The sequence below is a fragment of the Dendrobates tinctorius genome, unplaced genomic scaffold (assembly GCF_039654945.1).
Source record: "Dendrobates tinctorius isolate UK_male_01 unplaced genomic scaffold, ASM3965494v1 ptg000475l, whole genome shotgun sequence".
NCBI classification, from domain to species: Eukaryota; Metazoa; Chordata; class Amphibia; order Anura; family Dendrobatidae; genus Dendrobates; species Dendrobates tinctorius.
In genome coordinates, this window is record NW_027362137.1 from 1,151,545 (window position 1) to 1,295,723 (window position 144,179).

The 144,179-nt window shown below is 46.7% G+C and overlaps 1 protein-coding gene across 2 annotated transcripts; it reads left to right on the forward strand.

Annotated features, from left to right (window-relative positions):
- Positions 1 to 12,975: 12,975 nt before the first annotated feature.
- Positions 12,976 to 111,308, forward strand: CBS (cystathionine beta-synthase). 2 transcript variants are annotated; one of them, XM_073564708.1, is made up of 16 exons: positions 12,976 to 13,088; positions 63,203 to 63,396; positions 63,469 to 63,575; positions 63,695 to 63,829; positions 70,714 to 70,793; positions 104,249 to 104,383; positions 104,593 to 104,662; positions 104,962 to 105,053; positions 105,353 to 105,478; positions 109,161 to 109,245; positions 109,358 to 109,463; positions 109,558 to 109,635; positions 109,973 to 110,107; positions 110,297 to 110,405; positions 110,518 to 110,602; positions 110,996 to 111,308. In XM_073564708.1, exons 2-16 carry the CDS (start codon positions 63,209 to 63,211, stop codon positions 111,151 to 111,153), a joined length of 1,689 nt encoding a protein of 562 aa, XP_073420809.1. In that variant the 5' UTR covers positions 12,976 to 13,088; positions 63,203 to 63,208; the 3' UTR covers positions 111,154 to 111,308. The 2 variants fall into 2 exon arrangements, with proteins under 2 accessions (XP_073420809.1, XP_073420808.1); XM_073564707.1 differs by having other exon boundaries at positions 13,086 to 13,182.
- The last annotated feature ends 32,871 nt before the right edge of the window (positions 111,309 to 144,179 follow it).

Below are 144,179 nucleotides of genomic sequence, written 5' to 3' on the forward strand. Positions count from 1 at the left end.
TATTACCTCACACAGGGGGTGTTATCAGCATTATACAGTGTTATTACCTCACACAGGAGGTGTTATCAGTATTATACAGAGTTATTACCTCACACAGGGGTGTTGTCAGTATTATACAGCGTTATTACCTCACACAGGGGGTGTTATCAGCATTATACAGTGTTATTACCTCACACAGGGGTGTTATCAGGATTATACAGTGTTGTTACCTCACACAGGGGTGTTATCAGTATTATACAGCGTTATTACCTCACACAGGAGGTGTTGTCAGTATTATACAGCGTTATTACCTCACACAGGAGGTGTTGTCAGTATTATACAGAGTTATTACCTCACACAGGGGTGTTATCAGTATTATACAGTGTTAACACCCCCTGTGTGAGGTAATAACGCTGTATAATACTGATAACACCCCTGTGTGAGGTAATAACACTGTATAATACTGATAACACCCCTGTGTGAGGTAATAACGCTGTATAATACTGATAACACCCCTGTGTGAGGTAATAACACTGTATAATACTGATAACACCCCCTGTGTGAGGTAATAACGCTGTATAATACTGATGTCGGGATCACTCAGATATCTCTTTCATCTGAAGGACCGATGTTCTTAGGTGTGAGGCACCATATGTCTCTAATCGATTGCTCCGTCGAGAAGAATAACACAGACATAAGCTGTATGATACGACTCGGGATGCCTGCCAAGACGCCTCTGGCTTATCAGTTAGGCTTCCGTCTTTTATAGTAAAGAATTTAAACATTTACAGACATGCGCAGTACAAATGATTTCACAACTTGTTTTCTACAAAGAAAGTCACTTAGGCGAAAAAGCATAGGTATTTGACCTTGGTTCACAAGGGAGATGTCTGAGACATCTCCTCGAAGAACAGATAAGGTTTTAAACAAGAGAATGCAACATAGACAGAACTCAATTTAATTCCTTCAGTTCCTATCATTCCCCCCTTTGAAATCTTCATTTTCCACAATCTGGAACACTGGATCCTGCAACAACAGCGGATAGTGGCTCATTCACCAGGTACTATCCCAGGCCGACGGGTTGCCCAAGGGAAACAGGTCTTCTACCTTCTCCATCCCCCAGATACTGAAGCCACGTCCATCATTGCAAGAGTACGCTCCTTCATGCCAGAAATGAGATGTCAATCTAGGACTCAAAGGAATAATAGTTAAATTCTTGTTGTTTACAGTCAAACTTCCTTATCTATTTCTACATCTTTTCTTGCATACAGAGATACACCAAAAAACAAGTTTCAATAGCACATATATTACGAAGATACAAACAACAATACGTAATAGACTTAGTATAATCCCAGTTATCCAGCCTCCAATACCCTTAAACCAATTAGCTGGATTAAGAAAGGAGAATGTATCTGACCACCAACTATCCTTAGTACGATCATTGTCTTTATCGTACTGATCTCTAAGTTTTTGAACATCCTCTATTTTCAATTTTAACTTTATAATGCTGTTGGGATCTATATAATGACAGCAAGCTGGTCCGATGACTTGACACATACCTCCTTGCGCTGCAGTTAAATAATCTAATACTATGGTATGCTGATTAGTGGCTATGATGAGCTGATTTTGGACAGCAACGGTGGTGTTCAATATATCCAATATATCCCATATTTGGTCATCTAAGTAATCTGTAGCCCTGACTAATTTATCCCACATTTGAGTAATCATAGGATAAATAAAAATAGAACTGACAATTTTATTAGCCACACTCATCTGCACTATATGTGGTCTCCCAGAGAGGCGAGGTGTATTGTCAGCAGCTCTTTTGTACAACGTGTGTTTAGGTATGCTCTGAGTATTCAACTGGTCATTCGGAATAACAAAGGTAGCTGGAGTCAAACGACCCAGAGTACAAGCACCTTTTACCCCTACTGGCAACCATTTATATGCATTGTCTCCACATATCCAGTACATGTCACTAGGTAGGTCCCATAGGGCTGAATGTTGTAATACCAGTCTATGAACTAAATCTATGAACGCAGATACATTCTGAAGCATACACCAATTTGGAAGTTGTCCTAAAGGGCTACAATACCCTACATCGGGATTTCCACAGGTGGGAGTTCCTTTCTCATATCCAGATGACTCGTTGCAAGGTATATTACCTGAAATATTAAAAGAAGTTTCATTATTGCCCTGGGGAAATAAATTGGAATACTCCCAGGACGTGTTATGCAACCTTCTTTCTAGCAGTATTGGTTTGAAGGCATCAGTAGAGTGGGAAGTTACATTAAAACTAACTTGTAGGCCATACATTGGAATTTGCCCCAGGTAGGTTAATCGAGTTCTATTCCTGGGTACCCAAGCCCCCCCTTTATATGCCAGATATTGAAGGTATGTATTACTTCCTGAAAGATTACCCTGCCACCAAGGGTATCCTACCCATCCCACAATAGGTATTCCAACAGTTGTGTTCCATAACTTCACATTATTTGTGGCATTATTAGCAAGTGTATCAGAACAACTGGTCCAGGCAAATAATTCCTCGGGTGGCACAGGAATAACAAGGAACGGAATACTAGTGGCTGATACTGGTGAATGTGTGCAGATCCAGCAAATGATTTGACCAATCATTCAGTAATTTTTCATGATGTTGTATAAACTTATTATTCAAGGACATTGGAGAATTTAGATTGTCCCACGCAGCTACCATTATTACAGATAATGCAACAAAACCAAACCAAAACATTATGCACTCTTATGCTTTGTTAATTCCTGTGGCTAGTTTGCAATGCGATGCATGGATCCAGGTTGGTCGTCCTTCCAACTTAACAGAAGTAGGCGTTGTTAGGAGTACTTGGTAAGGTCCTTGATATCGGGGTTCAAGGGTCTTTCTGGAGTGTTTCTTGACATATACGTAATCACCAGGTTGTAGACAGTGAGTTCCTTCCACACTATCTGGATCTGGAATGGAAGAGAAAACTAGAGAATGCATTTGAGTTAAATGCTTTTGCAACTGGATTACATAACTTGTCAAATTATCCACATTGAGTGTTAAGACCTGTGGGTAGTACAACCCTGTGTTCGGTGGTCTTCCAAACAGTATCTCGAAGGGTGACAGTTTAGTTTTCCCCGTGGGTGTGTACCTTACTGAGAATAATGCTAATGGGAGACACTCTGGCCATGGTTTATGGGTTTGTTCCATGGTTTTCTGTATTTTCAATTTTAGTGTCCCGTTCATTCTCTCTACCTTCCCTGAACTCTGTGGGTGGTAGGGTGTATGAAATGCTTGTTCTACACCTATCATTTGCATTACATTTTGCATTACCTCAGCAGTAAAGTGTGTACCTCTGTCTGATTCAATTGTTTCAGGGACACCGAATCGTGGTACTAGTTCCATCACCAGTTTCTTTGCAGTGGCTCGAGCTGTAGCAGTTTTCACTGGGTAGGCCTCTGGCCATCCAGAGAAGAGATCTACACATACTAGGATATTTGCATACACTCCTACCTTGGTAGCTGTATGTCGTCAATCTGCCGTCTCTGAAACGGGTAGAGAGGCCTAGGTGTCGCTTTCTTAGGGACTTTTACTGTTTTACCTGGGTTGTGCTGTGCACAGATGAGGCATGATTGTACAAGTTTCGCGGCTGCGCAACTGAAGCCAGGAGCGATCCAGAAGGCATCTACCATGGCACACATGTGACTTTTTGAGGTGTGATTGGGGCCATGTGCTGCTTGCGCCATGATTGGGAACAGGGACTTTGGTGGGCACATTTTATCCTTATTCTCCCATACTCCATTTGAGTTCAGCTCAGCTCCCAGTCTCCCCCGGTGTATCTTCTCTGTTTGGGCAGCCTTTTGCTGGAGGGATTTCAGGACATCTAGACCCAATGTGGCTGGAATACGCTGACTCCCCGCCACTGCTCTCTCTAGGCCGCCTTGTGCTATTTTAGCAGCCTCGTTCGCCCTTCTATTGCCCTCTACCTCCACGGAGTCACCTTTGTGTGTGCTTTTACCTTGACAATGCCAACCTGGACTGGTAACATCAATGCCTCCATCAATTGTTTCACCAGCTCTGCATTTTTAATGGGCTTCGAATCTGTGAAAATATTAGCGACTTTACCTGCAGCGGCTCTACACGCCTCAGTGAGTGCCTTCAACTCTGCCTCCTGCGCCGACATGTGAGGAGAGAGTGGTTCCGCTCGGATTACCTCATGTGAGGATACTACTGCATATCCAGTGTAGAATCGTCCATCCTGGTGGTATCTGGGGCCATCTACAAAAAAGAAACTAAAAGTCTGCATTAGGAACAGGTTTTTCATGAATGTGTGCAAACCCAACTGTCTCCTGACTCATCAGTTCTATGCAGACATGTTCATGCGTCATGTCAAAGTATCCTTCCTCACTTGCCAATACGGTCACCAATTCCCCCTTTTCTGAATCCACAGGCAGGAGGGTGGCTGGATTCAGAACGTTACATCTTTTGAGGAGTGACATACTCAGGAATTAGTAGAGCACACTCAAGTCGGAGCTGTCTGGCCATAGACAGATGTTTTGGTTGAACTTGTAGGAGTATGGCATGGATGTCATGTACTCACCAACCTCTCTAGGTCTGCCCAGGTACACTTATATGTCTGCTGTACTTCCTTTATGTGTCTGTAAAACGGGAATGGTCTTCAGGGGCAGGCAGCTGCTTCAGCAAAGCTAGCTGGTCAGAGGGGCTCCAGGGATAATACACCTGTATCTTTCTTATTCTAGTCACACTTCTAGGTCCTGATGGGGTTGGCCGTCTGATGTCTACTGTCAGCTTACTCCTCAAGGGCCAATGTCCCCACTACCCACTATCCACACTATTATGTCAGCTTCTTATGATCTAGTCTGGATAGGATTTAGTGCAATTCTCTTAGGTCAGTCACACAAGTAGCTATTCAGTCTGGGTTTGTCTGAGTCTGACCACAGTGTTTACAAGTCCATCTGTTTTGTCTGGGTCTCTGGTTACACTTTGTCAATCAAACATTCATAATACACCTTCCACACTGCTGCACATTCTCAAGCATCATTTATTCACTTGCTATTTTCTTCCCTTGTCTGTGCCTTTTTGTACATCCAAACATTCACACTCTGGTATTTTTGCCTTTTTCAATATTTGTCCCACTTGTTTTACTGCTTCCTTCCTTCTCTGTCTCTTGTAATTTGACACAATTTGCTATACAAATCAATCACACAACTAGAAGCAGGTTCAAACACATTAATGACCAAGCAATCACTTACAATGACCAAACAATCACTTACAATTCCCTTCTAAATTAGGCACCATAACTTACTTTTAACTTCCAATCTTCAATTAAGTACTGTTGCTTTAAAATGCACAAATCTTTCAGCGTGTACCTTACGGATAGAATTACAGAGAATTTTGAGCACAGCTCACACTCAGCAGAGATAAGAGCGAAGGGAGAAGAAACTGCGCAGCTCCATCCTTCCCCCCTCCCATCAGAATGCAGCGTCGTCCTTCACAGAATTCTGTAGTTCTTTAGACTTATCAAAATCAATTTCTACAAAGAAACTCAAAATCACGGGATTTCACTGTAAGGGCAGATAACTGTATAATGAGATTAACCATGCCTTGCCCTTTTTCTGGCCAAATGCATTCAGTAAACTTTACAATGTAATGCCACATATAACACGAACTATATCATTACTCAATTCATTCAGTCTCAGATGTAGATTTGAAATATCTATAACGCATCTGTCCGGGATTCCACCACAACTAGAAAGGTCACAAATCTCTTGACACAAAAACGATGTGTGATGATTCATTCATACGTGCTCATTCACTGATTTTTTTTTTTTTTTTATACTCAATTACTCATCTCTCATCTTATTCAGAGGTTCTCATAGACATATATACAAGGATTCACACAGCCTGCCTATCTTGCACTTTGGATTTGATTAATACTTTTTCCAGGTTCTTTGCTGCACTACTTCCATATCTATCCTCAATTATATCACATAACCGATTTCCTTCTTCAGGTGTCTTTCCCTGACTGTTCCCCATTTTATCTTTTATTCTTATCCTGTTTCTCTTGTTGTCTTCCTGTTAGTCCCCTGCCTTAGGTGGTGTATTGGGTAAGCTCAAGACTAGGCTCTACTATACCTCGTTACCTTCTTCCTAAGGTGCTAACAGGCTAAATGGAGTGTCTGTTCCTCGGTGTACTACGTGTTTCGTGTACTTATATGCTATGTAGCATCCGAACAGAAATACTCCCACAACACACAGGATTGTAAACAAAGTGTCCATCTATCGGGGTTCTTCAGTCATATCCTGTCACAGGCTCATTTCACGGTCCTGTGCTCATTCGGTCACACTCTTATCTGTCACAAGGTTTATTCGTAAAGGGTGTTGATTTAAGCTTAGGCGGTGACCTCCCCGAAAGGACGCTGTCACATGACCCAGTTAGGCAATATCACCACTCTTTGAACGAATACCTACTGTGCAGCTTATTTGTCTACTTTCCACAATCCTTCAAATCAAGGCAGTCACTCAACAACCTCCTCTATTTCTAGTGCGGAATCGTCTATTGTGAAAAACTTGTCCGTCCGGGCTGCGCAGTATGAACTGTTCACCCAGCCTTATATTCCGTAATGTCAGACCTCTCCCATTTTGATTTGCATCAGCTCTTTTTCTAAAAATAGCTGTGCACAGACAGAACCTACAGTAACCTCTCATTCGAGCAGAAATTACATATGCGTGTCACACCCGATTTCCTCAGAGTTCTTATATGGACCTGATTTTACGGCCCCCTCCTCTACTAGATTCCCCTTTATACGGACCTTAGTTATAATGATAGATTATGAAGAGCAGAGAAGAGAAAAATTGATCTCTTACCTGGCCAGGTGTTTAGGTCTGCTGTTCACAATTTCATCAGTAACTGGAGTGGTCTGTAGATCGGGTAGTCTTGGAGAGGTGCCTATATCAGGTCCCTGTTCGGGCGCCAGGAAACTGTCGGGATCCCTCAGATATCTCTTTCATCTGAAGGACCGATGTTCTTAGGTGTGAGGCACCATATGCCTCTAATCGATTGCTCCGTCGAGAAGAATAACACAGACATAAGCTGTATGATACGACTCGGGATGCCTGCCAAGACGCCTCTGGCTTATCAGTTAGGCTTCCGTCTTTTATAGTAAAGAATTTAAACATTTACAGACATGCGCAGTACAAATGATTTCACAACTTGTTTTCTACAAAGAAAGTCACTTAGGCGAAAAAGCAGAGGTATTTGACCTTGGTTCACAAGGGAGATGTCTGAGACATCTCCTCGAAGAACAGATAAGGTTTTAAACAAGAGAATGCAACATAGACAGAACTCAATTTAACTCCTTCAGTTCCTATCACTGATAACACCCCTGTGTGATGTAATAACGCTGTATAATACTGATAACATCCCTGTGTGAGGTAATAACGCTGTATAATACTGATAACACCCCCTGTGTGAGGTAATAACGCTGTATAATACTGATAACACCCCCTGTGTGAGGTAATAACGCTGTATAATACTGATAACACCCCTGTGTGATGTAATAACGCTGTATAATACTGATAACACCCCTGTGTGATGTAATAACGCTGTATAATACTGATAACATCCCTGTGTGAGGTAATAACGCTGTATAATACTGATAACACCCCCTGTGTGAGGTAATAACGCTGTATAATACTGATAACACCCCTGTGTGAGGTAATAACGCTGTATAATACTGATAACACCCCTGTGTGAGGTAATAACGCTGTATAATACTGATAACACCCCCTGTGTGAGGTAATAACGCTGTTTAATCCTGATAACACCCCTGTGTGAGGTAATAACGCTGTATAATACTGATAACACCCCTGTGTGAGGTAATAACGCTGTATAATACTGATAACACCCCTGTGTGAGGTAATAACGCTGTATAATACTGATAACACCCACTGTGTGAGGTAATAACGCTGTATAATACTGATAACACCCCTGTGTGATGTAATAACGCTGTATAATACTGATAACATCCCTGTGTGAGGTAATAACGCTGTATAATACTGATAACACCCCTGTGTGAGGTAATAACGCTGTATAATACTGATAACACCCACTGTGTGAGGTAATAACGCTGTATAATACTGATAACACCCCTGTGTGATGTAATAACGCTGTATAATACTGATAACATCCTTGTGTGATGTAATAACGCTGTATAATACTGATAACATCCCTGTGTGAGGTAATAACGCTGTATAATACTGATAACACCCCCTGTGTGAGGTAATAACGCTGTATAATACTGATAACACCCCTGTGTGAGGTAATAACGCTGTATAATACTGATAACACCCCTGTGTGAGGTAATAACGCTGTATAATACTGATAACACCCCTGTGTGATGTAATAACGCTGTATAATACTGATAACACCCCTGTGTGAGGTAATAACGCTGTATAATACTGATAACATCCCTGTGTGAGGTAATAACGCTGTATAATACTGATAACACCCCTGTGTGAGGTAATAACGCTGTATAATACTGATAACACCCCTGTGTGAGGTAATAACGCTGTATAATACTGATAACACCCCTGTGTGAGGTAATAACGCTGTATAATACTGATAACACCCCCTGTGTGAGGTAATAACGCTGTATAATCCTGATAACACCCCTGTGTGAGGTAATAACGCTGTATAATACTGATAACACCCCTGTGTGAGGTAATAACGCTGTATAATCCTGATAACACCCCTGTGTGAGGTAATAACGCTGTATAATACTGATAACACCCCCTGTGTGAGGTAATAACGCTGTATAATACTGATAACACCCCTGTGTGAGGTAATAACGCTGTATAATACTGATAACACCCCTGTGTGAGGTAATAACGCTGTATAATACTGATAACACCCCTGTGTGATGTAATAACGCTGTATAATACTGATAACACCCCTGTGTGAGGTAATAACGCTGTATAATACTGATAACATCCCTGTGTGAGGTAATAACGCTGTATAATACTGATAACACCCCTGTGTGAGGTAATAACGCTGTATAATACTGATAACACCCCTGTGTGAGGTAATAACGCTGTATAATACTGATAACACCCCTGTGTGAGGTAATAACGCTGTAAAATACTGATAACACCCCTGTGTGAGGTAATAACGCTGTATAATACTGATAACACCCACTGTGTGAGGTAATAACGCTGTATAATACTGATAACACCCCTGTGTGATGTAATAACGCTGTATAATACTGATAACATCCCTGTGTGAGGTAATAACGCTGTATAATACTGATAACACCCCTGTGTGAGGTAATAACGCTGTATAATACTGATAACACCCCTGTGTGAGGTAATAACGCTGTATAATACTGATAACACCCCTGTGTGAGGTAATAACGCTGTATAATACTGATAACACCCCTGTGTGAGGTAATAACGCTGTATAATACTGATAACACCCCTGTGTGAGGTAATAACGCTGTATAATCCTGATAACACCCCTGTGTGAGGTAATAACGCTGTATAATACTGATAACACCCCTGTGTGAGGTAATAACGCTGTATAATACTGATAACACCCCCTGTGTGAGGTAATAACGCTGTATAATCCTGATAACACCCCTGTGTGAGGTAATAACGCTGTATAATCCTAATAACACCCCAGTGTGAGGTAATAACGCTGTATAATCCTGATAACACCCCCTGTGTGAGGTAATAACGCTGTATAATACTGATAACACCCCCTGTGTGAGGTAATAACGCTGTATAATACTGATAACACCCCTGTGTGAGGTAATAACGCTGTATAATACTGATAACACCCCTGTGTGAGGTAATAACGCTGTATAATACTGATAACACCCCTGTGTGAGGTAATAACGCTGTATAATACTGATAACACCCCCTGTGTGAGGTAATATCAGTATTATACAGTGGTATTACCTCACACAGGGGTGTTATCAGTATTATTACCTCACACAGGGATGTTATCAGTATTATTACCTCACACAGGGGTGTTATCAGTATTATTACCTCACACAGGGGGTGTTATCAGTATTATTACCTCACACAGGGCTGTTATCAGTATTATTACCTCACACAGGGGCTATCAGTATTATTACCTCACACAGGGGCTGTTATCAGTATTATTACCTCACACAGGGGGTGTTATCAGTATTATTACCTCACACAGGGCTGTTATCAGTATTATTACCTCACACAGGGGTGTTATCAGTATTATTACCTCACACAGGGGTGTTATCAGTATTATTACCTCACACAGGGGGTGTTATCAGTATTATTACCTCACACAGGGGTGTTATCAGTATTATTACCTCACACAGGGCTGTTATCAGTATTATTACCTCACACAGGGGTGTTATCAGTATTATTACCTCACACAGGGGGTGTTATCAGTATTATTACCTCACACAGGGGGTGTTATCAGTATTATTACCTCACACAGGGGGTGTTATCAGTATTATTACCTCACACAGGGGGTGTTATCAGTATTATTACCTCACACAGGGGGTGTTATCAGTATTATTACCTCACACAGGGGTGTTATCAGTATTATTACCTCACACAGGGGTGTTATCAGTATTATTACCTCACACAGGGGCTGTTATCAGTATTATTACCTCACACAGGGGGTGTTATCAGTATTATTACCTCACACAGGGGGTGTTATCAGTATTATTACCTCACACAGGGCTGTTATCAGTATTATTACCTCACACAGGGGTGTTATCAGTATTATTACCTCACACAGGGGTGTTATCAGTATTATTACCTCACACAGGGGGTGTTATCAGTATTATTACCTCACACAGGGGTGTTATCAGTATTATTACCTCACACAGGGCTGTTATCAGTATTATTACCTCACACAGGGGTGTTATCAGTATTATTACCTCACACAGGGGGTGTTATCAGTATTATTACCTCACACAGGGGGTGTTATCAGTATTATTACCTCACACAGGGGGTGTTATCAGTATTATTACCTCACACAGGGCTGTTATCAGTATTATTACCTCACACAGGGCTGTTATCAGTATTATTACCTCACACAGGGCTGTTATCAGTATTATTACCTCACACAGGGGTGTTATCAGTATTATTACCTCACACAGGGGTGTTATCAGTATTATCACCTCACACAGGGCTGTTATCAGTATTATTACCTCACACAGGGGTGTTATCAGTATTATTACCTCACACAGGGGCTGTTATCAGTATTATTACCTCACACAGGGGGTGTTATCAGTATTATTACCTCACACAGGGCTGTTATCAGTATTATTACCTCACACAGGGGTGTTATCAGTATTATTACCTCACATAGGAGGTGTTATCAGTATTATTACCTCACACAGGGGTGTTATCAGTATTATTACCTCACACAGGGGCTGTTATCAGTATTATTACCTCACACAGGGGTGTTATCAGTATTATTACCTCACACAGGGGTGTTATCAGTATTATTACCTCACACAGGGCTGTCATCAGTATTATTACCTCACACAGGGGTGTTATCAGTATTATTACCTCACACAGGGGTGTTATCAGTATTATTACCTCACACAGGGGGTGTTATCAGTATTATTACCTCACACAGGGGTGTTATCAGTATTATTACCTCACACAGGGGTGTCATCAGTATTATTACCTCACACAGGGGTGTTATCAGTATTATTACCTCACACAGGGGCTGTTATCAGTATTATTACCTCACACAGGGGTGTTATCAGTATTATTACCTCACACAGGGGTGTTATCAGTATTATTACCTCACACAGGGGCTGTTATCAGTATTATTACCTCACACAGGGGGTGTTATCAGTATTATTACCTCACACAGGGCTGTTATCAGTATTATTACCTCACACAGGGGTGTTATCAGTATTATTACCTCACACAGGGGCTGTTATCAGTATTATTACCTCACACAGGGGTGTTATCAGTATTATTACCTCACACAGGGGTGTTATCAGTATTATTACCTCACACAGGGGGTGTTATCAGTATTATTACCTCACACAGGGGCTGTTATCAGTATTATTACCTCACACAGGGGTGTTATCAGTATTATTACCTCACACAGGGGTGTTATCAGTATTATTACCTCACACAGGGGTGTTATCAGTATTATTACCTCACACAGGGGTGTTATCAGTATTATCACCTCACACAGGGGTGTTATCAGTATTATTACCTCACACAGGGGTGTTATCAGTATTATTACCTCACACAGGGGTGTTATCAGTATTATTACCTCACACAGGGCTGTTATCAGTATTATTACCTCACACAGGGGTGTTATCAGTATTATTACCTCACACAGGGCTGTTATCAGTATTATTACCTCACACAGGGCTGTTATCAGTATTATTACCTCACACAGGGGATGTTATCAGTATTATTACCTCACACAGGGGCTGTTATCAGTATTATTACCTCACACAGGGGTGTTATCAGTATTATTACCTCACACAGGGGGTGTTATCAGTATTATTACCTCACACAGGGGTGTTATCAGTATTATTACCTCACACAGGGGGTGTTATCAGTATTATTACCTCACACAGGGGTGTTATCAGTATTATTACCTCACACAGGGGCTGTTATCAGTATTATTACCTCACACAGGGGCTGTTATCAGTATTATTACCTCACACAGGGGGTGTTATCAGTATTATTACCTCACACAGGGGGTGTTATCAGTATTATTACCTCACACAGGGGGTGTTATCAGTATTATTACCTCACATAGGAGGTGTTATCAGTATTACACCGTGTCATTACCTCACTGTTGTCTCCTGCCAGTGGTGACGTCACAGCTGTGTATTACATGACTGTGCAGTCTGGATTGCATCAGTCCCATCTGCTTTCCCTCTCAGGTGTGCCGTCTCCGCCCACAAAGTCATGTGATCCTCTGTGACTTTTGTGATCATCTGATTGGACAGAATTGGTTGCTATGGGACGTTCCTACCTCCTATATTTTGACTAATCACGGAGCACTATAGCAACCACCGCCTTCCGTCCGACCAATTGGAAGACGGGTCTGCAGTCTTAGGTGAGTCACGTGGTTATGTTCTGTAAGCGGTGCTGCTGATTGCAGCTTCTGCGTCACTGAGCAAAACCGGGAGCTCCCGAGAGTCCGCGGCCAGGTAACCGCTCCTGTGTGTGCTCAGGGCTGCGAGACCCCCCCACAATGTCTGGTGCCAGAGGTGATGATCCTCCCCCCCCCTCATGTGTCTGGTGCCAGAGGTGATGATCCCCCCCCCCCTCATGTGTCTGGTGCCAGAGGTGATGATCCTCCCCCCCCCTCATGTGTCTGGTGCCAGAGGTGGTGATCCCCCCCCCTCATGTGTCTGGTGCCAGGGGTGATGATCCTCCCCCCCCTCATGTGTCTGGTGCCAGAGGTGATGATCCTCCCCCCCCCCCCCCCTATGTGTCTGGTGCCAGGGGTGATGATCCTCCCCCCCCCCCCCCATGTGTCTGGTGCCAGGGGTGATGATCCTCCCCCCCCCCCTCATGTGTCTGGTGCCAGGGGTGATGATCCTCCCCCCCCCCCTCATGTGTCTGGTGCCAGGGGTGATGATCCTCCCCCCCCCCCCTCATGTGTCTGGTGCCAGGGGTGATGATCCTCCCCCCCCCCCCCCATGTGTCTGGTGCCAGGGGTGATGATCCTCCCCCCCCCCCCCCCATGTGTCTGGTGCCAGAGGTGATGATCTCTCCCCCCCATGTGTCTGGTGCCAGGGGTGATGATCCTCCCCCCCCCCCCCATGTGTCTGGTGCCAGAGGTGGTGATCCTCCCCCTCCCCCCCCATGTGTCTGGTGCCAGGGGTGATGATCCTCCTCCCCCCCCCTCATGTGTCTGGTGCCAGAGGTGATGATCCTCCCCCCCCCTCATGTGTCTGGTGCCAGGGGTGATGATCCTCCTCCCCCCCCCCTCATGTGTCTGGTGCCAGAGGTGATGATCCCCCCCCCCCTCATGTGTCTGGTGCCAGGGGTGATGATCCTCCCCCCCCTCGTGTCTGGTGCCAGAGGTGATGATCCCTCCCCCCCCCTCATGTGTCTGGTGCCAGAGGTGATGATCCTCCCCCCCCCCCCCCTCGTGTCTGGTGCCAGAGGTGATGATCCCCCCCCCCATGTGTCTGGTGCCAGGGGTGATGATCCTCTCCCCCCCCCCCTCATGTGTCTGGTGCCAGAAGTGATGATCTCTCCCCCCCCATGTGTCTGGTGCCAGGGGTGATGATCCTCCCCCCCCCCCCCCCCTCATGTGTCTGGTGCCAGAGGTGATGATCCTCCCCCCCCCCTCATGTGTCTGGTGCCAGGGGTAATGATCCTCCCCCCCCCCCCTCATGTGTCTGGTGCCAGAGGTGATGATCCCCCCCCCCTCATGTGTCTGGTGCCAGAGGTGATGATCCCCCCCCCATGTGTCTGGTGCCAGGGGTGATGATCCTCCCCCCCCCCATGTGTCTGGTGCCAGAGGTGATGATCTCTCCCCCCCATGTGTCTGGTGCCAGAGGTGATGATCTCTCCCCCCCATGTGTCTGGTGCCAGAGGTGATGATCCCCCCACCATGTGTCTGGTGCCAGAGGTGATGATCCCCCCCATGTGTCTGGTGCCAGAGGTGATGATCCCCCCTCATGTGTCTGGTGCCAGAGGTGATGATACCCCCCCCCATGTGTCTGGTGCCAGAGGTGATGATTCCCCCCCCCATGTGTCTGGTGCCAGGGGTGATGGTCTCCCCCCCGCGTGTGTCTGGTGCCAGGGGTGATGGTCTCCTCCCCCCCCCCATGTGTCTGGTGCCAGGGGTGATGGTCTCCCCCCCCCCCTCATGTGTCTGGTGCCAGGGGTGATGATCCCCCCCCCCTCATGTGTCTGGTGCCAGAGGTGATGATCCCCCCCCCTCATGTGTCTGGTGCCAGAGGTGATGATCCCCCCCCCCCCTCATGTGTCTGGTGCCAGAGGTGATGATCCCCCCCCCCCTCATGTGTCTGGTGCCAGAGGTGATGATCCCCCCCTCATGTGTCTGGTGCCAGAGGTGATGATCTCCCCCCCCCCCCCCATGTTTCTGGTGCCAGGGGTGATGATCCCCCCCCACCTCATGTGTCTGGTGCTAGAGGTGATAATCTCCCCCCCCCCCCCATGTGTCAGGGGTGATGATCCCCCCCCCCCATGTGTCTGGTGCCAGAGGTGATGATCCCCCCCCCTCATGTGTCTGGTGCCAGAGGTGATGATCCCCCCCCCTCATGTGTCTGGTGCCAGAGGTGATGATCCTCCCCCATGTGTCTGGTGCCAGAGGTGATGATCCCCCCCCCCCTCATGTGTCTGGTGCCAGGGGTGATGGTCTCCCCCCCTCATGTGTCTGGTGCCAGGGGTGATGGTCTCCCCTCATGTGTCTGGTGCCAGGGGTGATGGTCTCCCCCCCCCCACCTCATGTGTCTGGTGCCAGGGGTGATGCTCCCCCCCCCGTGTGTCTGTTGCCAGGGGTGATGGTCTCCCCCCCCCCCCCCATGTGTCTGGTGCCAGGGGAGATGATCCCCCTCACCTCATGTGTCTGGTGCCAGGGGTGATGATCCCCCCCACCTCATGTGTCTGGTGCCAGGGGTGATGGTCTCCCCCCCCCCCCCCATGTGTCTGGTGCCAGGGGTGATGATCCCCACCTCATGTGTCTGGTGCCAGGGGTGATGGTCTCCCCCCCCCCCATGTGTCTGGTGCCAGGGGTGATGGTCTCCCCCCCCCCCCATGTGTCTGGTGCCAGAGGTGGTGATCTCCCCCCCCCCCCCCATGTGTCTGGTGCCAGAGGTGATGATTCCCCCCCCCCATGTGTCTGGTGCCAGAGGTGGTGATCCCCCCCCCCCACCTCATGTGTCTGGTGCCAGAGGTGATGATTTCCCCCCCCACTCATGTGTCTGGTGCCAGAGGTGATGATTCCCCCCCCCATGTGTCTGGTGTCAGGGGTGATGATCCCCCCCCCCTTGTGTCTGGTGTCAGGGGTGATGATCCCCCCCCCATGTGGATGGTGTCAGGGGTGAAGATCCCCCCCCCATGTGTCAGGGGTGATAATTTCCCCCCCCCCCCATGTGTCTGGTGCCAGGGGTGATAATTCCCCCCCCCCCCCCCATGTGTCTGGTGTCAGGGGTGATGATTCCCCCCCCCATGTGTCTGGTGTCAGGGTGATGATCTCTCCCCCCCCCTCATGTGACTGGTGCCAGAGGTGATGATCTCTCCCCCCCCTCATGTGACTGGTGCCAGAGGTGATGATCTCTCCCCCCCCCCCTCATGTGACTGGTGCCAGAGGTGATGATCTCCCCCCCCCCCCCCTCATGTGACTGGTGCCAGAGGTGATGATCTCTCCCCCCCCCCCCCTCATGTGTCTGGTGCCAGAGGTGATGATCCCCCCCCCCTCATGTGTCTGGTGCCAGAGGTGATGATCTCCCCCCCCCCCCCCCTCATGTGTCTGGTGCCAGAGGTGATGATCTCCCCCCCCCTCCCCCCATATGTGTCTGGTGCCAGAGGTGATGAGGTGAGGGTCCCGGCTTCAGAGTTCACATATGGTAATCCTTCTGCTCTTCCTTGTGACAAGTCATGTTGGTGGATGTGCCCCTTGTCCTATTATGATCCCAGTGCCCTCCTGCGCTGCCTCTGTTCTCGCATGGGTGTCAGTGGAGTTTTAGTCTTCCAATTAGAAATCGTCCAGACCTGAATAAGTAAGATGTTTCTTTATTGGTCATGCCGGCGTGAAGAGAGAATGACAGTCACACCAGGTGTGGGCCGTCCTCTGACTAATACATATTCTTAAAGAGTTTAAATAATAAGAGGAGGGTGTTGAAACATACTTTGTTTGCAAAATAGTTCATACATTATGCTTAGCTGTTAGCTATCCTTATCTGCGCTACCAGAGAAGTCATGCAAGACAAGGAAAGCCAGCTAACGTTCACAAAAAGGAACACCCATATATACGTAAGCTAAAAAGAGTTTCAAAGTCTAGGCAAATTAAATGGCATATATGCAATCGTGTGTGTGTATGTGTGTATATATATATATATATATATATATAATGTATATATATTATATACACACATGCACATAAAAGAAAGGACTTTATTACAATTATTATAACATTCCCTCATCTTGTAATAAAATCATCTATCTGTACACATTGGGGACAGATTTCTTTTTGTCAGATTTCACAGAAGATCTTATAATCGAGAGAGAGTATTTATGTTCAGTATATTTATTATTAAGTCCCAAAATTTTCATTCTTTCTTTGGATTCCGATGTCTCCATTCCTTGATGCATAGTTTTTGTTCTGGCAGAGTCAATCAGTCTTTGAACAAGTCCTCTAATGCATAGAATAGCACAGCATCCACTGTTATAATAATTGTAATAAAGTTCTTTTATGTGTGTGTATGTATATATATATATCTATATACATATGTGTGTGAGTAGATATATATACACACGATTGCATAAGCCATTTAATTTGCCTAGACTTTGAAACTCTTTTTAGCTTGCGTATATATGGGTGTTACCGTTGGGTGTTCCTTTTTGTGAACGTTAGCTGGCTTTCCTTGTCTTGCGTGACTTCTCTGGTAGCGCAGATAAGGATAGCTAACAGTTAAGCAAATTGTATGTGCCATTTCTGCAAACGCATTATGTTTCAACACCCTTTCGGCTTTGCTATTTAAACTCTTGAGAATCTGTATTGAGTTAGACAGATGACAATGCCCACACCTGTTGTGGCCGTCATTCTCTCTCCATGCCGACATGTCCAATAAAGAAGCATCTTATTCAGGTCTGGACGATTTCTAATTGGAAGACAAAAATCACTGACATTTTGGTGCATTTGCCGGGAATCCAACACCTTTCCCTCACGGTGAGTACTGTAAACCGTGCATGGGGGAGTCTGGAACTCCTTAAGTAAGTCCTCCGACTTGACATTAGGCGTCACCAGGGGCATTAATCAGTTATCCCGGTCTGAGGGAAAGTGACGGATTTCGTATAGTCTAAGGATCTCTGGGAATCGTCTGTATCTGAATACAGGTAAGAACATTTAATAATTTTCATTATATTCGGTAACCTTGTTAATCCAGTATGAATGTTATTCTTGGAATTGAATGGGGACTGTGATTGTGGACGTTTCCAATTGGGGTTTGTGAGAGGCTCTTGTAAGTTGGAAGTTTACATGCAATTGGGGTTATAAGAACTCCTGTACGTTGCTGAGATCCATAGGAATGGGGTTTGTTGTTCTTGTAAAATATTCCGAAGAATAGTAGTAATCTTTATTATTTTTTTTATTTTTATTTCTGAATGGGATGAATGTTATTTTAGGAATTGAATAGGGAACTGGTGGACTTTTCCAATTGGGGTTAGTGAGAGGCTCCTGTAAGTTGGAGATTTACATGCAATTGGAGTTATAATAACTCCTGTAAGTTGCGAAGCTCCATAGATTTGGGGTTTGTTGTTTGCTCTTTTAAGATATTCCTCTGAATAACAATTATCTTTATTTATTTTATTTTTGAATGGGTACAAAGCCAGTGTGAGGCTACTGTGGAATAAAAAACTCCGTGTGCACGTTAAATTGATCTAGATGGGAGAATTGAGGGAGATTCTCATCGGATTAAGGAATCCGCTGGATTAACCTAAAATAGAACCCAGTATAAGATGAATTTTTGCCAGTATTCTGTATTGTCTTCTGTACTTTGTTGAATGTTGTTTTCTGTTAGGTGTGCTGTTTTGTCTGTCTTTTAAAATGACATAGAACTAAAACGCCATCAATATATGTTTTATGTTACACATGAGACTCCTGGAATGTTATCTTGAGTGAATGTATGAGGGTTGAAATAAAATCCTGACTGTATAAGGGAGTCCAGTAGGCGTGGTTACAGTCATGTGTGGACTGGAGACAAATCATACGTTATTATAGTGGTATAAATCACCTAGGTACACGACACCTGATCCCCATAGAGAATATTCTATGTTGTTTTGTTATATGTTTTTATTTTAATAACACAGAGTGACTGAACCTCCTCGTTTCACTGAGGAGAGTCTGCGCCTGTGGTGCTCTGAATACCTGATATTAAGAACGGGAACGTCTCTATATAAAGAGGCGGTGTCATTGGACTTTATCTCAGCACTTCAGGACTAGGAGTACGAGGGAACTTTAATAATCTCTTGTCTTATATGGCTCTGTGTATGTGTGTGTATGTCCAGTCCCTAACTGTGGAAGCTGTTGTACGTTGTCAAAAATTCTTGTGAGTATATGTATCTGTCATATCAGTGACCACATTTATCATGGTGACCCCATTCTTTGGGGACTTTTCACGTTTGTCACACTGTGTTGTCACACTCGCCCCTTACAGGCCTTCATTGGACGGAGGTGGCAGGATATAGAGATACAAGCTGGTAAATACCTCGGACATAGTGTAATCAGTGAGGATTATTTAGATCCTGGATATTAGGAGCAGTAATTGAATTGTTGTTGGTTTTTTATCTTCTTGTTGACATATGAATTCCACTGATATTTGTCAGACTTCTTATCAGTGGGTAGAAATCCATTGTGCTCCAGGGTTTATATTGTGTATAGTCCTCATCTTGTTTGTCTTTTTCTTGTGTATAAGAATTTTATGTAACATCATTATGGGACTTTATCCCATATAATATATATATATTTTAAGATCTTGTCCTCATTGTAAGGCAGAATTGTTATTGTCCATTTCATCTGATGGCTGGAAAGTTATTAAGATTGTACCAAGAGGGTATCCCTGGAATGAGACTGGATATGGTCCTTTCTCATCGGGTACCCAGAGAGAACAGTCTTCAGATCAGATGTGCAATGTGTCCTTATTGGTAACTTATAGGCCTAACTTATAATCTATAACAAATAGAGAGTAAACATTCTATATCGCTGACATTGTCTTTTTAGTCTTGACAAACTAGGAGTAGGCACCACCCAGAGCAAACAGTCCTGAGGTGGGGAGATAAGCTGTGAGCAGGAGGATTGTTGTGGAGTGTGGTTGTGGTTTTGAGATAAGAAGGGGCCACTAGGAGACCCTGAATGTGTCCCCGGACAGATGGGTTGTATTTGATGATAAACTTAGTTTCATAAAATGTGAAAATTTGGTACAAGAAAGGTGTAATGAGAGAAAATATTTAATTTGGCTAAAGTAGAAATACATTTATAAAACACTGTATTTCCAGAAGTAACTGTCCTTGTGGGAGCCATGAGATCACTTTTCTTGTTGATTCAGGAGCCACTAGAACCTTAAGGCCCCGTCTCACTAAGAGATCTCGGTAGCGAGATCGCTGCTGAGTCACTTTTGTGACGTAACAGCGATCTCACCAGTGAGATCGCTGTGTGTGACAGCGATCAGCGAGCGGCCCCACTGCCGGTATCGCTGATCGCTGGAAGAAACCTCTGGACATTTCTTTGGTCGCTGGTCTCCCGCTGGCCAGCACGCATCGCTGTGTGTGACAGCGGGAGACCAGCGATCAGGTGTAAAAAAAAAAAAAAAAAAAAAAAAAAAATAAATAAATATATAGTTATTCTCACCTTCCGACGTCCCGTTCAGCCATCCTGCCTCTCTCCACGCTCCGGTCCCAGTGATCCTTTGCACGAATAACCGCGAGACTTTGTTATCCCTCGAGACCGTGTCATCTCGCGGTCATTCTCGCAAAGGATCACTGGCACCGGAGCATGGAGAGAGGCAGGATGGCTGAACAGGACGTCGGAAGGTGAGAATAACTATATTTTTTATTTTGATTCTATTTTCTACAGCGATGGCCAGTGATGCCGGGCGCTCGGCATCGCTGTGCTGATCGGTGGTGGAGCTGTCTGTGTGACAGCTCACAAGTGATCACATAGCGACTTACTAGCGATCTTGACACCTTGATATCGGTGTCGGGATCGCTGGTAAGTCGCTTAGTGTGACGGGGCCTTTAGTCCATCCAGAAGAGATACCGACTATGGGACTGTCTGCTGCCTGCATAGTGGTAAAAGGAGCAAGTGGTAAGACACAGAGAACCATTGTCTACGCCTGTGGAGACACCGGGCCCTCAGCACAGGTAAAAGTGCAATTATACAAATTATATTATCAACTGTGTGGGAGGGATATAATGCAAGCCCTGAGCCTGGGAATAATTCCTACTGCTGCCGGACTATAGGTAAAATCCATGGCTGAGACAATGGTGCTCCAGGGGTATGGAGAATCCAGATATACAGTCTAGATCTAATAACTGCAGGACCATCCTTTATTACTGAGTCCTTCATCAAGGAAGCAATAGATAAAGGTATACAAATGTAGATGTACATACACCTGAAGGACTACACTGCACCATGTACTACAGGTATTTCAGGGGTCCTGATGTAAAATATGGTAATTTCCATGCTCTAGATTGTTCTTTGCACCATATACTGGGATTATAAAGGGAACTGTGCCGTCAGGTGTAATCTGTCAGAACAAATTAAATTGTTGTTTTTGCTTTTTAGAGGCACCGAGCCACACGTTTCCCTCTCTAGATGTGAAGGTAGATCATGGAAATTCCTTGGTGATTTTGTTGGAGTGTAAGGAAAGTAACAATGGGAGGATTTGGGTGATGGCTCATTTTACAATGTCAGACTGCAGGCATGTTCACAAGTACTAAAGTGGAACACCATTTCTAAACCCAGTGTCCATCTGCAGCGAGGCAGGGGAACGAGTGAGAAATGCTGATCCTTTCCCAGAATTAGAGGAAGAATTGACCACATACCCAGAATCTTTGTGGTCCTCATGACCTGCAGATGTGGGATTGATAATAAGGGTGATTATACCCTGTCCAGCTCACCTTGTAACACAGCCTTGTTTCCAGTAGGGAGGGCGCCCCCATCTGTAAACAAGGCAGTGATAACAAGAGCCCCCACAGTGCCGGACCCCCATACTCTGCTGAATGACTGGAGGCCGGAACATAAGGTCTTTACAGTGATGTCAGTAATGTCTTCAGCATCCTGGTACGTCCAGAGAGCCAGGTTTGGTTTGTGTTCACATATAAGGGGAGCAGGTATACATCCACCGGAATCCCACAAGGGTACTGTGAACTACCTACTATTGTTTCCAGGTAAAATCAGCTAACCTAGCTCAATGTGAGTCACCAGAAGGAGCCAGATGCTCTTATATGTGGATGACATGCTATTGGCATTAAAACAAAAACAAACAGAAAAAAAAAGAAATTGGTAACAAAAGGGGTTATCTTTAAAGATGACCTATATGTATGAACTGCCCAGTGACCTCCTGAGATATGTCACAGTATTGAGCCATGGCATAAGCTATGTCTCAACAGGGGGGATGGTAGAGGTCATATCTTACGCATTTATGATGTATGGCTTTACTAACTATTAAAATTTTTTGTTTAATCTGCATTACTTGTGCAAAAATAATTCCGAAGGGAACCTGAGACCAGAGAGAGGACAATGTCCCCACCCTGAATACTTATTCCAACACATTTGTATGGATTTTATGGAACAAGTGTGAGGGGAAAAAGTCCGGCCTTGTTATTATGGATGCTTTCAGCAGGTGGATTGAAGCTGTCCACCCTAATGCATTAATGGTACCGAAGGCCCTTCTAAAGGAAATCATACCCAGATTTGGGGTTCCAGAAAATATATAGTAATGTTATTATTACCTAAAACATTGTCAATTGAGTTGGGAAACCGCTGTGCCTGTCATCCTCAGTCAGCCGGACTGGTTGGGAGACACAGTGGGATCTTCAAAAATAGGTTGACGAAGACAATGCAGGAAACAGGAAAGATTGGTTGCACTGTCTCCTATGGGTTGTACTAAATATGTATGTCACACGGACATCGGTAGTGCTGACAGCCTCTGAAGTCATATACGGGAGACCTTTTCTGTTACCTCAGCTAAAACCCTTTAGAAGGATAGATGAGGAAGGTGATTGCACATTAGCAGAATATATGGCTAAGATATTAACTCACAAAGAAGTTTCTACTCGTAGTTTTGTTCCAGGAAACCAACTAACAAAACCTGAGGTCGTGAAACCTGCAGACTGGGTCCTTGTGATAAAGAAGAGACACCAGCACCATTCTAAGTGGGAAGGTCCTTACCAAGTCCTGTGGACTTCTCCTACTGCGGTCAAGATTCCTGGATCCATCTCTCATACTGTAAACTTGTCAGACAGGTAGGGACAGAGTAGGATCTGACTTGCTTGTCATAGTCCAGCTACAAAGGGAGGTTTTCCACAAGGGAAAGCTTGTCTCAAACTGGTGAAGTCTCCCATTCATCCCCCTACCCGGACAAGACGGTCAGATCTAGGATGTGTACATCAGGGTTAGTCACAGGTATATTCTTCGTGACCATAGTGATGGGAGATTGGAGGGTAATGGACCCAGCAGGAGAGGAAAGTCCATGGTGGTAGAATGGTTTCAGATTTAGGACTTTAAATCTTACTTTTGAAATTGGGCAGGAGGCCGCCATGTTAGTGGATTTCTGTCTGTTGTATAAAGGATGTAGAGACAGGGAACAAGCTGTGAAACTAGCAGTCTGATAAGTATGTCTGTGTTATGAGCTCTAATAGCACAGGGGATGGATGTGTGTGACTGGAGTAAAGCAGCATGGACAATTGTAGCCCGAGACTATAGGTATAAGCCTTATGGCTACACAGATTTAAAGTCTGATTCTCCATTAGGAAAAAGGAGATCCCCTTACACAAATAAGAATAATTGTAATCAGCTACTGAGAACTGTAAAGAAACCCTAAGATGAGGGATCAAAGGTTAGAAGAGCTGATATGTGAGGAACAGACGCAATAGGACATTTCTACATAGAAGTTCAGAATAATAGTATACATAGACCCAAGGAAGGTATGCCAGAGAGAACCATAACAGAGTCCGTAGGGTTCATAGATTGTCTAACCTAACTTATGAAGATAAACTAGCTCTAGAGAGAGGCTGTGAGGAGAATGAATGGTTAGAATGGCTTAAATACATTGCAAAAAGCTTAAACAATTAAGTTATATAGTAAAACTTATGTCTGCTCAGAAAGTGAAGGAAAATGTAAAATGTTATCATTTTTATTTCCTCCACTTGAGAAACCAGATATTCCACCACAGGTGATTGCTAATCCTGGTAACTATACTTGTTTTAGTCTTCCAGGGCATGGGCACGACTTCGGAGTGCTCCAAGGCGACTCTTGTAGAGAATGGATCATTGTCTCCCACAGGGCCAAGTACTCAGCCATATGGTCAGACCACACTACCCTGAGAGCGGATGTATGGTGGTTATGCGGTGATAAAAGCATAAGAGCCAGACTACCACACGGTTCCCGAGGGGATTGTGCGGTGGTCCAGCCAATCATGCCGTTCCACCTGTTGTCAACAGGGATATGGCCAAAGGTACGTAGTGGAAGAGACAGAAGCGTGAAACTCCGCAAGGATCCTTCCATTCTAGTATCTACAGAGATGACATTGGAGTTCCCTGGGAGTGACCACCGAGTACAAGGCTAGGATCCAGGTAGCAGGTGGGAATCCATAATTTGGTGGGTGATTATAAAAATGAATGTAGATTGGATAAACTACTTGTACTATAACCAGCACACCAAGTTCCCAAAACATATTCCGGACAGTTTAGATCTCATTTGCCAGTCCAGGAGAGAAAAAATGCACCAGCTCAAAGTATACCAAAACCATAAGAGGAAGAAAAGAGCCAAAGGTGTCTTAAAGATAAAAGTCAAATTTTTATTTAACAAATATTCATAGTATAAGTTATTATGACTATACATAGATCCCAGTGAAAAGGCAGAAAAGGGAAAAACTAGCCCCAAGTGCCGCAATGCCTTAAGGATAAGCAACATGACACATAATTATTGTGAACCTAATGAGCCGTAGTAACAAGTATTACCCAGTAGGAGAGCAACAGCCATGGCGCAATGCGCATCAGGCGTTATATGGCGACAGATAAAGGCTCAATGTGCGGTGATGAAAATAGTCCGGCTTACCAGGGAAGGACAGAGGGCACGAGGTAGGAGGGTGTGTAGCTCCCCGACGCGCGTTTCGCGGCCTCAAAGAGCCGCTTCCTCAAGCCTCTCACTTCCCCTTGAGGAAGCGGCTCTTTGAGGCCGCGAAACGCGCATCGGGGAGCTACACACCCTCCTACCTCGTGCCCTCTGTCCTTCCCTGGTAAGCCGGACTATTTTCATCACCGCACATTGAGCCTTTATCTGTCGCCATATAACGCCTGATGCGCATTGCGCCATGGCTGTTGCTCTCCTACTGGGTAATACTTGTTACTACGGCTCATTAGGCTCACAATAATTATGTGTCATGTTGCTTATCCTTAAGGCATTGCGGCACTTGGGGCTAGTTTTTCCCTTTTCTGCCTTTTCACTGGGATCTATGTATTGTCATAATAACTTATACTATGAATATTTGTTAAATAAAAATTTGTCTTATATCTTTAAGACACCTTTGGCTCTTTTCTTCCTCTTATGGTTTTTGTACTATAACCAGCAGAGATTTGGTAATTATACCCGAGATGCAGTTAAAGGGACAGCTGAGCAATTAGGACCAACTCCCCTCATGGCTTGGTAGAATAGGATGGCATTAGACAAGTTCTTAGCAGAAAAGGGAGGTGTGTATAAAATGTGTGGAGGATTTTTGTTGCACCTTTATCCCTGATACAGATCCTGATGGAAGTATCTCCAAAGCTCTTGATGGACTGACTGCCCCGTCTAATGAATTAGCAGAGAACTCTGGAGATGACGACATATTCCTGGACTGAAGGATGGTTTGGGGAATGGTCCGGAGTATTCACTTCTGCGCTGACATCTCTTACCATCGTGGCCGGAGTGCTGACTGTTTGTGGACTCTGCGCTATTCTATGCATTAGAGGACTTGTTCAAAGACTGATTGACTCTGCCATAACAAAAACTATGCATCAAGGAATGGAGACCTCGGAATCCAACGAAAGAATGAAAATTGTGGGACTTAATGATAAATATACTGAACATATTACTCTCCCTCTAGATTATATGAAGATCTTCTGTGAAATCTGACAAAAAGAAATCTGTCCCCAATGTGTACAGATAGATGATTTTATTACAAGATGAGGGAATGTTATAATAACTGTAATAGTCCTTTTTTTTGTGTGTGTGTGTGTATATATATATATATATATATATATATATATATATATAATATATATGTGTGTGAGTAGATATATATACACATGATTGCATAAGCCATTTAATTTGCCTAGACTTTGAAACTCTTTTTAGCTTGCGTATTGTGAACATATGGGTGTTATCTTTGGGTGTTCCTTTTTGTGAACGTTAGCTGGCTTTCCTTGTCTTGTGTGACTACTCTGGTAGCGCAGATAAGGATAGCTAACAGCTAAGCAAATTGTATGTGCTATTTCTGCAAACGCAATATGTTACAACACCCTTTCGGTTTTGCTATTTAAACTCTTAAGAATATGTATTGAGTTAGACAGAGGACGGCCCACATCTTGTGTGGTCGTCATTCTCTCTCCATGCCGGCATGTCCAATAAAGAAACATCTTACTTATTCAGGTCTGGACTATTTCTAATTGGAAGACAAAAATCACTGACATCCACAAACAATCAGCACTCCGGCCACGATGGTAAGAGATGTCAGCGCAGAAGTGAATAATACGGACCATTTCCCAAACCATCCTTCAGTCCAGGAATATGTCGTCATCTCCAGAGTTCTCTGCTAATTCATTAGACGGGGCAGTCAGTCCATCAAGAGCTTTGGAGATACTTCCATCAGGATCTGTATTACGGATAAAGGTGCAACAAAAATCCTCCACACATTTTATACACACCTCCCTTTTCTGCTAAGATCTTGTCTAATGCCATCCTATTCTACCAAGCCATGAGAGGAGTTGGTCCTAATTGCTCAGCTGTCCCTTTAATTGCATCTCGGGTATAATTACCAAATCTCTGCTGGTTATAGTACAAGTAGTTTATCCAATCTACATTCATCTTTATAATCACCCACCAAATTATGGATTCCCACCCGGCTGCTACCTGGTTCCTAGCCTTGTACTCGGTGGTCACTCCCCTGGGAACTCCAATGTCATCCCTGTAGATACTAGAATGGAAGGATCCTTGCGGAGTTTCACGCTTCTGTCTCTTCCACTACGTACCTTTGGCCATGTCCCTGTGGACAACAGGTGGAACGGCATGATTGGCTGGACCACCACACAATCCCCTCGGGAACCATGTGGTAGTCTGGCTCTTATGCTTTCATCACCGCATAACCACCATACATCCGCTCTCAGGGTAGTGTGGTCTGACCATATGGCTGAGTACTCGGCCCTGTGGGAGACAATGATCCATTCTCTACAAGAGTCGCCTTGGAGCTCTCCGAGTCCGAAGTCGTGCCCATGCCCTGGAAGACTAAAACAAGTATAGTTACCAGGATTAGCAATCACCTGTGGTGGAATATCTGGTTTCTCAAGTGGAGGATATAAAAATGATAACATTTTACATTTTCTTCCCTTTCTGAGCAGACATAAGTTTTACTATATAACTTAATTTTTCATTCTCCTCACAGCCTCTCTCTAGAGCTAGTTTATCTTCATAAGTTAGGTTAGATCTAACTAACTATGAACCCTACGGACTCTGTTATGGTTCTCTCTGGCATACCTTCCTTGGGTCTATGTATGCTATTATTCTGACCTTCTATGTAGAAATGTCCTATTGGGTCTGTTCCTGATATATCAGCTCCTATAACCTTTGATCCCTCATCTTAGGGTTTTTTAAAAGTTCTCAGTAGCTGATTACAATTATTCTTATTTGTGTAAGGGGATCTCCTTTTTCCTAATGGAGAATCAGACTTTAAATCTGTGTAGCCATAAGGCTTATACCTATAGTCTCGGGCTACAATTGTCCATGCTGCTTTACTCCAGTCACACACATCCATCCCCTGTGCTATTAGAGCTCATAACACAGACATACTTATCAGACTGCTAGTTTCACAGCTTGTTCCCTGTCTCTACATCCTTTATACAACAGACAGAAATCCTCTAACATGGCGGCCTCCTGCCCGATTTCAAAAGTAAGATTTAAAGTCCTAAATCTGAAGCCATTCTACCACCCTGGACTTTCCTCTCCTGCTGGGTCCATTACCCTCCAATCTCCCATCACTATGGTCACGAAGAATATACCTGTGACTAACCCTGATGTACACATCCTAGATCTGACCGTCTTGTCCGGGTAGGGGGATGGATGGGAGACTTCACCAGTTTGAGACAAGCTTTCCCTTGTGGAAAACCTCCCTTTGTAGCTGGACTATGACAAGCAAGTCAGATCCTACTCTGTCCCTACCTGTCTGACAAGTTTACAGTATGAGAGATGGGTTCAGGAATCTTGACCGCAGTAGGAGAAGTCCACAGGACTTGGTAAGGACCTTCCCACTTAGGATGGTGCTGGTGTCTCTTCTTTATCACAAGGACCCAGTCTGCAGGTTTCATGATCTCAGGTTTTGTTAGTTGGTTTCCTGGAACAAAACTACGAGTAGAAACTTCTTTGTGAGTTAATATCTTAGCCATATATTCTGCTAATGTGCAATCACCTTCCTCATCTATCCTTCTAAAGGGTTTTAGCTGAGGTAACAGAAAAGATCTCCCGTATATGACTTCAGAGGCTGTCAGCACTACCGATGTCCGTGTGACATACATATATAGTACAACCAATAGGAGACAGTGCAACCAATCTTTCCTGTTTCCTGTATTGTCTTTGTCAACCTATTTTTGAAGATCCCACTGTGTCTCCCAACCAGTCCGGCTGACTGAGGATGACGGGCACAGCGGTTTCCCAACTCAATTGACAATGTTTTAGGTAATAATGACATTACTTAGTTTACTATATATTTTCTGGAACCCCAAATCTGGGTATGATTTCCTTTAGAAGGACCTTCGGTACCATTAATGCTCCAGGGTGGACAGCCTCAATCCACCTGCTGAAAGCATCCATAATAACAAGGCCGGACTTTTCCCCTCACACTTGTTCCATAAAATCCATACAAATGTGTTGGAATAAGTATTCAGGGTGAGGACATTGTCCTCTCTCTGGTCTCAGGTTCCCTTAGGAATTATTTTTGCACAAGTAATGCAGATTAAACAAAAATTTAATAGTTAGTAAAGCCATACATCATAAATACGTAAGATATGACCTCTACCATCCCCCCTGTTGAGACATAGCTTATGCCATGGCTCAATACTGTGACATATCTCAGGAGGTCACTGGGCAGTTCATACATATAGGTCATCTTTAAAGAAATAACCCCTTTGGTTACCAATTTGTGTTTTTTTAATGCTAATAGCATGTCATCCACATATAAGAGCATCTCGCTCCCTTCTGGTGACTCACAGTGAGCTAGGTTAGCCGATTTTACCTGTTAAACAATCAGCATCGGACTGGAACACCTTGGGCCCACCAGAGAAAATCATTCTTGGGGCCCACTATGTAGCTGCATAGAGTTAAATACCAGACCACCAATTATGCGGTAAAACACGCTAATATCCGGGTATAATATAAGGTTGTACATGTCTTAATTATGTAGCAGGAGTTGGGGTAGCCCCCTCATAGAATATAAAGCAGCCCCCTCACATAGTATAATGCAGCCATCTCATAGAATATAATACTGCCCCCCTCATAGAATATAATACTGCCCCCCTCATAGGGTATAATAATGCACCCCCTCATAGGGTATAATGCACCCCCTCATAGGGTATAATACTGCCCCCCTCATAGGGAATAATGCTGCCTCCTCATAGGGTATAATGCACCCCCTCATAGGGTATAATGCTGCCTCCTCATAGGGTATAATGCACCCCCTCATAGGGTATAATGCACCCCCTCATAGTGTATAATGCACCCCCTCATAGGGTATAATACTGCCCCCCTCATAGGGAATAATGCACCCCCTCATAGGGAATAATGCACCCCCTCATAAGGTATAATACTGCCCCCCTCATAGGGTATAATACTGCCCCCCTCATAGGGAATAATGCTGCCCCCCTCATAGGGTATAATACTGCCCCCCTCATAGGGTATAATACTGCCCCCCTCATAGGGTATAATACTGCCCCCCTCATAGTGTATAATGCACCCCCTCATAGGGTATAATGCTGCCTCCTCATAGGGTATAATGCTGCCCCCTCATAGGGTATAATGCTGCCCCCTCATAGGGTATAATACTGCCCCCCTCATAGGGTATAATACTGCCCCCCTCATAGGGTATAATGCTGCCCCCTCATAGGGTATAATGCTGCCCCCTCATAGGGTATAATGCTGCCCCCTCATAGGGTATAATGCTGCCCCCTCATAGGGTATAATGCTGCCTCCTCATAGGGTATAATGCTGCCCCCTCATAGGGTATAATGCTGCCCCCTCATAGGGTATAATGCTATATAGATATATAGAATATAGAGTTAGATAGATATAGATAGAAAGATAGATGTAGAAATAGATAGATATAGAGATAGATAGTAGATAATGGATAGAAAGTAGATAATGGATAGATAGATAGAGATAGATATAGAAAGAAATATAGATAGATAGATCGATAGGTAGATGGATATAGAGATAGAAAATAGATAATGGATAGATAGATATAGATAGCTATAGATAGATAGATAATAGATAGAGATATACAGATATAATAATAATAATAATAATAATAATAATATAGACATATATAGATAGATTTAGAGATAAATATAGATAGATGGCTATAAATAAAAATAGATATAGAGATATATATAGAGATAGATATAGAGATAATAGAGATAGAGATAGATAGATATAGAGACAGATATAGAAAGATAGATATAGAGATATGTATAGAGATAGATAGATATAGAGTTAGAAAGATAGATATAGAGAGATATAGAGATAGATAGAGATAGCTAGATAGATATAGATAATAGAGATAATAGATAGACATAATAGATATAGAGATAGATGGATAGATAGATAAAGAGATAGAGATAGATAGATAATGAGATAGATATAGAGATATAGTGTTAGATAGAAAGATAGATATAGAGATAGATAACAGATATAGAGATAGATAGAGATAATATATAGATAGATATAGAGATAATATATAGATAGCTATAGAGAGAGAGATATAGAGATAGATATAGAGAGAAACAGATATATATAGAGATAGATATAGAGATAATAGATAGAGATAGATAGATATAGATATAAAGATAGAGATAGAGAGAGATAGATACAGAGATCGATAAATAGATAGATATAGATAATAGATAGATAATAAATATAGAGATAACAGATAGATATAGAGATAGAGTAAGATAGAAAGATATAGAGATAGGTAGATATAGATAATAGAGATAGATAGATAGACATAATAGATAGATATAGATAGAAAGATAGATATAGAGATAGATGTAGAGATAGAAAGATAGATATAGAGATAGAGCGATAGATATAGATAATAGAGGTAGATAAAGATAGATAGATATAGAGATAGAAAGATAGATAGATATACAGAGAGATAGATATAGAGATAAATAGATAGATATAGAGAGAGAAATAGATATAGATATAGAGATAATAGATATATATAGAGATAGATAGATATAGATATAGAGAGAGATAGATACAGAGAAAAGATATAGAGAAAGATAGATATATAGATATAGAGATAGAAAGATAGATATAGAGATAGAGATAGATATAGAGATAGAGATAGATATAGAGATAGATATAGAGATAGATATAGAGATAGATATAGAGATAGATATAGAGATATAGATATAGAGATATAGATATAGAGATATAGATATAGAGATATAGCGAGAGATATAGATATAGAGATAGATAGATACAGAGAAAAGATATAGAGATAGATAACGGATAGATAAATAGATAGATAGGTATAGAGATAGAGAGAGAGATATATATATATATATATATATATATATATATATATATATATTAGATAGAGATATATATAGATAAAGATAGATAGATATAGATGGTAGCTAGATAGATAATAAATATAGAGATAATAGATATAGAGATAGATAGACATAATAGATAGATATAGAGATATATATAGAAAGATGTAGAGATAGAAAGATAGATATAAAGATAGAGCGATAGAGATAGATATAGAAATAGATAGATATAGATAATGGATAGAGATAGATAGATAGAGAGAGCGAGAGAGATATAAAAAAAACCAAACCACAATACTCACCTCTCCTCCTCGCTCCCCCGCTGATCCCGGCCTCAGTGTCAGGAGCTGCCCCCTCTGCCAGACACACAGCGGGTGTGCGATGTAGTGACGTCATCGTGCACTGGCTGTGAGCCAGGAGCAGAGAGGACTGAGGGCGGCGCCGGCCCTGATTTACAGCTGTAGTCTGCAGAGCGGCTTACTGGGCTGGGGGCGGGGCCTCTGGGGGTGGAGACCTGAAATGATATGCTTCGCAGTGAATATTCATTTCTCTTTAGCAGGGGACAGGGGCTCCTGCCTCCTGACACCCGCTGCTGCTCCGCTGGCAGGGGCCCCCATAGCAGCTGCATGGTGTGCGACACACCACTGGCTGGGGGCCCCTGGAGCAGCGGGGGCCCTAGGCAACTGCTGGCCCTGTATGCCTGCAGGTGCCAGGGCCCACCAGATGCCAGGGCCCACCAGAGAATCCACCGGTTCCCCGGTGGGCCAGTCCGACGCTGTAAACAATAGTAGGTGATTCACAGTACCCTTGTGGGATTCCGGTGGTTGTATACCTGCTCCCCTTATATGTGAATACAAACCAAACCTGGCTCTCTGGACGTACCAGGATGCTGAAGAAGACATTACTGACATCACTGTAAAGACCTTATGTTCCGGCCTCCAGTCATTCAGCAGAGTATGGGGGTCCGGCACTGTGGGGGCTCTTGTTATCACTGCCTCGCTTACAGATGGGGGCGCCCTCCCTACTGGAAACAAGGCTGTGTTACAAGGTGAGCTGGACAGGGTATAATCAGCCCTATTATCAATCCCACATCTGCAGGTCATGAGGACCACAAAGATCCTGGGTATGTGGTCAATTCTTCCTCTAATTCTAGGAAAGGATCAGCATTTCTCACTCGTTCCCCCGCCTCACTGCAGGTGGACACTGGGTTTAGAAATGGTGTTCCACTTTAGTACTTGTGAACATGCCTGCAGTCTGGCATTGCAAAATGAGCCATCACCCAAATCCTCCCATCGTTACTTTCCTTACACTCCAACAAAATCACCAAGGAATTTCCATGTTCTACCTTCACACCTGGAGAGGGAAATATGTGGCACGGGGCCTCTAAAATGCAAAAACAACAATTTAATTTGTTCTGACAGATTACACCTGACGGCACAGTTCCCTTTATAATCCCAGTATATGGTGCAAAGAACAATCTAGAGCATGGAAATTACCATATTTTACATCAGGACCCCTGAAATACCTGTAGTACATGGTGCTGTGTAGTCCTTCAGGCGTGTGAACATCTACATTTGTATACCTTTATCTATTGCTTCCTTGATGAAGGACTCAGTAACTGAGGATGGTCCTGCAGTTATTAGATCTAGACTGTAATAGTATCTAGATTCTCCATACCCCTGGAGCATCATTGTCTCAGCCATGGATTTCACCTATAGTCCTGCAGCAGTAGGAAGTATTCCCGGGCTCAGGGCTTGCATCATATCCCTCCCACACAGCTGATATAATTTGTATAATTGCACTTTTACCTGTGCTGAGGGCCCGGTGTCTCCACAGGCGTAGACAATGGTTCTCTGTGTCTTACCACTTGCTCCTTTTACCATTATGCAGGCAGCAGACAGTCCAATAGTCATTATCTCTTCTGGATGGACTAAGGTTCTAGTGCTCCTGAATCAACAAGAAAAGTGACCTCATGGCTCCCACAAGGACAGTTACTTCTGGAAATACAGTGTTTTATAAATGTATTTCTACTTTAGCCAAATTAAGTATTTTCTCTCATTACACCTTTCTTGTACCAAATTTTCACATTTTATGAAACTAAGTTTATCATCAAATACAACCCATCTGTCCGGGGACACATTCAGGGTCTCCTAGTGGCCCCTTCTTATCTCAAAACCACAACCACACTCCACAACAATCCTCCTGCTCACAGCTTATCTCCCACCTCAGGACTGTTTGCTCTGTGTGGTGCCTTCTCCTAGTTTGTCAAGACTAAAAAGACAATGTCAGGGATATAGAATGTTTACTCTCTATTTGTTATAGATTATAAGAGTTAAGGCCCCGTCTCACTAAGCAATCTCGGTAGCGAGATCGCTGCTGAGTCACAACTTTTGTGACGTAACAGCGATCTCACTAGCGAGATCGCTGTGTGTGACAGTGATCAGCGACCGGCCCCCCTGCCGGTATCGCTGATCACTGGAAGAAACCTCTGGACATTTCTTTGGTCGCTGGCCAGCACGCATCGCTGTGTGTGACAGCGGGAGACCAGCGATCAGGTGTAAAAAATAATAAAAAAAATAAAAAATATAGTTATTCTCACCTTCCGACGTCGCGTTCAGCCATCCTGCCTCTCTCCACGCTCCGGTCCCAGTGATCCTTTGCACGAATGACCGCGAGACTTTGTTATCCCGCGAGACCGTGACGTCTCGCGGTCTTTCGTGCAAAGGATCACTGGGACCGGAGCGTGGAGAGAGGCCGGAAGACTGTGCGGGACATCGGATGGTGAGAATAACTATATTTTTTATTTTGATTCTATTTTTTACAGGATGGCCAGCGATGCCTGGCGCTCGGCATCGCTGTGCTGATCGCTGGTGAAGCTGTCTGTGTGACAGCTCACCAGCGATCACATAGCGACTTACTAGCGATGCTGACACCTTGATATCGGTGTCGGGATCGCTGGTAAGTCGCTTAGTGAGACGGGGCCTTTAGGCCTATAAGTTACCAATAAGGACACATTGCACATCTGATCTGAAGACTGTTCTCTCTGGGTACCTGATGAGAAAGGACCATATCCAGTCTCATTCCAGGGATACCTTCTCGGTACAATATTAATAACTTTCCAGCCATCAGATGAAATGGTCAATAACAATTCTGCCTTACAATGAGGACAGGATCTATATATCTGTGGGCCTACGTCCTGTAAGGATGTTACGTAAAATTCTTATACACCAGAATAAGACAAACAACAAAATAAGGACTATACACAATATAAACCCTGGAGCACAATGGATTTCTACCCACTGATAAGAAGTCTGACAAATATCAGTGAAATTCATAAGTCAACAAGAAGATAAAAAACCAACAACAACAATTCAATTACTGCTACTAATATCCAGGATCTAAATAATCCTCACTGATTACACTATGTCCGAGGTATTTACCAGCTTGTATCTCTATATCTTGCCACCTCCGTCCAATGAAGGCCTGTAGGGGCCTACTATGACAACACAGTGTGACAAACGTGAACGGTCCCCAAAGAATGGGGTCACGATGATAAATGTGGTCACTGATCTGAACGAGATAAATATGCTCACAGGGACTTCTGACCAGTGTAACAGTACAAACACACAACATACAACACTCTTCACAGTTAGGGACTGGACATACACACGTACACAGAGACATAAGACAGGAGAGTAAAGTTCCCTCGTACTCCTATTCCTGAAGTGCTGAGATAAAGTCCAATGACACGAGACGTTCCCGTCCTTAATATCAGGTATTCAGAGCACCACAGGCGCAGACTCTCCTCAGTGAAACTAGGAGGTTCAGTCACTCTGTGTTATTAAAAGAAAAATATATAACATAACAACACAGAATATTCTCTATGGGGATCAGGTGTCGTGTACCTAGGTGATTTATACCACTATAATAACGTATGATTTGTCTCCAGTCCACACATGACTGTAACCACGCCTACTGGACTCCCTAATACAGTCAGGATTTTATATGTAAATCCTCATACATTCACTCAAGATAACATTCCAGGAGTCTCATGTGTAACATAAAACATATATTTGTGGCGTTTTAGTTCTATGTAATTTTAAAAGACAGACAAAACAGCACACCTAACAGAAAACAACATTCAACAAAGTACAGAAGACAAAACAGAATACCGGCAAAAATTCATTTTATACCGGATTCCTTAACCCCTTAGTAGTCCATTTTTTTTAAAACAGCACCCCCTGACATATTGAAAACCTCTGTCAGGTAGTTTATTAACCCATCAGTAGGGATGAGCTTTCCGATATTGAAATATCGGAAATCAGTCCAATATTTGCGATATCGGATTTCCGATTCCAATATTTCTTTCAAATCGGAAATCCCATAATCCATCAGTCTCTGAGCGCTCCGTGGAGCCAATAAGGAGCTGAAGAATTGCTGACAACATTGTGTAACTCCCCTAAGTTTGGTAGGAGGCGTCCAAACTTGCTAGCTAGGGGCTGCTCTGCGATTGGCTGGCTGGTTGGTGTGATCAGGCAGTATAAAAGGCTGCGCCTGCCATTTTGGCCTCACTCTTCTGTGAAAGCAGATGGGGATAGGTTGCTGTTGGAGATAGGGCGAGATCTCGGATCTTATAGCGATACAAGTTGTTTTTCAGCGACTGTAGCAGCCCCTGTGTGTTACAGAAGCAGTCTTTTTCCTCACTGACCCCGCTCAGTTTCATTTTTTGTGCTGTGCAGGCTCTCAGTGAGGTGCTTAGTGAGACAGTGCAGCGCACATTCACTGCAGCTGCTGCAGCTCCTCTTGCTGCAGCACTGTGTGGTGTGTGTCTGCCTTTTCTTTTCATCCCTTAAATCCCCTTCCCCTATTTTTTCCTAAAAGTTAAACACTATATAGGGATTGTGCTGTGAGGGCCCAAACAACCTCTGTGGCTGCTGCCACACAGCACCCGGCCCAGTCCCGGAGAATCCTTTTTTTTTGGTATCACAGCAGTGTCATTTACTGCGCTGTGACATCCGACCGTAATGTGCACACCAACACCACAAACACACGTCACTCATTGTGTAGGCCACACTAGATTCAAATAAAGTGCAACACACCATCATCATACAGTGCCATTAGTGTTTCTTATACCTGTTTGTAGTCCTACAGGAATAAGCACACTAATCCCTAATAATTACTTTCTTGAATCCATCGATAGAGATGAAGAAGGCAGGGAGTAAGGGACATCCCCGTGGCGGCCGCGGAAGAGGTGCATCAGCAGCTAGACATGGTGCACATCCAGAGCAAGCAGCAGGCCCAAGTCACTCCGCACCTACTTTCACCCGGCAGCAGTCATTTATTCGCAGCTTGTTAGGAGCGCAGGGCCATAGGCTGATAAGAGAGGATCAAGTAGAAACCGTTGTTGGTTGGATGGCAGCTGAGGCATCCACCTCAATGAGCGCAGCATCCTCCCAGGACCTCTCCACCACATCGGGTCAGGCCACTGAAGAGCAGCACCCATCGGCTTCTTCACCGCCCACTCAATTGCCCAGACATTCAGAGGGCCAGGAGCCAACCTTAATCCTCTTCTCAGAATCTGTTGGCTTGGAATCTGTGTGCCAGCCAGACAGCATTCCTGCAGCTGAAGAAGAGGTAGTGTGCACAGATGCGCAACCACTGTGTCCGTCTGAGGAAGAAGTGGAGGGTGGGCCAGTGCCCACAGTGACCAGACCCCAGTCAGCAGATGATGATGAAACTCAGCTGACAGTTTCTGCTCACGAAAGTGTATTGGATGACGAGGTCCTTGACCCATCATGGCATGCTGAGGGGCAGCAAGCAAGTGGGGATAGCTCAGAGGAAGAGCTTGCAGGTGTGGCGCAGCGTGGCCGTCCACGTGGGAGAGGAAGAGGGAAAAATTGGTTGTCGGCTCCCTCAACTTCAGCACCCGTTAGGAGCAGCGCTCTTTTAAAAAAACACAAGGGGTGCGCCCAAGAGTTGTGGTGCATGGGCCTTTTTCGACCAAGTTGCAGATGACGTTACAGTAGTCAGATGCAAGCTTTGTCGACAAACTGTGCGGAGAGGGAAGAACGTCAGCAACCTTAATACCACCAATATGTTGATGCATGTCAGGAAGAGGCACCCTGTGGAGTGGCAGCATCACACCCAAGATGATTCGCCACCTGCAGCTGGTTCCTCACCTTCCACCTCTTCAGCCACAGCGGCCACCTCTTACTCCAGCTCACAAACAGCTGCTCCCGCTTCCTCGCCATAATTCCAGGGTGCATCTGCAGGCAGTGTTGTGCGGCGGCACACTGTCTGTACTTCGTCAGCATCCCAATCGCTGGCATCCTCACACTCCCAATCCAGTGTGCAGCCATCTGTCACACAGGTGTGGGAGAAAAGGCGCCCGTACTCGGCAAACCACCCATGAGCACAGGACATGAATTCTCGCATTGCCAAACTGCTTGCAGTTGAAATGCTACCATTCTGGCTGGTGAGCAAGCCAGCCTTTATCGACATGTTGGGGTTTGCAATCCCACAATACAGCGTGCCCAGCCACTTCTACTTCAGCAGGCAAGCTGTCCCTGCCCTGCAACAGCATGTGGAGCGTAAAATTAAGCATGAGCTACAAAATGCAGTTAGTAGCAAGGTCCACCTGACCACTGACGCGTGGACCAGTCAGCATGGCCAGGGACGCTACATTGCCATCACCGCCCATTGGGTAAATGTAGTTGAGCCTGGAACTGAAGAAGACAGTGCAAGTGCGCGGGTCCTGCCAACTCCACGAATTGCAGGCCTCTCCTCCGTACAAACTGACTCCTCCTCATACTCCTCGTCAGACTCGCCTGCACCCAGACGTACCACAACAACCGATTTCAGCACTGCATCGGCCAAACATTAACAGGCCATGTTGAAATTGGTTTATCTGGGTGATGTTAGCCACACCGCAACCGAGCTGTGGAACACGCTCAAGGAGCAGAGCGACATGTGGCTTGCGCTGCTCAACCTCCAGCCAGGTATGGTGGTGTGTGACAACGGCCGAAACCTGGTCGCGGCTCTGGGCCTAGGTGGTCTGACTCACATTCCATGCCTTGTCCATGTCCTAAACTTGGTGGTGCAGAGTTTCCTTAGGAACTATCCTGACCTTGAGGAGCTGCTGCACAAAGTCAGATATGAGTGCTCTCATTTGCGGCGTTCAAGCATGGCTGGATCGCGCCTTTCAGCCATGCAGCGCAGATTGGGCCTGCCCGAGCACCGCATCATTGTTGACCTCCCCACCAGGTGGAATTTGACTCTGCATATGCTGCGGAGGTTGTGTGAGCAGCAACCTGCAATTATGGAGCTGCAGCAGGCGCAAAGTAGGCGACACACATCTCAGCCCTCCCACTTTACAACCACAGAGTGGGCATCCATGAAGGACATATGCACCATTTTGAAGTGCTTCGAGGACTCCACTCTGATGGTGAGCGTGGATGCTGCCCTACTCAGTCTGACTATTCCCCTTATATGCCTTATAGAATCATCACTTAAAGGACTAAGGGATGAGGTTTCTCTGGACGAGGAGGAGTATGATGAGACACTTGGACCAACCAGGCAATCTTCATCGGCCCGGTTGGTACAAAGCTCTGTGGGTGCCTCACAAAGGTCCAGGCAGGACACAGCAAGTGAGGAGGATGAGGAAGACTGAGGATGAGCCAGAGGAGTAAAGTACACAGCGCTCTACTAGTAGTCACCAGATAGAGCGTGGATGGGGTGATGCAGAGCAGCCAGAGCACATTCCTCCAGCTGGTGACAGCGATGCATGGCCAGCTGGCATCCTTCAGAACATGAGTGACTTCATGCTGCAGTGTCTGAGAAACGATCCACGCGTGGCTCGTATTCTCCACACAAATGACTATTGGGTGGCCACCCTCTTAGATCCACGTTACCGGGACAGCCTTCAAAGCCTAATTACACCGTTGAACCGGGCGTGTAAAATGCATGAGTACCAAGATGCACTGGTTAATACACTCATGTACTCTTTTCCACCGCATAGCAGTGATGCGCGTGCACTAGCAGGCACCTCAGTGCGTCCTGGGCCCAGCGGAATCCTTCAGAAGCCGGTAGCAGAAGCAGTACATCTGCTACTGACAGGTTCAGTATACCCAACCTGTTCCAACGGTTTCTGAACCCGCAAACAGTTCGGGCACCATCAGCACAGACAGTGCAACGTTACCGTGACATGGTGGCACAATACCTCTCCACCCCTGTCAGTGTGCTTCAGGATGGATCTGCCCCCTTCAAGTTTTGGGTCTCCAAGTTGGATACATGGCCCGAGCTTAGCCAGTATGCCTTGGAGGTCCTGGCTTTTCCTGGTGCCTGTGTGATTTCTGAACGTGTCTTTAGTGCAGCTGGCAATGTACTAACAGACCAACGTACCAGACTATCCGCTGCAAATGTGGACCGGCTTACATTCCTAAAAATGAACCAGGTCTGGATTTTTGGTGACTTTTGCTGCCCTGGGCCAGAGTAGACAGGTTACATGCATGGTTGGTAGCAGTATGCATGCTCTGTCATGTGCCTATGTTGCACACAGTGTCATCTGTTATGCCAGTGCTCTGGCCTCTACTACCAACATCTAGCTCCTGGTTCAGTGACTGACTCGTTCACCTCATACTGTTTTCCATGGGCTCTAGTACCGCCAGCTAGTGCCCATTTCCATGACTGCTGATTTCACAGCATGCCGTGTTTCTGGGCTCTAGTACCGCCAGCAAGCGCCCATTTCCGTGACTGCTGATTTCACAGCATGCCGTGTTTCTGGGCTCTAGTACCGCCAGCAAGCGCCCATTTCCGTGACTGCTGATTTCACTGCATGCTGTGTTTCTGGGCTCTAGTGCCGCCAGCTAGTGCCCATTTCCGTGACTGCCACTTTCACAGCATGCTGTGTTTCTGGGCAACAGTAACGCCAGCTGTAGCTCGTTAGACCAAAGTGGGAAAAAAAGGACAACAGATGCCAAACACCTATAGGCAGAAGCACAAGAGGCGGGATCCAGCCACGTCGGCTGTTTCCTGGCAGTGAAGTGCGGACACAGGTGCCTCCCCCGATGGGTAAACCGAGTTCCAGCATCGCCAGCTGGTTCTTGGGAGTGCCCAAGGGCACGGGTACCTCCTGCTCCAAACCGTGTTTTGACAGCGCTCGCCGTTACACGGTTGTGTCCGCCGCACTGTTCCACGCCCCCACCGTACATCATTCCGGCTCAGTTTGCTGTTATCCGTGGTGTCGGCAGTGTAGGAGCCCCCTACGTGGACTCCGGGACCTGGTGCTCAAGGCTGGTCTCGACAGTGCCAGTAGGCCCTCCTCCTCCCCTGCTGCGACTGCTGAGTAAAGAAGACTGTGTCCGGGTTGCGGGGGCAAATGTGGCTCTTGCACCTTCTGCCGAGAAGACATTACTCTGGTAGAAGACCCAAGACAGGACGACAGATGCAGAAGACCCAAGACAAGAAGACAGATGGAGATGTCCTCGGACTCCTGTCTTTTTGCTCTTGAACTTGCGTCTTTGTGGGGTTTTTTGGGGCTTCTCGGCAGTGCTTTTGGCTTATGTCACTACTACATTGTGGTATCCGGGCTACAGTAATGTCAGCTGTTGCCCAGTACAGCAACTGGCACTTTTACCTTCTGCTTATCTGGGCTCCAGTAACGTCAGCTGGTTCTCATTAGAGTCAATGGCTTAGGTTCCTCCTTTGTGGTATCCGAGCTCCAGTAACGTCTGCTGGTCCTTGGTAGTGCATTCTGGCACAGGTACCTCCTGCTTAGTTATCAGCCTCCGGTAACGTCAGCAGGTGCCCGATAGTTCCATTGGCTCTTATGCCGATTTCTGCTGCCTATACGGGTTCCAGACTCACCAGCTGGTTCTCTCAAGTTCCTGTTACTTCTGCGTATTTCCTCTGGGTTTGGGACATTCTGCGACCAGCCAATAGCAGGATAACCATAGACAGAGGTTTAGGAAGCAGTAGGAGCAGATGTACATGAACCAAAAGCAGAATATCAATATGCAGAATTACTGAATAACCGTAATATAAATCAGCAGAAGACTAAGCATGGAGTAAAGGGAGTGTATCCGTCCCTCCACGTGGTGCTCCTGGAAACTCCCTGCAAAGCAAGGTGAGCTGAACGCGGACACATGTCAGTCAAAGGGCATATTGACACCACCACCGGCAGTTTTAATTTAATAATGTAAAATCACTAACCCTTACCCTACTAACCATAAACCCTAATCTTAACCCAAAGATAAAACACCGCTATTAAGATGTTTTCCTGCTACAGCTTTCGCTCTGTGCATTTTTCTAGCTATTTTTTTTTTTTTTTTCTTTGCTCCTCTGCAAACTCCTTCCCCATTATCCTGAGGCATTTTATCCATTATATAGCACTGTAGTGGTCATTTTGTAATTCCGATTTTTTTTCTCCCATTGACTTGCATTGATATCGGAAATTCCGATATCCGATATTTTTTCAATATCAGAAATCAGAATTCCGATACGAAATCGGGCAATATCGCTCATCCCTACCCATCAGGTGATTTTTAGGAATTATTGCAAAGTGGTATAGCAGGATACAGCAAGTTGTCAGCTATAGTGGACAGCCGACAGCTGCTGGATCGTCACCTGTGTGGGGATGATATTCTCTTATATCTCAGGTCAGTAAAAAGACATATTGGCTGTCATTAAGGGGTTAATCTAACGAGAATCGCCCTCGATTCTCCCATCTAGATCAATTTAACGTGCACACGGAGTTTTTTATTCCACAGTAGCCTTCTCACACTGGCTTTGTACCCATTCAAAAATAAAATAAATAAAAAAAATAAAGATTATTGTTATTCAGCGGAATGTCTTAAAAGAACAAACAACAAACCCCAATCACTATGGAGCTCAGCAACTTACAGGAGTTCTTATAACCCCAATTGCATGTAAACTTCCAACTTACAGGAGCCAATCACAAACCTCAATTGGAAACGTCCACAATCACAGTACCCATTAAATTCCTAAAATAACATTCATACTGGATTAACAAGCTGACCGAATATAATGAAAATTATTAAATGTTCTTACCTGTATTCAGATACAGACGATTCCCAGAGATCCTTAGACTATACGAAAACCGTCACTTTCCCTCAGACTGGGATAACTGATTAATGCCCCTGGTGACGCCTAATGTCAAGGCGGAGGACTTACTTAAGGAGTTCCAGACTCCCCCGTGCACGGTTTACAGTACTCACCGGTGAGGGAAAGGTGTTGGATTCCCGGCAAACGGGAAGAGTTTAAATAATGTGAGGAGGGTGTTGAAACATTTCATTTGCAAAATAGTTCATACATTATGCTTAGCTGTTAGCAATCCTTATCTACGTTACCAGAGAAGTCACGCAAGACAAGGAAAGCCAGCTAACGTTCACAAAAAGTAACACCCAAAGGTAACACCCATATATACGTAAGCTAAAAAGAGTTTCAAAGTCTAGGCAAAATAAATGGCATATATGCAATCGTGTGTGTGTATATGCAATCGTGTGTGTGTATATATATATATATAAATATATACTAGCTGAAGAGCCCGGTGCTGCCCGGGCATAGTAACTAACTGTGGTTAGTTATAGCAAATTATAATTATCCTCCATCCCATAGTCGAGTGCCCATATACCCATCACACATCCTTCATCTCATAGTCCCGTGCCCATATACCCATCATACATATTCTCCATCCCATAGTCCCATGCCCATATACCCGTCATACATATCCTCCATCCCATAGTCCCGTGCCCATGTACCCATCATACGTATTCTCCATCCCATAGTCCCATGCCCATATACCCATCATACATATTCTCCATCCCATAGTCCCATGCCCATATACCCATCATACATATCCCCATCCCATAGTCCCATGCCCATATACCCATCATACATATCCGCCATCCCATAGTCGAGTGCCCATATATCCATCACACATCCTCCATCCCATAGTCCCATGCCCATATACCCATCATACATATCCTCCATCCCATAGTCCCTTGCCCATATACCCATCATACATATCCTCCATCCCATAGTCCCTTGCCCATATACCCATCATACATATTCGCCGTCCCATGCCCATATACCCATCATACATATTCGCCATCCCATAGTCGAGTGCCCATATACCCATCACACATCCTCCATCCCATAGTCCCATGCCCATATACCTATCATACATATCCTCCATCCCATAGTCGAGTGCCCATATACACATCGCACATCCTCCATCCCATAGTCCCATGCCCATATACCCATCACACCTCCTCCATCCCATAGTCCAGTGCCCATATACCCATCACACATATCTTCCATCCCATAGTCCCGTGCCCATATACCCATCATACATATTCGCCATCCCATAGTCCCGTGCCCATATACCCATCACACATCCTCCATCCCATAGTCCCGTGCCCATATACCCATCATACATATCTTCCATCCCATAGTCCCGTACCCATATACCCATCATACATATTCGCCATCCCATAGTCGAGTGCCCATATACCCATCACACCTCCTCCATCCCATAGTCCAGTGCCCATATACCCATCACACATATCTTCCATCCCATAGTCCCGTGCCCATATACCCATCATACATATTCGCCATCCCATAGTCCCGTGCCCATATACCCATCACACATCCTCCATCCTATAGTCCCTTGCCCATATACCCATCATACATATTCGCCATCCCATAGTCCCATGCCCATATACCCATCATACATATTCGCCATCCCATAGTCGAGTGCCCATATACCCATCACACATCCTCCATCCCATAGTCCCATGCCCATATACCTATCATACATATCCTCCATCCCATAGTCGAGTGCCCATATACACATCGCACATCCTCCATCCCATAGTCCCATGCCCATATACCCATCACACCTCCTCCATCCCATAGTCCAGTGCCCATATACCCATCACACATATCTTCCATCCCATAGTCCCATGCCCATATACCCATCATACATATTCGCCATCCCATAGTCGAGTGCCCATATACCCATCACACATCCTCCATCCCATAGTCCCATGCCCATATACCTATCATACATATCCTCCATCCCATAGTCGAGTGCCCATATACACATCGCACATCCTCCATCCCATAGTCCCATGCCCATATACCCATCACACCTCCTCCATCCCATAGTCCAGTGCCCATATACCCATCACACATATCTTCCATCCCATAGTCCCGTGCCCATATACCCATCATACATATTCGCCATCCCATAGTCCCGTGCCCATATACCCATCACACATCCTCCATCCCATAGTCCCGTGCCCATATACCCATCATACATATCCTCCATCTCATAGTCCCGTGCCCATATACCCATCACACATTCTTCATCTCATAGTCCCGTTCCCATATACCCATCATACATATCCTCCATCCCATAGTCCCTTGCCCATATACCCATCATACATATTCGCCATCCCATAGTCCCATGCCCATATACCCATCATACATATTCGCCATCCCATAGTCGAGTGCCCATATACCCATCACACATCCTCCATCCCATAGTCCCATGCCCATATACCTATCATACATATCCTCCATCCCATAGTCGAGTGCCCATATACACATCGCACATCCTCCATCCCATAGTCCCATGCCCATATACCCATCACACCTCCTCCATCCCATAGTCCAGTGCCCATATACCCATCACACATATCTTCCATCCCATAGTCCCGTGCCCATATACCCATCACACATCCTCCATCCCATAGTCCCGTGCCCATATACCCATCATACATATCTTCCATCCCATAGTCCCGTGCCCATATACCCATCATACATATTCGCCATCCCATAGTCCCGTGCCCATATACCCATCACACATTCTTCATCTCATAGTCCCATGCCCATATACCCATCATACATATCCACCATCCCATAGTCCCGTACCCATAGACCCATCACACATTCTTCATCTCATAGTCCCATGTCCATATACCCATCATACATATCCTCCATCCCATAGTCCCATGCCCATATACCCATCATACATATTCTCCATCCCATAGTCCCGTGCCCATATACCCATCACACATCCTCCATCCCATAGTCCCGTGCCCATATACCCATCATACATATCCTCCATCCCATAGTCCCGTGCCCATATACCCATTACACATTCTTCATCTCATAGTCCCGTTCCCATATACCCATCATACATATCCTCCATCCCATAGTCCCGTGCCCATATACCCATCATACATATTCTCCATCCCATAGTCCCGTGCCCATATACCCATCACACATCCTCCATCCCATAGTCCCGTTCCCATATACCCATCATACATATTCTCCATCCCATAGTCCCGTGCCCATATACCCATCACACATCCTCCATCCCATAGTCCCATGTCCATATACCCATCATACATATCCTCCATCCCATAGTCAACCATTATGACATCATAATGAGCGGCGGCAGGGCTTGCAACCTATGATGACATCAGCGTCGCCATGGCAACCATTGTGACATCATAATGAGGGGCAGGGCTTGATACGCACACACTGCTTCCCCAGTATGCAAATAGGGGCATTATGACATCACAATGAGGGGCGGGGCTTGACACACACACACTTTTTCCCCAGTATGTAGACAGGGGCAAAATTGTTTGGTGAATTGGAACGCGCGGGGTTAAAATTTCGCCTCACAACATAGCTTAGGACGCTCCCGGGGTCCAGACGTGTGACTGTGCCAAATTTTGTGGCTGTAGCTGTGACGGTGCGGATGCCTATCCCGGACATACACACATACACACACATACACACATACATACACACTTTGAGCTTTATATATTAGAGATGTGTGTGTGTGTATATATACAGTCATATGTTAAAGTTTGGGCACCCCTATTAATGTTAACCTTTTTTCTTTATAACAATTTTGGTTTTTACAACAGCTATTTCAGTTTCATATATCTAATAACTGATGGACTCAGTTATATTTCTGGATTCAAATGAGGTTTATTGTACTAACAGAAAATGTGCCATCTGCATTTAAACAAAATTTGACCGGTGCAAAAGTATGGGCACCTCAACATAAAAGTGACATTAATATTTTGTAGATCCTCCTTTTCCAAAAATAACAGCCTCTAGTCGCTTCCTGTAGCTATTAATGCGTTCCTGGATGAAGGTATTTGTGACCATTCCTGTTTGCAAAACAATTCCACTTCAGTTAAGTTTGATGGCCGCCGAGCATGGACAGCCCGCTTCAAATCATCCCACAGATGTTCAATGATATTCAGGTCTGGGGACTGGCATGGCCATTCCAGAACATTGTAATTGTTCCTCTGCATGAATGCCTGAGTAGATTTGGAGCGGTGTTTTGGATCATTGTCTTGCTGAAATATCCATCCCCTGCATAACTTCAACTTCGTCACTGATTCTTGCACATTATTGTCAAGAATCTGCTGATACTGAGTTGAATCCATGCGACCCTCAACTTTAACAAGATTCCCGGTGCCGGCATTGGCCACACAGCCCCAAAGCATGATGGAACCTCCACCAAATTTTACTGTGGGTAGCAAGTGTTTTTCTTGGAATGCTGTGTTTTTTAGCCTCCATGCATAATGCCTTTTTGTATGAACAAACCACTCAATCTTTGTTTCATCAGTCCACAGGACCTTCTTCCAAAATGTAACTGGCTTGTCCAAATGTGCTTTTGCATACCTCAGGCGACTCTGTTTGTGGCGTGCTTGCAGAAACGGCTTCTTTCGCATCACTCTCCCATACAGCTTCTCCTTGTGCAAAGTGCGCTGTATTGTTGACCGATGCACAGTGACACCATCTGCAGCAAGATGATGCTGCTGGTCTTTGGAGGTGGTCTGTGGATTGTCCTTGACTGTTCTCACTAGAGTTGAGCGAAACGGGTCGAAAAATGTCAAAAGTCGCCGACTTTTGGCAAAGTCGGGTTTCATGAAACGAAACCCGACCCTAGGATGAGGTCGGCCACGAGGTCGGCGACTTACGCGCCAAAGTCGCGTTTCAAAAGTTTGTTTTGCGCTCTTTTTCAGCCAATCAGGATCCACGGACACTGTGAGCAACGTGATGACATAGGCACGGGTCACCACCATCTTTCAGAAGGGCATGCAAGTGATTGGCTTGCTTTGGGGGGCGTCACAGGGGGTATAAAAGGGCGTGCACGCCGACCGCCATGTTACTCATGCTGATCTCAGAATAGGGAGAGCTGCTGCTGATGATGATTTTGTAGGGAGAGCGTTAGGCAGGGAAGAAGACACCAAAAACTGCTTCTGCTGCTAGCGATTTTGCCTGTACAACACATCAGTCACTGTGTGTGCAGTGCAAGGGGAGGCTATATAGTGGTGTATCAGTGGTGTTGGTTGTTGGGCTGCCTTCTAAGGCTTCCTGACATTCCTGCATTGCTGTTTACCCACTGCTCCGCAAACTGCTTTTTTAAAAGCAATCCCAATTTTTTTTTTTTGTCCTGCTGAGGTACTGAGCGTGCATTTTTTCACACCATACAGCGGTGTACGCTCCTCACACAGTACCGTGTAACGGCTGTTATCACAGCCACAGTGAAGCTATCAGTGTGTCACTCTGTGAGAATAAAACGAGGACATGTTCCATTCTTACAGACCTGCACTCTAGGGAGATTCCTATTCTGCCCAATTCTACATACACCTTGTAGTTTGTGATACACTAGCCAATTTCTGCCTGTGACATAGCGCTGTGATATTCAGTGGGCCTCACACAATCCATAAGTGTCCAGTGTCCACAAGTGTCTGCAGAAATTCAAAATCTCCCTTATCCTCTAGTCACTTTTGTCACAGCTGTGCCATCGAGCCTGTGACATAGCGCTCAGATATCAGTGGGCCTCACACAATCCAAAAGTGTCCAGTGTCCACAAGTGTCTGCAGAAATTCAAAATCTCCCTTATCCTCTCGTCACTTTTGTCACAGCAGTGCCATCGAGCCTGTCACATAGCGCTCAGATATTCATTGGGCCTCACACAATCCAAAAGTGTCCAGTGTCCACAAGTGTCTGCTGAAATTCAAAATCTCCCTTATCCTCTAGTCACTTTTGTCACAGCTGTGCCATCGAGCCTGTGACATAGCGCTCAGATATCAGTGGGCCTCACACAATCCATAAGTGTCCAGTGTCCACAAGTGTCTGCAGAAATTCAAAATCTCCCTTATCCTCTAGTCACTTTTGTCACAGCTGTGCCATCGAGCCTGTCACATAGCGCTCAGATATCAGTGGGCCTCACACAATCCAAAAGTGTCCAGTGTCTGCAGAAATTCAAAATCTCCCTTATCCTCTAGTCACTTTTGTCACAGCTGTGCCATCGAGCCTGTCACATAGCGCTCAGATATCAGTGGGCCTCACACAATCCAAAAGTGTCCAGTGTCCACAAGTGTCTGCTGAAATTCAAAATCTCCCTTATCCTCTCGTCACTTTTGTCACAGCTGTGCCATCGAGCCTGTCACATAGCGCTCAGATATTCATTGGGCCTCACACAATCCAAAAGTGTCCAGTGTCCACAAGTGTCTGCTGAAATTCAAAATCTCCCTTATCCTCTAGTCACTTTTGTCACAGCTGTGCCATCGAGCCTGTCACATAGCGCTCAGATATCAGTGGGCCTCACACAATCCAAAAGTGTCCAGTGTCCACAAGTGTCTGCAGAAATTCAAAATCTCCCTTATCCTCTCGTCACTTTTGTCACAGCTGTGCCATCGAGCCTGTCACATAGCGCTCAGATATTCATTGGGCCTCACACAATCTAAAAGTGTCCAGTGTCCACAAGTGACTGCTGAAATTCAAAATCTCCCTTATCCTCTAGTCACTTTTGTCACAGCTGTGCCATCGAGCCTGTGACATAGCGCTCAGATATCAGTGGGCCTCACACAATCCAAAAGTGTCCAGTGTCCACAAGTGTCTGCAGAAATTCAAAATCTCCCTTTTCCTCTCGTCACTTTTGTCACAGCTGTGCCATCGAGCCTGTCACATAGCGCTCAGATATTCATTGGGCCTCACACAATCCAAAAGTGTCCAGTGTCCACAAGTGTCTGCTGAAATTCCAAATCTCCCTTATCCTCTAGTCACTTTTGTCACAGCTGTGCCATCGAGCCTGTGACATAGCGCTCAGATATCAGTGGGCCTCACACAATCCAAAAGTGTCCAGTGTCCACAAGTGTCTGCAGAAATTCAAAATCTCCCTTATCCTCTCGTCACTTTTGTCACAGCTGTGCCATCGAGCCTGTCACATAGCGCTCAGATATTCATTGGGCCTCACACAATCCAAAAGTGTCCAGTGTCCACAAGTGTCTGCAGAAATTCAAAATCTCCCCTGTCCTATAGACACCTTGTACCTTGTTTTACATTACTATATAGTTTGTTGGATTTTGTCTACATTTCTACCAAAAATGAGGAAGGCTGGTGGAAGAGGCCGTGGAATTGGGCGGGGGTTGGCAGCTGGTAATGATGGTGTTGGTGGTGGATCTGATGGTAGTGGCAAGAGCAAAATAGGACCGAATGCAGGAGGTGTTGAGCCTGCGTCATCGTCTGGCTACATAAGGCCTCGAACGCTTAGTTTTCTAGGAGTTGGCAAACCGCTTTTAAAGCCAGAGCATCAGGAAAAAGTTTTGTCTTACATTGCTGACTCAGCCTCCAGCTCTATCGCCTCCTCTTCTTCAGTTGTAAAAAGTAAAAGCACTGAGTCGTCATTGGAGGCTCATGTTCATGAACCACACCTTTCCTTGTGTCCTTCACCCCAACCAAGATTGAAGGATGACGCAGGCCATACTACTGATTACTCCATGGAGCTGTTTTCACATACCATGCCTGGATTATCAAGTGAAATAGTGAATTACCCAGGCCAAGATGAATCTGACATGGAGTGCACTGATGCACAGCCGCTGATAGATGATTCTGCTGGTACATTCACTCAGAGCACTACATTGTCCTCGCAGTGTACAGAGCCAGATTCTGACCCTGATGAGACTCAGGTGCCCCTTCCCGCACACTATACCACCTTACACGGTGACACAGAGGAAGGTGCACATGACATAGAAGAGGAGGTGATGGATGACCCAGTTGTTGACCCAGATTGGCATCCATTGGGGGAAGAGGGTGCTGCTTCCAATAGCTCAGATGATTATAGAAGGATAGGGAAAATGAAGGGAGGTCAGCTCACCAGTCTCGGTTGCGATCCATAATCCTCCTGCGCACGGAGTCACCTTGATCAGGGGTGTTGACTGAAGCAAAATAAAGAATGGAATCTCCAGCGCTGGACTTCAGTTAAAAATACATCATTTATTGTAAATTCTTAAAATAGAACAGAAAAAAGTATGGATAAGGACATACAGGCAGATGGGGTCTCTGGTGGTCTCCAACCAACGCGTTTCGACCTAGAGGGTCTTACTCATGGTTCACACTAGACCAATACTGACGACTACAAATAGTACAAAAACTAGTAAATCACAGGTGTTGGACAAAAGAATTAATGAAAATAGGGAGTATCCCTACCAATTAACTCTTGCAAACACTCAGCCTAATGTGGAGCTGAAACAAAAACTTGTCGGAAAAACAAAAAAAAAAAAAAAAAAATTTAATAAAAAGATATCATAAGAATATAATAACAATCACAAAAATTATCAGAATAACCAGAATTGAATAGGACTAAGTAGAATGTAAATATACAGAAGAAAATATCAATCTAATTGCAATATTAAATCAAGTCGTTTGTTCAGACCTAATGGTACTCTTGTATTTAATTTAAAAATCCAAAAGGATTCCCGATTTAATAATTTTCTCCTGAAATCACCTCCCCTAGTAGATCTATAGACTTTCTCTGTTGCTATAATTTTGAGACTATCAGTTTTACCTCCATGAACAGTTTTACAATGATAAGAAACTGCTGAAATATTATAATTACTACTAGTAGCTTCTGACAAGTGTTTCCTAATTCTCTTTTTAAGAGGTCCTATTGTACAGCCTACATATTGTAGGTTACAAAAAACGCATTCAATAACATATATTACTCCTTCTGAATTACAATTTATGTGAGACTGAATAGGGTATGATATGCCAGTAACACTAGAAGTGAATCTGCTGGTTTTAACCACATAGTTGCAGACTTTACAGGGATGATGTCCACATTTGGAAAAGCCTTTATATGACAACCAAGTATTATTTTTAGTTCTCCTATTGCTGATAAAAAGACTGGGGGATAAGATATCGCTCAAAGCAGGAGCTTTCCTGGCTATGTATCGTATCTGGGTATTGTCCAGAATTTGACCAAGTTTATTATCATTGTGTAAAATAGGTAAATATTTTTTGACAATGTCCTTTATCTTATTGAATTGTGGACTGTACATGGTAGAAAAACTAACTATAGGACGGTCATAATTATTACAGGGGGCCCGTGTGCGATTCTTTTTCTTGTTAGCAGTAACTCCAGTGTGTACAAGGCTCAAAGGAGATTCAGTCAGCAGGGTGTGTCTATCGATCCTGCTGACAATATTATCAGCTTTCCTTAGCATCCAATTAGCATATCCTCTGTCCTTAAGTCTAGAGAGGGTTTTGTTTGATTCTTTAGCAAATGTTATAGGTGAACTGCAATTTCTTTTTAACCTAATTAATTCTCCCACTGGAATGTTTTTAACCACGTGCTTGGGGTGACAAGAATAAGCTTGTAAAATTGAATTTGTATCTGTGGGTTTTCTGAAAGGAAAAACGCAGACCTTTTGGCTGTCAGGATTCACAGACAAAGTCACATCCAGATAATTAATAGAAAAATCTGACACCGTAAATGTAAATGAAAGATTGAAATCATTCATATTAATATAGCTAATGAAATCACTAATCCCTGAGATGTCTCCCTTCCAAATCAAAATCAGGTCATCTATAAAGCGGCCATATAGTTGTATATTTTGTGAAAAGGGATTATTGTTACATAAGATATATTTCTCTTCCCAAACAGCTACTGTAATATTAGCTAAAGCTGGGGAACATTTACCCCCCATACTTACTCCTTGTTTTTGTAAGAAAAAAATTCCATCAAATGAAAAATAATTATGTGAGAGAAGAAAGGAAACTGCATCCACAATGAAGGATTGAATTTCTATCACATATGTGCTGTATTTGTCCAAAAAGAATGTGAGACTAGAGATAATCACATTGTGTGGTATGGACGGGTATAAGCCCACCACATCACAGGTAATCCATGAATATTCTGGTGACCAATGATAATCATCCAAGACAGAGATTAACATTTTGGTGTCTCTGATATATCCTGGAAGATCAATGACCAAAGGTTGTAGGTAATGATCAACCCACTCTGCCAATTTCTCTGAAAAAGACCCTATCCCCGAAATTATAGTTCTAAAGGGGGGGGGGAACAAATCCTTGTGGATTTTAGGAAACGCATGATAAATGGGAATCACAGGGTTCTTGATATTAACATAATCATAAATTTTCTGTGTTATGGCCCCTGTGACTAAACCATCGTTTAATAATTTTGACAAATCACACTGAAATTTAGACGTGGGATCACTAGAAATCTTGGAATAGGTAGCAGAATCATTCAAAATGCGCAGATTTTCTGAATAATACAGGCCAGCATTAAGCACGACTACTCCACCCCCTTTATCTGCCTGTCTCACCAGAATGTCAGCATTATCTTTTAACTCTTTCATAGCTGCTCTCTCTTGTGCTGTTAAATTGTCATATGTCATTTCTGTTATTTTATCAAGCTCCACTAAATCTTTCTCTATTAGTTCTTGGAATATATCTAGAATAGCAGGTCTGGACTGAACTGGATAAAACCCTGGATTGGGCATTTTAAAGAGATCATTTAAAGTCCTATTTTTTGGTAAGGAATGTGATTGTAAGTCTCTAAGAGTGGAATAGCCTATAAGATCTTTAAAAGAAAAATTTCCATAGGGAAAAATTAACTCAGGAATATTTGTAGATCCAGACAGTGACAAGGTCTCTGAAGAGGGTGGACTGGTAGTCAAAATGACATTTCAAAGTTAAATTTCTGGCAAACTTATTCACATCTAGAAGAGTCTGATAAATATCAAATTTGTTGACTGGACTAAATCCCAAGCCTTTGCTCAAGAGAGTCATATGAGCTTCTGATAGGATATAGCTTGAAAGATTTATTACAGGGCATGTTGATATCTCCTCCTGTTTCTGAAGTGGTAGTTTCTTTTTATGTTTCCTCCCCGCTCTTCTCCGTCGTTTTTTGATCTCCTTACGATAATTCCATCACTACGGATATCCTCAGAATGATTAGTGTTGAAGGAAGCATCTAAGAACTCTTCTGACGTATTCAGATTAGAACTGGAAGACACTGTTGAATCATGAGACCTGGTGAAGCTGACCCTGCGATCTCTATGGTGAAAGCCTGAAAAACCACGCTGATATCGTTTTTTACCTTCTTGAAAAGGACGGCTTTTCTTCCAGGAATAGACCTGGTTCAATTCAAAGTCGCGTTTGTCTCTTGTGAATTTACTGCGTTTTATATCTGCAATATATTCTTCCAGTTTGGAAAGATTTTTTTCCATTCTTGAATTAAATTTGTCAAAGTCTTTCACATTATTGTGTTTGTTCAGAGAAGTCTGCATCTTAGTGATCTCTTCTTTAACACAAGTCATCTCCAGTTCCTCATATTTAATAATCAACTCCATTAATTTGAAAGAACTTTGTGTAAGAGTCTGCTCCCACTCTAATCTGAAAGTGTCTGAGTAGATGAAGGTAGGTCTTTTATTCAGTCTCAATCCCCTAGGGATAAGTTTTTTCATCAGATAAGATTTTAGAGAGGTCATGTCCCACCATAATCTGGTTTCCTTATTTTTCCGATTTTCCAGTTTATTAAAAAGGTTTTCTAAAGACTCTACCTGAGAGACCCCACTGCTCACATTAGTAACATCATCTGTAGAGTCAAAAATGGCTGCAAAGATATGCTGCCTATTTCTGTCCAAATCCATGTCCATAGAATTAGTGTTTACAAGCGTCCACAACAATTATAGAGTAAGGGAGCAGGACTAGATCATAAATATAATTATAGAAGGATAGGGAAAATGAAGGGAGGTCAGCTCACCAGTCTCGGTTGCGATCCATAATCCTCCTGCGCACGGAGTCACCTTGATCAGGGGTGTTGACTGAAGCAAAATAAAGGATGGAATCTCCAGCGCTGGACTTCAGTTAAAAATACATCATTTATTGTAAATTCTTAAAATAGAACAGAAAAAAGTATGGATAAGGACATACAGGCAGATGGGGTCTCTGGTGGTCTCCAACCAACGCGTTTCGACCTAGAGGGTCTTACTCATGGTTCACACTAGACCAATACTGACGACTACAAATAGTACAAAAACTAGTAAATCACAGGTGTTGGACAAAAGAATTAATGAAAATAGGGAGTATCCCTACCAGTTAACTCTTGCAAACACTCAGCCTAATGTGGAGCTGAAACAAAAACTAGTCGGAAAAACAGGAAAAAAAAAAAAATCTAATAAAAAGATATCATAAGAATATAATAACAATCACAAAAATTATCAGAATAACCAGAATAGAATAGGACTAAGTAGAATGTAAATATACAGAAGAAAATATCAATCTAATTGCAATATTAAATCAAGTCGTTTGTTCAGACCTAATGGTACTCTTGTATTTAATTTAAAAATCCAAAAGGATTCACGATTTAATAATTTTCTCCTGAAATCACCTCCCCTAGTAGATCTATAGACTTTCTCTGTTGCTATAATTTTGAGACTATCAGTTTTACCTCCATGAACAGTTTTACAATGATAAGAAACTGCTGAAATATTATAATTACTACTAGTAGCTTCTGACAAGTGTTTCCTAATTCTCTTTTTAAGAGGTCCTATTGTACAGCCTACATATTGTAGGTTACAAAAAACGCATTCAATAACATATATGACTCCTTCTGAATTACAATTTATGTGAGACTGAATAGGGTATGATATGCCAGTAACACCAGAAGTGAATCTGCTGGTTTTAACCACATAGTTGCAGACTTTACAGGGATGATGTCCACATTTGGAAAATTTTTATTTTTTTTTTTTGTTTTTTTGTTTTTTTGTTTTTCCGACAAGTTTTTGTTTCAGCTCCACATTAGGCTGAGTGTTTGCCAGAGTTAATTGGTAGGGATACTCCCTATTTTCATTAATTCTTTTGTCCAACACCTGTGATTTACTAGTTTTTGTACTATTTGTAGTCGTCAGTATTGGTCTAGTGTGAACCATGAGTAAGACCCTCTAGGTCGAAACGCGTTGGTTGGAGACCACCAGAGACCCCATCTGCCTGTATGTCCTTATCCATACTTTTTTCTGTTCTATTTTAAGAATTTACAATAAATGATGTATTTTTAACTGAAGTCCAGCGCTGGAGATTCCATTCTTTAATAGCTCAGATGAGGAGCATCCACAGCAGACATCGACATCGCAACAGCTGTTATCTGGCAGGCCCGGAGCACTCCAAAGACAGGTTCCAAACATCAAAAGAGTTGCTGGACAGCTTGTCCAGAGGGTCAAAAGATCACAGCGTGCTAGGCCGCAAAATGTCTGCCAAAGTAGGAAGAGTGCAGTGTGGCACTTTTTTGAACAAAATCCTCATGATCAGGCCAAGGTTATCTGTAAGAAGTGCGCAAAGACCTTTAGCCGAGGGAAAAATCTGAAAAATTTGAATACCAGTTGCATGCTTAGACATTTAACCAGCATGCACTTGCAAGCGTCGACACAACACCAAACCTCAAGTGCCACATGTGCAACTGATCACAACGAAGGTAGTCAGCAACGCTACATTGTTTCCCCCACTGTAAGCCCACCGGTTAGCACAGCAGCAAATTTTGAGGTGTCGTTGCAAGGCCACAGCACTCAGGGAATCCCACTGTTATATCAACGAAATACTGAATCTAGGCCATCAGAAAGAACACCAACTCCATCACCATCATCAACCCTCTCTGTCCGCCCTGTCCACCGCTACTTCCACCATATGCAGCTCTCAAGTCCAGCTCACCCTCCCAGACGCTATGAGTAGGTCAAGAAAGTACTCAGTCTCTCATCCGCGTACACTGGGTTTGAACGCCCACATTGCCAAACTAATCTCGTTTGAGATGATGCCCTTTCGGTTGGTGGAAAGCGCAGCTTTCCGCGAACTCATGGCCTATGCAGTACCACGCTATGACCTACCCAGTCGCCACTTCTTCTCTCGCAAAGCCATCCCAGCCCTCCACCATCCTGTGAAAGATCGCATTGTCCATGCACTCAAGCAGTCAGTGAGCGGAAAGGTGCACCTCACAACTGATGCATGGCCAGGGCCGTTACGTGTCCATCACTGCGCACTGGGTTAATGTGGTGGATGCAGGGTCCACAGGGGACAGCGGTGGTGGGACAGTGCTGCCTAGCCCACGGTATAGGAAACAGTTGGCTGTAGGCGTTCGACACTCCTCCTCCTCCTCCAGAAGCGAAAGCTCGTCCACAGAGCGCAGTCGTACGAGCACTCCATCTGCAGCTGCCACTGTTGCACACGAGGTGTCCCCCTATCGAGCAGCTAGTGGAAAGCGTCAGCAGGCAGTGTTGCAGATGATGTGTTTGGGCGACAGACACACCGCCGAGGTGCTGGCCGAGTACTTTCAGCGACAAACTGAGTCATGGCTGGGCAGTGTACATCTTGAGGCAGGCAAGGTAGTTAGTGATAACGGGCGTAATTTTGTGGCAGCCATAGCCCTTTCAAAACTCAGCCACATACCTTGCTTGGCTCACACCTTGAACCTGGTGGTGCAGTGCTTCCTCAGAAATTATCCGGAGTTAACAGCCCTGCTCCAGAAGGTGCGAAGACTGTGCGCGCACATCCGCCGGTCGCCTGTACACTCCGTTCGTATGCAGAAGCTGCAGCGATTGCTCCACCTTCCCAACCACCGCCTCATTATCGACATTGCAACAAAGTGGAACTCCACCCTGCACATGGAGCGGCTGTGCGAGCAGAGGCAGGCCATAATGCATTTGTGGGAGGATACACGGCCAGGCACTTTGAGAGCAGACATGGAGTTGACAGGTGTGCAGTGGTCGAAGCTGAAAGACCTCTGTAAAGTCCTTCAGTGTTTTGAGGAATGCACACGGCTGGTAAGTGCAGACGACGCCATCCTAAGCATGAGCATCCCACTTATGCGTCTGCTCATGCAAACTTTGACGCACCTTAAGGAGCAGGCTTCTGCAGCCAATGTTGATGAGGAGGAAGAGGAGGAGGGAATCCTTGATGACATTCAGCCATTGTCTGCTCAGGGACCTCTCCTGGACGAGGTGGAGGAAGAAGAGGAGGAGGAGGATGATGATGGGGATGATTACTTAGGGGAGGAGGATGCATCTCGTGGGGCAAGTGAAAATGTTGGCGTGGCAAGGTCTGGTACAGGGTTTGTGCGTGACTGGAGGGATGTGGATTTGCCAGAAAGTGCTCCTCCAACCAGCACTCGCAGTGCATCATTGACACCGGGAACATTGGCCCACATGTCAGATTATGCCTTGCAGATCCTAAAAAGGGACCCCCGCATTGCCAAAATGATGAACGATGACGACTACTGGTTGGCCAGCATCCTGGATCCACGCTATAAAGGCAAATTACAAAACATCATGCCACAGGAGAACCTTGACCTAATATTGGCTAATAAACAAGCAACTCTGGTAAATCGGTTGCTTGAGGCATTCCCAGCACACAGCAGCGGTGATGGTTCTCACACGAGCCGTACGGGCCGGGGGCAGCTTGGCAGAGGTGTTCGTGGTGCACACAGCAGAAGTGGCGTTGGAGACAGGGGTTTCATGACAATGTTGTGGACTGATTTTTCAAGTACCGCTCACACAACTGGTAATACTGCATCGATGGAAAGTGACAGGAGACAGCAGTTGTCAACTATGGTTACAAACTACTTTTCCTCCCATATCGATGTTCTCCCACACAGGTCATTCCCCTTTGACTATTGGGCCGCTAAACTGGACACCTGGCCTGAATTGGCACAATATGCCTTACAGGAGCTCGCTTGCCCAGCTGCAAGTGTGCTATCGGAAAGAGTCTTCAGTGCAGCTGAATCAATCCTGACAGAAAAAAGGACCCGTCTGTCAACCCAAAATGTGGATGATCTAACCTTCATTAAAATGAACCATGCATGGGTTTCTAAGGATTTTGTCCCACCTTCCCCTGATGACACATAGGGTGACAGAAAAATGGCTTGCTTTGGTCCACCTCTTCCTGGGACTTGACCTATTTCACCTTTTGCATCAGCTGAATGTCCAACATCAACATATGCCACTTTCTAAAACTCCCTAACTGTGCTGCCTCCCCCCCCATGGCCGGGGTCACCACCTAGCGCACGACACCGTGCGAGTGCCGTTGCCCTGGACAGGTGGGTAGGCCGACTCTTGGGCGCGGGCACTGGCACAGGGTCCTTCATAGTGCAATCAAGTGTCTCTGACGGTGGTGGTGCACACCCGCCGTCAGGCACACCGCCGTACTATGAGGGGCCCAGTGCCAGTAACGACGCCCACGAGTGGGCCCCCCTTGCTTGGGCAGGGCCCCAGCATTTGCAATCTTTACCTCTCCCTGCTCCTCCGCTGTGTAGTCCGGGCCGTCAAATCCATACTGTGCCTGACACCGTCTGAGCCTGCCTCCTGATGTATAGACATATATTTTGAATGTGTACGCTATCCATACATGTTATCCGGGGATACGGTACCCTTTCTCACCTTTGTGCAATCACGTGCAATCCATACTGGGCCTAACACCGTCTGAGCCTGCCTCCTGATGTATAGACATATATTTTGAATGTGTACGCTATCCATACATGTTTTCCGGGGATACGGTACCCTTTCTAACCTTTGTGCAATCACGTGCAAGCCATACTGGGCCTAACACCGTCTGAACCTGCCTCCTGATGTATTGACATATATTTTGAATGTGTACGCTATCCATACATGTTATCTGGGGATACGGTACCCTTTCTAACCTTTGTGCAATCACGTGCAATCCATACTGGGCCTAACACCGTCTGAGCCTGCCTCCTGATGTATAGACATATCTTTTGAATGTGTACGCTATCCATACATGTTATCCGGGGATACGGTACCCTTTCTCACCTTTGTGCAATCACGTGTAATCCATACTGGGCGTGAGAACGGCTGGCGAGCTGATAAGCAAGCTACAGCACCTGTGGTTTGCACACGTAAGTTTTTCATTTTTTCAGGAATGACGGTTAGGCCTAATTCCGGAACTGCGGTTGACCTGCACTTACTGGGAAATCATTGTTCGCGGGTAATAATTGTAATCAGTGATCCCCATCACTAACGTTCAGCGGGTTATCTGCACCTGTAAGCGACAAACGCTGGCCTTTTCAGTGTAGCGCACATGCAGCCACGGACATGTAAGGGCATGACACACCAGTTATTGGCCAATCTCATGTGCCAGAGCCTCACGTGTCCCTCTAGTAAGCCGGACTCGGACCGCGGGGCATGACGGAGTCTCGTTCGTTAACGGAATTAAGCTTGCAATGTGTGCATCTGTTCTGTAGCTGGCATGGTTGAGGTTTCCCAGGTGGAGTCGAATTTAACCGTAGGCTCCACTCCTGGTGGTGCCCTTCTGGACATTCCTTTAAGGTTCAGCTTTGCAACCATACTGCCCACGTAAAACAAACACTTTGCCTTCATGAACGCTGTTTGGAGGGTTATGACTCGTGGGAATAACGCCGCCCAATCAGTTAACCTGCTAGAGAGATCGTTCGTTGCTCCCAAGCATGACATCACACTCCCTAGGAAGAAGGTAATGCCACTGTGGCGACCGTACTACTGGGGGCGACACAAGTGCACTGATGCCCAGCCACTGCTCGATGAATCTGCTGGTACATTGACCCAGACCACTACATTCCCCTCGCACTCTACACAGCCAGAATCTGACCCTGATGAAACTCAGGTTACCCTTCCCATATACAGTTCCATCTTACACGGTGACAAAGAGGAAGCTGCAGATGAAAGTGCAGGTTCGGCCCACCCGCCATCAGACACACCACCGTACTATCAGGGGCCCTGTGCCAGTGCCGTCGCCAACGAGTGGGCCCCCCCCTGCTTGCTCAGGATCACAGCACTTGCAAAGTTGAAATACTGTGCAGTGAGATGGAAGATGGGGACGACGAGGAGTCCAGACTAGTACAGGGATTCCCTAGCGAGGAGACTTATTTGATTGTTTTCAATGTTGGGACAGCAATTTTTGGGGAGCACTATACTCTGGAGAATGATAGATGGGGCCCACCATACACTGGAACATTCCAAAGGTGGACATCAGACACTGGAGCAGCATTTACAGGGCCCATTATACACTAGAGCATTAGAAATGGGGCCCATTATGTTTGGAGCAATTTTTGGGCCCATAAGACAGTGGAGCTTCATCCATGGGGACCAACATATACTGTAGCATTATGTGGAGCTCATCATATACTGTTTCAAACATTATATGGGACCAATGATTCTGTATGGAGAAATAGATGGGCCTCGTCATGAGATGTAAAAAGTGAGGTATTTTTCATTGTACTATACCGCTATTTCTCTGCCGTATCGGAGCATGATGAGTTGTGGTATGTGTTAAAGGGGCGCTCTTTCGCCCAGGGCACATGAAAACCTGGAGCCAGCCCTCCCCCCCACAGTCTGTAGCCAAATAACCCCCATTTTTCAGTGCGTAACTTGTATTATGAAGTTAATTACGGTTGACAAGCTTAAGTAAGAAGAATTGATGCTTTTGGCATTCAAATGGGCACTGTTGGTGTGTTTCCTGTCCTCCTCTCACTGCCGACTTTTATTCCCCATTGACTTACATTGGGTTTCGTGTTTCGGGACGACCCCGACTTTTCCCTATAATCGGACGATCTTGCTCGACCCGACTTTTGGAAAAGTCGGGTTTCACGAAACGAAACGCGACCCTAAAAAAACAAAAGTCGCTCAACTCTAGTTCTCACCATTCTTCTTCTCTGCCTTTCTGACATTTTTCTTGGCCTGCCACTTCTGGGCTTAACAAGAACTGTACCTGTGTTCTTCCATTTCCTTACTATGCTCCTCACAGTGGAAACTGACAGGTTAAATCTCTGAGACAACTTTTTGTATCCTTCCCCTGAAAAGCTATGTTGAATAATCTTTGTTTTCAGATCATTTGAGAGTTGTTTTGAGGAGCCCATGATGCCACTCTTCATAGGAGAATCTAATAGGAGAACTACTTGCAAGTGTCCACTTTAAATACCTTTTCTCATGATTTGATACACCTGGCTATGAAGTTCAAAGCTCAATGAGGTTACAAAACCAATTTAGTGCTTCAGGAAGTCAGTAAAAAGTAGTTAGGATTGTTCATATAAAAAAAATGATAAGGGTGCCCATACTTTTGCACCGGTCAAATTTTGTTTAAATGCAGATTGCACATTTTCTGTTAGTGCAATAAACCTCATTTGAATCCAGAAATATAACTGAGTCCATCAGTTATTAGATATATGAAACTGAAATAGCTGTTGCAAAAACCAAAATTGTTATAAAGAAAAAAGGTTAACATTAATAGGGGTGCCCAAACTTTAACATATGACTGTGTGTATATATATATATACACGCACATAAAAGAAAGGACTTTATTACAATTATTATAACAATGGGGATGGGTGGTGATGTGAGGAGACGCCACTGACAGATTCCAGCTCGCTATAGAGAGGATCTGACATCACTTTCATGTGATCGGCCCACCAACTAGAGCGGGGTCTCCGCTCCCCAGGACTAGGAGTCTGGAGATGACTGCTACACTGCTGATGATTAAAGGGCCACCCTCTGTCCCAGATTTCCTCACGTTGGTCTGACTCCGTAGAAGACCATGTCATGTGGAGGTGATTGGCCCCCGGGCCCCTGATGTTTGGCTATCTGTTAATGGAGTAACCTGATGGATGGGAGATGTCCACCTTCCCGAGGGCCTCCAGTTCACACTGATCGAGAGCCCTTGGATTTCGAGGGTGGGAGGGATGTGTCCTGTAGATGTCATAGAGCAGCTTCTTGTCTCTGTTCCTGTCCCCCATGAAGGCCCAGTCCGTATTGTGGATTTCATGCAGCAGCATATAAGGGGTTGTGGAGCTGTGCCTGTCTACCAGGTGGTAACCCCCTCATCTCCTTCCATCAGGTCATCATGCCGTCTGTCCCTCCTGAATTGGAATCTGTCTCTTGTCCTCACCTCGCTGAGAATCGCGTAACCAATGGAGATGTGAATGCGGAACTTGGCGCGGAGAGGAAGTGGATCCGCCCAGACCTCCCCAGCAAGTGCACGTGGCAGCTGGGCATGCCACCGGCCGAGTCGCCGCATCACCATGTACCCCTGTAAGTATAACACGGGCAGGAGCCCCCGGGACACATCTCTAAGTGAGGACTAAGTGATCCTCTCTGTTCCAGTAACCCCAGTCCATCCATCCTTCCGAGTGTCCTGCAGAAGATCGGGCACACTCCACTCGTCAGGATCAACAAGCTCGGAAAGAGGCATGGTCTCAAGTGTGAGCTGTGTGAGTAGTCACCAGGTGGTGGGTGTCCGTGCCTGGTTCATGCGCCTTGCTGGATGGCCCTGTGCTTCACCTGCCTCTGTACATGCCTTGAACTCTCCTCTTCTGTCTGTGTCCTGCAGTGGCCAAGTGTGAGTTCTTCAATGCCGGAGGGAGTGTGAAGGATCGGATCAGTCTGCGGATGGTGGAGGATGCGGAGAGAGAAGGCGTTCTTAAACCAGGGGACACTATCATAGAGCCAACCTCTGGAAACACTGGTGAGCTCCTTACACCCACTGCTGTCTTCTGTGCCGTCTGTGTAAAAGGGTGCGTGGCCACACTGTGTGACCAGTACAGGAGGTGGTTACAGTATACTACACCCCCCCACATTGTGTGACCAGTACTGGAGGTGGTTACAGTATACTACACCACCCACACTGTGTGACCAATACAGGAGGTGGTTACAGTATACTACACCCCCCCCCCCACATTGTGTGACCAGTACAGGAGGGGGTTACAGTATACTACACCCCCACACTGTGTGACCAACACAGGAGGTGGTTACAGTATACTACACCCCCCCACACTGTGTGACCAATACAGGAGGTGGTAACAGTATACTACACCCCCACATTGTGTGACCAGTACAGGAGGTGGTTACAGTATACTACACCCCCCCCACACTGTGTGACCAGTACAGGAGGTGGTTACAGTATACTACACCCCCCCACATTGTGTGACTAGTACAGGAGGTGGTTACAGTATACTACACCCCCCCACACTGTGTGACCAGTACAGGAGGTGGTTACAGTATACTACACCCCACACTGTGTGACCAGTACAGGAGGGGGTTACAGTATACTACACCCCCACACTGTGACCAGTACAGGAGGTGGTTACAGTATACTACACCCCACACTGTGTGACCAGTACAGGAGGGGGTTACAGTATACTACACCCCCACACTGTGACCAGTACAGGAGGTGGTTACAGTATACTACACCCCACACTGTGTGACCAGTACAGGAGGGGGTTACAGTATACTACACCCCCACACTGTGTGACCAGTACAGGAGGGGGTTACAGTATACAACACCCCCACACTGTGACCAGTACAGGAGGTGGTTACAGTATACTACACCCCCCACACTGTGTGACCAGTACAGGAGGGGGTTACAGTATACTACACCCCCACACTGTGTGACCAGTACAGGAGGGGGTTACAGTATACTACACCCCCCACACTGTTTGACCAGTACAGGAGGTGGTTACAGTATACTACACCTCCCCACATTGTGTGACCAGTACAGGAGGTGGTTACAGTATACTACACCCCCACACTGTGTGACCAGTACAGGAGGTGGTTACAATATACTACACCCCCACACTGTGTGACCAGTACAGGAGGTGGTTACAGTATACTACACCCCCCACACTGTGTGACCAGTACAGGAGGGGGTTACAGTATACTACACCCCCCCACACTGTGTGACCAGTACAGGAGGTGGTTACAATATACTACACCCCTACACTGTGTGACCAGTACAGGAGGTGGTTACAGTATACTACACCCCCCACACTGTGTGACCAGTACAGGAGGGGGTTACAGTATACTACACCCCCACACTGTGTGACCAGTACAGGAGGTGGTTACAGTATACTACACCCCCACACTGTGTGACCAGTACAGGAGGGGGTTACAGTATACTACACCCCCACAGTGTGTGACCAGTACAGGAGGTGGTTACAGTATACTACACCCCCCACACTGTGTGACCAGTACAGGAGGTGGCAGTATTACACGTGGTTTACAGTATACTACACCCCCACAGTGTGTGACCAGTACAGGAGGTGGTTACAGTATACTACACCCCCACATTGTGTGACCAGTACAGGAGGTGGTTACAGTATACCACACCCCCACACTGTGTGACCAGTATAGGAGGGGGTTACAGTATACTACACCCCCACACTGTGTGACCAGTACAGGAGGGGATTACAGTATATTACACCCCCCACAGTGTGACCAGTATAGGAGGGGGTTACAGTATACTACACCCCCACACTGTGTGACCAGTACAGGAGGTGGTTACAGTATACTACACCCCACACACACACGCTGTGTGACCAATACAGGAGGTGGTGGTATTACACGTGGTTTACAGTATATTACACCCCACACTGTGTGACCAGTATAGGAGGGGGTTACAGTATACTACACCCCCCACACTGTGTGACCAGTACAGGAGAAAGTTACAGTATACTACACCCCCCACACTGACCAGTACAGGAGGTGGTTACAGTATACTACACCCCCACATTGTGTGACCAGTACAGGAGGTGGTTACAGTATACCACACCCCCACACTGTGTGACCAGTATAGGAGGGGGTTACAGTATACTACACCCCCACACTGTGTGACCAGTACAGGAGGGGATTACAGTATATTACACCCCCCACAGTGTGACCAGTATAGGAGGGGGTTACAGTATACTACACCCCCACACTGTGTGACCAGTACAGGAGGTGGTTACAGTATACTACACCCCACACACACACGCTGTGTGACCAATACAGGAGGTGGTGGTATTACACGTGGTTTACAGTATATTACACCCCACACTGTGTGACCAGTATAGGAGGGGGTTACAGTATACTACACCCCCCACACTGTGTGACCAGTACAGGAGAAAGTTACAGTATACTACACCCCCCACACTGACCAGTACAGGAGGTGGTTACAGTATACTACACCCCCACACTGTGACCAGTACAGGAGGTGGTTACAATATACTACACCCCCACACTGTGACCAGTACAGGAGGTGGTTACAGTATACTACACCCCCACACTGTGACCAGTACAGGAGGTGGTTACAGTATACTACACCCCCACACTCTGTGACCAGTACAGGAGGTGGTTACAGTATACTACACCCCCACACTCTGTGACCAGTACAGGAGAGGGTTACAGTATACTACACCCCCCCACACTGTGTGACCAGTACAGGAGAGGGTTACAGTATACTACACCCCCACACTGTGACCAGTACAGGAGGTGGTTACAGTATACTACACCCCCACACTCTGTGACCAGTACAGGAGAGGGTTACAGTATACTACACCCCCCCCCCCACTGTGTGACCAGTACAGGAGGTGGTTACAGTATACTACACCCCCCACACTGTGTGACCAGTACAGGAGGGGGTTACAGTATACTACACCCCCCCCACACTCTGTGACCAGTACAGGAGGTGGTTACAGTATACTACACCCCCCCACACTCTGTGACCAGTACAGGAGAGGGTTACAGTATACTACACCCCCCCCACACTGTGTGACCAGTACAGGAGGTGGTTACAGTATACTACACCCCCCCACACTCTGTGACCAGTACAGGAGAGGGTTACAGTATACTACACCCCCCCCACACTGTGTGACCAGTACAGGAGGTGGTTACAGTATACTACACCCCCACACTGTGTGACCAGTACAGGAGGGGGTTGCAGTATACTACACCCCACACTGTGTGACCAGTACAGGAAGGGGTTACAGTATACTACACCCCCACACTGTGACCAGTACAGGAGGGGGTTACAGTATACTACACCCCCACAGTGTGTGACCAGTATAGGAGGGGTTACAGTATACTACACCCCCATATTGTGTGACCTGTGCAGGAGGGGGTTACAGTATACTACACCCCCACAGTGTGTGACCAGTACAGGAGGGGGTTACAGTATACTACACCCCCATATTGTGTGACCTGTGCAGGAGGGGGTTAGTATACTACACCCCCACAGTGTGTGACCAGTGCAGGAGGGGGTTACAGTATACTACACCCCACACTGTGTGACCAGTACAGGAGGTGGTTACAGTATACTACACCCCCACATTGTGTGACCTGTGCAGGAGGGGGTTACAGTATACTACACCCCACAGTGTGTGACCAGTACAGGAGGTGGTTACAGTATACTACACCCCCCCCCACACTGTGTGACCAGTACAGGAGGGGGTTACAGTATACTACACCCCCCCACACTGTGTGACCAGTACAGGAAGGGGTTACAGTATACTACACCCCCACACTGTGTGACCAGTACAGGAGGTGGTTACAGTATACTACACCCCCACATTGTGTGACCTGTGCAGGAGGGGGTTACAGTATACTACACCCCCACATTGTGTGACCAGTGCAGGAGGGGGTTACAGTATACTACACCCCACAGTGTGTGACCAGTACAGGAGGTGGTTACAGTATACTACACCCCCACATTGTGTGACCAGTGCAGGAGGTGGCGGTATTACACGTGGTTTACAGTATATTACACCCCCACAGTGTGACCAGTACAGGAGGTGGCGGTATTACATGTGGTGTACAGTATATTACACCCCCACAGTGTGACCAGTACAGGAGGAGGCGGTATTACATGTGATTTACAGTATATTACACCCCCACAGTGTCACCAGTACAGGAGGTGGCGGTATTACACGTGGTTTACAATATTTTACACCCCCACAGTGTGACCAGTACAGGAGGTGGCGGTATTACATGTGGCTTACAGTATATTACACCCCCACAGTGTGACCAGTACAGGAGGTGGTGGTATTACACGTGATTTACAGTATATTACACCCCCACAGTGTCACCAGTACTGGAGGTGGCGGTATTACATGTGGTTTACAGTATATTACACCCCCACAGTGTGACCAGTACAGGAGGTGGCGGTATTACATGTGATTTACAGTATATTACACCCCCACAGTGTGACCAGTACAGGAGCTGGCGGTAATACATGTGGTTTACAGTATATTACACCCCCACAGTGTGACCAGTACAGGAGGTGGCGGTATTACATGTGATTTACAGTATATTACACCCCCACAGTGTCACCAGTACTGGAGGTGGCGGTATTACAAGTGGTTTACAGTATATTACACCCCCACAGTGTCACCAGTACTGGAGGTGGCGGTATTACACGTGGTTTACAGTATATTACACCCCTACAGTGTGTGACCAGTATAGGAGGGGGTTACAGTATACTACACCTCCACATTGTGTGACCAGTGCAGGAGGGGGTTACAGTATACTACACCCCACACTGTGTGACCAGTACAGGAGGGGGTTACAGTATACTACACCCCCTCAGTGTGTGACCAGTACAGGAGGTGGTTACAGTATACTACACCCCCACATTGTGTGACCAGTGCAGGAGGGGGTTACAGTATACTACAGTATTACATGTGATTTACAGTATATTACACCCCCACAGTGTCACCAGTACAGGAGGTGGCGGTATTACATGTGGTGTACAGTATATTACACCCCCACAGTGTGACCAGTACAGGAGGAGGCGGTATTGCATGTGATTTACAGTATATTACACCCCACAGTGTCACCAGTACAGGAGGTGGCGGTATTACACGTGGTTTACAATATTTTACACCCCCACAGTGTGACCAGTACAGGAGGTGGCGGTATTACATGTGGCTTACAGTATATTACACCCCCACAGTGTGACCAGTACAGGAGGTGGCGTTATTACATGTGGTTAACAGTATATTACACCCCCACAGTGTGACCAGTACAGGAGGTGGCGGTATTACATGTGATTTACAGTATATTACACCCCCACAATGTCACCACTACAGGAGGTGGCGGTATTACATGTGGTTTACAGTATATTACACCCCCACAGTGTGACCAGTACAGGAGGTGGCGTTATTACACGTGGTTTACAGTATATTACACCCCCACAGTGTGACCTGTACAGGAGGTGGCGGTATTACATGTGATTTACAGTATATTACACCCCCACAGTGTGACCAGTACAGGAGGTGGCGGTAATACACGTGGTTTACAGTATATTACACCCCCACAGTGTGACCAGTACAGGAGGTGGCGGTATTACATGTGATTTACAGTATATTACACCCCCACAGTGTCACCAGTACTGGAGGTGGCGGTATTACACGAGGTTTACAGTATATTACACCCCCACAGTGTGACCAGTACAGGAGGTGGCGGTATTACATGTGATTTACAGTATATTACACCCCCACAGTGTCACCACTACAGGAGGTGGCGGTATTACACGTGGTTTGCAGTATATTACACCCCCACAGTGTGACCAGTACAGGAGGTGGCGGTATTACATGTGGTTTACAGTATATTACACCCCCACAGTGTGACCAGTACAGGAGGTGGCGGTATTACATGTGATTTACAGTATATTACACCCCCACAGTGTCACCACTACAGGAGGTGGCGGTATTACACGTGGTTTGCAGTATATTACACCCCCACAGTGTGACCAGTACAGGAGGTGGCGGTTTTATATGTGGTTTACAGTATATTACACCCCAACAGTGTGATCAGAACAGGAGGTGGTGGTATTACACGTGATTTACAGTATATTACACCCCCACAGTGTGACCAGTACAGGAGGTGGCGGTATTACACGTGGTTTGCAGTATATTACACCCCCACAGTGTCACCACTACAGGAGGTGGCGGTATTACACGTGGTTTGCAGTATATTACACCCCCACAGTGTGACCAGTACAGGAGGTGGCGGTATTACATGTGGTTAACAGTATATTACACCCCCACAGTGTGACCAGTACAGGAGGTGGCGGTATTACATGTGATTTACAGTATAGTACACCCCCACAGTGTCACCAGTACAGGAGGTGGCGGTATTACACATGGTTTACAGTATATTACACCCCCACAGTGTGACCAGTAAAGGAGGTGGTGGTATTACACGTGATTTACAGTATATTACACCCCCACAGTGTGACCAGTACAGGAGGTGGCGGTATTACATGTGATTTACAGTATATTACACCCCCACAGTGTGACTAGTACTGGCGGTATTACATGTAGTGTGACTACTGTACTGGAGGCACGAGATGGCGGAATGTTATTGCTTTGTGACATGTGCAGTGTTTGCCGGCTTCTTGATTGATGCTGACATTTCTTGGCTCTTCTGAGGCTCGGAGCAGATATGTCTGTAGGGAAGGTCTTGTTTTTCTGGGATAATCTGGTAACTGTGTGACTACGACGCTCCTTCCGTGTGCGAGTCCCAGCTCATCCTCTTCCCTCCCGCCATCGTTCACTGTATACTATCCTATTTATAATACCGTTCCTTCCTCCTCAGGGATCGGCCTGGCCCTGGCAGCTGCAGTGAAAGGATACCGCTGTATCATAGTGATGCCGGAGAAGATGAGTATGGAGAAAGTAAGTGTGGCTGAGGGGCGGTCAGGTGCGCTGCTGGAGCGGTATATCGGGGTGCGGCCCCTTATCCTTATATTCATGTAGTCCCTGTAGCTGGGGGTCCGTTATCAGGGTCCTGTGTATATCGGGGTGTGACCCTTATCCTTACAGTCATGTAGACCCTGTAGCTGGGGGCCTGTTATCCAGGTCCTGTGTATCGGGGTGCGGCCCCTTATCCTACAGCTGGATGTTACATTCATGTAGTCCCTGTAGCTGGGGGTTCATTATCCGGGCTAAGTCCTGTTCGGGTCTTATCCACACGCATGTCACTGGACAAAAATGGTAAAGGTTTAATATTATTGTTAGGACCGTCCCGAATAGGGTCCCAGTGACGTGATGGGATGGTGGTTACATTTTTTTGCTTCTTGGGTTTTGTCACATTTCGGATTTGTGGTGACCACGTTTCTGGCATCGGCTGGTCCTGGTTAGTCTTCCAGTACATGTGCGCCCCACGCTCTATATGTTCCATTTTCGTGAATAATTTCAGAACTATTTTTCTTCATGACATCCACCGTACATGATCGTGCTGGCTCAGTAGCAGTGTGTTATGAATGAGTCCCCGAGGAGGAAAAACAAAAACAAGCTAAGCCCCAGAAAACCAGATAGGTTGGTAACTAAGCAGATTGCAGACCCCTGATCCTATCCACACAACTAGCAGTAGCCGTGGAGCGTAACTAAGATGATCCTAGACGCCTCGTCACAGCCGGAGAACTAAATAAGCCTAAAGCAAGAAAAGGGGAAATCTAAACTGCCCCAGAGCAGACCCCAAAGCAATAGACAGCCCCCAAACGTATTGACGGTGAGACAAGATGAAAACACAAACACAGAAAAATAGGCTGAGCAAACGATGGGGCCCACACTAATTAGAAAGGCCAGGAAAGGAAAGATGCTGTCTGCAATCACGCACAAAACCCTGCCAAAAAATGTCCAACACTTTCTGATAACAAAAACCCTGAAGTCGCTAGACTTCAATTCCCTATATCAGCACTCTGGTATATTCTGAAGACAGAGCAAAAAGAGACCAATCTGATCAGGGACAAAAAGCAAACTGGCATAAACAGAGACATAAGAATGGAAATTCAGCACAGCCCCAGCAGGGGCTGGCTGACCACAAAAACTGAGTAAGCCAGACCAAATCTCATGTAAAAAATAGCAGAGCACACTTAGCTTGAGAAGGCAGGAACAGAACTGGAAACCAGAATCTCAGGGCAGGAGAAAATCACCAGCACAAAATTAGGGAGTCGGCTGTCTTAAATCCAGTCAGAGACTCCTGATGTCCACTCAGTCCTCCTCCTCAGGTGGCAGGTCTCTGCAATTTAGATCAGCTTTATTACCTGTTGTCACCACCAGTGGGAGCCCGGATGGAGAACTGACTCCTCTGTCAACACAGCCATCTCCACCACCCTCAAAAGAAGCCAGAGGTAAACCATAAAATGAGTTCACAACAGTACCCCCCCTTGAGGAGGGGTCACCGAACCCTCCTCCACGCCACCAGGCCGATCAGGATGGGCCTGGTGAAAAGCACGAACCAATCTATTGGCATGAATGTCAGAGGCAGAGACCCAAGAATTGTCCTCCTGGCCATAACCCTTCTACTTGACCAAATACTGGAGTCTCCGTCTAGCCAGACGAGAATCCAGTATTTTCTCTACCTCATATTCCACATTACCTTCAACCAACACAGGGTCAGGAGGTGCCACCATAGGAACCACTGGCTCAACAAACCTCTTCAACAGAGACTTATGAAACACGTTATGGATCTTAAACGTAACTGGAAGAGCCAATCGAAAAGAAATCGGGTTAAGAATCTCCAAAATTCTATAAGGCCAATAAATCTTGGCTTGAACTTTGGAGACGCAACCTTAATAGAGATATATTTTTTGACAACAGCCAAACCATATCACCCACTTTAAACCGGGGACCAATGGTCCTATGCCGGTTGGAAAACCGCTGGGCCTTTTCTTGAGAGGGGGACAACTTATCCACCACTTGGTCCCAAATCTGCTGCATTCTCTCTACCACAGTGTCAACACCTTGGCAGACTGAAGATTCCACTTGCCCTGAAGAAAATCGAGGATGAAAGCCAAAGTTACAGAAAAAGGGAGACATCAATGTGGCAGAACTAGCTCTATTATTTAGGGCGAATTCGGCCAAGGGCAAAAATGAAACCCAATCATCCTGATCAGCAGATATAAAACATCTCAAATAGGACTCCAAAGTCTGGTTTGTTCTCTGTCTGCGCATTGGTCTGTGGGTGAAACGCAGAGGAGAAGGATAACTGAATTCCCAGCTTGGAACAAAAGGCTTTCCAAAATCTGGAGACAAACTGGACTCCTCTGTCGGACACAATGTTCTCAGGAATCCCATGCAACCGAACCACCTGTTGTTAAAACAAGGACACCAACTCTGAGGAAGATGGCAGCTTTGGGAGTGGTACAAGATGGACCATCTTAGAAAATCTATCACAAATCACCCAGATAACAGTCATTCTCTGAGAGACAGGAAGATCAGAAATAAAATCCATTGAGATATGGGTCCATGGCCTCTTGGGCACTGGCAAGGGCATCAACAACCCACTAGAGCGAGAACAGGGTTTAGACCGGGAACAAGTCCCACAAGACTGCTCAAAATTCCTGACATCACGAGATAAGGCGGGCCACCAAAAAGACCGACTCACCAAATCTCTGGTACCAAAAATACCTGGATGACCAGCCAACGCGGAGCAATGAACTTCAGACATCACTCTCTTCCGCCACTAGTCAGGAACATACAATTTTCCCATAGGACAACGCTCAGGTTTGTCCTCCTAAAATTCTTCCAGGGCATGTCTCAAATCGGGCGAGATGGCAGAAAGAACTACCCCCTCATCTAGGATGGTAGTAAGTTTGGTAACAATAGGAGAATCCGCAAAGAAACTCCTAGAAAGGGCGTCTGCCTTAACATTCTTAGTGCCCGGAAGAAAGGAGACCACAAAATCAAAACGCGTGAAAAACAAGGCCCACCTAGCCTGTCTAGGATTCAAGCGTTTGGCCGACTCCAGGTAAATCAAATTCTTGTGGTCAGTGAGGACCACATCTTGATGTCTAGCTCCCTCCAACCAATGTCTCCACTCCTCGAATGCCCACTTCATGGCCAACAATTCCTGATTCCCCACATCTTGGTTGCGTTCAGATGGGGAGAACTTTCGGGAAAAGAAGGCACAGGGATTCATTTTAGAAGTCACCGGATCTTTTTGGGACAAAACCGCTCCTGCACCGATCTCCGAAGCATCTACCTCTACCTGAAATGGAAGTGAGACATCAGGTTGCCGTAAAACTGGAGCAGAAGTGAACCTCCGCTTCAGCACCTGAAATGCCAAAACAGCCTCTGGAGACCAATTCAGAAAATCAGCGCCCTTCTTGGTCAGATCAGTCAGTGGCTTGGCAATACCAGAAAAATTAGCTATAAATTTACGATAAAAATTAGCAAAACCCAAAAACTTCTGGAGAGCCTTCAAAGAAGTAGGCTGAACCCAATCATAAATGGCCTGTACCTTGGCTGGGTCCATTTCAATAGTTGACGGAGACAAAATAAATCCCAAAAATGAAATCCTCTGTGCACCAAAAAGGCATTTCGATCCCTTAACATACAGGGAATTCTCCTTCAAAATCCGGAACACAGTCTGAACATGTTCCACATGAGAATCCCAATCACTAGAAAAGATCAAAATATCATCCAGATAGATGATCAAAAACTTATCCACAAAGTCCCGGAAAATATCATTCATGAAGCACTGGAAGACAGAAGGGGCATTAGTGAGCCCAAAAGGCATCACCAGGTACTCAAAATGTCCCTCCGGAGTATTAAACGCCGTCTTCCATTCATCTTGATGCGAATAAGATTATACGCCCCCCTGAGGTCAAGCTTAGTAAACAAGCAAGCACCTTTAACTCTGGAGAATAGATCAGAAATCAGGGGTAACGGATACTGATATTTAATCGTAATCTTGTTAAGGGAACGATAGTCAATACAAGGCCTTAATGACCCATCTTTCTTAGCCACGAAAAAAAACCCAGCACCTAAGGGTGAAGAGGATGGTCTAATATGACCCTTCTCCAACGACTCCTTAATATAGGATCGCATAGCCTCGTGCTCGGGTACAGATAAGTTGAAAAGCCGACCCTTGGGAAATTTACAACCAGGCATCACCTCAATTGCACAGTCATAACTCCTATGAGGAGGCAAAGACGCAGACTTACTCTCACTAAATACATCATAAAAATCAGCCAGATAGTCAGGAATATCATGAGACTGAGGAGAGGTGGAGAAAACAGGAGCGTCCCTAACAACACACTGACAGCCCCAACTCACCACAGACACAGATTTCCAATCCAAAACTGGGTTATGGATTTGCAACCAGAGGAAACCCAGAACAATAGTATCATGCAAATTATGCAGCACCAAAAATCTACAATTTTCTTGGTGGTCTGGGGCAACCCGTGTCGTCACCTGGGTCCAAAACTGAGGTTTATTCTCCGCCAAAGGAGTAGCATCAATACCCCTCAAAGGAATAGGCGTCCGCAGAGGTATCATGGGAAAACCACAACGTTTAGCAAAGTCCAAATCCATCAGATTCAAAGCCGCTCCTGAATCCACAAAAGCCTTCGTGGAAAATGTGGATAAGGAGCAGATCAGAGTAACTGCCAAAAGAAAGTTAGGTTGTATGCCACCCACAGCAAATGTGTGTGTAAAACGTTTGTCTCCTTTAGGGCAGACAGAAATAGTATGAGAGGCATCTCCACAGAAAAAACACAGCTTATTGCGCCTTCTATACTCCTGATGTTGCACCCTAGACAAAACTCTCACATTGCATAGGTTCAGACATTTGTTGAAAAGGTGGCAATACCTCTCGTGTAGTTTTACGTTCACGTAAACGCCAGTCAACTTGAATGGCTAGTGACATAGAATCGTCAAGACCAGAGGGAACAGGAAATCCCACCATAGTATCTTTTACGGTCTCTGATAAACCCTTGCGAAAGAGAGCTGCCAAGGCACCATCATTCCATGTAGTAAGGACCGCCCACTTTCGGAATTTTTGACATTATAACTCTGCAGAATCCTGACCCTGGTTCAATGCCAATAGGGCTTTCTCAGCTTGGTCAATAGCATTAGAAAACGCCCAATCCTGGGGATCGCCGTGCAGCAAGGAGATGACCATTTTAACTTGCGCAGAGCTCCCCGATGAGTAAGGCTTCAAGGCAAGAAATAATTTACAATTATTCTTAAAATTCAAAAATTTAGACCGATCCCCAGAAAACACATCAGGAGTAGGGATTTTTGGTTCAACAGCATGTGATTGAGCGAGATAGGCGGAAATTCCCCACACTTCAGCAGCGAGCTGCTCCACACGATCAGACAATTGCTTAATCTCCATTAAGGAAAAAATCCTCCTACCGCCCCAGAGAATAAGAGGAAAAAATACATATAAAAAAAAAAAAATTGACACTTTTTTTTTTCCTTCTTTTGAGTACCCTAGAATCTGCGGTATGGCTGGTGATTCTGTTATGAATGAGTCACCGAGAAGGAAAAACAAGCTAAGCCCCAGAAAACCAGAGAGGTTGGTAACTATGCAGATTGCAGACCCCTGATCCTATCCACACAACTAGCAGTAGCCGTGGAGCGTACCTACGATGATCCTAGACGCCTAGTCTCAGCCAGAGAACTAAATAAGCCTAAAGCAAGAAAAGGGGAAATCTAAACTGCCCCAGAGCAGACCCCAATGCAATAGACAGCCCCCAAACATGTATTGACGGTGAGACAAGATGAAAACACAAACACAGATAGAAAAATAGGCTGAGCAAACGATGGGGCCCACACTAACTAGAAAGGCCGGGAAAGGAAAGATGCTGTCTGCAATCACGCACAAAAACCTGCCAAAAAATGTCCAACACTTTCTGATAACAAAAACCCTGAAGTCGCTAGACTTCAATTCCATATATCAGCACTCTGGTATATTCTGAAGAAAGAGCAAAAAGAGACCAATCTGGTCAGGGACAAAAAGCAAACTGGCATAAACAGAGACATAAGAGTGGAAATTTAGCACAGCCCCAGCAGGGGCTGGCTGACCACAAAAACTGAGTAAACCAGACCAAATCTCATGTGAAAAATAGCATAGCACACTTAGCTTGAGAAGGCAGGAACAGAACTGGAAACCAGAACCTCAGGGCAGGAGAAAATCACCAGCACAAAATTAGGGAGTCGGCTGTCTTAAATCCAGTCAGAGACTCCTGATGTCCACTCACAGTCCTCCTCAGGTGGCAGGTCTCTGCAATTTAGATCAGCTTCATTACCTGCTGTCACCACCAGAGGGAGCCTGGATGGAGAACTCACGACTCCTCTGTCAACACAGCCATCTCCACCACCCTCACCAGAAGCCAGAGGTAAACCAGAAAATGAGCTCACAACACAGGGCCAGTGAAGTGGTCCCAGGTGTGAGCTGTCCGTCATGGCTGACGCCCTGCAGTTACACCCACTGTCCTGTGATTAACCCCTCTGATGCCGCTGTCAGTAGTGATATAGATGAGGGGTCCCCCAGGTCCGGTGTCCGGGAAGATCCTGTCTTTTCTAATTCCCTGCGATGTGTTTAGGCACATCAGGGGGTCTCCAAATGCGACATGGCGCCACCATTGATTCCAGCCAATGTTGCGTTCAAAAAGTCAAACGATGCTCCCTCCCTTCCAAGCCCCAGCGTGTGCCCAAAAAGTGGCTTACCCCAACATATGGGGTATCAGCGTACTCAGGAAAAATTGCACAACGACTTTGGGGGTCTAATTTCTCCTGTTACCCTTGGGAAAATAAAATTATTGGGGGCTAAATTATATTTTGTGGGGAAAAAAATGATTTATTTTCACAGTTCTGCATTATAAACTTCTGTGAAGCACTTCGGGATTCAAAGTGCTCACCAGATATCTAGATAAGTTCCTTGGGAGGTCTAGTTTCCAAAATGGGGTCACTTGTTGGGGGATTTCTACTGTTTAGGCACATCAGGGGCTCTGCAAACGTAACATGACACCCGAAGACCGTTCCATCAAGTCGGCATTTCAAAACGTCACTACGTCCCTTCGGAGCGCCGACGTGTGCCCAAACAGTGGTATTCCCCCCGCGTACTCAGGTGAAATTGGACCCCAAAAGTTGTAGTCCTGTTACCCTTGTGAAAATAAAAATTGCGGGCTACAAATTCTTTTTTTTTGAGGAGAGAAAACTTATTTTTTTATTTTCACGGCTCTGCGTTATAAACTGCTCACCACACATCAAGATAAGTTCCTTGGTGGGTCTAGTTTCCAAAATGGATTCACTTGTGGGGGAGCTCCAATGTTTAGGCACATCTGGGGCTCTCCAAACGCGACATGGTGTCCGCTAACAATTGGAGCTAATTTTCCATTCAAAGTCAAATGGCGCTCCTTCCCTTCCGGGCCCTGCCGTGCGTCCAAACAGTGGTCCCCCCCACCCCACATATGGAGTTTCAGCGTACACTTTCTCCTTTTTCCTTGGGAAATAAAAAAAAAAATGTTGCTAAAAGATCATTTTTGGGAATAAAAAGTTAAATGTTCATTTTTTTTCCTTCCACATTGCTTCTGCTGCTGTGAAGCACCTGAAGGGTTAATAATCTTCTTGAATGTGGTTTTGAGCACCTTGAGGGGTGCAGATTTTAGAATGGTGTCACTTTTGGGTATTTTCTGCCATATAGACCCCTCATACTGACTTCAAATGTGAGGTGGTCCCCTAAAAAAAAAAAAAAGGTTTTTGTTGTAAAAACGAGAAATTGCTGGTCAACTTTTAACCCCTATAACTTCCTAACAAAAACAAATTGTTTCCAACATTGTGCTGATGTAAAGTAGACATGTGGGAAATGTTATTTATTAACTATTTTGTGTCACATAACTTTTCAAAATTTTCGCCAAATTTTCGTTAATTTTTGCATTTGTGGAAAAAAAAACAGCCTAAATTTACCACTAACATGAAGCCCAATATGTCAAGAAAAAAACAATCTCCGAATCGCTAGGATCCGTTGAAGTGTTCCTGAGTTATTACCTCATAAAGGGACACTGGTCAGAATTGCCAAAAATGGCCAGGTCATTAAGGTCAAAATAGGCTGGGTCATGAAGGGGTTAAAACATTGGGTTTGTTTTTTTTTTCCGTTTTCGCAGATCAACGTTGTAAAATTCTGTGAAGCACCTAGGGGATTGAGATGCTTATCTCACGTCTAGATAAATTCCTTGAGGGGATCTAGTTTCCAAAATGGGGTCACCTGTGGGGGGTTCCTCTGTTTAGGCACATCACGGGCTTTCCAAATGCTACATGACACCCACAGACTATTGCATCGAAGTCTGCATTCCAAAATGTCATTTTCCTTTCTGAGCCCTGCCATGTGCCGAAACAGTAGTTTTCCCCCCACATATGAGGTATCTGCATTCTTAGGATAAATTTCACAACAAATTTTGGTGTCACTTTGAGGTCACTGGTCAGAATTGTAAAATTTGGCATGGTCAAGGTGAAGACAGGCTTGGGGGGTGGTGGGGAGGGTTAAATGTTGCTTAGTGTAAACACTCTCTCTATATTTGGGGCTGTGGTTGAGTTCAAAATCAGTCAATCACATTTCCCCTCGTGTTGCAAAGTAGTCTGTGCTCAGCCGCCATTGTTTACAGTGATTCTGATTTGACTCCATATAAAGTATCAAGATACCCAGAAGAGCAAAATGTTCTAATTGCATTTTACACTAGAAGTCATGGTCCCTAAACAGCTGACAACACAGCAAAGTTATTTCATTGAGAAAAGTTGTCAGGCATTAGATCTACCATAGATGCTTTCAAGACCTTATCAATAACTGGCTTATATTTGGCACAACAGTGACATTACCTAGAACTGGACATACCTCAAAAATTAAAGAACTGGCAAGACAATCGGTCCTGGAGGCTGCCAAGAGTCTGACAATGTTAAAGGAGCTGCAGGAACTTTTGGCCAATCTTGGTTGTGTCCTGCATCTGACAACAATATCATGTATTCTTCATATTTGAGGTTGAGTTACATGATAGAAGCTTTTTCTTGCGAAGAAAAACATTCAGGCCTGGATATCTCTTACAAAACCCTCCATCATGTCAGCCTAAAATCAAGAAACCTGTTATGTCTGTGACCAGGGTGGAATATTTTGGCCATAGTTCCACAAGGTATTTTTTGGTACAAGACAGACACTGATCATCACCAGAAAATCGCCATCCCCACAGTGAGGCATGGTGGGGGCAGAATTTTGCTGCAGCTAGAACTGGGTCTTTAGACAAGAGGGAAGGATTATGGACTGAACAAAATATCAGACAATTTAACATCAGAACCTTCCAGCCTCTGCTAAAAAGCTGAAGATGAGGAAGAATTTCAGCGACTGCAACCATTAGTGACCTCCAAATTGTCAAGAGAACAGCTTCATCAGAAAAAGATGTAAGTTCTGGAACAGCCAAGCCCAGACCTGAACCCAAGGGACAAACTGCGGTGACCTGAAGAGGGCGCTGTATGCAAGAGATAACAGATGTGGAGCTACTGCAAGGAGGAACAGGCGAAGATCACCACTATAGATGTGCCGTGTGATAGACCCTGACCTAAAAGGACTGATTGCTGTAACACCCTGTGATTTTCGGGCAGCGAAGTATTAGTGTAAGGGCATGAAGATTTATATAGCATTATTGTAGTTTTTCTCTATGGTTTGTACAGATTATGGGCGACACTAAAATTGTTTTTTTTCCCCTTCACCCATGACAGCACACCTGAGAGGGATCTGCCCTTCCAGGACAGGAAACCTACTGAAAATAAAAGGGTGGTACCTCTCCCTCGCTTCAGTTGGGTTTCCTGTCCTGATGGGGACACTTGTTCTGAAAATGGCTGTTGGAAGGTTTTTTTTTTCCTTCATTATTTTATTTATTTTTTCTTTTCACTCACCCACGCTTGTCCCATCACTGGAAGAGCAGGCAGTGCACCTGAATGTCAGCCTTCAGGTGGTGGAAGCGCCGTCTGTGGGTCCTGGGGGCCCTTGATGCGGGCGTGGGACAGCGAAGTCGGGTCCAGGACTCTTCTGCGGCTGCCGCGCTACTCTCCCTCCTCTGCCAGGCTGTCTGCTGCTCCATGGAAGCTGGGCTTCTGGGTAGCGCGCTGCTGACGTCACGCACGAGGCATGCTGTGAATGGGTGCACCCCGCGTGACGTCAGTGACTGTGCGCCGGATCCAAGATGGCAGTGCCCAGGGCGGATGCGCTTCCCGGGGCACGTGGATACTGGATGTGTCCCCCCGGCGGGGGGAAGGGGCATAGATGGGCACTGGAGGATGTGGAAAGCGCAAGAGATCCCTCTTAAGGAGGGATGACCACAGAAGAGGCACTCATGTCCAACGCTTCCCGCCATGGAGGATCTCGATGGACAGCAGGAGCTCACACTAGGTGTGACGAACAGCGCGGGCGGTGCCACCAATATGTCACGTTCCCACCACTGACACCGGTATGTCAGTGGACAGAGGGACGCAACGCACTGCCGGCACACGGCTATCACAGGCACAGTGGGGGCTTATCTTAGTTATCCCACCACCGGCACCATGTGACAAAAATGTACAGCAAGCTAATCTTGCCCTAACAATTTATCGCAGGGGGATATTTTGGATGCCCCATGACTGCTAACAACCTTCCAAGAACTGCAGGGATTTATGTATATCAAACTTTCTCAGTTCCACTTTGGAACTCGCAGCTCTCTGGCGCCCCCCTTACCCTCACGTCAGTCAGGGAACTGCACCTAGGATAATTAGTCGCCAGATAGGCTGCTTGTTGTGCATGGGCAATTAGACTGCTGCAGTAAGGGAATTATCAATGCTGTGGCTGCAGCCCCCCTTCAGCAATATAAGACCCTTCTGTACTGCCAACTAGCCTAACCAACCGCACACACCACGCTGCCACCAGCCACGCTTTACTTAATCAAAGAGTTAATTAAGAGGGTCCGTGGCAAACCCCCAAATTAGCCATTATCTAAAAAAAAAAAGCGCATAGTTCGTTTCTTAGAGCATGAAGACAGACTGATAATTTTATCATTTATTCCCCAAATGGGGAGTGATTACATAGATAAAAATTGTTATAAATTTGAGATATTAAATATGTACAGTACAAATATATAAAAATAACATGGATGAAAAGACAGAAAGTACACTTGCATGTGCTTAGCTGGTATTAGGCAGACCATGTGGCTCGGGGGAGTGGCAGCCAACCAGACATCCCAAGACATCTGCAAGTCTTGTCAGCATCAAATCTCCAGCTACATCTGGCTCATTGTCCCCTCGCATCCCTTATGGTCTTTGTTGTGTGACCTCAGCAAAAGGGGCCGGCTGGGGAGGTTCCACCCCCCCTTTCTCTAAGTTATGATTTGGCCACAAAACTTATGCTAACTATATCTAGACGAGAAAAGCTCGTATAAACGCACATAGGGTATCATTGTTTGTAATTTATCGAATCCAATAAGACAACACCAAACATGCCATAATTAAGGCATTCCATTTGGGAGCAATCCATATTTCTGGAGAGATTAGAATCATCAAAATTAGGGGTTAGTAAGCTGGTTTCGTTGCCTACGCAGTGATATGATTATTATATCTCGGCGGTGTATGGTTTTTGCTATACAGTCTCTTTAATATTACCCATAGTTTCATTCAGCCACAGATCTGAGAAGAAAAGAAATGCTTTCCCTTAACTAATCCACATTCCTTTCTCCAACAAGAAATGGACGGTATCCTGTTACCAGCAGGCAGAGAGCTGTACACACACAGCTAAGGAGGGGCAAAGGGGGGGTATGCTGCAAAAGCTGACAGTCTACAATGTCCTCAGAAGAGTGGCAATGGGAGATTCTAGAAGGTTCCAACAAAATCATGCATTACTTAAACATGCATCTCTTACATTACACTAGGCTTTAGGCCATTCTAAGAGAAGCAGTCAGTCGAGTGCCAGGAGTGACGGCCGTCGAGATCGGAGGTCGCAGGACTTCGCAGTATCCAGGAGGGATGTTGTTTGTACCCCTGATCAGCCTCTGAATCCGGTACCCTTGATTGACAGCGGGTAGTGAGTGATCTACGAGAATGTCACCTTTGTGGTAATGGGTCATTTTCTGTTTTAAATCACCAGGGGCCGAGGAAGGCTAGTGCCAAAGTAAAGAATTTGCCCTTTGCAAAACCCCGCTGGCAGTTCAGTGGCAGAAGGATCTCTGCACTGATTGTATACCAAAGACAATAAAGGAAGGAACCCCTGACTTTGCCACAAGCCTTAGGGCCATAATCAGGGCAGAAGTAAAAGGTTCCTTAAAGTCAGCCTTGAAAACGGGAGGCAGGAGAAGCCATGGGCTTATCACGGATTCTGAGGCCTCACTATCTGGTGGGGAATGTCCTGGGGAATCCCCGTCTCCCTCTTCCTCCTTCTCCCCATCCTTAGACTCCTCTTTGGTCGGTGATGTAGGTGGCCGACCGTGTTTTCCAGTTGAGGACATGGATAGACTGGGTAGGGCAGTCAGGTCTACAATGGGCCTAAAGGAGGAGAAGACACCTAAATCCTTAGAGGATATAATGTTCAGGGGCCTGGAGGAAAAAAGGAAGTGCATCTTCCCTGTCAGTTCTATGGTGAAAGTGCTCATAGAGGAGTGGAAGAAGCCTACCCTCTTCTTCCAAAATAAGATACCCCTTTTGAGGAAAAGGAGTCAAAGTTGGGATAAAATCCCTAAGATTGATGGGGTAGTGGTTAGGTCCTCTAAAAAATTGTCCCAGCCTTTAGAGGACTCCGGCATGCTAAGAGACCCTTTGGACCAAAAAGCATATGGGTTCCTGAGGCACACCTGGGAGGCAGCCCCAGGGGGTCTGAAACCGGCTAAAGCTGGGACGTGTACTGCCCGCTCCCTTATGATCTGGCTGCAACAAATAGAGAAACAGCTGAGGGGAAAGGTTCCAAGGGTTGAAATTTTGGCCAGTATGTCTCTGGTGCAAGGGGCATCAGCATTCCTTGCGGGCTCCTCAGCAGATTCAGTAAGGTTGGCAGCTATGGCAGCAGGCCTATCTAATGCAGCCAGACGTGCCTTGTGGCTAAAAGGGTGTCCAGGTGACCTGTCTTCAAAAAATACTGTTCTATTCCATGTGACAGTCAATCTCTCTTTGGACAGAAGCTGGAGGACCTCTTGGAGAAGGCAGGGGATAAAAAGGGGTTTAACAGGTGAGACCCGGAAACCTTCCTTTTGGAGGAGAAAATATAATAGAGGTGGTCCCCCTGGGGAAAGAAAGGGCTAGGACAGGGGTCTGGGTACATGTTTAGAGGACCCTCTACATCAAAAAAGCCCCCCCAATGATGTCAAGTATGAGGTAGGGGGGAGGCTCTTTCTCCCTGCTTGGTTGAATATCTCCCCCAGTCGTTGGGTACTGAATGTCATTAGGGACGGCCTAAGGATTGATTTAATCCGTCCAGCCCGACAGACTTTTGTGTTAAGGCCTCTTTCACACTTCCGTTTTTTACAATCAGTCACAATCCGCCAGGTTTTGAAAAAAACGGATCCTCAAATTTTTTTTGAGGATCCGTTTTTTTCCCCATTGACTTGCATTAATGGCGGATTGTGACGGATTGCTGTCCGTTGCATGCGTTTTTTGTGAGGATCCGCCAAAAGTTGCTGTCCGTCACCATCCTCAAAGATTTCAAAACGGAGCTTGTAACGTTTTTTTCTGTGGCGGATCCTCCAGACACTGATTTAACCCGAAATTCTTTCTGGGTGCCGGACAAAAAAAAAAAAATTCTCTCTCTCTCTCTCTCTCTCTCTCTCTCTCTCTTTGGCGGATTTGAACTGATGCAAAAAAACTGAAGTGTGAAAGAGGCCTATCACGCCGCAGGAAGTCTCCAGGAGAACAACTAGCCCTGGAGGAGGAGGTTTTGGGACTGATGCAAAACCTGGTTCTACAAGAAGTCCCGAGGGAAGAGGAAGGAAGGGGATTTTATTCCCCCCCTCTTCTTGATACAAAAGCTGGACGGTTCTCTGAGAACTATTGTCAACCTGAAGAAGCTCAACCGATGGGTTGTGAATTACTTCTTGAAGATGGAGTCAGTACACACAGCCTTAAAAATGTTGTTCTGGGACTGCTTCATGGCGGTCATAGACTTGAAAGATGCCTACTACCACATGCCAATCCATCGGGACCATCAAAGTTCCTAAGGGTAGCTCTGTATGTCTAGGGACAGATCAGGCACTACCAGTACGCAGCCCTCCCATTCGGTCTGTCTATAGCCCCAAGGTGTTTACCAAAGTGATGTTGGAGGTGATGTCCTACCTTAGTTCTTGGGACATAGTTAGTTATTATCCTGTACCTGGATGACTTCCTTCACTTGATTTACACAGTGACCCTCCGACCTCCCAGTTATAAGGAAGTGTCTGTGACCCTAAAGGAGCTAGGCTGGGTAGTAAGCGCCCTCAATTCAAGGCTAACACCAGAAAAAGTATAATCCTTCCTCGGGTTGGTTCTGGACTCCGAGCGCCATCTCTGCCTCCTACCAGAGAACAAAATAGTCAAAATAATGGGTCTGGTCCTGTCTGCAATACTGCAGCCCGTAATGACGCTGAGGAATGCAATGTCCCTGCTAGGATATTTAACATCCTGTTTACTGGCAGTAGGTTGGGCACAATTTCACCTAAGGCAGCTACAGTGGGAGGTCCTGTCGGCGCAGAGGTCATTGAAAGGACATTTAGAGGGGAAAATACATCTTTCCTTGATGTTAAGAAATTCCCTGACCTGGTGCACAGTAAGGGAACATTTGGCATCAGGGTCCAGTGGTTAACACAGGTGGAGGAGGTGATCATGACAGACACAAGTGGTACAGGATGGGGAGCACATCCAAGATCCCACTTAGTTCAGGGAACCTGGTCTTCTTTAGACTGGGATCACACTACCGTGTGTGATGCGAGAAACTCGCACTAGTCTCTCGCATCAACACCCAGCGCTACCGCCAGCACTCAGGACCGGAGCTGCGGCTGCATAGAAATGCATAGAAATGCATGCAGCCGCAGCTCTTGTCCGTGTGCCAGCGGTAGCGCAGGGTGTTGATGCGAGAGAATCGTGTGGGTTTCTTGCATCACACACGGTAGTGTGATCCTGGGCTTAGAAAGAGATCAGGGTTCGACTGTAAAGGAGCTGTTGGCCGTGGAAAAGGCCTTAAGGCATTTTCTCCCCATACCCGGGTCATATTGGACAATCGTGCAGTGGTAGCTTATATCAACCACCAGGGGGGAACAAGATCCCACCCCCTTATGGGGGCAGCCAGCATCCTGTTTCAGCTAGCAGAACAACATCTTCTATCTCTTGCAGCACTTCACATAAGGAGTATGGAAAACACGAAGGCAAGACTACCTGAGCTGCAAGAAACTAAGACAGGGAGAATGGTGTCCAAACCCTCGAGTGTTTCATCAAATAGGTCTATCTCTGGCCTGAGCTATTTGCCACCTTACACAACAGGAAGGTGAAGAATTTATGCTCGCTAGATCCAAGGGAGAATCCTTTTGAGGTAGATGCCCTTCAGATTTCATGGAAGTTCAGTATGGCCTACGTGTTTTCTCCGATAGCAATGATTCCAGCGGTAGGGAGAAAAATCAGAAAGGATGAAGCGTGAGTAATCCTCATTGCTCCATTTTTGTCTGAGGAGACCATGGTCCTCCCTCCTAAGGTGGATGTCGGTTACTGATCCGGAATCTCTGGTAGAATCCATGGATCTGCTTACCCAGGGACCAATATGCCGCTCTAAAGTGAAGGGCTTCCATCTGGCAGCATGGAATTTGAGAGGGCATTACTGAGTCGTCAGGGGTTCTCACCAGGGCTAGTCTCCACCTTGTTGAAGAGTAGGAAACAGATTTACATCAAAAATCTATGGTAGAACATGGGAGAAATTTTTGGAGTTTCTAGGGCAACTTTTGGGAGACGAAGCACCGGTAGGGGCTATTCTAGAATTTCTATAGGCGGGAATGCAACTAGGGTTGGCAACTAATATTCTCAAGGTACAAGTATCAGCGTTGGGTGCCTTGTATAATTGCAACCTAGCATCCAATAGGTGGGTATCCCAATTTATTAAATCCTGTAGTAGATCTAGGCCAGTCATAGTTCCCAAAATTCCTCCATGAGACCTGAACCTAGTTTTAGAAGCACTAACTAAGAATCCATTCGAGCCCTTGCAAGAGTTGTCAGCGAAATTCCTCACTCTTAAAATAGTGTTGCTAGTGACCTTAACATCAGTCCGTAGGGTGAGTGACATACAAGCCCTGTCTATCTATCTATGCTTCCCATACACACAGGCCGGATCTGGCCTTAGGTTTTTGAGGACAGGGTGGTTCATCTCCCCAAGATAGTTCTTAAGTTCCATAGAAGCCAGGAAATCGCCTTGCCATCATTCTGTAATAACCCTAGGAATTCAGAGGAGGAAAAATTCCATACTCTATAGACGTGAGGAGGTCCATATTACAATACATGTCCATGACTAGTCAATGGAGGAAAGATCAGTCCCTTTTTGTAGCCTTCAAGGGTAGCAGAAAGGGGTACGGGCTATCTAAAAGTACCATTGCTAGATGGCTCAGGGAGGCCATTAGCTTATCCTACGCCGTGAGTGGCACTCCGGTTCCTGAAGGCATCAAGGCTCACTCCACCAGAGCTGTGGCTACTTCCTGGGCAGAAAAGACTGAGGTATCGCTTGATCAAATATGTAAGGCCGCTACCTGGTCCTCACCATATGCTTTCTTTAAACACTGCCGACTGAATCTGTCCTCCTCGGCTGATCTAACCTTTGGTAGAAGGCTGCTAGAACCGGTGGTCCCTCCCTAAGATGTTTTAATTCTCAAAAAGTTTCTCAGGTGTGCTGTCACAGGTGAAGGGAAAACACCAAGGCTACTTACCGGTAGCTGGTTTTTCCAGAACCCGTGACAGCACCCGTATATTCCCTCCCCTTTTCACCCCTTGAGTGTGCACTATAGTTTGGGTGTCTCTTTGTTGATATAATGTGGTGATAGTTTTGCTATGTGAACTAACCAGGGGGACCTTTCATGCTCTGTAAACCAACTGAAGCGAGGGAGAGGTATCACCCCTTTATTTTCAGTAGGTTTCCTGTCCTGGCTGGGTGGATCCCTCTCTCAGGCCAGTCATGGGTTCTGGAAAAAACTGCTACTGGTAAGTAACCTCGGTGTGGTGTGTGTTTTTTGTTTTTTTTTTTTCCTTATACCAAGAATTATATTTGTCATTGGGTTACTGGGACAGAGAAGAGCCAGAAAACCAGTGTCTGATTTCTCCTATTTCTGCTCTGAAATGAAGCACTTAACCTTTTTAAACTGTGTTAATTTTGTTTGGCAGAACAGGGGTTAATCGGCCAAGTTGGGAGCCCTTGGAGTCTGGGCTCTCAACTGAGCACAGTTAGCCAGTCCTATCCCCTATATAATCTCGGTCCTGACTTACACACCTTGTCAGAGCTAACTTATGCTGCATGGCTGGGAGTATAGTTAGTAGTTATATGAGGAGTTTGGTGGGTTTATCTGTGACTGTTGCTTGGTTTAGCGAGTGTGATAATTCCCTTTCTTCTCCTATATTGATTTTTCCCATCCTCCACTTCCCGGTGCATTCCTCTCTTATATGTGTGTATGCCTGGTATTTTCCGTTTCCCCTGTTCGTGTTACCTTGTTAGTCTGGTTAGTGAACAGCGGTGCACAAATACTCCCCTCTTCACTAGGTGGGGGAAGGGTACAGACGGAGGGCAGATTCAGGAGATAAGACAAGGTACGTGGCCGCGGCATCTTCACCATCAGAAGGAATCCAGGGAATAGGGCGAGCTAGGGGTGGGCATACTAGTGTTGGGGACCGGGAAGGAGACAATGGTTCCGGGTTACCCGAAAAGAGTCGTGACATTTATTTTAGAACTTTTTGGTATGACAGAAACCTGGCATTTTAACAAGGGTGTGTGGACAAAGTCTATATGGTACATGTGGTGGGTACACACTGCTCCACACTGTATGTTGGCTCTCTGGGTGTATGGTACATGGGGCAGGCACGAGCTGCTCCACGGTGTATGTAGGCTCTTTGGGTGTGTTACATGGGGTGGGCACACACTTCTCCACGGTGTATGTAGGCTCTTTAGGTGTGGTACATGGGGTGGTCACACACTGCTCCACGGTGTATGTAGGCTCTTTAGGTGTGGTACATGGGGTGGTCACACACTGCTCCACGGTGTATGTAGGCTCTTTGGGTGTGTTACATGGGGCAGGCACGAGCTGCTCCACGGTGTATGTAGGCTCTTTAGGTGTGGTACATGGGGTGGGCACGAGCTGCTCCACGGTGTATGTAGGCTCTTTGGGTGTGGTACATGTGGCAGGCACACACTGCTCCACACTGTATGTAGGCTCTTTAGGTGTGGTACATGGGGTGGGCACGAGCTGCTCCACGCTGTATGTAGGCTCTTTGGGTGTGGTACATGGGGTGGGTACACACTGCTCCATGGTGTATGTAGGCTCTTTGGGTGTGGTACATGGGGTGGGCACACTGCTCCACGTTGTATGTAGGCTCTTTGGGTGTGGTACATGGGGCAGGCACACAGTGCTCCACGCTGTATGTAGGCTCTTTAGGTGTGGTACATGGGGTGGGCACACACTGCTCCACACTGTATGTTGGCTCTTTAGGTGTGGTACATGGGGTGGGCACACACTGCTCCACACTGTATGTTGGCTCTCTGGGTGTGGTACATGGGGCAGGCACGAGCTGCTCCGCGATGTATGTAGGCTCTTTGGGTGTGTTACATGGGGCAGGCACGAGCTGCTCCACGGTGTATGTAGGCTCTTTGGGTGTGGTACATGGGGTGGGCACACACTGCTCCACACTGTATGTTGGCTCTCTGGGTGTGGTACATGGGGCGGGCACACACTGCTCCACACTGTATGTTGGCTCTCTGGGTGTGGTATATGGGGCAGGCACGAGCTGCTCCACGGTGTATGTAGGCTCTTTGGGTGTGGTACATGGGGCAGGCACGAGCTGCTCCACGGTGTATGTAGGCTCTTTGGGTGTGGTACATGGGGTGGGCACACACTGCTCCACGGTGTATGTAGGCTCTTTGGGTGTGTTACATGGGGTGGGCACACACTTCTCCACGGTGTATGTAGGCTCTTTAGGTGTGGTACATGGGGTGGTCACACACTGTTCCACGGTGTATGTAGGCTCTTTGGGTGTGTTACATGGGGCAGGCACGAGCTGCTCCACGGTGTATGTAGGCTCTTTAGGTGTGGTACATAGGGTGGGCACGAGCTGCTCCACGGTGTATGTAGGCTCTTTGGGTGTGGTACATGTGGCAGGCACACACTGCTCCACGCTGTATGTAGGCTCTTTAGCTGTGGTACATGGGGTGGGCACGAGCTGCTCCACGCTGTATGTAGGCTCTTTGGGTGTGGTACATGGGGTGGGTACACACTGCTCCATGGTGTATGTAGGCTCTTTGGGTGTGGTACATGGGGTGGGCACACTGCTCCACGTTGTATGTAGGCTCTTTGGGTGTGGTACATGGGGCAGGCACACAGTGCTCCACGCTGTATGTAGGCTCTTTAGGTGTGGTACATGGGGTGGGCACACACTGCTCCACGGTGCATGTAGGCTCTTTGGGTGTGGTGCATGGGGTGGGCACGAGCTGCTCCACGGTGTATGTAGGCTCTTTGGGTGTGGTACATGGGGCGGGCACGAGCTGCTCCACGGTGTATGTAGGCTCTTTGGGTGTGGTACATGGGGCGGGCACGAGCTGCTCCACACTGTATGTAGGCTCTTTGGGTGTGGTACATGGGGTGGGCACACACTGCTCCACGCTGTATGTAGGCTCTTTAGGTGTGGTACATGGGGTGGGCACACACTGCTCCACGCTGTATGTAGGCTCTTTAGGTGTGGTACATGGGGTGGGCACACACTGCTCCACGCTGTATGTAGGCTCTTTGGGTGTGGTACATTGGGCGGGCACGAGCTGCTCCACGGTGTATGTAGGCTCTTTGGGTGTGGTACATGGGGTGGGCACGAGCTGCTCCACACTGTATGTAGGCTCTTTGGGTGTGGTACATGGGGTGGGCACACACTGCTCCACGCTGTATGTAGGCTCTTTGGGTGTGGTACATGGGGTGGGCACACACTGCTCCACGCTGTATGTAGGCTCTTTAGGTGTGGTACATGGGGTGGGCACACACTGCTCCACGCTGTATGTAGGCTCTTTAGGTGTGGTACATGGGGTGGGCACACACTGCTCCACAATGTATGTTGGCTCTCTGGGTGTTGTACATGGGGCAGGCACGAGCTGCTCCACGCTGTATGTAGGCTCTTTGGGTGTGGTACATGGGGTGGGCACACACTGCTCCACGCTGTATGTAGGCTCTTTGGGTGTGGTACATGGGGCGGGCACGAGCTGCTCCACGCTGTATGTAGGCTCTTTGGGTGTGGTACATGGGGTGGGCACACACTGCTCCACGTTGTATGTAGGCTCTTTGGGTGTGGTACATGGGGCAGACACAAGCTGCTCCACGCTGTATGTAGGCTCTTTGGGTGTGTTACTTGGGGTGGGCACACAATGCTCCACGCTGTCTGTAGGCTCTTTGGGTGTGGTACATGGGGTGGGTACACACTGCTCCACGCTGTATGTAGGCTCTTTGGGTGTGGTACATGGGGTGGGCACGAGCTGCTCCACTGTGTATGTAGACTCTCTGGGTGTGGTACATGGGGCAGGCACGAGCTGCTCCACGGTGTATGTAGGCTCTTTGGGTGTGGTACATGGGGCAGGCATGAGCTGCTCCACGGTGTATGTAGGCTCTTTGGGTGTGGTACATGGGGCGGGACGAGCTGCTCCACGGTGTATGTAGGCTCTTTGGGTGTGGTACATGGGGCAGGCACGAGCTGCTCCACGGTGTATGTAGGCTCTTTGGGTGTGGTACATGGGGCAGGCACGAGCTGCTCCACACTGTATGTAGGCTCTTTGGGTGTGGTACATGGGGCAGGCACGAGCTGCTCCATGGTGTATGTAGGCTCTTTGGGAGTGGTACATGGGGCAGGCATGAGCTGCTCCACGGTGTATGTAGGCTCTTTGGGTGTGGTACATGGGGCAGGCACGAGCTGCTCCACGGTGTATGTAGGCTCTTTGGGTGTGGTACATGGGGCAGGCACGAGCTGCTCCACGCTGTGTGTAGGCTCTTTGGGTGTGGTACATGGGGCAGGCACGAGCTGCTCCACGGTGTATGTAAGCTCTTTGGGTGTGGTACATGGGGCAGGCACGAGCTGCTCCACGGTGTATGTAGGCTCTTTGGGTGTGGTACATGGGGTGGGCACACACTGCTCCACGCTGTATGTAGGCTCTTTGGGTGTGGTACATGGGGTGGGCACACACTGCTCCACGCTGTATGTAGACTCTTTGGGTGTGGTACATGGGGCGGGCAAGAGCTGCTCCACGGTGTATGTAGGCTCTTTGGGTGTGGTACATGGGGCGGTCACGAGCTGCTCCACGCTGTATGTAGGCTCTTTGGGTGTGGTACATGGGGCGGGCAAGAGCTGCTCCACGGTGTATGTAGGCTCTTTGGGTGTGGTACATGGGGCGGGCATGAGCTGCTCCACGCTGTATGTAGGCTCTTTCGGTGTGGTACATGGGGCGGGCAAGAGCTGCTCCACGGTGTATGTAGGCTCTTTGGGTGTGGTACATGGGGCGGGCATGAGCTGCTCCACGCTGTATGTAGGCTCTTTGGGTGTGGTACATGGGGCAGGCACGAGCTGCTCCACGCTGTATGTAGGCTCTTTGGATGTGGTACATGGGGTGGGCACGAGCTGCTCTACGCTGTATGTAGGCTCTTTGGGTGTGGTACATGGGGCAGGCTCGAGCTGCTCCACGCTGTATGTAGGCTCTTTGGGTGTGGTACATGGGGTGGGCACTGTAAAATAATGCATATCCTGTAAAATATTCAGGACTAGTTACCAGATAAAAATATAGTGGTTTATTTGGATTCTTCCATCAAAGAAAGGTTATTACAGAAAAACAGGTGAATAAAAATAGGTGAAAGAGAAATTGTCCATTGTTCTAGCAGCATGTATTCTTCTTTCTCTCCGGGAACCCACATGGCAAATGGCGTCTGTCTCTCTGTTCGACTTCTTCGTACTAAAGTAACATACCAGCTGTTGAGTTATGTCATCTTGCGTCTGTCTCTCATGATGGTGAGGGAAGAAGAGAGCGACCTCTACAGTTAGCCATGAATTATATACGTCTCCTAAAGCACGTGGTCTCTACATATATGGAGCTGTCTTTCTACCATGAGCCAAGCTTAAAAATAGCCTATGTCGTGTAAGCTAAAGCAATGTACAGAACTGGGTGTAATAAGAAATTAACGGATTATTAATATTTAACAATTCCCCCTTTTGAGGGAGACAGACATTAATTGGAACCCTCAAATATAACGATCTTTTTTCTTCTTTTCTTCTTCTTTGACAAAATAATTTAATATTAATAATAATAATAATAATAATATTAGATTACCGTTATAAGTACTCAATGACATAATTGATGTGAATTCATGTTATGGTAAGCCGTGAACAATATTCATATAAAATATGTATAATTATACTTCCCTAAGTCTAAATTGAAGCATCTCAGGTCCAGTCATCATCATCTGATGTCATCTGGTCTTCATTTTGATGTCTTCTGTCTTCTTCTTGGTTCTTTTAAAAATACAGTTTTCTTATAGCATATAGATGTGTTGTGTATCAAATCACAGTCCATAATTTAGAATGTTAATACGAAAACAAAGTCTATGCAGCTTTAATATCTGTGCAGTGTCATCTTTAAAAACCTGGGCTTATATTGGCTCGCCTTGGATATTCTGGAATCCTCCATCGGTACTGGTCTTTGAACAGGTGTGACGTCTTTGGTCAGCAAAGCAAGGGTTAAAATGACTCTTCCTTGCTAAACATAGCACCATAACCAGTCCTTGTCCTAATGCACAGGACATATGTCAGGGTTGTAGCTTCCTGATAATTACCTTCATTGTTCACCAGCTTTCATCAAAGCTTTTCAGGTGATTGAAAACCTCTGGAACTTGATAAGAACGTGATAACACCTTTCATCTCAGCATCATAGGATCATCGTCCTCTGGTTGTCAGGTTAGACACTTTAATCGTGACTGTCAGTGGTGGATACTGCACTTGTAATTAACATAGTCTATTACTCAGTAATCATAGCTTTGTTACCTTCTGGGATTTCTGGATCGCGGCATTCTTCTTCTTGCAACTGATAAAAATCAATGAAGTTTAGAAATGTGAAAAGTCTTTATTAACATAATTTCAGTATCTTGCTTGAAGTCTTCATTCCCTATTCTCTACCAAATCTGGTAATTTCCCTATCCCATAATATCACAGCGTACCATAGCAATCAGTAATATCCATATAATTATTATCAGAATTTGTACTGTATATGGATTTCAATATTTGAAATAATAAACCAATAATAAGTGATAATACATTATTATCCATTTTTTTCATGTGATAGAACATTTTTATGTCATAGGTGTAATTACCTTTTTCAACCCATAGGTGTCACTGTGTTTTATGTAACCAGTGTTTTCATCTTTATTAATAAGGAATATATTTATTATACTAATAATATGTAGGAATGTATAGCCATGAACCAAAATAAGAATATATGAGTGAGCGAATGAATGAATAAAAGAATTGTTGCATATAACTCAGAAGTGAAACATTTTCCTTAGTAATAGAACCATATAATTGCTATATTTAATGAAGCAATATTCTCAGTAGATATTACTTTACTAAATATTGGTGAAAGAATTAAAAATAATGAAAAATAAGAATGAAAAATAAGAATAAGAATAAGGCCTTTATGTTGATGCAGAGTAGTTATGTCTTCAGTAACATATACCCTTAATATTTCCATGATCTGGATTATTTCATAATTGTCATAAACTTGTGTTATCAAAATATTCAAATCATGCAACTTTGCATATAATTCCTCTTAGTGTAAAGAAATGACTCCTTATAATACTTGTTATTATACCCAATACTTATACCATTGTACCTTATTAATATTTTTTCCTATTAAAATGTGTGAAGAAGAGGTATTAATCAAATGTGATTATGTAGTCAGGATAAAAAACATATTTCCCCCTTAATACCAAAAAATATTGTTTCATGAAATAATTCATTTATCAAAACCAAAATTAAAAATAATTAATGTATAAATTATGTGAATTTATACCTGCTTATACCATTATTTGTCTGAAGATGTGTAACCATCAAAATTAATTTGAATATCATAAAATTATCCTTTGGAAAAAATTAATTTAAATGTAACACACTTGGACAGAGAAGAAAGGTCCACTATTCCCAGATGCAGCTGGTGAATACCAGGCTCTGTGCTGGTGCCTGTTTAAAAGAGCTAAAGCTGATAAGGAAAGAATAGATTTTCTTACTAAACTATTTTCTATTTTGTTGTGCGATTGCACTTATCCACAATTAACTAAATCAAGAAATAATAATTACTATAGAAATACAGAAATATATGTTGTATAGATAATATTTCATTATGTATCCTAATATTCTAATAATCTAACTGATCTGCATATTTCCTCCTAAAGATAAAAGCTTTTGGGGTTTTTTTTTTTTTTTTTTTCATGCATTCAGGATCCTGAGGTCTCACAAACGTATCACATTACTCGCTCAGCAGCTGCTCATACACTCAGTCTCTGTCACTCAGACTGTGTCACATATTAACTTTAATACACGTATTTTAACCCAAATTATCCTAATTATCAATGCATTGTAAACTATTTCAATTTAGTCTCTTAATATTTCTTTGAATATTCCCCAAATACACATGACATAAATATATATGTATAGCTATACTTGACATTTAGGCCTGGAAAAAATTCCATTGCTTTGCAAAAGACCCCCTTTAAAATTCTTTTCCTAAGGAACAGGGACATAGTATACTGGTATGGTATACTTATTATTAGAACAAGGTTGAAATTTTCACCTGTTGAGGTTGTCATTCAAACCATGCAGTAAAAAAAACACACACCCAGAACATTTTAAAAAGCAATTAGTTATTTCCTTTTAAGGGTTAGATATATAAAATCATGCAATTATTGCAACATCCTGTGTAAATAAAGACATAAATCCTTGGAAGAGAATTTTTCTCGATTAAGTCCTGCTTTGAAATGAAAATTCTAAGGAAACATAAAAAATAAGGTTAATATCATATAATTCTAAATATTATTACTGATGTAGATTTTAATTTTCATTAAAAAATACAGTTCTACTATTTCTACTTCTACAAACACTCTATATATATACTGTATGACTATGTATATATCCACAAACCATAAAACTACAGGATTATACTCTATAACTCACTAATTGTATAACACTGTTACACAATATATATATTACTTTTTCTAACCAATTCCTACACCCATACTTATTTCTCTGCAAAAAAATATCCTGAAAGGTTCTTGCCATTTTAAAGCTAATAGATTCTTGGAGCAGAGTATTCAGTTTACAGGCCATGATGTCACTCACCACCTGCTTCTGTCTGTTAAATTCGGCCATCTTTGTTACAGAAAGAAAATCAGAACTCATCATTTTTCTTAATTCAATTTGTGTCTTTTCGGTGTTCTTTTGCATCATTCCATATGGTTTATAACAAACATGTGATTTTCTTTTTCTTTCTTCGTAGATTTGATTTTGGGGAAAGCTCATTTTAGAAGGTTTTGCTAATACAGGCTTCTGATAAGATTTTACTCTGCCTGTCTTTCCAAAATTAGCACAATTTACTTTCCTTTCACGATTCTCGTGTTTTCTGGCAAAATCGAGGGATTGCGCACATTCAAACAAAGAATCTTTTTGTGACGCAATAACACGAGATGCAGGATTTAGAAACCAAAATTTGCTTACAAAATTCCTTATGAGGGACGGTGTTTTGACATTCTCACTCAGCATTTTGTACAAACGTTCATATATGGACATGAACGTAAAAATACATTCCTTCCGACCAATCCTTAATTTTTGAAGAATATCAATATCTGGATGATTTTCATTTGATGAACAAAAAATGAGAATTTTTAATCTGTCCTTATCAGTTAAATTCTCATGTGTCTCACCAGATAACTTTAAAGACAATCTCCTTGCAAAATTTACAGGGATCCACATTTTGAACAACTGATTCTTCTCCTCGTTAGATAAATCAAATTTTCCAGAACAACTTTCAAAGATCTCAGAGTTTCTATAAACATCTATTTTGTTGTCATAAGCAGGAATTATTTGGCATATCTTTATCAAATCCTTCCTCACACTAATTCGGATTTGGGCCTGTGAGTCTTCTATTTTTAGTGGTACGTCTTTCCCTTGTACGTCCTCTACGTCAGTTCTGAAGTCTCCTCCTACTTCTCCATCTTCTGCAAGGTCACCTTCAATGACTGTTACTACTTGTAACTGTTTCTCCACATTACAGTGAATCTCGGGAATATCACTATCCTCTACACAATCATTTTTAGATTTCTCTGACACAGATCTATGAAATATATCTACCATCTGTAGAATATTTTTTTAATCTCTCTCTTTCTCTATTGAAAAACTTAGAATCTAACCTCTGATTCTCGAGTTCACACTCGGCATATAAACTTAACCATAAAACTTCTGAATTAGAATTGTCTACAGACTTAAATTTCAATTTACTCTGCTTAGCAAGACAATTAATGACATCCATTTTATCTTACCTTGAAATGTCTCAGCTCCTTTGATGGACAACGCTGGGTTCCTGTCTTCACACGTCTGGCTTAGGTCTGGTACTTTTGGCACTTGTAGTACTTCTCAATCTATCTGGTACTTCTTACTTCTAGGTTCTATGTGATTCTTGTAAGTAGTGGAATTCCCGATAACTTACACATATGATTTGACATTAGCAAAGTCCAATCCCCCGTGTGTGCAAGTTGAGGGAAATCCGCAAAAAAGTACAAAAATTCAGATCTGGCTGGCTCTCCAATGTAAAATAATGCATATCCTGTAAAATATTCAGGACTAGTTACCAGATAAAAATATAGTGGTTTATTTGGATTCTTCCATCAAAGAAAGGTTATTACAGAAAAACAGGTGAATAAAAATAGGTGAAAGAGAAATTGTCCATTGTTCTAGCAGCATGTATTCTTCTTTCTCTCCGGGAACCCACATGGCAAATGGCGTCTGTCTCTCTGTTCGACTTCTTCGTACTAAAGTAACATACCAGCTGTTGAGTTATGTCATCTTGCGTCTGTCTCTCATGATGGTGAGGGAAGAAGAGAGCGACCTCTACAGTTAGCCATGAATTATATACGTCTCCTAAAGCACATGGTCTCTACATATATGGAGCTGTCTTTCTACCATGAGCCAAGCTTAAAAATAGCCTATGTCGTGTAAGCTAAAGCAATGTACAGAACTGGGTGTAATAAGAAATTAACGGATTATTAATATTTAACAGGCACACACTGCTCCACGCTGTATGTAGGCTCTTTGGGTGTGGTACATGGGGCAGGCACGAGCTGCTCCACGCTGTATGTAGGCTCTTTGGGTGTGGTACATGGGGTGGGCACGAGCTGCTCCACGCTGTATGTAGGCTCTTTGGGTGTGGTACATGGGGTGGGCACGAGCTGCTCCACGCTGTATGTAGGCTCTTTGGGTGTGGTACATGGGGTGGGCACACACTGCTCCACGCTGTATGTAGGCTCTTTGGGTGTGGTACATGGGGTGGGCTCGAGCTGCTCCACGCTGTATGTAGGCTCTTTGGGTGTGGTACATGGGGTGGGCACACACTGCTCCACGCTGTATGTAGGCTCTTTGGGTGTGGTACATGGGGCAGGCACGAGCTGCTCCACGCTGTGTGTAGGCTCTTTGGGTGTGGTACATGGGGCAGGCACGAGCTGCTCCACGGTGTATGTAAGCTCTTTGGGTGTGGTACATGGGGCAGGCACGAGCTGCTCCACGGTGTATGTAGGCTCTTTGGGTGTGGTACATGGGGTGGGCACACACTGCTCCACGCTGTATGTAGGCTCTTTGGGTGTGGTACATGGGGTGGGCACACACTGCTCCACGCTGTATGTAGGCTCTTTGGGTGTGGTACATGGGGCAGGCACGAGCTGCTCCACGCTGTGTGTAGGCTCTTTGGGTGTGGTACATGGGGCAGGCACGAGCTGCTCCACGGTGTATGTAAGCTCTTTGGGTGTGGTACATGGGGCAGGCACGAGCTGCTCCACGGTGTATGTAGGCTCTTTGGGTGTGGTACATGGGGTGGGCACACACTGCTCCACGCTGTATGTAGGCTCTTTGGGTGTGGTACATGGGGTGGGCACACACTGCTCCACGCTGTATGTAGACTCTTTGGGTGTGGTACATGGGGCGGGCAAGAGCTGCTCCACGGTGTATGTAGGCTCTTTGGGTGTGGTACATGGGGTTGGGCACACACTGCTCCACGCTGTATGTAGGCTCTTTGGGTGTGGTACATGGGGCAGGCACGAGCTGCTCCACGCTGTATGTTGGCTCTTTGGGTGTGGTACATGGGGCAGGCTCGAGCTGCTCCACGCTGTATGTAGGCTCTTTGGGTGTGGTACATGGGGTGGGCACGAGCTGCTCTACGCTGTATGTAGGCTCTTTGGGTGTGGTACATGGGGCAGGCTCGAGCTGCTCCACGCTGTATGTAGGCTCTTTGGGTGTGGTACATGGGGTGGGCACACACTGCTCCACGCTGTATGTAGGCTCTTTGGGTGTGGTACATGGGGCAGGCACGAGCTGCTCCACGCTGTATGTAGGCTCTTTGGGTGTGGTACATGGGGTGGGCACGAGCTGCTCCACGCTGTATGTAGGCTCTTTGGGTGTGGTACATGGGGTGGGCACGAGCTGCTCCACGCTGTATGTAGGCTCTTTGGGTGTGGTACATGGGGTGGGCACACACTGCTCCACGCTGTATGTAGGCTCTTTGGGTGTGGTACATGGGGTGGACTCGAGCTGCTCCACGCTGTATGTAGGCTCTTTGGGTGTGGTACATGGGGTGGGCACACACTGCTCCACGCTGTATGTAGGCTCTTTGGGTGTGGTACATGGGGCAGGCACGAGCTGCTCCACGCTGTATGTTGGCTCTTTGGGTGTGGTACATGGGGCAGGTTCGAGCTGCTCCACGCTGTATGTAGGCTCTCTGGGTGTGGTACATGGGGCAGGCACGAGCTGCTCCACGCTGTATGTAGGCTCTTTGGGTGTGGTACATGGGGTGGGCACGAGCTGCTCCACGCTGTATGTAGGCTCTTTGGGTGTGGTACATGGGGTGGGCACGAGCTGCTCCACGCTGTATGTAGGCTCTTTGGGTGTGGTACATGGGGTGGGCACACACTGCTCCACGCTGTATGTAGGCTCTTTGGGTGTGGTACATGGGGTGGGCACACACTGCTCCACGCTGTATGTAGGCTCTCTGGGTGTGGTACATGGGGCAGGCTCGAGCTGCTCCACGCTGTATGTAGGCTCTTTGGGTGTGGTACGTGGGGCAGGCACGAGCTGCTCCACGCTGTATGTAGGCTCTCTGGGTGTGGTACATGGGGCAGGCACGAGCTGCTCCACGCTGTATGTAGGCTCTTTGGGTGTGGTACATGGGGTGGGCACGAGCTGCTCCACGCTGTATGTAGGCTCTTTGGGTGTGGTACATGGGGTGGGCACGAGCTGCTCCACGCTGTATGTAGGCTCTTTGGGTGTGGTACATGGGGTGGGCACACACTGCTCCACGCTGTATGTAGGCTCTTTGGGTGTGGTACATGGGGTTGGGCACACACTGCTCCACGCTGTATGTAGGCTCTTTGGGTGTGGTACATGGGGCAGGCACGAGCTGCTCCACACTGTATGTAGGCTCTTTGGGTGTGGTACATGGGGCAGGCTCGAGCTGCTCCACGCTGTATGTAGGCTCTTTGGGTGTGGTACATGGGGCAGGCTCGAGCTGCTCCACGCTGTATGTAGGCTCTTTGGGTGTGGTACATGGGGCAGGCACGAGCTGCTCCACGCTGTATGTAGGCTCTTTGGGTGTGGTACATGGGGCAGGCACGAGCTGCTCCACGCTGTATGTAGGCTCTTTGGGTGTGGTACATGGGGCAGGCACGAGCTGCTCCACGCTGTATGTAGGCTCTCTGGGTGTGGTACATGGGGCAGGCACGAGCTGCTCCACGCTGTATGTAGGCTCTTTGGGTGTGGTACATGGGGGGGGGCACGAGCTGCTCCACGCTGTATGTAGGCTCTTTGGGTGTGGTACATGGGGCGGGCACGAGCTGCTCCACGCTGTATGTAGGCTCTTTGGGTGTGGTACATGGGGCAGGCACGAGCTGCTCCACGCTGTATGTAGGCTCTTTGGGTGTGGTACATGGGGCAGGCACGAGCTGCTCCACGCTGTATGTAGTCTCTTTGGGTGTGGTACATGGGGCAGGCACGAGCTGCTCCACGCTGTATGTAGGCTCTTTGGGTGTGGTACATGGGGCAGGCACGAGCTGCTCCACGCTGTATGTAGGCTCTTTGGGTGTGGTACATGGGGCAGGCACGAGCTGCTCCACGCTGTATGTAGGCTCTTTGGGTGTGGTACATGGGGCAGGCACGAGCTGCTCCGCGCTGTATGTAGTCTCTTTGAGTGTGGTACATGGGGCAGGCACGAGCTGCTCCACGCTGTATGTAGGCTCTTTGGGTGTGGTACATGGGGTGGGCACGAGCTGCTCCACGCTGTATGTAGGCTCTTTGGGTGTGGTACATGGGGCAGGCACGAGCTGCTCCACGCTGTATGTAGGCTCTTTGGGTGTGGTACATGGGGCAGGCACGAGCTGCTCCACGCTGTATGTAGGCTCTTTGGGTGTGGTACATGGGGCAGGCACGAGCTGCTCCACGCTGTATGTAGGCTCTTTGGGTGTGGTACATGGGGCAGGCACGAGCTGCTCCACGCTGTATGTAGGCTCTTTGGGTGTGGTACATGGGGTGGGCACGAGCTGCTCCACGCTGTATGTGGTCTTTTTGTAGACAAGGAAATAAGAAAAGTTCCAGCCTCCAAGATAATACATTTTTATTCCAAAATGTAGATATAAGATTCCATACACCGCTTTCTCCCCATATGCAGATGGCTGTGTGTCGGGCACTGAGTCAGCTACGCGTTTCGATCCTTGGTGGATCTTTTTCACAGCTGAAAAATTAGTGACATGCCGCAAGTCTTATATTTAAGGACTAATATGGCATGATCATTCTGTGTGGCTGAGTTGCGATGTCACATCGCTGTATACGTGTATTCCGCACAGTTTAGCCATGGAAGCGTTAAAGTTTTCTCTAGTCCATTTGAGCAATTATTCGGAAGATCTTATCACTTTTCTGTTACAGGTGGTTCATTTTCTTTTGAAACACAATTTTTTTTCGATGGTACAATTTATTTGCAGAAATCAGGAGTTCCTATGGGAGCGAAATCCTCCCCATCGCTCGCCAATCTAACAATGGCATATTGGGAAAAACAATTTATATATTCGGTGGAAAATCCATTTGTGCAGAGCATTCACTGGTATGGTAGACACATTGACGACACCCTGATCATTTGGGAGGGGGATGTGGCTACCATACCAGTTTTCGTGGAATATCTCTATTCTAATACTTATAACATAAAATTTACCTATAAAACGGATAAAACTCCTGTATCTCTTTTAGATCTAGAACTATGGGGTATTGAAGGGCAGAATATTATGTCCAACACGTACTGTAAACCCATCTCCGGGAGCACGATATTGCCTGCACGCAGCGGACACCCTAAACATGTCATCAGGTCTATTCCCACAGGAGAACATAGAAGACTAAAGAGAAACTGCACGGATAACCAAACTAAAAAGAAAGAATTTGCTGAATTGCATCAAAAACTGAAAAAACTCGGTTATCCAAACTGGATGTTGAAAAGAGCGGAGAGGATTGCAGAGAAAAAGGTCAGAGCAAAGAAAATCATGAAAATAAAAGTGATACAAATAAAAAACCTTTCTTAGTCTGGAGTATAGCCTTCAATTTTGATAAAATAAAAAAAAAAAATTTAAAAAATGTACCAATTCTGTACGAGGATGGCGTTTTGCCAAAACTTCTAGAATCGGGTACCAATGACATTGCTAGACGGGCTCCCACTATTGGGGATTTGGTTTGTCCGCGTTTTTTCTCATCAGCACCTGTCATAAATAATTGACTGAAAACTACAGGGTTTTTCAAGTGCGGCTCAGAAAAGTGCAAAATTTGCAAATATTCACATAAAATAAGTTCAATAATTCAGCCAATGCTCAAACATTCAGCATTAAACAGTTTATTACCTGCAATACTGAGACTGCGGTATATAAAATATACTGCGATAAAGGCAACTTGTCATACATGGGCTGCACAACAAGAAAGCTAGAAACTCGCATGGTAGAGCACACCAGGGACGTGGAAAACTACAAATAATAGAGTGACACACTGGCGCTAGTCCACTTGGCCCAGAAGAAAAAATTGGGTGTTCCCAGATGCTGCTGGTGATTGACAGGTTCTGTGCGAATACCTGCTAAAGAGACAAGCTTAAAATAGTAATTACACCGCACTATACTGGGAAAGTCTCTCCTAGTACAGCGCGGTGTAATTACTATTTTAAGAATACAAATATGCGCAATATATCCGTGGCCTGGAAACCTTTCCGGACACAACATAATGGTCATTTAGAAACTGTCAATTGTCGGAATCGAAGGTGTTAAAGGCTCCAGACGTGGAGGAGATAGTCGGCTCCTCACAACAGAAGCGCTCTGGGTCCTATATTTAGGCTCCAGGTGTCCCAGCGGGCTAAACAAAAGAAACCAAATCATGTATTATTATTATTTCTGTATTTTAATGAAGTCGTATGACGCAATCTTGCATTATGTAGACAAATGCGTGCAGGACCTGTCAATGTAACCGTGTGACAGCAGCTGTCATTTCTGTTGGTCCTTGAAAAATGTAAGACTTGCGGCATGTCACTAATTTTTCAGCTGTGAAAAAGATCCACCAAGGATCGAAACGCGTAGCTGACTCAGTGCCCAACACACAGCCATCTGCATATGGGGAGAAAGCGGTGTATGCAATCTTATGTCTACATTTTGGAATAAAAGTCTATTCTCCTGGAGGCTGGAACTTTTCTCCTTTCCTTGTCTACAATCCACTTTCGTTTGGATCCAGACGAGGTTCCGTGTTGGTTGGAGGCTCCGGCTGTGCTTGGTGCGCTGGCTAGGGCATTTTTTCAGCCCGCTTTATATGTGTGCATATTCATGTGGTCTTTTTACAGGGCTGTAATCTTTTCTTCGCAGGTAGACGTTCTCCGTGCTCTGGGAGCAGAGATTGTCCGCACTCCAACCAGCGCCCGTTTTGATTCCCCGGAGTCACACGTCGGGGTTGCTTGGAGACTAAAGAACGAGATCCCCAATTCTCACATCCTGGATCAGGTATTTGGACAGACAGGTTGGCTGTAGAGGATGATGATCGGCGGGCAGAGCTAGGCTCAGCACTGGTCATGTCAGGATAGACGAGCAGGCTATGCTCTGTGGGGCACTGAAGATCGGCCGTACCATTGGGTGGAGTATGAGGCCTCTCGTGTCTGTCGTTGTATGGTACTTGGACCATTATAGCTTATGCTCCTCTCCTTGTCATCTAGTACCGGAACGCCAGCAATCCTCTCGCTCACTATGATAGTACCGCAGAGGAAATTATCCAGCAGTGTGATGGTAAGTGGGATGCGGGGTGGTGGTATACAGCGACCGTTACCTGCACCAACAAGTGATGGCTTCAGTTATCCTGGTATGTAAAGGCTGGGCTCCGTATGAGACCTAGAAAGTCCACCCACTGTCTAGACATCTCTGGCTTGTGGGGTGACTGGCCTAACATGGCAGGCTCCGGCAGACAGTGAGTGATCTCTGCAGGCAATGCGGTGTGGAACATGGAGATCTTGTGTTCTGATGTTCAGGCATCTGCTAAGGGGGTGATACAGGCAGGATAATCAGCTATGATCCCTGTCTCTACGCAGGACGCGTGGAGATGGTGGTGGTTGGCGCTGGAACTGGAGGGACAATTACTGGGCTTGCACGAAAACTGAAGGAAAAGTGTCCAAACTGCAAGGTGAGGAGGATGAATGTCACGAGTGCTGCGCTCATCTGATATCTAGGACGCAAAGCAACCAAAGTTTTACTGTGGTCCTCAGACTAAAAAAAAGGTTGTACCCCCCGCCCCCCCTTCCCGATCTAGATGAAGTAACACCAATGCTGCCCCAGATGAGAAATGCTCATGCATGGCAGTGTATCGATTCCCATATGGTCCCCACTGCCTGCGTTATTGATACTTCTCTTTACATGACTTGTAAAGTTATGGGACCTATACTGGAGGCTTGGATAAAACTGGTGTCTTCCTCATCTTACTAGGTGGTCGGGGTGGATCCAGAAGGGTCAATTCTAGCTGAGCCTGAGGCGCTGAACCAAACAGAAAAGACGGGATATGAGGTGGAAGGGATCGGATATGACTTCATTCCCACTGTGCTGGACCGAACGGTATGAGATCATACATATCTTGTTGATGACATAGCGTGGGTTAACGAACCAATAGCTGTTAAGTTATTGATCATAGTAATCTGCAGCGGCGGATGAGCCACTGTACAGCTGGTGGCCGTAGTGCTCTGAAGTGGTGGATTAGTTGGTGAATCTGATCTGTGGAGGAGTAACTGGAGAATTGGTGATCTGCAACAGGGTAGATGGCGAATCAATGATCTTGGTGGTCTGTGGCAGGTTAGTTGGAATATCGGTGATCATCGTGATCTGCAGCTGTAGGGGAGTAGCTAGAATATCAGTGATCGTACTGATCTGCACTGTGGAGGAGTAGCTGGGATGTCGGTGATCGTAGTGATCTGCACTGTGGAAGAGTAGCTGGGATATCGGTGATCGTAGTGATCTGCACTGTGGAAGAGTAGCTGGGATATCGGTGATCGTGACCTGCACTGTGGAGGAGTAGCTGGAATGTCGGTGATCGTAGTGATCTGTAGCTGTGGAGGAGTAGCTGGAATATCGGTGATCGTAGTGATCTGCAGCTGTGGAAGAGTAGCTGGGATATCGGTGATCGTAGTGATCTGCACTGTGGAGGAGTAGCTGGGATATCGGTGATCGTAGTGATCTGCACTGTGGAAGAGTAGCTGGGATATCGGTGATCGTAGTGATCTGCACTGTGGAGGAGTAGCTGGGATATCGGTGATCGTAGTGATCTGCACTGTGGAGGAGTAGCTGGGATATCGGTGATCGTAGTGATCTGCACTGTGGAGGAGTAGCTGGGATATCGGTGATGGTAGTGATCTGCATTGTGGAGGAGAAGCTGTAATATCCGTGATCGTAGTGATCTGCACTGTGGAGGAGTAGCTGGAGTATCGGCGATCGTAGTGATCTGCATTGTGGAGGAGAAGCTGGAGTATCGGCGATCGTAGTGATCTGCATTGTGGAGGAGAAGCTGGAGTATCAGTGATCGTAGTGATCTGTACTGTGGAGGAGTAACTGGGATATCGGTGATCGTAGTGATCTGCACTGTGGAGGAGTAGCTGGCATATCGGTGATGGTAGTGATCTGCATTGTGGAGGAGTAGCTGGAATATCAGTGATCGTAGTGATCTGCACTGTGGAGGAGAAGCTGGAATATCAGTGATCGTAGTGATCTGCATTGTGGAGGAGTAGCTGGAATAGCGGTGATCGTAGTGATCTGCACTGTGGAGGAGTAGCTGGAATAGCGGTGATCGTAGTGATCAGCACTGTGGAGGAGTAGCTGGGATATCTGTGATCGTAGTGATCTGCACTGTGGAGGAGTAGCTGGGATATCTGTGATCGTAGTGATCTGCACTGTGGAGGAGTAGCTGGGATATCGGTGATCGTAGTGATCTGCACTGTGGAGGAGTAGCTGAGATATCCGTGATGGTAGTGATCTGCATTGTGGAGGAGTAGCTGGGATATCGGCGATCGTAGTGATCTGTACTGTGGAGGAGTAGCTGGGATATCGGCGATCGTAGTGATCTGCACTGTGGAGGAGTAGCTGGAATAGCGGCGATCGTAGTGATCTGCATTGTGGAGGAGAAGCTGGAGTATCGGCGATCGTAGTGATCTGCATTGTGGAGGAGAAGCTGGAGTATCAGTGATCGTAGTGATCTGCACTGTGGAGGAGTAACTGGGATATCGGTGATCGAAGTGATCTGCACTGTGCAGGAGTAGCTGGCATATCGGTGATGGTAGTGATCTGCATTGTGGAGGAGTAGCTGGAATATCAGTGATCGTAGTGATCTGCATTGTGGAGGAGTAGCTGGGATATCGGTGATGGTAGTGATCTGCATTGTGGAGGAGTAGCTGGAATATCAGTGATGGTAGTGATCTGCATTGTGGAGGAGTAGCTGGGATATCGGTGATGGTAGTGATCTGCTTTGTGGAGGAGTAGCTGGGATATCGGTGATGGTAGTGATCTGCAGCTGTGGAGGAGTAGCTGGAATAGCGGTGATCGTAGTGATCTGCATTGTGGAGGAGTAGCTGGAATATCAGTGATCATAGTGATCTGCACTGTGGAGGAGTAGCTGGGATATCGGTGATCGTAGTGATCTGCACTGTGGAGGAGTAGCTGGGATATCGGTGATGGTAGTGATCTGCATTGTGGAGGAGTAGCTGGAATATCAGTGATCGTAGTGATCTGCATTGTGGAGGAGTAGCTGGGATATCGGTGATGGTAGTGATCTGCATTGTGGAGGAGTAGCTGGAATATCAGTGATGGTAGTGATCTGCATTGTGGAGGAGTAGCTGGGATATCGGTGATGGTAGTGATCTGCATTGTGGAGGAGTAGCTGGGATATCGGTGATGGTAGTGATCTGCATTGTGGAGGAGTAGCTGGGATATCGGTGATGGTAGTGATCTGCACTGTGGAGGAGTAGCTGGAATAGCGGTGATCGTAGTGATCTGCACTGTGGAGGAGTAGCTGGAATAGCGGTGATCGTAGTGATCTGCACTGTGGAGGAGTAGCTGGGATATCTGTGATCGTAGTGATCTGCACTGTGGAGGAGTAGCTGGAATAGCGGTGATCGTAGTGATCTGCACTGTGGAGGAGAAGCTGGAGTATCGGTGATCGTAGTGATCTGCACTGTGGAGGAGTTGCTGGGATATTGGTGATCGTAGTGATCTGCACTGTGGAGGAGTAGCTGGGATATCGGTGATCGTAGTGATCTGCACTGTGGAGGAGTTGCTGGGATATCGGTGATCATAGTGATCTGCAGCTGTGGAGGAGTAGCTGGGATATCGGTGATCGTAGTGATCTGCACTGTGGAGGAGTTGCTGGGATATCTGTGATCGTAGTGATCAGCACTGTGGAGGAGTAGCTGGGATATCTGTGATCGTAGTGATCTGCACTGTGGAGGAGTAGCTGGGATATCTGTGATCGTAGTGATCTGCACTGTGGAGGAGTAGCTGGGATATCGGTGATCGTAGTGATCTGCAGCTGTGGAGGAGTAGCTGGGATTTCGGTGATCGTAGTGATCTGCACTGTGGAGGAGTAGCTGGAATAGCGGTGATCGTAGTGATCTGCACTGTGGAGGAGTAGCTGGAATAGCGGTGATCGTAGTGATCTGCACTGTGGAGGAGTAGCTGGAATAGCGGTGATCGTAGTGATCTGCACTGTGGAGGAGTAGCTGGGATATCGGTGATGGTAGTGATCTGCACTGTGGAGGAGTAGCTGGGATATCGGTGATCGTAGTGATCTGCACTGTGGAGGAGTAGCTGGAATAGCGGTGATGGTAGTGATCTGCACTGTGGAGGAGTAGCTGGGATATCGGTGATCGTAGTGATCTGCACTGTGGAGGAGTAGCTGGAATATCCGTGATCGTAGTGATCTGCACTGTGAAGGAGTAGCTGGAATAGCGGTGATCGTAGTGATCTGCACTGTGGAGGAGTAGCTGGAATAGCGGTGATCGTAGTGATCTGCACTGTGGAGGAGTAGCTGGAATAGCGGTGATCGTAGTGATCTGCATTGTGGAGGAGTAGCTGGGATATCGGTGATCGTAGTGATCTGCACTGTGGAGGAGTAGCTGCAGAATCCTGATTGACCAGATGGAGTATCAGTGATCGTAGTGATCTGCAGCTGTGGAGGTGGTGTCAGCTATGGTTATCTCTGGGCAGGACAGCGTGATCTTGTTTGAGCCGACATTCCTGCTTCTGTATCTGGCAGGTGGTTGATAAATGGTACAAGTCAAACGATGAAGAGTCTTTCTCTATGGCCCGAGCACTGATCAAGGAGGAAGGACTGCTGTGTGGTGAGTTAGTGCTGAACAGTAGTGCCATGATAATGTGGGTCACACTGTTGGCGAATGATCATGTTAGTCGTCCTCTGCTAATGAGTGGTGATGAGGACTTTTTCTCTGGCAGGTGGCAGTTCTGGCAGTGCCATGAGTGTAGCTGTGAATGCTGCACAAGAGCTGGAAGAAGGCCAGAGATGTGTGGTGATCCTGCCGGACTCCGTGAGGAATTACATGTAAGGTTCTGAGATGTCCATGATGCCACCGGGTATTGCACTACATCTACTGGGGCAGATGGGAAAATCACTAACACATTTTATTTCTTGTCAGGTCCAAGTTCCTTAGTGATAAATGGATGACTCAGAAACAATTCCTTAAGGTGGAGGAGCTGGAGGGCAGTAAACCCTGGTAAGAGTAGGCGCCATCTTTTCCTTTTAGGCCCTCCAGGATAATTTGGTCTGATCTGTGTTATCGTCTGTGGACTGTAATACTCCTTGTGTTTATACCTCTGCATCGGCTTGTTAGCTCCCAACTTATTGGACATGTTTGAGAAGAGCACACAGGAGATCTTATCATGTTGTCATCCAGTATGAAGTTCCTGCTCTCATTGATAAATCCACCAATGTGCATTGTAGCCTTCCATGGTTGAGCTAGTATCACACTTGTTGTGTAGCGCACGATGCAGCCATGCGCCCGATTGTCACTTCCCACATCTACTGTATATTCCATCACTTGTCACCCTCAGGTGGTGGAACGTCAAGGTTTCGTCATTATCTCTTTCTGCTCCCTTGACCGTCCTCCCAACAGTCAGCTGCAACCAGACAATCCAGCTCCTCCGAGAAAAAGGTTTTGACCAAGTTCCCATCGTGTCCGAGTCGGGGTGAGTTGCGGCACACCCCAAGTCCAGCTCTGTTTGTACTCTGGGTTAGGACTAGTATAACTTTTCTTGTTCTCCCAGATTGCGCCTTCCTCTCCTCTAGATGACCGTGCATTGCTCTTGTCATTTCTACCACCACCCTTGGTGGCGATGCGTCTTCTAACTATTCAGGCCTGTGTTTATATCTTGCAGGTTAGTGCTTGGCATGGTGACCCTTGGGAATATGCTGTCATCGGTGTTGGCTGGGAAGGTGAAATCCTCAGATCCTGTTGCCAAAGTCATTTACAAGCAATTTACGCAGGTACAGTGGGGTCACTTGTATCAGAAATTGGAGACCTGACAGATTGCTGGTGCAGAGCCTTTTATGTCTACCCATTCGGTAGTCTGTGTCCATGACCATCTCTCTGTTCTAGGTGCACCTCATGGACAATCTGGGGAAACTTTCCCGCATCCTGGAGACAGATCACTTCGCTCTTGTAGTTCATGAGCAAATTCAGTGTAAGTCGCTGCACGGTTCCTGCCTCTGTTCTTTCTTACCTCATTTATTTAGTTATTTATTTATTTTGCCTTTTATTCCTACCCTACAACAAAAAGTTCCTGGGGAAAAAAAAACTTGAGACATATTTGTGACAATTTTCAACAGCTCCTACAAAGTCTGCAAAACTGTGATGACAGAGCTTGGGGAAAGCCTGCCCAACCAAGTCACGAGAAGTCTACCTTATGCCAGAAATGTTACTCCGGTCAGGAGTCGCTATAAGATTTCTTGTGAAGGTGTAATCCATTAAGTGTTGTGCATCTTACAACAGCGCGCCCATCATTAACACTGGCATAACCGACGCCAGCCTGAATTAATCGGCTCTACGTTTCTAAGTTTGGGCTGTCTCTCAGCAGATCACAACGATGGCTCCTCCAGTAAGAAGCAGATGGTCTTTGGGGTAGTCACTGCTATTGATCTCCTAAACTTTGTGACGCGTGAGCGGGAACGGCGAGTCAGTGAATCCAGTGACCGGGACCCAAGTGAAAGGACCAGACACTTCAGCGCTTCTTAGATTGAAGAAGTGAGATAATCCAGTGCTGTCCGGTGTCTTGCATCACGAAGGAGGAAACATTACTGCATGAAGGTCAACTTTAATTTCATGTTACATAATGATTGCTTTTTGTATTTTATGGAAAAAGCGCTGAATCAATAAATGACGTTACATCAGTGGTGCTCTGTGTACCCTGTGTCTCTGGGGCCATTACTGGTATTGTGCTTTTCTGTTCAGCGCTCTGTGTACCCTGCGTTGCTATGTCTCTTTGGTGTCATCGTGCTCCTCTGTTGTTTGCACCGTTCTGATCGTTTATGGGTATTTCTACAGTCTCCCTGTATGCAGGATGGATTTAATTGACCATTATTGGTTAAATGAGAATGGTGTTTTTTTGTTTGTTTTTTTTACACCAGAGTCATTCATTAAAAAAAAAAAAAAAAAAAGAGAAAAAATTACACGAGACCTGTTACAAGAATTAGGGTGTATCAGATAAATTCTCATGGTGATCTGCTGTGAAGCCGCAAAGCTTGAACTGCGGCGACCTCATCACTGGCGTTTTCCCATGGTGCTGAGGTCACCACAGTTAATCCCTGCTGGGCACGCAGCCTCAGTAACCGGGCGGTAACCTCGATGACGTCACTGACGCTGTGCTCATAGCAGCTCATTCACCAGTGGTTCTCAGCCTGGACAGTTGCACCTTGTCACCATCCAGGTTTAAAATTAATTATCCCCCAGACATGTATTACGGCGTGTAACAGAACGACGAGACAGGTAAGGTATGTTTTTTTTTATTTGTTTGTTTTTGTTTTTTTAGTTTAATTACTGGAGATCGAGGGCTTCGGTGGAGTAGGCGTTTAAAACACAGTTTTCCATTTTTATTTAGTCTTATTTCAAATATAGGACTTTATTCTGGCTGTGTCTTTATTTACAATATAAGTATAGGATTACTAATGGATGTGTGTCTTACAGACGCCTCTCTGTTACTATCCAGTGGGCTTGATGTCACCTTACAATACAAAGGTGACATCAACCCCACAAATATTAACCCCACTTGCCACCGCAACATGGCAAGTGGGAAGAGCCGGGCAAATTGGTGCATCAAATAGATGTGCCTTTTCTGGGCGGCTGGGGGGGCAGTATCCATGGCCCCTTACCAGCCTGAAAATACCAGCCCCCAGCTGTGAGTTTTGCCTGGCTGGTTGTAAAAAATGGGAAGGGACCCCACGCCGGTTTTATTATTTACAGCGCAGGAGCCAGATGATGAATACTCCCATCAGCCGCTCCTGCTCTCACGGTTAGTGGCAGCAGACGTAGGCTGATGGGAGTAATTGTCCTATCAGCTGCCTGCTGTCATTGTTCTCATAGTAACAGTTATCAAGACCAAAAAAAGACATTTGTCCATCCAGGTCAGCCTATATTCCGTCAGAATAAATCCTCAGATCTACGTCACTCTAAAGAACCTAATCACTGTAAGATACAATATTGTTACACTCCAGGAAGACATCCAGGCCTCTCCTGAACCCCTCGACTGAGTTCGCCATCACCACCTCCTCAGGCAAGGAATTCCAGATTCTCACTGCTCTAACAGTAAAAAATCCTCTTCTATGTTGATGGAAAAACCTTCTCTCCTCCAGACGCAGAGAATGCCTCCTTGTGACCGTCACCTTCCTTAGTATAAACAGATCCAGTACTCTTTGTGGTCTGTAACGGGGTCTACCAAGCTGGGGTACCACCCCGTGTTTTCGGAGGTCTGCTCTGCATTGGCTGGAGTCTGAAAGAATGACGCTGGCTGGAATTCCTTGGTTACATGGGCGCATATAAAAGATCACTGCTTCTCCACGTATTTCCAGTCTGACAGCACTTTACTCACAGGACACAGAATATATCACACAGATACAGAGGGCAGGCCAATAGAAAAGCGGCAGGCCAGACATACATTACAAAAGCCGCAGGTGGCCGGAGCCTGCCGATGTTTACTGTGGGAATTACAAAGGTGGGGGGAGGGCGGACAAAAGGAGAATATCGTGTCCCCTCTGCCCAGGGGCGCAGCCTGTGAGCTGAGGCATTAGGAACATGCATCTCACATAGAACCTATTATACATACATATAACTGCACAACATATTCTGGGTGCTGAGTGGTTCTGTAGCCCGTAACACAGCTCCCCCTTTTCAGCGATGCGATCGGCATACACAGTCTGATCCTCAACGGATCGGTTTGGGGATGACCGAAGGTTATGGGGTTGGTACAAGTTCCGTTTGTCGACTTAGTCCATCGGCGTTACCGTTTTGTTTGCCGGGTCTGTGGTGGATGGTGAAGTCCAGAGGTTATAGGGATAAACTCCTCCGGAGACCCGAGTAAGCCAGACTAGGGGATTATGGTCCGTTAGGAGGGAAAACTGTCGTCCATACAAATATGGTTGCAACTTCACCAGGCACTCCTCGATGGCCGCATAGCTTCACGGGGCAGTAGTTTCCGACTCAGGTAAGCTACCGGGTGTTCTTGGCCGTCCGGCCCGACTTGGCTCAGTACTGCCCCCAATCCAAACATAGAAGCGTCTGTGTGAACCAGGAAACGTTTAGTTGGATCGGGTGCGGCCAATACAGGGGTATTGGTGAGGGCGTCCTTTAGTTGGCGGAAGGCTTCCTCACACTCTGAGGTCCAGGTTACCGGGCGGGGTTGGTTCTTATGGGTCAGATCAGTGAGGGGCTTGGCTACGCTGCTGTAATTGGGAACGAATTTCCTGTAATACCCCGCTGTCCCTAGAAACGCCATGACCTGGGTTTTAGTGCGTTGGATGGGCCATTTGGCTATGGCCTCAATCTTGGCTGGTTATGGTCGCTGTTTCCCACTTCCCACCCAATGCCCTAAATACTGAACCTCTGCTTTGCCCACGTGACACTTGTTTGGGTTCAGGGTGATTCTGGCCTGGTGGATCCTGTCCAATACTGTCTCTAGGTGATTTAGATGCTCTTCCCATGTCGCACTGTAGATGGCGATGTCGTCCTGGTAGGCACAAGCATAGTCCTGGAGACCATCCAGAAGCCGGTCAGCCAGCCTTTGGAAGGTCACCGGGGCATTCTTCATCCTGAATGGCATAACTCGAAACTGGAATAAGCCGAACGGGGCGACAAATGCCGACTTGGGAATAGCGTCAGGACTAAGGGGAATCTGCCAGTAGCCTTTGCATAGATCGATGGTGGTCAAATACTTTGCCCCCGCCAGCCGGTCTAACAACTCATCCACACGCGGCATGGGTTATGCATCCGTCACTGTTTTCTCATTGAGCTTACGATAGTCTACACAAAACCGTGTAGTCCCATCCTTCTTGGGCACTAACACTATGGGGGATGCCCAGGGACTATCTGACTCTTCAATGACCCCTAAACGCAGCATCTCTTGTATCTCGTCGCATCCCCTCTCACACAGACTCGGACGCGGAAGGGGTTTTGTCGTAGGGGGGGTCTGATCCTGGGTCTCAACCTTGTGTTGTGCCAGGCGAGTGTACCCCGGTCTCTCTGAAAACATCCTCTGTCGTAGCATCAACAACGCCTCCGCCTGCTGTCTCTCCCGGGGGCCTAGGTCTTCACCCAAGTGTACCTGGTCCCATGTTTTAGACGGAGTCCTTTCCCCTAAGACATCCGGCAAGGGAAGTCCGGCTAAATCCTCTGCTTCAGGTGCACAGATGGCCACTACCTCTTCAGGGCGCTCCCGGTAGGGCTTCAGCATATTCAGGTGGAACATGCGGATAACCCTGGGGTCGTCACAATCGGCGACATTATAGGTTGTGTTGGCTATTTTCTCCACTACCTGGTAGGGCCCCTGCCATGCAGCTTGAAACTTATTCTGCTTAGTGGGCTCTAACACCAGGACCTTCTGTCCTATTTCCAAAGGTGCGCTCTCTGGCCCTCCGATCGTACTATATGCGCTGGCGCCACTGGGTCGCCTGCAGGTTCTCACGTACAACCTGAGTCAGCTCCTGTAGGCGGTCCCGGAATTCCAGCACATAGGGTACAATAGGTACCCCTTCTATGAGGCCCTCCCAGTGTTCCAGCACTAAGTCTAGGGGTCCCCTTACCCGTCTCCCGTATACCAGCTTGAACGGGGAGAACCCCGTGGATTCTTGGGGCACCTCCCGATAGGCAAACAGAAGGTGTGGCAAGAATTTCTCCCAGTCCCTGTAGGTCCTGGTAAAAGTCCCAATGAGCTGTTTTAATGTCCCGTTAAAGCGTTCACACAACCCATTGGTTTGCGGGTGGTACGGGGCGCTTCTAATGGACTTTACGCCGCACAGCTTCCACAGTTGGTTGGTCACCTCTGCTGTAAACTGGGTACCCTGGTCCGAGATAATCTCCCGGGGAAATCCAACCCGTGAGAAAACCTGGAGCAGGGCGGCCGCCACCGTCTCTGCCAGTATGTTAGGTAACGCAACCGCCTCTGGATACCGTGTGGCATAATCTACCACTGTCAATATATACCTTTTCCCGGACGGACTGGGTTTGGGTAACGGCCCTATCAGATCGACCGCTACTCGGCTAAATGGTTCCTCCACAACAGGGAGGGGGCGTAATTTGGCCTTGCATCGATCCCCCCTCTTGCCAATGCGCTGACAACTGTCACAGGTCTGGCAGTACTGACGAACATCATAGGTTACCCCCGGCCAAAAGAAGCTTTGTGTCAGACGATGCCTGGTGCGACTGACGCCGAAGTGCCCGGCCAAGGGTATATAATGAGAGATTCGCAATAACTCCTGCCTATACTTAATCATAGAATCATAGAATCGTAGAGTTGGAAGGGACCTCCTGGGCCATCTGGTCCAACCCCCTGCTCAAAGCAGGATTCGCTAAATCATCCCAGTCATGTCTGTCCAGCCTCTGTTTGAAGACTTCCATTGAAGGAGAACTCACCACTTCTCGTGGCAGCCTGTTCCACTCATTGATCACTCTAACTGTCAAAAAGTTTTTTCTAATATCTAATCTGTGTCTCCTCCCATTCAGTTTCATCCCATTGCTTCTAGTCTTTCCTTGTGCAAATGAGAATAAAGTTGATCCTTCTACAATGTGACAGCCCTTTAGATATTTGTAGACAGCTATTAAGTCTCCTCTTCTTGGGAACTACCAGCTGTTGTTTTATAGTGGGGCTCGTCCCTGTGTGGTGCTGCTCTGTGATCCGGTAGAGGAGTCCCTGCTTCCATACAAATTGTTCCCCTTCCAGTACTCCTCTCCCCTCCTGTGCCTTCCCACTATATCCCTCTAATGAAGGATCCTCAAGTAACTCCCTCTTAAATTCATCTGGGGTGGCCCAAGAAATGTGTCTAGCTATGGGAATACGTGTAGGGCTGGGATGTCTTACCTGAGCCTCCTCTGAGTGTGATTCCACCTCCGCAGCTCGAGCTTGTCTCCGGGTGGTCACAGGATAGGTCTCAGCCAGAGGGGCCACCGAGAATGCAGAAAATATGGGCCCCAAGTCATTTCCCAGCAAGACGTCTGCAGGAAAATCCTCCATCAAGCCGACCTCAACAAGGCCATCCCCGACTCCCTAGTTCAGGTGAATCCTGGCAGTGGGCAGTCGATGTATAGCTCCCCCTGCTACACGGACTGCGACAGTCGGGTCCGTCTTCTCTTGGTCCCGGACGAGATGAGGCTTCACAAGGGTCAAAGTTGCCCCAGAATCTCTTAGTCCCTGCATAGGTTTCCCATTAACCCACACGACCTGTCGATGCAGTTGTCGATTATCTGCCCGGGCTGCCTGCACGGGTTCTACTTCATGCAGCTCTTCCTCCATCTCTTCCACCCCTTGGTTAGTCGTAGCCCCCAATGCCGGGTCAGCTTCGCCTTGGTAGCAGTGTACAGCAGCCGGGCTGAAGGTAGCTGTTCCCGCCTTTGGCCACTGGGTATGCTGAGTCCGGTTGGGACATTGTCTTTGCAGGTGGCCCAGCTGACGACATGTGTGGCATGGCGCCCCAGGGGGACTGTGGTAGGCCGGGTTTCTAGCTGATCCCCTACAATCTTCGGTGGTTTGGGGCCCTCCAGGTCCATGGGCGGGCCCCTAGTGACCACCTTTGATCCGGACAACTGCGGCCTCCTGGCATCATGATGTTCATCGGCCAGACGAGTGGCTTCCTCAAGAGTCGTTGGCCGCCTGTCCCGAAGCCATTCCTGTGTCTCGGGGTTTAGTCCATTAAAGAATCATTCTAACAGGAAGAGCTGGAGGACGTCCTCCTTAGTGGTTGCTTGGCTCCCTTGTACCCACTGTAGCAGTGACCACCGTAATTTGCAGGCCCATTCAGCGTGGGTATCGGTTACGCGTTTTATAAGTCCGTGGAACTTTTGGCGGTATGCCTCTGGTGTCAGCGCATACTGGGCCAAGATCACTTCTTTGATCCGCTCGTAGTCCATACAGTCCTCATCAGGTACCGTGCGATAGGCATCCGCTGCCCGGCCTGTCAGCTTGCTGGCCAGAATCTGAACCCGTTCCTCCGGTTTCACTTGATGAAGGGCACACTGCCGCTCAAAGTCCTGCAGAAAGCCATCAATCTCTTCCTCTGCCTCCCCCAGCTGTCGGAAGGCATTATACTGGATCTTTTTGTGGCTTACTGTTGAAGGTACCTGGTCGAAGGCCAGAGCTCCCCCTGCTCGCTGACTCTCCTCTCTCCGCTCTGCCATCTCCATCTTGGCCAGCTCCACTTTGGTCCGCTCTGCCATCTCCATCTTGGCTAGCTCTATCCTGGTCCGCTCGGCCATCTTTTCCTTCAGATCAGTACGCACATCAGCCATCACCTCTCGTATGATCTCTACTGCAGGGTTTGGGCCATAGAATGCCAGTCTGTTCTTTACCTCCCTCTGGAATTCAGTCTCCTCCACATTCACATTGGGGGGCGCTGCACTGTCGTGTTCCATGATGGCTGCTATCAAATCCGCTTTTGTTTTGTTGCTGGCGATCAACCCTCGGGCTTCCACCAGATCTTTTAATGTAGTCCTCTTTAACTTCTGGTAGTTATTTTCCATTCATTCCTTTCTTCCTGTAGAAGGGGTATCATATCCCACTGCTACCACCAGTGTAACAGGGTCTACCAAGCTGGAGTACCTCTTTCAGTACCACCCCGTGTTTTCGGAGGTCCGCTCTGCGTTGGCTGGAGTCTGAATGAATGACGCTGGCTGGAATTCCTTGGTTACATGGGCGCATATAAAAGATCACTGCTTCTCCACGTATTTCCAGTCTGACAACACTTTACTCACAGGACACAGAATATATCACACAGATACAGAGGGCAGGCCAATAGAAAAGCGGCAGGCCAGACATGCATTACAAAAGCCGCAGGTGGCCGGAGCCTGCCGATGTTTACTGTGGGAATTACAAAGGTGGGGGGAGGGCGGACAAAAGGAGAATATCGTGTCCCCTCTGCCCAGGGGCGCAGCCTGTGGGCTGATGCATTAGGGACATGCATCTCACATAGAACCTATTATATATACATATAACTGCACAACATATTCTGGGTGCTGAGTGGTTCTGTAGCACGTAACATGGTCTAACCAGGGATTTGTACAGAGGCAGTATAATGCTCTCATCATGTGTATCCAGACCTTTTTTAATGCACCCCATGATCCTGTTTGCCTTGGCAGCTGCTGCCTGGCACTGGCTGCTCCAGGTAAGTTTATCAGTAACTCGGATCCCCAAGTCCTTCTCCATTTCAGATTTACCCAGTGGTTTCCCATTCAGTGTGTAATGGTGATAGTGATTCCTTCTTCCCACGTGTATAACCTTACATTTATCAGTGGTAAACACCATCTGCCACCTTTCAGCCCAAGTTTCTTATTTATCCAGATCCAGCTGTAGCAGAATACTATCTTCTCTTGTATTGACGGCTTTACATAGTTTTGTATCATCTGCAAATATCGATATTTTACTGTGTAAACCTTCTACCAGATCGTTAATAAATATGTTGATGTGAAGAGGTCCCAACACCGACCCCTGCGGTCCCCACTGGTTACAGCGACCAAGTTAGAGAATATACCATTTATAACCCCCCTCTGCTTTCTATCACTAAGCCAATTACTTATCCATTTACACACATTTTCCCCCAGACCCAGTATTCTCATTTTGTGTACCAACCTCTTGTGTGACACGGTATCAAACACTTTGGAAAAATCAAGATATACCACGTCCAATGACTCACCTTGGTCCAGGCTATAGCTTACCTCTTCATAAAGGCTGATTAGATTGGTGTGACAGGAGCGATTCCTCATCAACCCATGCTGATATGGAGTTACACAGTTAAGGGGGTTTTACACTAAGCGATATCGCTAGCAATATCGCTAAAACGTCACTGGTTTTGTGACGTTATAGCGATATTGCTAGCGATATCGCTATGTGTGATACTTACCAACGACCGGCTCCCCCGCTGTCCATCTCTGATCGCGCGAGAATGTCCGGCTCCATTTCTCGTCGGGCGCTTCCTGCTGTGAAGACGAGCGACGCGTGGACGCGGGCGGGAGGACGCAGGATCGCTGTGTGTGAATGGTAAGTATCGTGCGCTGCGTCGCTGCTGCATCGCTGTGAGATCTTTCTGTATGAAAGCTCACTAGCGATCATTTAGCGATGCACCAGCGATCCTGACCGGGTCGGATCGCTGGTTGGATCGCTGGTGCATTGCTAAATGTAAAAGGGCCTTTAGTCTCAGTGAGATCATCCAGAATAACATCCCTCAGAAACCCTTCACGCATTTTACCAACCATAGAGGTTAGACTTACTGGGCTATAATTTCCAGGTCACTTTTAGAGCCTCTTAGTAAATGTGGTACCAATATTCAATGCGCCAGTCCTGTGAAACAGACCCCGTCGCTGTAGAGTCCCTAAATACACTGCTCAAAAAAATAACGGGAACACTTAAACAACAGAACATAACTCCAAGTAAATCAAACTTCTGTGAAATCAAACTGTCCACTTAGGAAGCAACACTGATTGACAATCAATTTCACATGCTGCTGTGCAAATGGAATAGATAACAGATGGAAATTATTGGCAATTATCAAGACACCCTCAATAAAGGAGTGGTTCTGCAGGTGGGGACCACAGACCACATCTCAGTCAGTACCAATGCTTTCTGGCTGATGTTTTGGTCACTTTTGAATGTTGGTTGTGCTTTCACACTCGTGGTAGCAGGAGACGGACTCTACAACCCACACAAGTGGCTCAGGTAGTGCAGCTCATCCAGGATGGCACATCAATGTGAGCTGTGGCAAGAAGGTTTGCTGTGTCTGTCAGCGTAGTGTCCAGAGGCTGGAGGCGCTACCAGGAGACATGGAGGGGGCCGTAGGAGGGCAAAGCAGCAGGACCGCTACCTCCACCTTTGTGCAAGGAGGACCAGCAGGAGCACTGCCAGAGCCCTGCAAAATGACCTCCTGCAGGCCACAAATGTGCATGTGTCTGCACAAACGGTTAGAAACCGACTCCATGAGGATGGTCTGAGTGCCCGACGTCCATAGATGGGGGTTGTGCTCACAGCCCAACACCATGCAGGACGCTTGGCATTTGCCACAGAACACCAGGATTGGCAAATTCGCCACTAGCGCCCTGTGCTCTTCACAGATGAAAGTAGGTTCACACTGAGCACATGTGACAGACGTGTCAGAGTCTGGAGACGCCGTGGAGAGCGATCTGCCTGCAACATCCTTCAGCATGACCAGTTTGGAAATGGGCCAGTAATGGTGTGGGGTGGCATTTCTTTGGAGGGCCGCACAGCCCTCCATGTGCTTGCCAGAGGTAGCCAAACTGCCATTAGGTACCGAGATGAGATCCTTAGACCCCTTGTGAGACCATATGCTGGTGCCGTTGGCCCTGGGTTCCTCCTAATGCAGGACAATGCCAGACCTTATGTGGCTGGAGTGTGTCAGCAGTTCCTGCAAGCTGAAGGCATTGAAGCTATGGACTGACCCACCCGTTCCCCAGACCTGAATCCGATTGAGCACATCTGGCACATAATGTCTCGCTCCATCCACCAATGTCACGTTGCACCACGGACTGTCCAGGAGGTGGCGGATGGTTTAGTCCAGGTCTGGGGGGAGATCCCTCAGGAGCGTGCACATTAATTTACTTTTTCTGCTCAGACCCAGTTTCTCATTTGTTTCATTGTGCATTCTGTGCATATAAGGGTGTGACCGCCCTGTTTCTGAGTTGGAAAATCCATCCTGTCTGGCCTATACTATTACTGGTGGTTCAGTCCCTCTGTCCTTGTTCACATTTACGTCACTTGACAAGTGGAAAGGTTTTAAATACAAGAGTTAGGACTGTCCCACAAGGGTTGCCGTGACGTGGCGGGATGGCTTCTACATTATTTTGATCAAAATTATGTTAACTAAATACCCTTATTATTACTATTATTACTACCTTCATGCAATTTTTGCAATATATTTTTTTACTTTTTTATTCCAGGATATTTGTTTTGTGTTTTGCTTTTGGTTTTCACAATATATAAAAGGTAGTAACCTGGCGGGTCCCTCCTGTAAAGCGTTAACCTGGCGGGTCCCTCCTGTAGCGCGGTAACCTGGTGGGTCCGTCCTGTAGAGCGGTAGCCTGGCACGTCCGTCCTGTACAGCGGTAACCTGGTGGATCCCTCCTGTAGCGCGGTAACCTAGTGGGTCCGTCCTGTAGAGCGGTAGCTTGGCACGTCCGTCCTGTACAGCGGTAACCTGGTGGATCCCTCCTGTAGAGCGGTAACCTGGCACGTCCGTCCTGTAGAGCGGCAACCAAGTAAATATTAAGTATTTGATCCCTTGCTGATTTTGTAAGTTTGCCCACTGACAAAGACATGAACAATCTATAATTTTAAGGGTAGGTTCATTTTAACATTGAGAGATAGAATATCAAAAATAAAGTCCAGAAAATCACATTGTATAAATTATATAAATGTATTTGAATATTGCAGTGAGAAATAAGTATTTGATCCCCTACCAACCATTAAGAGTTCTGGCTCCTACAGACCAGTTAGAAGCTCCTAATCAACTCATTACCTGCATAAAAGACAGCTGTCTTACATAGTCACCTTTATAAAAGACTGCTGTCCACAGACTCAGTTACTCAGTCAGACTCTAACCTCTATAACATGGGCAAGACCAAAGAGCTTTATAAGGATGTCAGGGACAAGTTCATAGAGCTGCACAAAGCTGGAATGGGCTACAAACCATAAGGAAGATGCTGGGTGAGAAGCATAACAACCAAAGAACAAGAGACATACCACAAGCCGGGATCACCATAAATATTATCACATTTTATTAGAACACACAAAACCACAAAAAGTATTTTAAAAAGATTTAAGATAGACAAATGTTTACAGAAAATGTAAGAAATGCCTACAGGAAGCAGCAGTTTGCACAATAACACAAATAGTATGGAGAGAAAAAACAATATCTCTATGTATATAGAGCCTGCATGGTGTAAAGGAAAAATCCTCCCTTGTCCTAAAGATGTTGGAGAGAAAGTGCAGATTGGCACCAAATCCAACAAGCACCAAAAAGAGGCAAAGACCATAGACAGAGGGTAGTACAGTACCGATGTGACGGTCACCCAACACCATAATGCATTGGTGAAGGAGCAACCCTCACCCATCTAAAGTGTATAAGCTCACAAGGCCTAATCGCCTCATGAGCTGACAGCTTATACGATGCATTACCAACATACTGAATGAGACCTGAACAGGCACGCTCACAGAAGGACACATCGCAATCCTGTAAGCCCGACGCATAGCCTCACTACTGTGCCTTCATCAGGGGAAGAAAGAGGTGTGATGGCTTCTGTGAATCCAATTATTATACATGCAAACAAGTAATTAACAATTCTACACAGCTGTAAAGCTTACGGCATGGAGTACACGTGTAATGGCCACGATAACGCCGGATTACCGGAAATAGATCTGTGACAAACACCAATTCAAATGCGCATGCGCGAACGTTGTCATGGAGACCCAACACGCCCAGGCATCCACTGATATGGAGAGACTTAAATTAACCCTTCACGGTTGAGCCAGTGATGTCCAAATTATTTCACAGAGTGTTGCTAGCAACTCAAATGACCAAATGGAGACGTGTCTCTGTATGGGACGATCCAAAGAGATCGGTAACCTGTTTATTGTAGTCACTTCTTTTATAATATTTTGCTTAATTATGCAAAGTTCTCAACTACCAATAACATCATTTCACTTTATAAGCCAATAATATTGCAAGAAAACCAGAACTGCATATATGTCTGTTATGATGAGTCACCGAAGGAGGAAAAAACAAAATATCAGCTAAGTCCAGAAAAACCAGAGAGGTTGGCAGCTATCGGATTGCAGACCCCTGAACCTATCCACAACAACTAGCAGTAGCCGTGGGGGGTTCCTACGGTGCCCTAGACCCCTCGATCACAGCCGGAGAGCTACATAGCCTAAAGACAGGGGAAAAACTAAAGTGCCCCAGAGCAGACCCCAAAGCAATAGGCAGCCCCCAACATATAATGACGGTGAAGCAAGATGAAAACACTAACACAGATAGAAAGATAGGTTGAGCAAATGATGGGGCCCAGCTAACTACATAGGACAGGATAGGAAAGCTGCTGTCTGCCATCCGAAAAAACCCTATCAAAATGAGCCAACCGACTGATAGGAAAAACAGGCCCTGAAGTCGCTAGGCTTCAAAAGACTATATCAGCACTCAGGTATATTCTGAAGACTGAGCAAAAGATCAACAGATCAGAGACAAAAATGGAATTCGGCTCACCCCCGGCCGGGGATGGCAGAACTCCCAAAAAACAAGGCAAAACAAAAACAAAACTGAAGAGTACAAAGCAGAGCAGAAAAACTTAGCTTTGAGATGCAGGAATCAGACTGGTCTCCAAGAATCCAGCAGGAAAATCACCAGCCAGGAAGAAGGGCGTCGGCAGCCTTATATCCAGTCCTCAATTCCAGCCACCCAGTTATCATCTAGCTGCCCAGGTGTTTGGTAATCAGTCTCACTACCTTCCTTCACCAGAGGAGGGAGTTCATCAGACCTCAATGGTGAAGGGAAAAATGAACTCACAACAGTACCTCCCCCTTGAGGAGGGGTCACCGAACCCTCATCCATGCCACCAGGGCGATCCGGGTGAACCCGATGAAAGGCACGCACCAATCTTTCGGCATGAATATCAGAGGCAGAGACCCAGGAATTATCCTCCTGACCATAACCCTTCCACTTAACCAAATACTGGAGTCTCCGTGTAGCCAGACGGGAATCCAGTATCTTCTCTACCTCATATTCCATGTTACCTTCAACCAATATAGGGTCAGGAGGTGCCACCACAGGAACTACTGGTTCAACAAACCTCTTCAACAAGGACTTATGAAACACATTATGAATTTTAAATGTGACAGGAAGAGCCAACCGAAAAGAGACCGGATTAATAATCTCCAAAATCTTGTAAGGTCCAATAAATCTAGGCTTAAACTTAGGAGAAGCCACCTTCATAGCGATATTTTTTGATGACAACCAAACCATATCACCCACCTTAAACTGGGGACCAACGGTCCTACGCCGGTTGGAAAACCGCTGGGCCTTTTCCTGGGAGAGAGACAACTTATCCACTACTTGGTCCCAGATCTGGTGCATTCTCTCCACCACAGTGTCAACACCTGGGCAGGCAGAAGGCTCCACCTGCCCTGAAGAGAATCGAGGGTGAAAACCAATGTTACAAAAAAAGGTGACATCAAAGTGGCAGAACTAGCTCTATTATTTAAAGCAAATTCGGCCAAGGGCAAAAATGAAACCCAATCAAATATGACTCCAAAGTCTGGTTTGTTCTCTCTGTCTGCCCATTGGTCTGAGGGTGAAACGCAGAGGAGAAGGACAACTGAATTCCCAGCTTGGACCAGAAAGTTCTCCAAAATCTAGACACAAACTGAACTCCTCTGTCAGATACAATGTTCTCAGGAATCCCGTGCAAGCGAACCACCTGTTGCAAAAACAAGGGCACCAACTCAGAGGAGGATGGCAACTTAGGGAGTGGTACAAGATGGATCATCTTAGAGAATCTATCACAAATCACCCAAATAACAGTCATTCTCTGAGAGACAGGCATATCAGAGATAAAATCCATTGAAATATGGGTCCATGGCCTCCTGGGCACCGGCAAAGGCATCAACAAGCCACTAGAGCGAGAACAAGGTTTAGACCGGGAGCAAGTCCCACAGGACTGCACAAAATTCCTGATATCACGAGACAAGGCGGGCCACCAAAAAGACCGACTCATCAGATCTCTAGTACCAAAAATACCTGGATGACCAGCCAATGCAGAGCAATGAACTTCAGACATCACTCACTTCCTCCACTGGTCAGGAACATACAACTTTCCACTGGGACAACGCTCAGGTTTGTCCTCCTGAAACTCTTCCAGAGCACGTCTCAAATCGGGCGAGATGGCAGAAAGAACTACCCCCTCGCCCAAGATGGCAGCAGGCTTAGTCACAACCGGAGAATCAGCAAGGAAACTCCTAGAGAGGGCGTCTGCCTTGACATTCTTAGTGCCTGGAAGAAAATAGACCACAAAATCAAAACGTATGAAAAACAAGGCCCACCTAGCCTGTCTAGGATTCAAGCGCTTGGCCGACTCCAGGTAAATCAAATTCTTGTGGTCAGTAAGGACCACGACTTGGTGTTTGGCTCCCTCCAACCAATGTCTCCACTCCTCAAATGCCCATTTCATGGAAAACAGTTCCCGATTCCCCACATCATAGTTACGTTCAGATGGGGAGAACTTTCGGGAAAAGAAAGCACAAGGATTAATTTTAGATGTCACAGGATCTTTTTGGGACAACACCGCTCCTGCACCAATCTCAGAAGCGTCCACCTCCACCTGAAACGGGAGTGAGACATCAGGTTGCCGCAAAACCGGAGCAGAAGTGAATCTTCGCTTCAGCTCCTGAAAGGAAGAAACAGCCTCCGGAGACCAATTCAGCACATCAGCACCCTTCCTAGTCAAATCCGTCAATGGCTTGGCAATACCAGAAAAATTAGCTATAAATTTCCGATAAAAATTAGCAAAATCCAAAAACTTCTGGAGGGCCTTCAAAGAAGTGGGCTGAACCCAATCATAAATGGCCTGTACCTTGGCCGGGTCCATTTCAATAGTTGACGGAGACAAAATAAATCCCAAAAATGAAACCCTCTGTACCCCAAAAAGGCATTTCGATCCCTTGACATACAGGGAATTCTCCCTCAAAATCCGGAACACAGTCCGAACATGTTCCACATGAGAGTCCCAATTCTTGGAGAAGATCAAAATATCATCCAGATAGATAATCAAAAATTTATCCACAAAGTCTCGGAATATATCGTTCATGAAGCACTGGAATACAGAAGGGGCATTAGTGAGTCCAAAAGGCATCACCAGGTACTCAAAATGTCCCTCCGGAGTATTAAACCCCGTCTTCCATTCATCCCCATGCTTAATGCGAATAAGATTATACGCCCCCCTGAGGTCAAGCTTGGTAAACCAGCAAGCACCTTTAACTCTGGAGAATAGATCAGAAATCAGGGGTAACGGATACTGATATTTATCAGTAATTTTGTTGAGGGCACGATAGTCAATACAAGGCCTTAATGAACCATCCTTTTTAGCCACGAAAAAAAAAACAGCACCTAAGGGTGAAGAGGATGGTCTAATATGACCCTTCTCCAACGCCTCCTTAATATAGGATCGCATAGCCTCGTGCTTGGGTACAGATAAATTGAAAAGCCGACCCTTGGGGAATTTACACCCTGGGTTCAGCTCAATTGCACAGTCATAACTCCTATGAGGAGGCAAAGACGCAGACTCATTCTCACTAAATACATCATAAAAGTCAGTCAAATAGTCAGGAACATCATGCGACTGGGGAGAGGTGAAGAAAACAGGAGCATCACTAAGGGCACACCGACAACCCCAACTCACCACAGACACAGACTTCCAATCCAGAACTGGATTATGGATTTGCAACCAGGGAAACCCCAGAACAATGGTATCATGCAAATTATGCAACACCAAAAATCTGCAATTTTCTTGATGGTCTGGGGCGACCCGCATTACCACCTGGGTCCAAAACTGAGGTTTATTCTTCGCCAAAGGAGTAGCATCAATACCCCTCAAAGGAATAGGCGTCCGCAGAGGTGTCATAAGAAATCCACAACGTTTAGCAAAATCCAAGTCCATTAGGTTCAGAGCTGCTCCTGAATCCACAAAAGCCTTGGCGGAAAATGTGGACAGGGAGCAGATCAGAGTAATTGCCAGAAAAAACTTAGGTTGAACACCACCCACAGAAAACGTGTGTGCACAACGTTTCTCTCGTTTAGGGCAGACAGAAATAATATGCGAGGCATCTCCACAAAAAAAACACAGCTTATTACGCCTTCTGAACTCCTGACGTTGCACCCTAGACAAAACTCTATCACATTGCATAGGTTCAGACATTTGTTCAACAGGTGGCAACATCTCTCGTGTAGTTTTGCGTTCACGTAAACGCCGATCCACCTGAATGGCTAATGACATAGAATCGTCAAGACCAGAGGGAACAGGAAACCCCACCATAGTATCTTTTACAGTTTCTGACAAACCCTTCCGAAAGAGGGCTGCCAAGGCACTATCATTCCAGGTAGTAAGGACCGCCCACTTTCGGAATTTTTGACAGTACAACTCTGCCGAATCCCGACCCTGGCTTAATGCCAACAGGGTCTTTTCAGCCTGATCAATAGCATTAGGTTCATCATACAACAACCCCAAGGCTTGAAAAAATGCATTCACATTATTCAGAATAGGATCATCAGGTTTCAAAGAAAACGCCCAATCCTGGGGATCGCCGCGCAGCAAAGAGATGACAATTTTAACCTGCTGCGCGGAGTTCCCCGACGAGTTAGGCTTCAAGGCAAAAAATAATTTACAATTATTCTTGAAATTCAAGAATTTAGACCGATCCCCAAAAAACACATCAGGAGTAGGAATCTTTGGTTCAGCAGCATGTGAATGAGCAAGATAGGTGGAAATTCCCCGCACTTCAGCAGTGAGCTGCTCCACACGATCAGACAATTGCTTCATCTCCATTGAGAGAAAAATTCCCCCTACGGCCTCAGAGATATAGAGGAAAAAATATGCACACAAAAAAAAAAAATTCTGACACTTTTTTTTTTTTTTTTTTTTACAAATCTCTCCTGCTATTGAGTACCCTAGGAGCTGCGGTATGGCTGGTGATTCTGTTATGATGAGTCACCGAAGGAGGAAAAAACAAAATACCAGCTAAGGCCAGAAAAACCAGAGAGGTTGGCAGCTATCGGATTGCAGACCCCTGAATCTATCCACAACAACTAGCAGTAGCCGTGGGGGGTTCCTACGGTGCCCTAGACCTCTCGATCACAGCCGGAGAGCTACATAGCCTAAAGACAGAAAGGGGAAAAACTAAAGTGCCCCAGAGCAGACCCCAAAGCAATAGGCAGCCCCCAACATATAATGACGGTGAAGCAAGATGAAAACACTAACACAGATAGAAAGATAGGTTGAGCAAATGATGGCGCCCAAGCTAACTATATAGGACAGGATAGGAAAGCTGCTGTCTGCCATCCGCAAAAACCCTATCAAAATGAGCCAACCGACTGATAGGAAAAACAATACAAAAAGGGTGGGGGAACAAGAGGCGCAATAGTGCCCTATCACTAGTGACACTACGATGTGAGTGGTGTAATGCAGTTCCACTCACCTATTCCAGTTGTGTGACCCACAACTGGCTTGAAGACATAACACAGTATCAGCTGCTGCAGGACCTCCACCGACCACTCTAATGTGGAAAAACTACCAGAGAATATGGGAAGCAAGGTGTACCACAGTCCGCGCTGCTGAGTCCACAAAATTACCTGGGATGCAAGATGTTGTAACAAAGTACTTCTTTATTTCTTCCTACGCGTTTCGGCGCCCTTCCTGGCACCTTCCTCAGGGATCCCTATATTCTGAAGACTGAGCAAAAGATCAACAGATCAGAGACAAAAATGGAATTCGGCTCACCCCCGGCCGGGGATGGCAGAACTCCCAAAAAACAAGGCAAAACAAAAACAAAACTGAAGAGTACAAAGCAGAGCAGAAAAACTTAGCTTTGAGATGCAGGAATCAGACTGGTCTCCAAGAATCCAGCAGGAAAATCACCAGCCAGGAAGAAGGGCGTCGGCAGCCTTATATCCAGTCCTCAATTCCAGCCACCCAGTCATCATCTAGCTGCCCAGGTGTTTGGTAATCAGTCTCACTACCATCCTTCACCAGAGGAGGGAGTTCATCAGACCTCAATGGTGAAGGGAAAAATCTCACAACATATGTCCGTACCTAGATAGCGTAGAAAGTAGTATAATGGCATATTCAGAGCAGTACACCCCCCTGAGCCCCTTATCTTTGCACCTGATGAGAACAGTCTGATTTCATGACAGCCCATGCCAATTACAAAAATTTATCTTACAGCAACAAAAATGAAGAAATGAAACCTTCAGAGAAATGGAGAAGTGAAACTTCAGCTCTGATTTTAGTTTTAACCCTGCACAATCCCCCCAGATAAATTTTTCAACACATATGCAGCATCAAAGGTGCTAGCCCAAGCTAACAGCTTGAGGGGTACTGGTCTTCACATGACTGATGCCGTGTTACCAGTCATGGCTGTCACGGCGCACCCATCCCCCCTGTATACTGCAGTTCACGAATAACAATTTTTGAAGACGTGGTGGGGATCTTTTGTAGGTAGCCATGTGCTTGGCTTCAACATCTTCATCAAGTAGCCTTTTGAGATCGGTGCAGAGAAGAGCAGGGGCAACGACGCGTTTGGTATCATCATTAGCTGTCTTAGTGCAGACTTTCCTAATACATACAGAAATACACGTTTTAGTATCACATATACAACAAGGATACAGGCAGCAATATGCAACAAGCTTTGTAAGATCCCAGCTATCCAGCCCCCAATTCCCTTAAACCAATTGGCTGGATTGAGAAAGGAGAAAGGTGTCTGACCGCCAACTGTCCTTAGTACTTTCGACTAACCTCTGCCCTAATCCATACCTCCCACTCCCGCCTCAAAGACTTCTCCCGTGCTGTGCCAATCCTTTGGAATGCTCTACCCCAAGATATTAGGACCATCCACAATTTGCATAGTTTTAGGCGCTCGCTCAAAACACATTTGTTCAGAGCGGCCTATCACATTCAGTAATCAAAGTCATTTTATGCTTGTGTGTGTGTGTAGCCCATTCACTATCTCCATCTAACCCCCACCCCCTGAAGATGGCTGGACCATCATTGTAAATATACAATTGTAAATACAAACCTGTACTTTGTATCTCCCCCACCTCATTGTAGATTGTAAGCTCTCACGAGCAGGGTCGTCTTATTTCGCTTTAATTATTGTATTGTTAACGTTATTACTTATGACTGTTGTGTTTGAAACTTCAACTGTAAAGTGCTGCGGAATATGTTGGCGCTATATAAAGATTATTATTATATTATTATTAGTACGATCATTGTCTTTATCGTATTGATCTCTGAGTCTTTGAATATCTTCTAACTTTAACTTCATAGTACTGTTAGGATCTATATAATGACAGCAAGCGGGTCCAATGACCTGACACATGCCCCTTGTGCTGCTGTTAAGTAGTTCAGCACTATAGGATGTTGATTAGTGACTATAATAAGTTGATTTTGGACAGCAACAGTAGTGTTAAGTATATCCAATATATCCCAAATTTGATCATCTAGATAGTCTGTGGCTCTAACCAATTTATCCCACATTTGTGTAATCATAGGGTAAATGAAAATAGAACTGACAATTTTATTGGCCACACTCATCTGTACTATATGTGGTCTCCCTGAAGGGCGGGGTGAATTGTCCGCAGCTCTTTTGTATAATGTATGTTTGGGTATAGCCTGTGTATCCAACTGTTTGTTCGGAATAACAAAGGTGGCCGGGGTCAGGCGACCCAGAGTACAAGTACCTCTTACCCCTACTGGCAACCATTTATAAGCATTGTCTCCACATACCCAGAACATGTCATCAGGTAAATCCCATAGGGCTGAATGTTGCAGCACCAATCTATGAACTAAGTCTATGAATGCAGATGCATTCTGAAGCATGCACCAAGCTGGAGATTGTCCTAAAGGACTATGATAACCTACATCAGGATTTCCACAAGTGGGGGTTCCTGGCACATATTCAGGGGACTCATTACAAGATATATTGCCAGGAATACTGGCACAGGTTTCGTTAGAACCCTGTGGAAACAAATTAGAAAATTCCCATGATGTATTATGTAACCTTCTTTCTAACAACATTGGTTTGAAGGCATCAGTAGAGTGTGAAGTTACATTGAAACTGACTTGTAAACCATACGTCGGAATTTGCCCAAGATTGGTTAGACTAGTCTTATTCTTAGGGACCCAAGCCCCTCCTTTGAAGGCCAAATATTGAAGTTGTGTACTGCTTCCTGAAAGGTTACCTTGCCACAAGGGGTATCCCACCCATCCCACAATAGGTATACCAACAGTTAAATTCCATAACTTAGCATTATCTGTGGCATTATTAGCGAGTGTGTCAGAACAGTCAGTCCAAGCAAATAACTCCCCGGGTGGAACAGGGATAGCCAAAAAAGGGGATGCTTGTGGCTGACACTGGTGAATACGTGCAGATCCAACAGTCTGCCAGAGACTGGGAATTATCCAACAAATCTCTCAGTAATTTTTTTGATGTTGTATAAACTTATTATTCAAGGACGTTGGGGAATTTAGGCTGTCCCATGCGGTTACCAGTAATAATATGGAAAATGCGAAAGACCAAAATATTATGCCCTCTTATTTGCTGTTGGCTTGTTTGACCAGCTTGCAGTGTGATGCGTGGATCCAAGTCGGTCTTCCTTCTAGTTTCACTGATGTATGGGTGATGAGGAGGACTTGATAGAGACCGTCATACAAGGGTTCTAGTCCGTGCTTCCTGACATGCCTTTTCACGACTACCAAATCACCAGGCTTCAGGTTATGACAGGTGTCGGTTTCTGCTGAAACTGGAAGAGAAGAAGAAACTAGAGCATGAGTGTTAGCAAGATTTTTACTAAGCTGAATAACACATTGGACAGCACGGTCAGTTTCTTCTGATAACTGCTGAGGCTGGAAATTTGCAACTGGGGGCCTAGCACCAAACAATATCTCATATGGGGACAGGCCATATTTTGTAATAGGGGTAGTACGAATGTGGTATAGTACAATGGGTAGGAGCTCTGGCCATGGAGCCGTAGTCTCCTGCATCATTTTGGTCAATTGTCCCTTCAGTGTGCCATTCAACCTCTCAACTTTCCCACTGGATTGTGGGTGGTACAGAGTATGTAGGGCTACAGTGGATCCAAGCATTGTCAGAACTTCTTGGTACACATGAGAAGAAAAGGCCGGGCCTTGGTCACTTTCAACAACTGGAACCCCATATCTGCATATGACTTCCATCACCAGTTTCTTTGCTGTAGTTTTTGCAGTCATGTTGGTAACGGGGAATGCTTCCGGCCAACTAGAGAACATGTCAACAACAACCAAACAGTATTCATACCTTCCAAACTTAGGCAACATGATATGGTCCACCTGGAGCCTTTGGAAAGGATAGTCGGGCTTAGCAAGATGCTTCGGGGGCACACGTTGAAGTTGACTGGGATTATAAGTCTGACAGATATTACAGGCACGGTTGAGCGCTGACAAAACTGTGGAAATTCCCAGGGCCCAGTAGAATTTTTGCACCAGTGCGAGGGCCTGATTCTTTCCTTGATGTGTAGGTCCATGTGCCCATGTGGCAATAGCAGGGTACATCCGCTTATGGAGACACACAAGTTGGTCCTTTTTCCAGAGACCATTATCCATTCGTGCCCCATCAGTCTTCCATTGCTTCACCTCTTCCTTTGGAGAAATTCTCTGCATTGTCATTAAGCGGTCTCGTGGGGTCCGACAGAAAACCGTCTGTTGTAGATCATCAGGTTCTTGTAGGGTCGGTGCTTCTTGTAACTGTTTACGCTGAGAGCGTGTAGTCACCATAGTTGGTATGGTTGGTTCAACAGGTAAAAGAGCGGCAGCTTTTGCTTGCATATCCGCAAATGCGTTGCCAACAGTCTGTGGACTGTTCCTAGGACCGTGCGCCTTAACTTTGATAATAGCCACCTGAGTAGGTAATTTGATCGAGTCCATGAGGGTTTTAACAGCTTCAGCATTTTTCACTGGGGTTCCGGCAGTAGTAATAAACCCTCGATTGGCCCGTAGAGCCCCAAAATCGTGAGCAATACCAAATGCATACCGTGAGTCCGTGTATGTATTAGTGTTACGTGTTACAGAACCACTCAGCACCCAGAGTGTGTTGTGCAGTTATATGTATGTATAATGGGTTCCATGTGAGATGCATGTCCCTAATGCATCAGTTCACAGGCTGCGCCCCTGGGCATAGGGGACACGATAATCTCCTTTTGTCCGCCCTCCCCCCACCTTTGTAATTCCCACAGTAAACATCGGCAGGCTCCGGCCACCTGCGGCTTTTGTAATGTATGTCTGGCCTGCCGCTTTTCTATTGGCCGGCCCTCTGTATCTGTGAGATATATTCTGTGTCCTGTGAGTAAAGTGTTGTCAGACTGGAAATACATGGAGAAGCAGTGATCTTTTATATGCGCCCATGTAACCAAGGAATTCCAGCCAGCGTCATTCATTCAGACTCCAGCCAACGCAGAGCGGACCTCCGAAAACACGGGGTGGTACTGAAAGAGGTACCCCAGCTTGGTAGAACCCGTTACACTGGTGGCAGCAGTGGGATATGATACCCCTTCTACAGGAGGAAATGAATGAATGGAAAACAACTACCAGAAGTTAAAGAGGACTACATTAAAAGATCTGGTGGAAGCCCGAGGGTTGATCGCCAGCAACAAAACAAAAGCGGATTTGATAGCAGCCATCATGGAACCAGACAGTGCAGCGCCCCCCAATGTGAACGTGGAGGAGACCGAATTCCAGAGGAAGGTAAAGAACAGATTGGCGTTCTATGGCCCAAACCCTGCAGTAGAGATCATACGAGAGGTGATGGCTGATGTGCGTAATGATCTGAAGGAAAAGATGGCCGAGCGGACCAGGATAGAGCTAGCCAAGATGGAGATGGCAGAGCGGACCAAAGTGGAGCTGGCCAAGATGGAGAGGAGAGTCAGCGAGCAGGGGGAACTCTGGCCTTCGACCAGGTACCTTCAACAGTAAGCCACAAAAAGATCCAGTATAATGCCTTCCGACAGTTGGGGGAGGCAGAGGAAGACATTGATGGCTTTCTGCAGGACTTTGAGCGGCAGTGTGCCCTTCATCAAGTGAAGCCGGAGGAACGGGTTCAGATTCTGGCCAGCAAGCTGACAGGCCGGGCAGCGGGTGCCTATCGCACGGTACCTGATGAGGACTGTTTGGACTATGAGCGGATCAAAGAAGTGATCTTGGCCCGGTATGCGCTGACACCAGAGGCATACCGCCAAAAGTTCCGCGGACTTATAAAACGCGTAACCGATACCCACGCTGAATGGGCCTGTAAATTACGGCGGTCACTGCTACAGTGGGTACAAGGGAGCCAAGCAACCACTAAGGAGGACGTCCTCCAGCTCTTCTTGTTAGAAGGATTCTTTAATGGACTAACCCCCAAGACACAGGAATGGCTTCGGGACAGGCGGCCACCGACACTTGAGGAAGCCGCTCGTCTGGCCGATGAACATCATGAAGCCAGGAGGCCGCAGTTGTCCAGATCAAAGATGGTCACTAGGGGCCCGCCCATGGACCTGGAGGGCCCCAAACCACCGAAGATTGTAGGGAGACCAGCTAGAAACCCGGCCTACCACAGTCTCCCTGGGGCGCGATGCCACACCTGCCGTCAGCTGGGCCACCTGCAAAGACAATGTCCCAACCGGACTCAGCATACCCAGTGGCCAAAGGCGGGAACAGCTACCTTCAACCGGGCTGCTGTACACTGCTACCAAGACGAAGCTGACCCGGCATTGGGGGCTACGACTAACCAAGGGGTGGAAGAGATGGAGGAAGTGCTGCATGAAGTACCCTGTGCAGGCAGCCCGGGCAGATAATCGACAACAGCATCAACAGGTCGTGTGGGTTAATGGGAAACGTATGCAGGGACTAAGAGATTCTGGGGCAACTTTGACCCTTGTGAAGCCTCATCTCGTCTGGGACCCAGAGAAGACGGACCGGACAGTGGCAGTCCGTGTAGCAGGGGGAGCCATACATCGACTGCCCACTGCCAGGATTCACCTGAGCTGGGGAGTCGGGGATGGCCTTGTTGAGGTTGGCTTGATGGAGGATTTTCCTGCAGACGTCTTGCTGGGAAATGACTTGGGGCCCATGTCGTCTGCATTCTCGGTGGCCCCTCTGGCTGAGACATATCCTGTGACCACCCGGAGGCAAGCTCGAGCTGCGGAGGCGGAATCACACTCAGAGGAGGCCCAGGTAAGACATCCCAGCCCTACACGTATTCCCATAGCCAGACACATTTCTTGGGCCACCCCAGATGAATTTAAGAGGGAGTTACTTGAGGATCCTTCATTAGAGGGATATCGTGGGAAGGCACAGGAGGGGAGAGGGGTACTGGAAGGGGAACAGTTTGTATGGAAGCAGGGACTCCTCTACCGGATCACAGAGCAGCACCACACAGGGATGAGCCCCACTATAAAACGACAGCTGGTAGTTCCCAAGAAGTATAGGCAGGAGCCACTGCGAATCTCTCATGACATACCCTTTGCCGGGCACTTCGGCGTCAGTCGCACCAGGCATCGTCTGACACAAAACTTCTTTTGGCCGGGGGTAACCTATGATGTTCGTCAGTACTGCCAGACCTGTGACAGTTGCCAGCGCATTAGCAAGAGGGGGGATCGATGCAGGGCCAAATTACGCCCCCTCCCCATTGTGGAGGAACCATTTAGCCGAGTAGCGGTCGATCTGATAGGGCCGTTAGCCAAACCCAGTCCATCAGGGAAAAAGTATATATTGACAGTGGTAGATTATGCCACACGGTATCCAGAGGCGGTTGCGTTACCTAACATACTGGCAGAGACGGTGGCGGCCGCCCTGCTCCAGGTGTTCTCACGGGTTGGATTTCCCCGGGAGATTATCTCGGACCAGGGTACCCAGTTTACAGCAGAGGTGACCAACCAACTGTGGAAGCCGTGCGGCGTAAAGTCCATTAGAAGCGCCCCGTACCACCCGCATACCAATGGGTTGTGTGAACGCTTTAACGGGACATTAAAACAGCTCATTGGGACTTTTACCATGACCTACAGGGACTGGGAGAAATTCTTGCCACACCTCCTGTTTGCCTATCGGGAGGTGCCCCAAGAATCCACGGGGTTCTCCCCGTTCGAGCTGGTATATGTGAGACTGGTAATGGGACCCCTAGACTTAGTGCTGGAACACTGGGAAGGGGAGGGCCTCATAGAAGGGGTACCTATTGTACCCTATGTGCTGGAATTCCGGGACCGCCTACAGGAGCTGACTCAGGCTGTACGTGAGAACATGCAGGCGACTCAGCGGCGCCAGCGCATATGGTACGATCGGAGGGCCGGAATCACCCTGAACCCAAACAAGTGTCACGTGGGCAAAACAGAGGTTCAGTATTTAGGGCATTGGGTGGTAAGTGGGAAACAGCGACCAGAACCAGCCAAGATTGAGGCCATAGCCAAGTGGCCCATCCCACGCACTAAAACCCAGGTCATGGCGTTTCTAGGGACAGCGGGGTATTACAGGAAATTTGTTCCCAATTACAGCAGCGTAGCCAAGCCCCTCACTGATCTGACCCGTAAGAACCAACCCCGCCAGGTAACCACCTGGACCTCATAGTGTGAGGAAGCCTTCCGCCAACTAAAGGACGCCCTCACCTATACCCCTATTGGCCGCACCTGATCCAACTAAACATTTCCTTGTTCACACAGACTCTTCTATGTTTGGATTAGGGGCAGTACTGATCCAAGTCGGGCCGGACGGCCAAGAACACCCGGTAGCTTACCTGAGTCGGAAACTACTGCCCCGTGAAGTAAGCTATGCGGCCATCGAGAAGGAGGGCCTGGCGGTAGTATGGGCACTCAAGAAGTTGCAACCATATTTGTATGGACGACAGTTTTCCCTCCTAACGGACCATAATCCCCTAGTCTGGCTTAATCAGGTCTCCGGAGACAATGCCAGATTGCTGCGGTGGAGTTTAGCCCTACAACCTCTGGAGTTCACCATCCACCACAGACCCGGCAAACAAAACGGTAACGCCGTGTCACGCGGCGGCTGCCGCGGACCTCCTCTCTTACCTCCCTCCGGCCCCGGCTCACCCGCTCTCCGGGGGTCACCTCTCTGCCGCACCGGCCGCTGCGGGCCTCGGCGCGGTCTCTCCCGGTCCCCCGTCCACGGCCCACGCCTGCCTCTGTCCAGCCCCCTGGTGCGCGCTCCCGCTCCTCCTCCTCGGCGGGTGCGTCTCCTCACTATGGCCGGGCGCGCGCTCTCCCCCACCTGAGGACGCGCGTCTCCTCCAGCTGGAGGTCATGACCTGGCAGGCCTTCGCTCTCCCTATATCAGGCCGCCTCCTTCTGGAGGCGATGCCTGACTATCATTAGTATTTGCTAGTGACTCTGGCCGCTCTCCTAGCGCTCCCCTGCCTTTTCCCGTGCATTTACCTAGTTCCTCTTGTGTTTCCTCTCCTAGGTTCTGTGGCTTCAGTCCTCGCCCGTTTCCCTCCTGTGTCTTCAAGCCTTGCCATCCCTCCTGTCTCGCCAAGACTTGCCGTCTCTCCTGTGTCTCCGAGCCGTGTCGTCTGTCCAGTGCCTGCTCTTCGGATCTACCTGTCTGTCCGCCCTGACCTTCCCGGGTACCGGCTACCGTGGTGATAGTTCCCCGTGGGCCTGCCCCATACACTCCCTGTATAGGGGGTGGTCCACCTGGTCAGCTCGCCCTCGGGGGGTTCGTTGCCACGGTCTAGTGGGTCCACCCCAGGAGTACCTTACAGTATAGTCAGGCCATGGATCCCGCTGGTACCTCGACCCCGACCCAAAAGGAACTTTTGTTCCTTCGTGAGAACCAGGCGAGGATCATGTCGTTCCTCAAATCGATGGATTCCCGACTTTCCGCTTTGCAGACCTCCGATCCGGGAATTGCCTCCCAGATCTCCGGCCTGCAGCAGGAACTGGCCCAGCAGCGCGACACCCAGGCCCATATTTTGAACTACATCGCCTCTGTAGATAACCGCTTACTAGCCCTACAGGCGGCAGCCGCAGTTCCGGCACCTGTGGCAGTTCCACACGCCTCTCCCCGGTTGGCTAAACCCCCACGTTATAGCGGAGATCCCAAACTCTGTCGGGGGTTCATCAACCAGTGCCAGTTGCATTTCGAGTTGGCTCCCCTACAGTATCCCTCCGACCGGGCCAAAGTGGCCTTTATGATTTCCCACTTTGAGGGTGAGGCACTGTCCTGGGTGAATCCCTTGTGGGAACGCGATGACCCGATTGTCTCCCAGCTCGCGACTTTCTTGGAGACCTTTCGTAAGGTCTTCGATGAGCCCGGTCGCCTGGTCTCTGCTACCGAGTCTTTGTTCTGCCTGCGCCAGGGTACCCTCTCGGTTGGACAATACGCCATCCAGTTCCGTACGTTATCCTCGGAGCTGGGGTGGAACAATGAGGCCCTGGTTGGGGCTTTTTGGCGAGGCTTATCATCCCGAATCAAGGACGAGCTGGCAGGCCGGGATACACCCTCGACTTTGGAGGACCTCATCTCGCTGGCAACACGAGTTGATCTGCGTTTCCGGGAGCGTTCCCGCGAGATCGCCAGGGAGAGAAGGCCCAATCGTTTTTCTCCTCCTACACACAGCCCACCACGCTCACGGTCCTCCGCCGCAGCCACAGCTCCCGAACCCATGCAAGTGGACCGACTAAGGCCCACGGAGCTTCGCCGCCAGGACAGACTCGCTCATGGCCTTTGTCTCTATTGTGGCAGCGCCTCCCATCTCCTACGTTCCTGTCCTGTGAGGCCGGGAAACTCCTCCGCCTAGGACAGGTAAGAGAGGCCTCCCTAGGTGTCACTGACACCTCTCTACCCTTGACCCTTTCTGTTGTGTTTTTCCTGGGCTCCAAACGTTTTTCGGAGTTAGCCTATATTGATTCGGGGGCTGCGGGAAACTTCATCCAACTCGAGGCGGTGAAGAGATTAGGGATACCTGTCAGGTCCTTGGAGGTTCCCCGGCAGTTAGCCTCTGTCGACGGTGCTCCCTTGCGCGAAGCCGTTACTCTGGTCACTGAAGAGCTGGACTTACAGATCGGGGTCTTGCACCGTGAAAAGATAACCTTCTTCGTGCTGCCGTCTTTGTCCCACACCGTGCTTCTGGGTCTTCCGTGGTTGCGGATGCATGAACCTGTTCTGGATTGGCGCTCTGGAGACATCCTTCGTTGGGGCCGTTTCTGCCAGACCAGATGTCTCCGCCCAGTACGACCCCTCAAATGCTCGTCTCCTGTCTCGGGCCCTGCGGACTTGCCTTCGGCTTACTGGGCCTTCGCGGACGTCTTCGATAAGAAGGAAGCAGAGGTCCTTCCTCCGCACCGGCAATATGATTGTCCCATCGAGCTTGTTCCTGGCTCGACTCCGCCCCGAGGGCGGATCTATCCGTTGAGTCCACTCGAGTCCCAGGCCATGACCGAATATGTACAGGAGAATTTGGCTAGGGGCTTCATCCGAAAGTCTTCCTCCCCCGCTGGAGCTGGCTTCTTTTTTGTCAAGAAAAAAGACGGGTCCCTGCGCCCCTGTATTGACTATCGTGGTCTCAACGAGATTACCGTTAAGAATAGATATCCGCTACCTCTCATCCCCGAGTTGTTTGACCGGCTGCGTGGGGCACGAATCTTTTCTAAATTGGATCTCCGTGGAGCCTATAATCTCATCCGTATTCGCTCTGGAGATGAGTGGAAGACCGCCTTCAACACCAGAGATGGACACTATGAGTATCTCGTCATGCCCTTTGGGTTATGCAACGCTCCCGCAGTCTTTCAGGAATTTGTGAACGACGTCTTCCGAGACCTTCTGTATTCCTGCGTGGTTGTGTACCTCGACGATATCCTGGTCTTTTCTCCTGATCTGTCCACTCATAGAAGAGATGTCCGGCGCGTCCTGTTCCGTTTGAGGGAGATTCGTCTGTACGCCAAGTTGGAGAAGTGTGCCTTTGAGCAGTCCTCTCTTCCATTTCTGGGCTATATCATCTCCGACTCTGGTCTGCGTATGGATCCTGAGAAGGTTTCGGCCGTGCTTAACTGGCCACGTCCTCAAGGGGTGAAAGCCATTCAGCGTTTTCTCGGCTTCGCAAACTACTACCGGCAGTTCATCTCCCATTTCTCCTCTTTGACTGGCGCTATCTCATCTTTGATCCGTAAGGGAGCCAACCCACACGTCTGGACCCCTGAAGCAGAAGAAGCCTTTCTATCTCTGAAACGTGCCTTTGCCACGGCCCCCGTACTCCGTCGCCCTGAGGTCAACAAACCATTCGTCCTTGAGGTAGATGCATCCGCAACGGGAGCCGGAGCTGTTTTGTCTCAGAGGTCCTCCTCCGGCAGGCTCGTTACGTGCGGTTTCTTTTCAAAATCCTTCTCCACCCCAGAGCGGAATTATTCCATCGGAGACCGAGAACTGCTTGCCATCAAGTTAGCGCTAGAAGAGTGGAGGTACTTGTTGGAGGGCGCCGCACATCCCTTCACAATCTACACAGACCATAAGAATCTGGCGTACCTGCGGTCTGCACAAAGACTCAACCCTCGGCAGGCCAGGTGGTCTCTGTTCTTTGGCCGATTCGATTTTGATCTGCATTTTCGTCCAGGCAACAAGAACCTCAAAGCCGACGCCTTGTCCAGGTCCTCTCTTTCCACGGATGTCGAGGAGGAACCTGCACATATTTTGGATCCATCCAGGTTCATCACCGTGGCACCGCTTTCTCTCCTCGCTACCCCACCTGGTAAGACTTTTGTTTCTGAGACAGACCGAAGACGAATCCTCCACTGGGGCCATGCTTCTAAACTGGCGGGTCATCTCGGCCATAAAAAGACACTTCTTCTGGTGTCCCGCTATTACTGGTGGCCGACCCTTTCCCAGGATGTCCGGGATTTCGTCGCCTCCTGTCTCTCGTGTGCCAAGATCAAGGTGCCTCGGCAGCTGCCTTCTGGTCTTCTACATCCACTTCCAGTACCCTCGTCGCCTTGGCAACACATTGCCATGGACTTTATTATGGACCTACCCTCCTCTGCCAAGTGTACTGTCGTCTTAGTGGTAGTGGATAGATTCTCTAAAATGGCCCACTTCATCCCTTTGCCTGGCTTGCCATCGGCTTCCGCCTTGGCGAAGATTTTCGTCCAGCACATCTTTCGTCTCCATGGTCTGCCCCAACATATTGTCTCGGACAGAGGAGTCCAATTCACCTCTTGCTTCTGGAGAGCTCTATGCAAATCGATGGATGTCACCCTTGACTTCTCCTCATCTTATCATCCACAGTCCAACGGTCAGGCAGAACGGACGAATCAGAGTTTGGTGAACTACCTCCGGCACTTTTCTAATATCCACCAGAACGACTGGTCTGAATTACTCCCGTGGGCTGAGTTTTCCTATAATAACCACATCAGTGAATCTTCTGGCAAATCCCCGTTTTTTGTTGTCTACGGTCTACATCCTGGTGTACCTCTACCAGTTCCCCCCGCCTCGGGTGTACCGGCGGCTGATCTTCTGTCCGGCGAATTCTCCAGGATCTGGCAGGAGACCAAGACCGCTCTCGAGTTGGTGCGTAACAGGGTAAAAGGATTCGCAGACAAGAGGCGCCTGGATGTCCCACCATATCACCCAGGTGACAAAGTTTGGCTAGCCTCCAAGTTTATTCGCCTCAAGGTCCCATCCCACAAACTGGGTCCCCGCTATATTGGACCTTTTGAGGTCTTGTCCCGTATTAATGATGTCTCCTATAAATTGCGTCTTCCCGCCTCTCTCCGCATCCCTAATGCTTTCCATGTGTCTTTGCTTAAGCCAGTTATTTTCAATCGTTTCCTTTCTGAAGCTCCTCACTCACCTCCGCCTGCCGCCGCAGACGATGTATTTGAGGTGAGAGATATTTTGGCCATGAGAAAGCAAAAAGGGAAAACCTTTTTCTTGGTTGATTGGAAGGGCTTTGGTCCTGAGGAGAGATCCTGGGAGCCCCAGGAGAATATCCAAGCTCCTCGAATCCTGGCTAAATTTTTGTCCGGTCTGCAGGGGAGGGCGCGTAAGGGGGGGGGGTACTGTCACGCGGCGGCTGCCGCGGACCTCCTCTCTTACCTCCCTCCGGCCCCGGCTCACCCGCTCTCCGGGGGTCACCTCTCTGCCGCACCGGCCGCTGCGGGCCTCGGCGCGGTCTCTCCCGGTCCCCCGTCCACGGCCCACGCCTGCCTCTGTCCAGCCCCCTGGTGCGCGCTCCCGCTCCTCCTCCTCGGCGGGTGCGTCTCCTCACTATGGCCGGGCGCGCGCTCTCCCCCACCTGAGGACGCGCGTCTCCTCCTCCAGCTGGAGGTCATGACCTGGCAGGCCTTCGCTCTCCCTATATCAGGCCGCCTCCTTCTGGAGGCGATGCCTGACTATCATTAGTATTTGCTAGTGACTCTGGCCGCTCTCCTAGCGCTCCCCTGCCTTTTCCCGTGCATTTACCTAGTTCCTCTTGTGTTTCCTCTCCTAGGTTCTGTGGCTTCAGTCCTCGCCCGTTTCCCTCCTGTGTCTTCAAGCCTTGCCATCCCTCCTGTCTCGCCAAGACTTGCCGTCTCTCCTGTGTCTCCGAGCCGTGTCGTCTGTCCAGTGCCTGCTCTTCGGATCTACCTGTCTGTCCGCCCTGACCTTCCCGGGTACCGGCTACTGTGGTGATAGTTCCCCGTGGGCCTGCCCCATACACTCCCTGTATAGGGGGTGGTCCACCTGGTCAGCTCGCCCTCGGGGGGTTCGTTGCCACGGTCTAGTGGGTCCACCCCAGGAGTACCTTACACGCCGATGGACTAAGTCGACAAACGGAACTTGTACTAACCCCATAAACTTCAGTCATCCCCAAACCGATCCGTTAAGGATCAGACTGTGTATGCCGATCGCGTCGCTGAAAAGGGGATCCGTGTTACGTGTTACAGAACCACTCAGCACCCAGAGTGTGTTGTGCAGTTATATGTATGTATAATAGGTTCTATGTGAGATGCATGTCCCTAATGCATCAGTTCACAGGCTGCGCCCCTGGGCAGAGGGGACACGATATTCTCCTTTTGTCCGCCCTCTCCCCACCTTTGTAATTCCCACAGTAAACATCGGCAGGCTCCGGCCACCTGCGTGTCCTGTGAGTAAAGTGTTGTCAGACTGGAAATACGTGGAGAAGCAGTGATCTTTTATATGCGCCCATGTAACCAAGGAATTCCAGCCAGCATCATTCATTCAGACTCCAGCCAACGCAGAGCGGACCTCCGAAAACACGGGGTGGTACTGAAAGAGGTACCCCAGCTTGGTAGACCCCGTTACAATTAGCCCGTCTGTTCTTGGCCAAAGTACATGAAGTAGACAGAGCCTGGAGTTCTGCTTCTCGTGCTGACTGTGAGGGTGGGAGCGCAGCTGCGTGCACTACAGTGTCCTCTGTGGTAACAGCATATCCCGTGTGGAATCTACCAAACTCGTCAGCATATCTTGAATCATCCGTGTATAACACCAGATCAGGATTTGGGAGTGAATTCTCACTGACATTTGGTGGAGTAGCTGTTTCTTCAGTCAAAAGTTGGGAACAGTCATGTTGGAGAAAATCCTCATTCACTGCCATCTTTCTTGGGGACCGGCAGTAAAGTAGCCGGGTTGATTGTAGTACAGCGATGCAACTTGAGATAATCAGGCAAAAGGAGTGAACACTGCAGCCGTAAGTGTCGTTGCAAGTCAAATGTCTTGGTTGCTGAAGGCTCAGTATTGCTGCAATGTCATGCGGGGCAAAAATATGCGTTTCATGTCCAAGAATTATG

What these genes read in the sequence shown, in the direction of transcription:
- CBS (XM_073564708.1), top strand. Translation starts at nt 63,209, where the DNA reads ATGCCGTCTGTCCCTCCTGAATTGGAATCTGTCTCTTGTCCTCACCTC. An exon ending in GCCAACCTCTGGAAACACTG is followed by an intron (nt 63,830 to 70,713) that starts GTGAGCTCCTTA and finishes CTTCCTCCTCAG; the next exon opens with GGATCGGCCTGGCCCTGGCA. An exon ending in GGAGGAAGGACTGCTGTGTG is followed by an intron (nt 109,246 to 109,357) that starts GTGAGTTAGTGC and finishes TTTCTCTGGCAG; the next exon opens with GTGGCAGTTCTGGCAGTGCC.